General features: G+C 40.7%; 4 protein-coding genes across 4 annotated transcripts; 2 read left to right on the top strand and 2 right to left on the bottom strand.

The window, feature by feature from the left end:
• Positions 1-1,662: 1,662 nt before the first annotated feature.
• On the bottom strand, positions 1,663-30,546 carry eif3ea (eukaryotic translation initiation factor 3, subunit E, a). Its single transcript, XM_053326326.1, has 13 exons — positions 30,435-30,546; positions 29,149-29,266; positions 28,775-28,892; positions 26,705-26,747; positions 25,569-25,673; positions 18,977-19,102; positions 18,521-18,645; positions 14,883-15,009; positions 14,071-14,172; positions 9,260-9,369; positions 3,654-3,756; positions 3,027-3,161; positions 1,663-1,842 (listed from the first exon to the last, which is right to left on the bottom strand). Exons 1-13 carry the CDS (start codon positions 30,522-30,524, stop codon positions 1,807-1,809), a joined length of 1,338 nt encoding a protein of 445 aa, XP_053182301.1. The 5' UTR covers positions 30,525-30,546; the 3' UTR covers positions 1,663-1,806.
• An 8,065-nt stretch (positions 30,547-38,611) lies between these two features.
• On the top strand, positions 38,612-65,200 carry emc2 (ER membrane protein complex subunit 2). Its single transcript, XM_053326327.1, has 11 exons — positions 38,612-38,651; positions 39,387-39,500; positions 43,627-43,691; positions 44,780-44,865; positions 46,697-46,754; positions 51,446-51,531; positions 51,780-51,839; positions 55,312-55,393; positions 55,649-55,759; positions 57,635-57,739; positions 63,500-65,200. The coding sequence occupies exons 1-11, from the start codon at positions 38,612-38,614 to the stop codon at positions 63,584-63,586; spliced, it is 894 nt and encodes a 297-aa protein (XP_053182302.1). The 3' UTR covers positions 63,587-65,200.
• A 49,637-nt stretch (positions 65,201-114,837) lies between these two features.
• Positions 114,838-115,683, bottom strand: LOC128366594 (transmembrane protein 74). The gene has a single exon (XM_053327331.1). The coding sequence runs from the start codon at positions 115,681-115,683 to the stop codon at positions 114,838-114,840; it is 846 nt and encodes a 281-aa protein (XP_053183306.1).
• Positions 115,684-130,241: 14,558 nt separating this feature from the next.
• On the top strand, positions 130,242-137,746 carry trhra (thyrotropin-releasing hormone receptor a). Its single transcript, XM_053327082.1, has 2 exons — positions 130,242-131,048; positions 137,306-137,746. The coding sequence occupies exons 1-2, from the start codon at positions 130,242-130,244 to the stop codon at positions 137,744-137,746; spliced, it is 1,248 nt and encodes a 415-aa protein (XP_053183057.1).
• The last annotated feature ends 6,433 nt before the right edge of the window (positions 137,747-144,179 follow it).

Raw genomic sequence — 144,179 nt, forward strand, 5'->3', positions numbered from 1 at the left:
AGTCACACACAAATTTTGGATATGAAACTAGGCCTGAACGACTGTGGAAAGTTTGTTTCTGCTTCTTCAGAGAACGGCAGCTGTAGTCAGGCTGGATTCACGGCGGCTACAATGAATCTGAAGTTTTCAAAACGGAAAAATAGTGTCAAAACGTCCATAAAAACTCGGCCCTGAGGGGTCATGAATTCAAATATATGAGATTGTGGCATGCTCCTTTAAAAGCAGCTTGTGTTTTTTTTGACATCAAGTGTTGCTTATTTAATCACGAGTATCAAATGTTAAGAAAAATGTTACATTTTTAAGTTTAAGTCTGCTGACATATTCAGTGGTTTTAAATCAACACCTACTGTGAGTCTGAGTTTTTTTTTTTTTTTAATAAAAGAAATAATGTTTTATTTCAAAATACATGATGGACACAAACACACATTTAGCTTCCCCATTCTGACATGTTGCTGTTACCTCCTTGAAACTCTGCGGTTTGTAGCCAGAACTGACTTATTATAAGTAATAACAAAACAAATGGAAAGAAAAACAGAGCAGTGGACGACTGCAGCTTCACACTCGGCGTGGAACCCGACTAACTGCATAAATTCACACGCATGTAAAACAGCTCTGAGTGACACTGAAGCAGCTCGCCAAAGCTTCATTCACTCCGAAAAGATTTTTAAGGACACGGTTTTGCACATTTTCTGCGGTCGCACTCATGATTTATCTTGTAGTTTCTTGCTTCAGTTTAAGAATTGAAAACTCTCCGGGCTGATTTTAAAAAGTGTGATATTAACTTCCACTAACCCTTCCATTAGAAGAGTGGTTTGTCTCATTTCACTGCTGTTGTCTTAGTGCACTCTTGTTTTTCAGCTCAGCTTGTCTGGTTGATATTTTATGGGAAATGAATAAGAAACAGACAGCACCTATTACTGCTCTGTTCTGTCTCTTACTCAATTGAAAACTATGCCTTACTTCTGTTAAGTAGTCTGTCTGTTTGATCTGTGTTTGAAGAGTACACACAGGTGACAGGACACTTCTTGCACTCTCCAGACATATTTTTTTTTTGATTCAGGCCAGTAAAGCAGGTGTATTTTTACATAAAATCCTTGTTTAATAGAGGGAAAATTAAAGGCATGTGAAGGAATGAGAGCCTGTTTGTGAGCAATTGCGATAAAGTAGGAGAAGGAGGGGAGGGATGAGAGGGAGGGAGAGGCAGAGGACTGAGTTACGAGAAGGTCAAAAGCAAGAGAAAAGGCAGGGGTGGGTGAGGGGGTGGGGTGGGGTGGGACATTAAAAAGATTGTGTCCGTCTGGCTAATGGTTCTTTATGGCTCCCTCATGTCGTCAGATGGGCAGGATGACTGGCAGAGAGTGTGACCACTGGTAACTGTACATCACCTCTGTTTGCCCCCTTCAGCTGACGTCCCACTCAGCGAGACTGCCTGCCACGGTGAAGCACGCCACTAAAACACCATAAAACCAACAGACTAAACAGCCATTCATCATTACTGCGCACACATGAGCTGCATCACATACAGCAGTCTTAACTGTCCCACTCGGTGACTCAATGCGCACATTAAAACTTCATCAAGTATTACCGATACAAAAAAGTCTGACCACTCAAACCTCAACCGCCGTTTGTAATGTCCAGAAATAAGGCAATCATGGGTGAAAATGGTTTTGTTGGTCACTTTTATTGAATTGGAGATGACTTGAACCAAGTGCAAAACAGTACTGAGAGCTGTGTGCTCCTTGAGGGACAAGTGTGGAAAAAAAGATGTAACGTGAGTAGGATGCCTTCCATCTTCTCGGTGACGTTTTAAAATCCGCCTTCCTGACCTGCCCAGGCGGGTGTCTGGAACGAAAAAGCGTGGAGAAAACATCAAATTAGACCATTTGCAGATGAGTGAGACCGATCAAAACAAACCTTTTCTTTTTTTTCCCCATGTTGTTGTCGATTGTGGGGAAATGTGAAAAAGTTACATGCATGTGTAAGCAGTTAAAGCGCTGACGTTTTTTCCCTTGTTAGAATGTGTAATGTGTGTGTGTGTGCGTTGGTGTCGGTGAGCGCTGGGTGGCTGTGAGAGCTGACAGGGACCCTAAGCAGCCGGCCCAGATGGCAGGCAGTAAATGTTCTCTATATGTAAGTGATTTGTAGCCTTGAGGACAGCAGGATGTAATGGTGCTCTGTGAGTTGTTTGCAGCCTCTTTTGTCTAATTACAAAAAGTCCTTAATGAGGGCTGCCCTTGCCTTTTTTTTCTCTCTTTTAAAACACAGGGTTATGACTGCGCTGCTGCTGATATTCAAACAATAGGGAGGAGGGTAATTGAGCACATCAAAAGATAAGTCGGTGGAGAGCTGCGTGGTTAAAAGGTGAACTTTTAACATGTCTGTTGTAACTCTGTGGCCTCGGTGGTGTCAGGGCGGAGGAATCGACCCATCAATCTGCTTTTGACAGACGTGCATGTCTTTCGAGCTCCGCTTCAGAGTGATGTGCGTGATTATGACATTTTGGGTAGTTGTAGTACTTCGCTCTACATACCACTAAAAAAACAGCACAAGGTCAACATCAAAAACACACTTAAATGGGATGACTGGACCCTGAGCCAGACATCTGCAACAGGTCCTAAGTGCAGGGAACTCCAAGGCTTTGAGTAATGTTCACCAAAAGCCAGTGTAAGGGTCCACCTTATTTACATTGCTGAGCTGAGTCACTGTGCTAAGGCCTCGTTTTATGGTTGTTTGGAATCTACCTTGTCATTAGTCCTAGGGATGAAAGCGTTAGCTCTGTTAAACTTGCTCTTACTGGCTTATTTCGTGTAAAGAGAGCTTTTGTTGATGGTTGTTCATCAACATTCTTTAGCCTTGTTCTTCTGAGCTGATCATTTGAGACGCTTTGAACTGCCCTGAGCTCATGTTGACCTTCTAGCAATCTGATCGGTTAAGGGTGGGCTAGGTTGCCTTCGGAGACGCGCTGGGAGTGGGGAGCTTTGTGTTTGCGATTTTTCTACGTACAGTATTGTGCGTGTTATACCAACCTCGTTCCTGGTGCTGTGGGCCTGCTTTTTCTCAATGTTCATGGTCAACAACTGGCTGCGGAATGACAGGCTCTTGGTCTTCTCAATCACCTGCTGGTAAGGTGAGATGGCGTTGTTCCCCATCACCACATGGCCCTTTGAATACAGACAAAAAAAAAAAGACAAGAGATCTGAGTAACAACCGATAAGCCAATCACCTTTCGCCTTGCAGACACACCATGCTACAAACAGCATCCAGGTCCCGTTTGCATCTACTGTAGGCCCATCTAGATAATTCTATGTCATTGTGAAAGGACTGGGCTATGATTTGCTGATTACAGAGAACTGCTGTGACGTGTATGCCAAAACACGCAGGTTGGACACAGAGCCACACGAAGGGGACCTAACAAGAGTGTGATATCATAGTTACAATGTCCTTACAGTGTAACCTTCAATTACAAAATCAGGACACGGATAATGCGTCTTTACCCCTATGAAGTCACAACGGGAGGAGCGCCTAAAACTGGTTTGCGACTGTCACCACCACCCACCACCACCCGCAATTTACAAAAGGGGCTGTTTAAAACACTTTGATTAATTAGTTAAGTACTGAGCTGAGTGATTGAGGAACAAGACAAAATGTCTCACCAGTTTGGAGTCTATCTTGGCATCCAGCCTGGCGTTGCGGATAAGGTTGACGATCCATCTCTCAGCCTCCTCGGGCGTCATGTTCAGTTTGTCTGCCAGCATGCTGTGGAGAGAAACAGACACTGGGCTCTAACCTGGTTGTGAGGCAACGTGAAGGGCGGCGAGGTCTTGGACAGATTCCTCAGAAAATTGAAGGAATACCCAAGGATGCACACATTGGAAAAAAAGAGCAGTAATACAATATGTGAAGACCTCATAATCAACTGCAGCTTTAACAATAACATTTGAACAGAAACACTGATTTGTGATATAAAACTACTACTGTATAGTCCACCATATTGTCTACATTATTCAAATCAGAGCAATGACATTTATTGATAGAGTACTGCTATGTTTACAGGCATATGGAGGGTACTCTGCTCAGGGAGGAAGGGGACCTGAATAGTTCTCTTGTGTTACAAATCAACTGGGTCATATAAGTCCTTTAAATACAGTGATTTAAATCTTAAGTGGCCTGATGTCTGAAAGTATTGATGCACACATGAAATCTGTAACAGCCCCAAACAACTCTGTATTAACATTTCCCTACATTATGATGAATGCTGTACATTAGGTGCCAAATGACTTGTCACTGTTTTCATTTGACAGAGTTAATAAATGGCCAACATATAGTGCTTCAAGCAACAGCTACATAACATGAAACACACTCAAAAACACTTGTAATGCTCCTCTGTTAATGGGCACTTGATTTACAGACTTGTACGGCTAACTCAATTAGATGTGCTGGGACTAACCCTTGTTGTGAGCCTCTGTGGTTACTTATCCTATTATTCTATCCGGGACACACACACACACACACACACACACACACACTCACACACTCTCCCCACCTGGCTGCTACAGCTCGTCATGACACGCTGGTCCGACTGGCGACTGTCCCCTCTAAATGAAAGCCAGGTTGGAGAGGGGGCTGCTCTTTGATACGGCGAGACGTGGATGTGTCACAGCGGAGAGAGGGAGGGAGGTATGAGGGGTGGCTGGCATTCTTTGATCCAAAAGCTTTCCCCAGTGCAGCTGGCTTCCCTTGTGGCTTTCAAAATAACTAGACCCCCTCGATACCCCCATCTAGACCACCCCCCCCCCCACACGTTTCCTGTCCCCTTCCTCCTGTCTGACCCCCACCACCCTCCACGCCTTCCACATTTCATATAAGGGCCCCCAATAAATATCCCCCAACCCCTCTGAGCACTGCCCACAATTACTACAGCAACCCTACATCTCATCTCAAAAGCAAGACCTCTACCCCTCCCACTCCTGAAAACTCACTAGCACAAATACTGCAGGTACAAATTTGTCATTGTGTATAGCCTGTGTGTGTTTGTACAAAATAATAGGGGTTATAAGGCCTATAAAAAAACAATTTACCCCACTAATGATCACTTCCTGCTCCATTAATCACATTTGGAGAGACTCCTTCAGTGAAACAGACCAGTGAGTAAGCTCAAATCTGCCCAGACCACACCACTTCTCACGCCATCGCTCTGCAAACACACAACCCACCACCACCATTACTGACTTCAACCGTCCCGCTTCTTTAAGACATTCTTTTGGTGGCGAGTAATCTTATTTGGGATTTGCGATAATGTCCGTCTTACCTCAAGGCTCGAAAAGAAGAAGAAAAAAGAAAGAGAGCTACCGCTTTCTAACCCATGAATGTTTGTTAAATGGTGGCAAAACCACATAAAGAAGGGAAGTGAAATGATGTCAGTGTCTGGATGGGGTATTAGGAGCATAAACAACAAATAAAACGCATTACCTCAGCATAATGAGCAAAATAGGGTTTGGTGACAGTGCATATCTCTCAACACTTTCACCGCAGTAGAGTGATGGAAGAGGTGGATAATTAGATAAAAAAAGACGACGAAAAAACACACAGAGTTGTGGGTTGATTGATTCGTGTGCATCTCAGCAGCCCAAAGGAGGCATGAAAAAAAAAAAAAAAAGGACACGGAGTCTCTGATGAACCTGTCACTCACGCCAACAAACTAACACTCGCTCTGCTGGACAGCTGATTACACTTCAGGTCGTCAAAACCTGTGGAAAAATGATGCGTGACAGCAAAATTGCCGCTATGGATCATTATTGGGGACCTAACAAGTTCGGAAAAAAGTGTCAGCTGTCTAATGACTCAAGTTTAAGCTTGGGATGGATAACACATGTTGGGCAATCATAGAGTGACACAGCTAACACAAATACGTTTTCAGAGTAAGGCCACATTTAAGACTGCGGGCCTACATGCTGCTAATGTAAAGCAAATGGCGCATTGTTCAAGAGCTGTAGCTCATAGTAACAGCCAAATATGACCTAATATGGTTTATTGTGAGCAGCCTGCAAGCAGACACCTTACACAACCCTAACTACTGCATCAAACATTACTATCAACAGTCTGTCTGCCAGAGTCAACAAATACTAATATTAACTTTGATGAAGGTAATAATTTATTGTATTGAGTATTGGAAATTTCTGTTACTATATCCTACCCTGTCTCCTACACTACTACATGAAATATAAGAACTAAAACTTGTTAAGGATACCACATCATTATTCTCACTGACATTCAGAGACAGCCCTCACCTATTACCAAGGCAAATTTGAATGATATTTGTTATTGGTTCTGATTTTCCTCCGTGTGATGGAGTGATTGCTGTGTTGGGGTACTGGGTGTTTTGTTTGGCAATTCGGTAAAGTGGGGGCACATGTCAGTCAAGTCCAGGTCAGATATGATGATCAAATCAAACATGATCTGGTTTCCTCACCGGGGAGTTAAGCTAACCTCTAACCCCTCTAAACGTGGTCTGTGCAGCACAACACAGGAACACAGAATGCCCAGAAGGGTCCGGGGACTTTGGCCTGTACCAACCAAACTCCTCTAATCTAATTTATGAAAGAAAGTCTGGCAATGTTTTCCTCTCAGGAAGGGCATTTGTATATCAGAGCAGGGGGTTACTTTATCTCATTGTCTCACAGAGGTCTACAGCAGCTAGCCCTACTTAAACTTTAGAGGGAAAAATAAGGAAAGAGGGGAAGAAATGAAAGTGAAATTGGGGAGGGGGTGCGTGTGTGTGAGAAAGAGAGCGGGGAATGGGTCAGACCCTAAACAACCGACATTATTGACATCCTTTGGCCCTTAAGCCAAGCAGACAGCCTCCATGACTGGTTTTATTTTACACAATCATGATCCTCTTCCTTAGGGGAGAGGGGATCGCTTTCATTTCGACCCCTTACTCACTCTGGCTCCTGAGTTTTTCGACTTCGGGCTAGGGGGCTCCCGTGGATCTCAATACCGACCTCACACTTAAAGAAAGAGGTCAGGCATTCGGGTCCAACTCTGTTCGGAGAGAGGAAAATGGGGGGAATCCTTCTCAAAAGTAACACCCCCCCACCCCCCCACCCCCTTAAAATGCCTAGCCTAAAATGAATGCATTGTTAAACACTAACATATGATAATGTTTGGGAGACTCCGCGCCATTTGGAGCAACCTCGCTTTTCAGCTTGGGGTAAAATTGATTTTTCGGGGAAACCGAAATGATGGTGTGGTTTTTTTAAATGACTCAATTGTGAGGTGGAAAGATCTTCAGTGTTACATCCAAAGACACTCCATCCAACTACCAGTGAGCTGCTTTGTAAAAGTACAATCTAGTGATGAAGGGAGGGTAAAAAAAACGCCCCCCGGCCCAAATTATCACATTTTGTGTGTTTACTTCAAATGTCAAAGGACAAGTGTGCATTCAAAGGTCAGGGCAGGGTCTCGCCACTGAAACATTCACGGAAGGACGACCGAAATAAACTCCGGAAATCAAACAAGGAAAACACAACTAAATTTGAAACACACGACGGACACTGAAGAGTCTAGACAAAAGGATGTGTGTGTATGCAATTATAAGCACAGGCTGAATCACATTTTCACTGCCTACAGTACTTTTTACATAAGCCTTTATTGCATAAAATAACTCAATTACGCCAACTTCTGGTCTACTTTTGTGTCCCAAGCTGTGGGCAAACGGCGAGTTAAATATCTGTGAAACCATCATGGCCAACAGCTGTAAAAATGTCCTCATTAAAAACAGCCATCAAATTCATTTGAGTCCACGCTTGGGTGCAGAGGGCTTCTGGGTAGAGGACTAATGACTTGGAATTTGGTTGTCTGTCAAAAATAGATATGTTCTGTCCATCGTCATACCGCCGACGAAAATAAACACGGAAATCCCTCAGATTGCCCGATGTGCGTTCCTGCTTTACAAACCGCGACAAACAAGACAGCGGAAGACGTCGGAAAAAGGTGAAAAGTAGAAAAATCGCCCTTCGACTTCCTCTTTCAGTGTTACCACTAACCTTTGTGGTCCTTAACAAGTAAATGGATCCAATTGCAGCAAGTCTGCCAAAAAGAACCAGGACTCCTAATCAATTCCAGACAATCTGCAACTGGAGATTTCGACAGGGCCTGATCATGTTCCATGGTTCAACCTTGACTACAGACCTCCACGGCTCTATATAACAGTCAATGCAATCATTTTCGTGTCAACAGAAGTAATTCATTCCCTCTTTCCACTGAGCATCAAGTGTTCGTGGATCGTATTCAAAATGCAGACGTTCCTTCAAATCGTCAGCACTCGCTATATACCTGAGGGGCGGTACTATGAGTAAAGCTTTCTGAGAGCACGGGGAAATTTATACTGTAAATTATGAGGGAAGCAGGATAAACTTGAGAGCAATGTGCGCATTACCTAATATCAGAAATCATGTAGGGCGACCAACACGAATCCACCCTTACACAGATAAGGATTAATGGTTGGGAAGGGTGAACGCTCAGTCTTTATCTTTGTCACTCTCTAAAATTGATGTTAAGAAGCAGCCAAATCCTATAATCTCTCTTAATTGCAGACAATTACTATAATCTTTTTTTTTTCTCCCCACGAATGCTCACTATAATTAGCACTGACTCAATTTTTTTGGTTTTGGGTAAGCATCCAAGGTCAATTTTATTTTAATGTAACTCTACTGGATTTTGAACGAGGAGTCGATAGAGACCTACAGAACCCCCTGACCTCCATGTAATCAACCCAAAAAAAGGGGGCTGAAATGTTCTGTGTCTGCTACAGCAGCTGGTAACATCTAACACCGTCTAAACCCTGACCTCTTCCTGGAAGAAAACTGTCCACGGTTTTGGCCTCCAACAGGTGGTCTTTAAAAAGTTTAGTGAATAACACAACCTGTGGAGACCTGGAAGCAGTTAAAGCTCACAATGCTTAATCCTTTTAGATGTGTAGGGTCAGCGTGGCTCTGTGAGGAAGAGGCAATAAACACTTATCTGTGGGGGGTGGGGGTGGGGACTCCACTAATCACAAAGCCCATGTTCTTACTTCCTGCTTACTGAAGGTCTAGAGGTAGCATATTACTTCCTGTTAGTCTTTCGAGGATGTCTGTTTGGATTCTCCTGTGCAAGGTGGTCAAGATATGAAAGTATCTGTGGTGTCTTCGTGCGACGGCACCAATGAGAATCTCACAACATTGGTTTCATGTCTTTTGAACTGTATTTGGTGACTAACCTGATGCTAATGCACTGGTGAATCCTGCAGAAGGTCTCAAAGATGAAAAGGCGGGCGTTCTCAATGAAGTCTTCCAGGCAAGCGACCAGGAAGAAGTCATTCACAAGAACCTAAAAGAAAGAGAGCATGTGACATTAGAGTAGTGTAAGTACTATGCAAATATTTATTTTTGTCGGACGTGGTTAGCCACCAAATTCCATTACAACAATGTTAGGTTCAAGTGAGGCAAAAACTGTTCGATACTAACAGAAGTCTGAGCTTTTCTTAGACTCATTAGGTCAATCAAGCAGGGACATTCAGATTGAATAGCAATGGAAAGTCATGAGTGCAGCATTACAAGTTTCAATCTGTTTCATGTCTTATTCAATTAAAGAAAAAAAAAGGGTTCACTGAAACCAAATTCCTATCATAACAAAAGAGAAAATAATCAAATTGAATTGAGTCAAGAGAAAACTGGGTTGGGAAGACAAAACTGGCTACATTTCAGTTATCCAACGTTTTATTTTGCCTTAAAGTTTTCAAAGTGAAAGTTTCCTCTGTAAAGTCATAAATCCCAGGCCATGCAAGGTGCTTCATTTCAACCACAAATCTTTGAATTCTGCAGCCACCACATGAGACAATAAAGTAAGAACAGAGCCAACCACAGAGATGACCACAGGCTGTGATGTATCACTCTTCGTCTGCTCTGGTGCTTCGGTGTCAGCTCTCCTGTGCAGGACCGCCAGATTTCACAGCTACAGTCGTCCAACCAATCCACCACCAGTCCAAATAAACTCACAGATGAGAGCACGTCTTTTCAGCCGTCCACATACACCATCACCTGCGCCTTGTTACGCTAAGAAATACAGTCTAGCTTGGACTCTTTGACACTACTGCAGATGGCCGACTCATCTACTCAATCTACTGTAAATGTTCGTGACCCAGCTATGGCCCCCGGACGTACCGCAGTGCGAAATGCTCACATTTCTCAGTACTTGCTGCATTCCAACTCTCCAGTAAGAGCCATTTCACATCACAGACCTCCATCTTCAAAAGTTCTCGAAGAATTACAGGCCCTTTGTTTGCTTAAGCTTAGAAAGTTGCTATCGGCCCAGAGTTCTGCTTGAATAAATCCCAACTACATGACGCTATCAGGCAACGCACATTTCAACTATGACAACGCTTATCTAAGGCTGATAAACTTTGAACAGTTAAGTTCCCTAATTACTGTCATCTGGGATTCAGACCACAAAGCTTAAACAAATTCTGAAAGGAGCCTGAAGAGCCCTTTTATGCGCAATCTGAGGGGCTGACTATAGGTGGGCCTATACTTTTCATTCTTTGACATGCAAGCATCTAACATCTGACAGTGATTCCAGATTTGGGTGGAGTGGGAAAGAAAAAAAAAAAAAAAAAAAAGCCTGAACAGGATAATTTAAACTGAGCAAAACTCCCCAGTTGAAAGCTGTTGGCTCAAACTATTATGAAGAGTACAGTGATCTGAAGACAGGGGAGCTGAAAACAATACCCATATCTTGCTATTACAGCAATCAGTAAATAGATGGGTGCCACTCTTCTCAGTGGCTCAAAATTGATGCATTACAAATGCTCATCAGGACGAGAGCCCGTCCCAAATGGGGTATCTGTTTACCTCAATCACTCCCACCGTCTGTGAGGCATCCTTTTACTTCTGAAATAATGCCTTTTTTTATAGGCTGGTGTGTGTGAATTTCTGCAGGGGGGAAAATGGCATTACAGACTTCAAAAGAGACCAGTTTGGGAAAATGTTTGCAGACCATCACAGGTAATGCATTAAAGGTGCTGTTAAACATTTTTGGAACCACCCACCTTGCTAGACCTGCTTGTGAACTGAATAAGGTCAATAGAGGGCTTTTGTGCCTACTGGACATGCTCTGATAAGACTGACAGGTAAGCCAGTGTTAAAAGCACCTGGAATAACTTGGGCTTTGACCTGAGAGAGAGTTGGGCTTGAGCATCTGTTTCAACCACAGTAGAGTCTCTGTAAACAGGACCCTGTGAGCTCAGGTCAAGACCAACAAGGAGAGATCCTAAAAAGTGCATGCAAGTGTTTAACAAAGTCGGTGATTGAGGGCGTGTGTAGCTGAAATAGGATACAGCTCTAATATTGTTGATAGTATATGTCGCATTTGGAGATCGCCCCTGGAGGCCTAGGCACAGGAAAAATCTCATTTTCTCTGAGAACATGCTGTGTATTATTTCTGATTTTTGGGAGAGTTTAACTGAGTAAAAACAAATCTGCGCTAATGAGTTCAGTTATAACTTCCTCATTTGTAACATGGTGATTTTGAGAAGTTACGGCCTCTTTCTATTAACTTAAAAATAACTTAGAATGAAATGGAACTCTAAGTAAACTGCTGACATGATTTATAAACATTTACTCTTGGGAAAGAGCCATTTGTTCAGGCCAGATGTTTTTCATTTTCAAGGTTTATCGTCAAGAGGCAAAAGATGAAAAAGGGGCCAAATAACCCAAAGTTTAGCCTTTTATTCTTCTGCAAGTCCAAATTATCAAGTCATCTGGGAATACCAAATTACAGTGTGTATGCAAAGAATGAGCTAGAAGATCAGGTTACACAAAATATACATGAAGCACAACACTAGTTAGGACACCTGCTCTCTCTCTAAATCTGATTACAGCCCACTGATTGTATCCCCAGAATCTGACAGGGCCCTCACAGGGTCTCCTGGCCATATGCCATCAATGCAACACATCATTTGTCAAAATATAATATTATTCCTATCTTTGTGTCTCTGTTATTGTACCAATTCCTTGTATATCTCGCACACAAACAAACATATAGCACAATAAACTGGAGGCAGACTTGTCAACATGGGGGAAAAATAAAAACAGGGATCAAAATTGACTTGATAAGGCTAAATTCAGGATAAGGATAAATCACAATCTTCACATTGTCTGTTGGTTTCAGAAACACCGCATTTCTTGATTTTATAAATAAACCAATAATCATTTTATTTTTTTTAACACTTCTGTATGCATTTTTGAGGCTGTAGTTTGTAGTGTTGTACTTTTCTGCTTTATATTGTAATGAGCTGTGTCTCAAGGACTTAATAATGATATAAGGTTAATAATATTGCCTTCTAGCCAGCTACTTTACATGGCATCAATATAAGACTGTATTCAGACCAAATCAAGTGATACAACGCCAACGCCAGTTCTCCTATTTATTTGAATGGAGGTAGTACTGTCTGGCCACAGCGGCCTGCGGCAAGCAAGTGGAGCCAGAGTCAACTTTTGGAGAAACGCAACCTGACATCACTCTGGTGGCCAATCACAGCCAGTGATCAGACTGATAAGAGCTGTAAAACCCTGCCTGACAAAGATGTTGCTAGGAGAAAGGGAGGACATTTCTCTTTGATAACGTAAAAGTAGTCTTGAATTGTTTTGTCATTGTCTCGTCTTAGTCATGGAAAAAAAGGTCATTGATGAAGAATGTGCAGTTTTTTGTTTGTTTCATTATTCACTCGTATTCTTTGGAATGCTTGGCTGTTTTGGTTTGTTATTTTTTGTTTGATTGTTTTTGTTTGTTTATTTTGTGTTTTTCTTTCTTTTGTTTTTGTTCTTGTTTTTTTAGCTTGGAAGTGACGAGTTAAAAAAAAAAGAAAGGGGAAAAAAAGGGGTAGGACTATGAAAGTTATTCTTCATCCTACACCCTTTCAAACATTGGATGGTTATTGTTTTGCTGTCTGTCTAAAAAATATTGTGCTGTCATTTCTAATTTGTTATAATCCACAGCTTGTTTATTTAGTTTCGTTATTTTAACATAAACATAAATATTAAAAACAATGTGTTGTTTTTTTGTGAATGAAATCAACAGTTTGAACTAATCAAACCATATTACTTTGAGTTCAGCTTTGAAGTCAGAATTGGACAAGCAAATATAGCTTTCTTGGAGAAGAAAGAACTTCTGAGAAGCAACATCAAGATCACAGTCAAGAAAAAGATCATTTAAACCTGTTTGGATCAGAAACATGGACACTGACAGAAGGAGCAAAAAGAAGGATAAATGCCTTTGAGATATGGTGATGATGGAGGTGGTTTTGGAAGGGATGACTGAAAGGAAACGAGGGGTGGGAAGACAACGCATAATGTGGCTTGATGACATAAAAGGATGGCGCGGTGAATGAAGATATGAACAACTGAAGAGAAAGGTTGAGACAAACAGTTGGAGGACCATAAAAGTCAACCTTCAGATCCAAGTTGGAACAAATGATTGATTGATTTGTAGACAACATAAAAAGGAGACTTTTAAAGTACACTACTCATATTCTATCCTCACATCAAGAACTACAGTTACACATATCCATTACAAACCAAAATTGAAATAAATGTTCTAAATTGCGGTGCTATGACAGATCTCTTCTCTCCCTCTTAAAGTGAATGTCTGCATGCCTCTCCACAGACTTGTGCTTATAAAGCTTTTACTGTTAACTACCAGCCTGATCGGTCAATTACAGGCCATAGTAAAATCTGACTGAAGCCTGAGTCATAGTGTCCGAGAAGACCTCTATATCTGAGAGTATGATACAAGGCACAGACTATCACTGTTCTGTCTGCACTGGACCCACGCAGAGCTGGTGAGCAGGCAGAAGGTCAGACATCACATAATTACTAAAGATGTTTACAGCAATGGTCTGTGTGAAAGTCTGACCAGCAAACCAGCGGTCCTCAGAAGACCTCTCTATTGTCACAGAGTGGCACAGTAAACCAGGACTTTGGGTAGAAAAATGATTAATGAACGTTGGTTATGTTACTCGATTGCAATACTCACCGACTCACACTCCCTCAGTTTCTTCTGAGCACTGTCGAAGTCGAAGTTCACGTACAGGCACTCCACAAACTCTGTAATTGGATCTTTGTAGGTGTAAGATTCCTGAAACACAAAAAAGTATAAAACTGATTATTATTGTATCTAAATACAAAAATTAAAAATAAATACAAAATAAATAAATAAATATATATCTACGGTGCTGTGACTTATTGCAATCAAGTCAAAGTTTAGCTATGTTGGGATGCAAATACAGCAGACAAATAAACATAATTATAGTTAAATGTAAACATGATTCAACAGTTATTAAAATGGCATTTTAGGTTGTTTTTCAATCCAACAGAAATATCCAATATCAGTTTATGTATTTAGAAAAAAAAGATAAATCTTAGTTTGGTTAAAGTCACTGACAATAATGACTATGTGGTCATAATTACCACCTGCTGGGTACAATAGCTAAATAAACATAACAATTTACAAGGACTTAAGTGAAAACACATCCAAAAGATGCTTAGAAAAGTCTCAACCTGACCTGAGGCCATAGAGCACAGAGCACTGAGCACATGCTTTAACAATTACACACAACCCACCGAGACTGTGCTTAGACCTCTGAAGTAGCTACTGTCACTGGGGGAGAAGGCATCAGTACCCTACAGTCTGTCAGTTCACTACCATTCATCAGAAGTAATGGCTTCAAGGCTTCTCAAGCTTGGACCCAAACCCTAATATATACTCCCTGTACTGTATGGGCCATGATCTGACAACTGTGTACACTTTGTAGACACCATCATATAAAGAAAGAGAAGTGGGTTTACCTGCTGAATGACCTTCACCAAATCCTTCAGAACCTGCCGACGCTTACGGACATCCTTGTTTGTAATGACCGCTGTGGTCAGGTAACGCAAGATGTGGGGGCACATAGTCTGGATAGCATTGAGGTATCTGAAATGTGGGGGGATAAAAGCAATCACTCATCAGACCAATGTAAGCAAAGACACGATCTTTACAAGGACACATAATATAACATTTTGGCTGCTTATTGGGCTCTTGGCATTTAGGAGGAAGAAAAACCTTTGCTGCTAAACAGATAAATGTCCTAACAGGACCCTCGCTGCTGGACATGGGTCCCAGCTTTAAGCCACCTCTTTCATTAGTGTCCTGTGAGAGGGAGGAGGTAAAGGAAACCCTGGCATAGGCATGGGATGATAACCGTGTTCAAGGTATACCGCGATTTGAAAAAGCCACGATAACCGAAACCGCCAAATTTTCTGTCATACCGTTCCTGAGGTATGAGCTGTTTTTTGTCTGGTCATATAAATCCTTCCTTCCTTCCTTCCTTCCTTTTGTCTTTCCTTCCCTCCTTCCTTTCCTTCCTAATCCCTTTTCCCTCCTTTCTTTCCTTCCTTCCTTCCTTCCTTCCTTCCTTCCTTCCTTCCTTCCTTTTGTCTTTCCTTCCCTCCTTCCTTTCCTTCCTCATACCGTTCTTGAGGTATGAGCTGTTTTTAGTCTGGTCAGAGACAGGAAGTGCTGGTCAGAAACCCCTCAGGTGGTGCAGCTGCAGCGTAGAGTATCACGACCCCTCACACTGTCATTACAGATTTAGGTTAAATTAACATGTCTGTCTTTATTTTTCTTCCTTTTAGGAACATTTTAGAGCTATTGCGCAATACCGCCATACCGTGAAACCGTGATTTTTTTTGCTTATGGTTATCATACCGCCAGAATCTCATACCGGCCCATGCCTACCCTGGCAAGAAGATATAGATCAGTGAGCAGGGACCTGCCCAATAGCTGAAACCCAATCCATCAGGGACTGATGTTTCAACCACAGGTCAACTGGCTGAGGGCTGAACACAAGAGACAAGACGCTGTTACAGACTGATTCTAATCCCACACCAACTCTGGGGCCGGTTGCACCAACAGGGCTCACGCCTGGTCTTAAGCTAAGTCAGTCATAACTTGCTGTTCAGTCAGCCAGTTGCACCGTCTCGACTCAAGACTGGGAGTAAATCTTACTACTTGTAAGGAGCAGGTGTAAATTCTAACTCTTTGCCATGCTCAGGAGGTGTTTCCACTTTTTTTGAATGAAGGCAGCCCAGGTCTGAAAAAATCATTTATGGCCTCTGTTAAGTTGGCTGCTACTTCTTATTTGTTATTACGTTGGACTGCTTGTGTTGGCCGTACAGCTCTATTTCTTTTCTTTTTTTTTATCTCAATATCCACAAAATTGCCTTTTCTCTTTCTTTGACCCTTCATAACGTTACCACAAATTAGAAATTATTAGCTACAAATTAGCAAGACAACAGAAGATTGTCAACAATATACCCTAGCAATGGACGCTGCCATAGTCATACGACCATATTCTTGTGGGCATTCAAATGGATGTGCATAGCTAAAACTGCTCATTGTTAAGACTAGGCTTTAGTTTGGTTGGAGCAACCAACATATAGTCTATTCTAAAGACTGGTCTTAAATGACTGAGCAGTTAGGACCAAGTTTAGTAAAGTAATAAAGTCCAACTGGAGCAATCATTCCCTGGAGACAGCAGTGTGTAAAAAATGTACAGGGACACTACTTTCTAGTAATCAATCAACATTAACCATTTCCTTATTGGTTTCTACATATCTGTCTTTGAACTTCACCCTCCACTCAACCCCCCCATTGACCAAATTAAATCTGAAATGAGGAAGTGGACTGGGCCCTTTCAGGTCTCCTATGGCTAAGTCCACGTGGTGTTCAGACAAAGAGTACTGAAAACGCTTTAATTATCTGGAACAATTAAAGGGTCAGGGGACCTGTGGCAGTTGTGATGTTGAGTCTAAAAACAGCAGTGGGCTGCTTGGCAAAGCCATCGTCAGCCTGGTTTTAGGAGAGCTCTCTATCCCTCCCTCCCTTTGTAGTTGCCTGACTCCCATGGAAGACCGCAACGCTCCGTGCTGTGTTCCTGATTAACTTACACCTACTCACTCTCCAGGGGGGGCTCCAATAGCAAGCAATCCTGCATGAGTCACTGTACCATATCTGGGGGGCATTCACCCTACCCCACTTAGGGGACTTCATCTTCTTATTTGTTTTTTTGTTTTTTTGAGATGAGTTTTGAGGCAATAGCATTACTGCACTGGTTTATTGAAGATGCTACTGAGGCATGCAGCCAAGAAATCAGTATGAGTTCAAATTTCCTCTGTTCAGGGGGGCTATGAGAGAACACAGAAGAGAGACAGAGAAACAAGTTCTCATTTCAAAGCTCATCTGGCAAAGAAAATTATGTTGAACGACTGAACGAGTGACAGACACTCAAGTAACTCTGGAGAAAGTCTTACTGCAGTACTATTTGCTGCGTTTGCACCTGCATCATACTTATGAACTGCATTATTTCCCTTGACATTAGTGCAGTCTGTCAATAGTACACAAACAAGCCCTTAGCCAACTTGTGCTGACTGCAGGGGTAAGGGAGGTCAAATGTGGAGCTGAAGGCCAACCACTGGTCATTGACTTCAGCCAAAGGAAGTACTGGTCAAGAGATGGGAAACAAGAGCCAAGCCAAGCCTCAGTGGGGAAAACATGAGGTTTCTAGACTGTGAAACTGCAAAGCACACAAAACTACCTCAGTTTGTCCACACAGATGGTTGGGTGAGCTTTTCATGAGTAATTATTGGGCAGGCCTCCTTAATCATCCACAATAAAATTAAAAACTGAGTAAAATTCAGGGAACCAGACATTTGAGTGTGCTGTGTTGTGGTCGCCTGTCATACTGTCTGTGGAGCCCAATCATCTGTACAATTACACAAGCCAGCAATCAGAACAGGGGGGAGGGAGCAAAAACATCAAAATAGGTGGTGTGCAAATTTTAACACAGTGTATAAAGTTTCCGATCTGCGATACACATGGCCTCGTTCTCGACTTGGAGAGTAAACAGACCACACGAAAACACACACTTCTGAAACCACTTTAAAAATACCAGCAGGGTTCATGAAGAAGCCCACCACCCAAAAATGTGTTATTAACGCAAATGGCTTTCCTCTAAATCAAATGACCAACCTTTTCTCCAAATCCCTTCAGGGTCAATAATTAGTTTGGAATTACGATAACATTTGCAATGTTGAAGACTTAATTTTAGACTTTGGGGGTTTATTTTAAAAAAAAGATGATATATAACTAGACTCAGAGTTGCTATACAGTCTTTCAGAGGTATACAATGTAGCTGCTTTTAGTAGCATCTACCAATATATTCAATGAACCACTGTAAGCCTGTACTGTATCAGTGTACTATAATGGCTCAATAGACCCAATCAATCGACAGAAATCCATCTTTCTGTTGACCCTGCTTTGTGAAAATCGATATCATCTTTCCAATTACATCAAGCTAGTCTGTCAAAAGTTTGATTTTCTGGGTGCATAAGAATGGGTTAAAACAAAAGCAAAATCTATACATGTCATTAGAAATGGTACTTACTGTGGCTGATACAAAAAGAGCTCAATGATATTGTCTCTGCCCTTGGGGTGGTTGAAGAAGACAAAGAGAGACCAGTGAATCAACCATGTCCTCTGCTGGAGAGACTGGAGAGGGGAGCTCACAGACTAGAAAGGACCAAGATGGAAATCCAAGAAAGAAGCCCAGAAGAGACATGAAAGATATATTAAAAATCGTACATTTGTTTTCAGACAGTTACTGTACAAACAAGCACTACTATTCTCCAATGAGATGTCCCTGCCTCCTAAATGTCCATCAATCAAGTACAGTCAACCGCTTTATACGCAAATCTGAGTTCTTAAGTAGTCCGATGAGTGTGTGTGGGTGAGGAATAAAATGCCTCTGTAAAAAGCTGTATTCAAAGTGAAATGTTAATATGAGAGACTATGTAAGGGAATCTAAATGAGGTATCAAATTCTGAGAAGTGGGGCATTTTACGTTGTTATCGATAGTCTCCCTCAGGCGGGTCAGGTCTTCCATGGCTGCCTCCCAGTTCTGCATCAGGATCTCAGAGGCCAGCTTGCCCCACAGAGAGTTCAAGGCGTTCCTGTCTGTAGATGGCACCTTGAAAAACAAGACACAAGGATACATTTATTCAAATACAAATATATAGTTTTTCCACTTGACAAAACAAATACTGTTTAGGAGTCTTCTTCTACAGGTTTGTGGCCGACTGCTCAATAACATCTGCATCCGTACACAGTGAGACTGAGCTTGCTGCTACTTGCCTGGCTTCAGTGGCAGTACTGCACAGTGCAGTCACTTCTCTTATTTATATTGGATAAATGAATTAAATTATGTCATCCTAAGGGAATTGAGCTTGACAGAAAAAGAGAAATGGATCATGAAAGACTGTTTAGCTTTTTATAAAACCAAATTTGCTGCACTTCTAGATACTACAACCACTGCATTGCAGTTGACCATACAGTTTAATACTTTCAGATTACCACATTAAGTAAAGCCATATTTGGACCATGTGTGTCGCTACACTGTCTGAACAATTTGTTACAACTAGAACATTCTCTTGGCTGAGATATCCTGATTTTTTTTGTGTTCCTGGAGCGGGTGCAGAGTTCAGATGGGTGCTGGGCGGGATCACAAGGCTAAAAGTATATCTCTAACATCACCGTACTGTGCCACAGTAATGGCCAAATCCATCATCATCATCAGGAGGAAAACTGCCATAAACTCTGAGATTGTACTCAGATGCGTATCACCAACAGCAAAATACTATGCAAATATTTCGTTCCACCTTCATTCCACACCTGAAAAAGCCACAATTGTGTCATTAACTGTAATTAAGTGAAAAATGAACTACATCACCTGCCTTTAAAAATAACAACACAATCAGATGGGTGGGGCAGACATCATCTAGGGGTGACAGGAGATAATGTGTCTCCTGGTTTCATGTATTCTTATTCTACATTTCTCTTTTTTTTTCCTGTGAGCTTGTTCCAAGTCAAATTTACTAAACTACTCAAACATGTCATAAAAGAGAGAGAGAGAAAAAACTTCAATAGTCAAAGTGATGAATGCAACACGTTGTACATACCACTTCAAAACAAATCTGTTCATATGAGTGGTGGGTAATATAGCATACAGGGTACAGTGAAACTCAATTTATCATAATGCGTGCACACACATTTACTGTTTTATTGAGATGAAATATCCCCCCACAGCCACTCTATGAGGACAGATAGAGGGTAAATCCAAAAACATCCAGAGCTGAATAAAGTCATCATTGTCTAACATTATTTCGAAAATCTAATTTAGGATGATGCAGAAGGCAAGAGTGTTTATCACTGAGAGAAAAAATATCACATTTGCTGATCACAGCTCCTCAAACTCAAAGATTCTTTTTCTTCTCCTTCATTCCATTACATTCCTCTGTGTTTATGAGCTCATAAAACATTACAGCGTCTTGACAAATCAGACCGTTTCATATCAGTTTTGGGATCTGGTGCCTTGTAATGGGCATTTGTAATAATGTAGTTTGTTTATTTTATTAAAATCAATCAAATTATTATCTGTATATAAAAAAGGGAAACATTAATCAACAATTAAAATAAATAAAGTGTTGCAGCTTTAGTGATGAGACCATGAACAATGTGATTAAATATGTGCTGGCTTAGTCTTCAAGCAACTTAAAAAAAAGTATATTTAAAAAAAATGTTTGCACTAAATTTCATATAATTAAAATCATCTCCATCCACTTTAAGCAACTCCGGACAACTGTCGTTATCGCGGGGTAATTAGACTGAAATATGAGCTGATGCTAACAAGTCACATCTTAGTGAAGATAATCACTCTGAAAATGTTGCAGGCTACTGTTTCTGATTTCCAGAACGGGCTAAAACAAACAAAAAAGCAAGGTAATGAAACACAGGTTGAGAATGTCTCTGAACCTCAGCAGGGCAATCACCTCTGGAGTGGACACTGTGGACTACACCCTAAGGCTCATGGGAAACTCTGAGCCCCGGACGCTGATGATAACACTGAACGCCAGACGCTGTGACATGAGTCAAGCAGGAAGTCAGGGTGGGTGTCTGTTGAGCGGCCAGAGAAACCTAGATGCTAACCACACGCCCCCGTACACCGTCCGACAGCTGCTGAAGTGGACTGTGAGACACGACAGATGTACCAGTGGAGGAAACGCTAAAAAAAGAACAGGTTTCCGCTAGAACCACACAGATTGGTGAAATTATTCAGATATAAAGGTTGTTGTTTTTTTTTTTAAATCTCAGAGACCAGATACACTCTGATAATGAGGTGATGGCAGGTAAGAGGAAAATATTTAGAAACTCTCATGCTGTATCCATCCATCCAGTCAGGGCAGCAGAGTTTCTTTGGTCACAGAGCACAACTTAGGTCCATTGTGAATGACTTTTTTTTTAAAGTGTATAAGTCACAAGAAAGATCTGCATTGTAACAGCGCAAGAACAAAAAAAAAAAAAAAAAAAAAAGTGGCTACGTTGCCAGCATAAAGGTCAACGTTTCATCTGTTCAAGTGTTTTGTTTTGTTTGTTATTTTTTCCCTCTCTTGGAAGTCCCTGCCTGCTACGTTTGGCTGACCTCCAGGTCATTATGGCAGCTTTCTACACACACATACACACACACACACAGTCTGGCTTTCACTAGTGGCCACGCTAGAAAAGTTTCAATACCTGGGTTTTTCCAGCAGTTACCTTAAGTTTCCATTGGTTTGTGAAATGGGCACATTTTCGCTGACTGACCAGCAACAATAAATTGACTGTGCTGGGGATCCGCCGGGATACTCAATCTTTATTCTTAACATTCAATCCCTGCATTAAGTGATGATATGAATAAGTTGCTCTTTTCGGGCGAGGCCACACTGTAACAAGACCTGAGGCATGGATTTTGCAAGGCTGGCTTCCTTCATTTAACTGACTGGGTTTCCCACGTTAAATGACTTTATGGAGCCTCACCTCTCCCATACGGGACAGGCAGAGACAGACAAGGGGCCTGTGAGGATGGGAGGTCCTCGAAACACAGAAAAGAGAGGGGGGGAGAACACTACAGACTCTTGCTAATGAAATCCATTTCTACCTTTCCCCCCCTCTTCTTCTAAAAAGCCTCTTGCATTGTCAAGAGAAAGCAACAGATATCCAGTTACAGAGTCTGATCTGGCTGCAACTTAAAATGAGAGGTTTAACAATTTGACGGGTAAAAAAATAAAATCTATGCTGGACTTCGAACAACATACCTCAATTAGAGCAATTTTGGTTTATTTAGACTGAGCTGCAAAGCCATAAACAACTGCTGCTGGAATAGTGGGACATATCCGTTGCAAGCTTCTGAAGACTTTTCTTTTATGCATTTTTTGTTTTTAAGGAGGAGGGGAGTAGAAGTGGAAAGCTTGGGTGAATTACCCATCAACTTGTCTTGTTGGAAAGTTGTAAATCTTCCTTCTCCAGATTTGAGCAGATCAGATCTTTTGGGTAAGACGTTGGTTTGTTTGTAGTGAAGACGGTTCATCATTGTTCATGGACACTGCCAAGTTTTTCACTGCCACTGCCAAGAATGTGCATGACTAGCTCGAGTCACTGACATCCCAAAGACAAGAGGCAGCGCAGTATCAAATGCCAATTAGAAGAGGAAAAGATGGTCTTAATGTTTTTCACTCTAATGAATAGACAAAATGTTGATCTTATGCTTGCCCATTCTTTCGAGGCTGGCTTTGGCACGGGGCCTCGCTTTACCACAAAACTGAATGCTGAACCGAAGACAAACAAAAGCGAGAGGACAAGTGAGTGACACTTGGAAAACCACTGACTATGCAGCCTGGTTCCACTGGTCATTATAGGACACTCGGTTGAGCTGAACTTACTAACACTTGATGCAAGGTAACACCAAAAGCTACATTTCCATGTAAAATAGGTTGTATTCAAAATGGATCAATAACGTATGTTAACATGGGGGCCCTTTATGTGACCTTGAAGGCAGCTTTGGAGTATGTAACTGACACCACCCGGGTGATGCTGCTGCTGCTTGTACAGCTAATGATGGAATCACCTTGGATACAGGTCTTATAGTTGGTGTGTAGTTTGCACGACTCTGCAGCTTCACAGTACACTACTTTGTGGTTGTGATAGTACATGCGTGAAAAGATCCACTTGATTTCTCTCCTCAATTGTGCAAAATGTGCTTTATTTAATATTAAGTGCTGCACAGACACTCTTTCTTGGGTTCTTACTTGTGTCGCTTCTGCCTTTGTATTTCCTCCAGTTCACTCCACACTGACATACATGGTGTCATTGGACAGGTTTTCAATGATGCTGAGTCTGCAGGAACGCACACACTTCATACTGACTGATATGAAGCCACGGGATCTAGTGTCTAGTGTGAAGTTATTTCTTTACACATCTACTACTCTAAACATACCGATTATAACAGGGATGCAGCTACATTTATATGATTGTGTTTTCTCAGCTGTGCCCGCATTGTGATCGTATGTCAATATGTAAATTAGTGGGTGGAACTGGACGACTTGTCATTAAACACGGCACATCCCAGGTCAAGTAAAGTCCTGCCATTCATTTCTGCATCACGTTTTGCGCGGAAAGATTCCTAGCTAACGATGCTTTTGTTTTTGCTGGGCTTTCTTCTTTAGCTGGCAGAAAGAGGGGAAGCTAAGTGACCTTTGAACTTCCTGGGTTGATTTTTTTTTTTTTTTTAACTGGATGTGGTCACGCTGCACAAATTGCATTTACACCTGGCTGAGGTCCGATCGCAACGCCAGCCGGACCGCTTCCAAATGTCGTCTGGCTGATACGATCACATTCCAATCACTCTGCTTTGAGTGCTTTTACACCTTGCATTAAACATGTGCTTTTCCTTATCCGGATACATATTGCGTTTTAATGCCAAGATTTAATGGGGTACAAATGATCCCTAGTACTTCTCACACAATTAAAACATCAGCTTTCCATACCATAATTTAGTCATCTAATGTGACCAAAACTCCACAGTGACTCAAACTGTGACCAGGGCTACTAAAAGGCTCTTAAATCTTTTGAGAGACAGCAGTTGTTTTGCGGTCCAGCTGCACCTCGCCCATTCACTGCCTAGTTTGTCTTTCACTATTTCTGAGGGCAAAGGGAGAGAAACCACAAATGCCAGAACCCAGACAACAAGTCTCTTTGTTTATAGAGGAAATAAGGAGTGTGCATATGTACTCACAAGAATACTGCCTGGACTCTCTGTGAACTGTAATTATGCTCCACTGCAAAACACACTTTATTTACTTTATTATCTGCTCCTTAAAAACTTCTGCCTTGAAAATGATTCAATCAAACTAAACGGTTTCAAAAGGTGTTTTTTGTCCTACAGCTCATCATTTCAGATTCAGACAGAAAGAGTGAGGATATCCCTTAAGGCCCAAACGCCCTGTAAGCCGTAACTGATGCGCATCACATGATGCTTCTATGACACTCGGCAGGCGTCAGATTTGAAATGCCAACACAGATTCATCCTGTTGTTCTTTGTATTAACTGCTGCATTATTTGGATGTCCTGAATAAATGAAAAGAGGAGGAAAATAAAACTAAGAGCATCTGTTTTGACAGTAAACCATCTGTTTGGCGTTTAATGGTCATTTATTTGTGCTTTTGAACATAACCACCAAAAATCCAAAAATAATATTTCATTTCTCTCATTCTCTCTACTGCTGCACTGTCTCTAACACTCGCTGGCGTTCTCAGCTCATTCACGCTCTGTCTCCTTTTCGGCGACAGAAAAAAGCTGCTTTGGTCACCGGGTCCTCATTTGACACTCCACAATCAAATCAAGGTCGGTGTACAGGCATCTAGACAGTTGGACGCGCTTCATAGTGCTTTTGGCGCACGTTCAGCCATTTAAAAACAACAAGTGTGCTTCAAAAATGCGGACATGAGATGCTTTCGGTGTGTTACGTACCTTTAAAAGCACTACGGAATGACCCGACCGTCACACACACACACACACACACATCCCCAGAAACACCCGGAAAAATGTGTATAACCCTCTCGATGCAAACTTAAGCGATGCCTTGCATAACTTAAGCGCACGATGAGCTCAGAAGTCATGACAAGGGACTCTCTGGCCACAGCACTCAAATCAATAAGCTGTCTACTGAAGGCCGCCTCGTGAGAAGACTACAGACAGATTATGCAGTCCGCCACTGATCACTTGGCCCAGTAAAAGATCCCGCTCGAGTCCTCGCAGTCTCCTCCTAATACAGAAGACGTGCGGTGAATTGAATAGGCAATGACGTCAACTTTTCACATTCAATTACTCCTAAGTGTTCTTTTCCTCTCTTATGAAAGCGTCGGCCTTTTGAGGAATTAAAGCAATCTAGCAAACATAACGTGATGTTAAATTTTTTTTTTTTTTAAATATGTCAGAGAAATGCCTTTAGTCAGTATATAAATGAAAACAGTAAAATGCTACAGAGATGAGGTGTATGGTTAGCTGCAAACATCACAATTAATGTTAACTGGTGCTGAATGTGTCCGACTGAGCGGCAAACTTACCAAGACACGGAAGAAGTACAGGTACTCTGCGGCACCGGAGTAGTTTCCACACTCGTACTGGAACTTGGCGTATCGGTACAGCGTGTCCAAGTACTCCTGACGAAACTTCAAGAGAAATATAAAGGATGTCAATATCACAGAATGAGAAATAGGGTTTTTTGTTTCTTGTCTCTCATAGTCAAAACAATACTTGGACATGTTTTAAATTCAAACCACAGTAAGCACTGGGGGAATACTTCTACTTTTGTCTCATATCTGTCGCAATTTGGTAAATGTTTCAGATTGAGGGTATTGTTTTGGGTTTTTTTTTTTTAATTACTACTTGTCAAACATCTGGGAAAAAAACAAATATATTTTAGACGATAGTGAGACTAAACTGGAAAGGCCACTTTAATTTCATATTTTCTGTAGCAGAGACAAGATTTCCCTTCTGTGGCACACCACTGCTAAATGAATATGGAGCAAACGCTGCTATATCATATCAGTGGTATTTTGCCATGAGCGGTGAGAGAATATTTAAACTTTTGTAACAAATCTGCCAAGAAGTGGTCGTGTGAACTAAATGTGAAATGCACATGTATGCTATCATTTCAAGCCTGCTTGTCTTTGCTATATTTAAACCGGCCTTCCTGCTGTCCACTATGCACTGACGTCACATTGAACTTATGCCATTCACTGAGAATTCAGTATATGTGTGTGACAGGCAGTGGGTGCTCTGGGCTGCCCAAGACTTTCCCACAGCAGGCTGCAGGGCCCCGGAGCCTGGGCTGAGGAGGTGCACTGAGGACAGCGTGCAGGTCAGCGGGATACCGGGAGTGGGAGGGGACCGATGGAGGGGAGGCGAAGAAGCCAAACATCACGGTAAATATAGAAGCTCCGGCATTCTTGCGGCTCTATCCACGAGTCCCGAGTTACTCCGTTTATTCTTAACAATTCACCACAGAATGTAAATGTCCGCAGAATTTGTGCAAGCCATACAAACCCCGAAAATGAGTTAAGGGTTTTGGGAAGTAATTCTGCATTTCCCTGCTCGGCCTGCCCCTCCCGTTTCACCCCTGAAACAACCGTGGGTTCACACAAGAGCCATGGGAAATGCAGTGGAGAAGTGAGGTGTCAGCAAATCGTGGCCAACTTACGTTATGTTTTTCTGCCAAATAGTCAAAGAGCATTCGTCCATCTCTGAAAAGAAAAAAGCAAGACAGTTCCTGTAGTTAGAGGCCATTTAACTTGAGTCGCTGTTTGGCTGACATCCTGGTGTTTGGAGCCCCGTTCAGGTATATTTTTCCACTTCTGGTCTGAATCAAGAGCTGTACATAAATGAAAACCATTTCCCTTTTAAAAACAGTGTGACTGGCTGCTTATTACATTCAGTCTGGCTACTACAAATCTAATCTGCTAGCCATGTCTAACACACTACGTCTGGTGAATAAAGTGAATAGTGATTTCTGAGCTCAGCCTTTGAGTCTTTATGGCTTTGTCCAAACAAAGGAATGCACTGCTCTGCTACTCTGTTGTATCCCCAACTGCATTTTGAAACTTTGCCTGTGGCTTGAAAATGTTGGTATTTATGTGGACACCACACTGAAACCATGTGTTTCTTCAGGCACTGTGCACTTTCATTACGTGAATGTCAGAGTGTGCATCTGATGGCCCGTGTGTGTGATGTGTGTGTTTGGTGGATTTTATTTAAGCTGAGGCGGGATTCTCCGCTGCTTCGGGACATGCTGTCTCCTGCTTGGAGGCTAATGAAGGCTAGACTGTAGGGGGACTTCTCTGTAGTGTGGAATGTCAGCCTGCTGAGCATTATGGAAACACTGATCCTAATCATTTATTAGAGCTAGAGCACATACTATCTGTCACTACAAACTAACACTTTTACATGCATTTTGAACCATATGTCAAACAACACTGCAGATGTAGTCCTCTTCACTGGCGAAAAATGGGCAACAGAACATTATCCACTCAGTGTCTACTATGTTATATGTTCACTGGAAAGATATTTGCATTGCACTTGAGATTTACGATCATGAAAGTCAGCTACTGAGGTGTTCATCAAGGGGCAACTGTTGATGGAACATCTACACAGCATTACTGCCATCTTTTGCACTGAAAAAGTCAGAAAGACCATCAGCAGCATTTTGATTTGAAAATGAAAGAAAAAAACATGCAAGCATTAATCATAGATCATCCTAACAACACATTATGCCGAACAATCTGTTCACTGATATTGTAACAACATGATTTACTATGATAGCTGGACTTGGCTTCTGGCTTCAATAGTTGTCCAAATAAAACCTGGTAAGGCTTACAGGCCTATTTGCTAACTGTTCAATAAAAGCCCTGAGACCAATAGTTTCTATTACCTTGTAAAACACTTGGCAGATCTATTTGTATTAACCCCAGTGGACAGGTTACTGGAGTTCAAGTATCAATCTATTTCTCATTTCCACCACTGGATGATCCTCTAATCCAGACATAATAATAAAAAACAAGCAACTGATGCATAAATTAGGCTGTGAGAGTTGTAAAAAGAATGTGCAAGTAAGACAGACACATGTCTCCTCATCCAAAAGGAAGATTTACTTCTTGTTCCATGCTGACAGCAAACTGACAGGAACACAGACATGTGCTGCTGCGAGTCAACGTTACTATTATCGGGCTTCAAATCTCACATAACAGTTCCTACAAATCTGTGGCTTAAATAAACAGATGTCTGCAGCCCAACTCAAACAATAAAATAAAAACAGCACAAACTGACAAAGGAATGAAAATGGAAAAATGCTTTTGATTAACTGTACACACACTTGCCAAGAAACAAAAGGAGAGGATAAATGCAAAATATGACCAAACTATTTTAATCATTGCAGAAAATGAAACAGTCTTAATAAAGTTAACCACAACATTGTGTGTCTGTCTTTTTACTTCTGTCTTTGCTGACTTTGTGCTGAGAAAGCCCTAAGACTAAATACATTTTTCAGTCAACGTCCAGTCCAGTCAACTACTATTAAGTTACAAAATCCCATAGCAATGCTGTTATGCTGTCTACTGTTTCAAATGACAGGTTTTACTGATCCTAGAATCATGGCTCTAAGACCAGTAATACATTTCACATCCTCACTAAGGCTAATCATGCCAACCATAAAATCTGTTTTAGGATAATAAATCAAGGAGAAAAGATATTACTCTTGATTTAAAAATAACTTTACCTGGTGGACTGCATCTGCCTCGTTGTCTCGGGATCCTCAAACATCTTCACGATAGGTTCTGTCTCAGACTGCAGCTGCTTGAGCTGGGCCACAACCTCTGTCCTCTTCTCCCTAAGAGCTGGCAAAAGGATGATATAGACAGTCATTATCTAGAGCAACTCCATAAACCAACATGTACAAGGTTTGTGGTCCAGCACTGAAAATGCTGTAAAATATAGTTTACTGCTTAATCAATTCTCAGTGAGTGGTTAAGCGCAGTAGCTTTTTATGATGTCTATCAAGCAATATTAATATCTTTCTAAGTTTTGTGTGAGTTGGTGCTAGAAAATAAATAAAAACAGCGAGGAGTGTAGACTGGTTTGTGCAACTCTTACTTTGTGGGATTTCTTTTTCAGAGAAGAGGCTTTTGTACACATCCATGGCGAAGTCCACCATGTTTGTGTCGCTGAGGAGGTCCAGCTTTCCATGAAGCAGCTCATGCTCATTGTAGATCTATGAAACACAGCCAGTGATGGGAAACAAAGGTGAGGGGGATGTTTTTGTACAGTATTCTTACCTCATTGGAAGAAAGACTGACACATTATGTTTCCAGTTAAGTAATAATTAGCCTGTAACCCACAAACTCTTTAATAATGGATTCTTGCAGTGCAATAAGGCCCAAGACCCCCTGCCCATGTTACTGTCTTTCCAAACTGCTGTACCATACGATATAAGGCAAGCGCAGTTTGTTTCATGAACCAAACAAAATGAGTGCTTCGGGCGTGGTAGTACAACAGCAGTCAGCTTCATTTAAGTAAAAAAAAAAAAGTCTTATCACTGCTGGCAGGAAGCAATCATACACAAGCAGCTGGAAACGTTGCTGATGAATTAGCGTTAGCATGCCGGTTAAAAAATTAGCAACCCCCATGTTGACGGTGCGCGTTGTTTGTCGGAAAGCTCAATTACTTGGGTTTAGAGTCGTGGAATAAGCATTCTCCAGTTTTTAAGCGATACTACTCCACAACGGTTGCCTATATGTTCATTCCAAACGTTCAACATTACAAAAAAATGTGCCATTTTTTCAGGTTTCTGGTGTTAGCATAGCCTGCCGGAGCTCGGTTATGAGTGTTTTATTGACCAGTATGTCTCCGCCGGGCGGGAACATTGCTAATCCACAAAGTGTTAATGTGTATAGGAGCACCGCCCGCCAACTCCGTACAACCTCCTACTTGCCGGATTAGGAAACACGCGCTCCTACAGCCATGTGCTGGAAAAGCGCAAGGCTACTAGCTGAACCCACTGTAAAGCTCGTCATAATAACAAGCAAGACTTCCGGTATCTAATTTCTAAATGTTACATTCTACTGAAACTGTCGTGCACTATTGTCATGTTTTCCGACAGTTTTACTGTGTTTTCATTATATTTACCAATCCAATCTTTTAGACCACCCGTTTTTTCTTGTCCCCGACTGATTTTCCAAAGATAATATATTTTCCGCTTTTATTTTGAAGGCAGAAAGATTTACTTCCGACTATACTCCGGTTAAATGCGGTTTCTTCACAGCTATAGAAAATTTCAACACCGCGTGTATGGCTTTAAAAACTGTTTAAAAGCAGTATATAGCTTACTAAAAATACCAAAAATATGTATCGAAGTGTTTATATGTTAATATATTCCATACCTCCTTGACAGAAAGGAACTCCAGCAGAGGAAAAACGAGATGACGGTCTAAAAAGTGGGCAATTTTGGTGGTGAGGTCGTACTCCGCCATCTTTGCTGCGGGGAAGAGGAAGTCGAAGTGACTGCGTCATGCATGTAACTGACCAATACGCTACAGCCTCAGCATCCACAAAGGAAGAGAGCCTAATGTATTAATCCCAATGTGAAAATATGGAGTTACAGCAGCCAGTGTTACTTCTTGGGCAGGAAACAGCAAATTACCTTTTCTTTTTTCTTTTTTTTCTTTTTTTTCGGGGGGGATCTGAGCTTTTGCATAAGCTCTATGTAGGCTATATCTTGTTTTAAAATGATACCTTTAAATTGGGTTGCTCCAACTATTCTTTGACTCTTCCCCCAGCATTACAAGCCCTCATGTATGGTATGGTCATAGCAAAAAGGTTTATTCTGTCAGTTATACCATGAAGAAATTCAATTTCAGTTTCTTAAGATCTGGACACCATTTATTAAACATATTAGGAAGGAAAAGTGTCAGCCTAGGAACTTATTGTATCGAAATGTATTGTAATGTATTCTGGATTGTATTATATTGAGATTTGGTCTGCCAGGATTTTGGTTTTCTCGCCTTTATCTTGGGCCTACCTCGGCCCCATTTAGACTTGGCTCCACAGACTCTGTTTCCCTGTGCAGAATGATGTTACCCATGTGTGTGTTTGACACTACAAGTATGAGCCTTTCTCTGTGCTCACCTTAAACCTCAGTTTAATATGTTTGTACAAGCAGGATTCTGTAATATTAGAACTAGTTTGGAAACTGATCATAGTCCAATATTCAATTTACACCAGTGTGATGTGAAAGCTTGAAGCCTCCTGTACAAATCCACTGAGAATGGACTTTTCAGTAAAGTAACACACATCTTGCGACAAGTTGATAAACCTTTGAAATTAAAAATATTGACATATTTAAAGATTCCGGATTTTTTTTTGGAGGATAAAGAAATGGATGTAATTTCAATAGTTTTTAATTATTTAAAATAACTTTTCAAGGGAAAACCCATATCTGACACAATCATCACTATTCAAAGAAGAGTATTTCACATGTCTTAAAACATGTCTGTATAGGATCTTTAAGTTTTCCTCAATGGCAAATTCCATAGTTTCACATTTATAGTAATTTTATAGCATGGTGATTTTATTCATTCTTTAAAGACAAGCAACATTTTAAATTGATATACTTTCAGTTCAGGAGTGTACATATTTGTAAAATTTGTGAATGATGTGGCCTTGTCAGGTGTATAAAATTGAAATAATAAAAAAAGTACTTACTTTTCAAATAAAATGAGTTAATATACAGCTCCCGGTTGTGGAGAAAGGACGTTTCATAAATATTTTACCCTTTCACTGACAACCTGCTTGTTCATGTATGGAAATTGCTGGTTTCTCAGAAGTATGAATGACTGTGACTTGTAAACCTTTCAAAATTCCCATAATTTCCTTGTGGTGTTGATACAGTGAAACGTTTCATTTATAAAGAGGGATCCAACTGAACGTTCTGTTGAATTTGAAAACATAGGCTTTCCTCCAGACACCACCAATATGTCTCCTAAAAGGCTGCGTGTGACTGCATGACTTCTTTATGAGACTAAAACCTTTTCAGGGCAAATATAGTCATGATGAACCCCAACTGACCAGCCTGCTAAATCTTAATGAAAACAATCAGATCATTTCCAATCATTTCACTTTCCACAAGGTTAGAATGCCTTCACTGTGCATCTGACCCATCCTCTTCTCTCCCCCTTCACTTCGGCAGCTGCCTCATAAAGGTGCCCATGTGTCGACCATACCCGGCCGACAACAGCCAATATCAGCCACTAAATGGCCCATCTCTAATAGGTTTCACTGCTACCTTGTTTTCTTGACAACCACACGACACTGTCTTGTATCCTCAAACAATTCTTCCCTTGTTACCATCCTGCTCTCTCCCTTACTCCCACTTCTCCCTGCCGCCTGACAGCAGGTAGAAATGAGTCATAAACTGACACTATTCACCATGGCCAGTTGCTGTTTTACTGGGTGCTTCTGACATAGCTCTGGCTCAGTGGCAGCTCGCTTTAAACCAAAAAAAAAAAAAGGAAAAAACACAGCTTTTACTCTGTTGGGGCCTTCTATGTGTCATCTGCTTAATTTCAGCAAATGTGTTTCAGTAAAAAAGAGTCACCCATACAATAATTTGGTGTGCTTGGCAAGTATGATTTGGGAATTCGTCTCTATTAGATCATTTAATTTAAAGGATGAAAAGCTCCAGCCAGTTTGGCTGCCACTAAGTTGACTTTATCAGGTCACAATGAAATACGTTCTCTGTTACTGTTGTCTTTACCACAGTTTTCATTAATGTGAGCGGCTAATGCATTTCCCCCCTTTTTCATTTTTGACATTAATTACTTTTTTGTGCTCTGTTTCATCCTAGCGATACATTTTCTTGAAGTACTTGGACAGTTGATTATGTTATGTTTTATATGTAAAATTATTGCTTATTGGTTTTCACTTTTGTTTGTTGCACAATAATAATATTTCATGTTAAGCCTCCCACTTTCCAACAATCCAACAATCACTTTCACAGTTTGTAACTTACTTGAAAAAGTTTTAAAGTTACTAAGCATGAAAACTTCCTTCCTTACTTTACTGCTAAATGATCTTAACCCTGTAATTGTTCCTACGTGTAACACACATGTGCTTCTTTGTCCATTTTCGGTGTAATGTGAGTTGTGTGCTTGCCATTTTACATGCAGGCCATAATACTTGTTATTACACAATATTGAATTAGGAAGCAGCAGGAAAAATCTTCACTGGTGCAGGCAAAACCAGTAAGCGTTCTGAGATAAGTTAAATACCACAAACTAAATCCCAAATGACAAGAAATCATGCATTTTAAACACTGATATGAAAGCCAAATTGCATTGGTTTCTCCTGTTTCAACCAGCCAATCTTCATAAAAAAAAAATAGGTGCTTGAGAGGTAGTATTTTGGAAAAACTTGTGCAGGAAACCTTCCTTTCGTCAGATTTTGGGTCAATTTTCTTTTCCGACACCGCATTTTGCTGATAACATACTGCACTCACATAAACATGTCAAATCAGTTCACCCCAAACAACATCCAGACTTCTTTCTCAGTATTCACAGCATATAAACTTTGTCCTTAACAGAGTTCTTTATGTAGTGTGTGTTTTATCTTACTGTTCATCACTACATTTTATTTTTATTTTACCAATAAAGGTCTCAAATCTTTGATATTTATACTGACCAGATCTGACCAGACATGGGGGCCTGAACTAAGCTCAATCCATATTTTATAAAAGGTCCAGTTCAAGCTTGCTCATCCATCCCCTTAGAGAAAAGCAAAGCCAAACCCATGCATTTCAGAGAGATGGAAAAATGGGCATGAGATGATCAGCAGCATGGATCAAAGCAATTTCCTGTTGGATATTTTCTAATATTGACTGGAGTATCAACTATATTAATAGTATGATAAATAAACTGCGGGAGGAGGCATCAGGAGGGGGCGAAGTGAAATAAATATAGAAATTTGAGATAATACTGGTGATTTTAAACCATAGTATTAAACCATATGTATTAAAAATAGACACAGGCTCTAGAAAACGGATTATAGCTAATCCACCTGATATCTCCAACTGCTTCAGAGAATAATTTGACATTTTGGGAAATATACTACCTTGTTTTATGCTTTCACACAATATCCAAAGCATTAAATCACAATTAAGCAGCACTTTCTTTAGTTTTCTTGTCACCATGAGGTCACTAGCCAACCAAAGGTGATTCCAGGAAGAAACTGCACCCAGCCAAGAAATAGTCTTATGCATAAACCCTCACAAAACTGCAAAGTATTGTTTATATACTTTGTTTTTTTTGTACAGATTAAGCAAATGACATAAAACATGTTATTTAGTAAGCTTTAGAGTTTATGGTAGTTGTGAGAGTGGTATTAATCTTCTTGTATAACTACTGTCTGAAAAGAAACAACCATATATCTAAAAATGTCAAATTATTCCTTGAAGGCTGAAGCTATGCAATTGTGCACAATTTTTTACAAATGTGAGCCTAATCTTCTCTTCACTTAAATTGTTGTTTGTCAGATCCGCCCTCTTTGAGGATACACTTCATGGTGGTCTGCTCTAACTACGTCCTGGCAATGTTACTGCAACTTTGTAATCTGCTCCTGCCAAAGTGCTTTTCACTCAACCCAACCAACAAGGTGAATGTAACTAATGATTTGTTTCCAGCTACTCCCTTAGTACCCAGCCAAGCTACTGAATGAAGAGGTCTGGGCTAAAGAATCATCAAAACTTTAAACGAAACCCATAAAAGTGAAGTAAATATAAACACTCATCCATTTCTGTATCTCTAAATCAAATTGTGCACCGTTTCTTGTAGAAAGTACTCCTCGACCTTAATGGGATAAACTTAAAGGACGCTACAGTGATGGGCCAAATATTCCATGAAAAACCTCAGCTCTCCAGTTCCCTGAAAGCTTTCTTGGTCAACAAATGAATCCAAGAGAGGGGGAGGAGGTGCCACTGCCAAAGACACCCACCACTGGCCTTATTCTAATATCTGTCAAAATATAAATCAATAAGACCTGAAGACAAATGACTCGGCGCTGGATGTTGCAAAGCCAAGCATCCCTGCCCTGAATCCGAATTCCAGCATCTTATATGAATTTCAATGATTCTTCTATTAACTTTTTAGATATGCATCCCCTCGCTCCTAGTGAGTGTCGGGTTATAAATCAGCGGCCCACACTCCTGTTTCAGAGCTCAGTGCTGACTTCAGCACTGTCACTTGAAGGTTATCGACCAGGCCTATGGCCCAGAAAACAATACAAACTTATTCCAGCAGTGGCACCAAACATGGCAGAACATCTGCGCAGCACATGTCCACTGCACAAACAAGGAATGACTTGTACTCACACACTTCAGCAATATCACAAAATGCAGACTAAGGAGTCGATCAATATTTGACCCCTCTAATCTTTGCTCAACAAGCTTTTCTCCCATGCTCGCTCCTCTCGTTATGCATAACTTCACTTTTCCTCTGCAATTTTCTTTGAAAACATGACATTACAGGGAACATGGCGCTATCTCCAAATTTGCGGTCATGAGTATTCTTACCAGAAAAGAAAAAGTGAAATCTGATAACGCAAGCTTATGCTGTTTAGTTACAGGCTTTCACTGTAACGGGGGGCTTGAGATTTGAATAATCTCCTTCCTGCGGATTCTAAATTTCTCTAATAATTGCTATTGTGTGTATTTACGCAGCTAAGTGGATGGCTTAGAATAAAACCACTCAAAATAATGGGAAGAAAGTGAGAGCGGCGAACGATATCCATGACTCCCATGAATGTCAAACCTCAAGTTCGACCCCCTGAGAGGTTGCAAAAGTGCTTTATACATTTCAAGTTGGAACGATGCAAAAAATGCCGCTGAAATAAATGAACTTCACCAGCTGCTGCAACTTAGGAGGAAGATGATGTGATTTTTGGATACGGCACAGAAACATTCTTTAATATTTGGCTTGGAGGTGTCAAAATTGTCACATCACTGCCAAATCCTCTTTTAAACATCAAACTTTTGCTTTAATAATATTGCATGAGGGTTATGTAAGATTAGGCTCACATATAAAGTCCTTCAATATGACTTTTTTTTATTATTATGAATTCCAGGAGGAGTACAGTGATTTGTTCATGTGGAAATTAATTCATGGCAATGTCAAAAGATTGTAAAGATATGATTTTTTTCTGATTCTAAATGACTTCTTATGATGAATGTGGGAAATTGCACTCTTTTGGAAGTAATGGTCATGCATGGTGATGTTAAATCCTTGTTTGATGTAATGAGAAAGGACCATTAAAACCAATCCAGCAACACATAATATACTACACGTGGTAATACTCCAATCCACAATAAGCAATCACGCTACTACACAAGGTGTCAGGGGAGCAATACATCCTGAGCTTCGAACTGTGTGAGTCACGTCAATTACCAGCGTGGTGCTGCTCTGACATCGGACTGAATATTGTTCTTGGCAACCGAAGCCAAGAGAAAGAAGAGCAAGAGAGTGAGAAAGCCTAATTGTGATGTGCCATAATTTCCCGCTCAGGGCTTCTCATTCAGGATATGGGTGAGGTCAAAGGTGCAATAGAGGGAGTCCATCAGAGGCAAAAGCGTGCTGAAGTCATCTGTACAGAGTTATTCGCGGTGAGGTGAAAGCAACTTGGTCAGACAGGGGACCTAATCAGATTTCAAAGTAAACACACTGCTGCCGGCTCCAGAAGGCTGAGTCCAAACATTGTTGCTAATTGCATCTGTCTTCATTTTCCGCAACACACTGTACGACACCAACGAGAGAGAAATCTAGATGGAACAGGAACTATTTCAAAACCGCAAAGAGCACCTCAACCTTACCTCAATTTTTAGTCCATAACTGTTCATTTTAGAGATTGCCAACTCTGATTGCTTCTGTCAGAAATCAAAATAGAATGCCTGTGAAGTGTTTCTACTGGAATATTTCTTTTTTTTTCATGCATGGAGACTGAAAAGGAAAATATATATATATGCTTGTCCCGTGTGCCATATGTGGGGGCTTCCAGAGCATGGAAACCTACGTAAGCACCAGTCGAGTAGTACAATTTGGGTTTTCAGATGGCTGCAATTGATCTCCCATATTGTGACATTTCTGTAGAAGAGAGCTGCTCCAAGTTAAACAGGCGCCTTATGTCAAGAGGCTTTTTTCATCACCACCGCATTCAGCTGCATCTCAAAATTATGGACAGCTTGTTCACAGACCATCATGTCCCAAAATCCCATGCCGCATGGTGTTTATTGCAGGTCACTATTAGGGCCCTGGCCTTCAGTGGCACCTTGGCAGACAGGGGAAAGCCCTCTACCCCAAAGGACAGTGTATGATTGTTTTAATGTGGTTCCTTTGGTATTTGGTGTTCCAGCAAAAACCCAACCACATATCAACTGACTGCCATGTGCAGACTTGAAAATTACAAGTGCACCGAACGCCAAAGTGGTGTGTAACTTAAACTGTACACAGTGTTATTATTTGTGTCCCTGACAGAGATGATGACATTTTATCGTTCCCTTGTGCACTTGCACTTGCCCATTACTGATGATGCCTGGCTGTTTTACAATATCAGTGTCCATCGGAAAAAAAAGCACCTCCTTGTTGCCCTTTCTCAGTGGAACATTGACAAAGTATGCATAACAGTAGCAATATGCAGTGAGCGGCACTGGATATGACATCAGATCTCTGAAATGTCTCTGTAAGCAAGTTTGTGCTGGAGTCTACATCAACAAGTATGTAATGTGGTAAGAGAGAAGTGTGCAAGCATACACAGCAAGGGATGAGATCCACAGAGGCTCCTGAGGGAAATCAGGATAAAATGGTAGATGTGCTTGGAAAGCACATTTCACATTTTCAGAGGAAACTGATAGATTCTAGGCTTAGCCAACTGTCCTACCCAATACTTAGAAGGCGAGTTATATGAAAATGGAAATTGAGCATGAGAACGACATCATCTGGATTATAAATGTCAACTACAAGTGGAATCACATTTGGCCCTTGTCTCAGCCAGAGCATCTGCAACTCCAGCTTGAAAATCCAAATGATCAGTCTCCACTTAATCTGCATGCAAAGCACGGACAAAATATTAAATTATACTGGCTGATAAAAATATTTAAGCATTTCTAATGAATAATGACTAATCTGACTGACACATTATGAAACAAGAGACACCATGTCCATTACAACTAATACTATTTCCTACAACTGAAGCAAGTTATAATTAGATAATATATCATGAGAATAAAATCACTAATATTTATAATTATATTATAATAACATAAAACAGAAATATTTACATATAATATTTCAGCATATCCCCTTCTTCTTCTTATCATTATTTATTTATTTTTAATAATTTTTATTTTTATTATTTTATGATGATCATCATTATTATTATCATTATCATTATCAATATCATTATCATTATTATTATCATTATTATTATTATTATCATTATTATTACTACGACGTCAGGCCACGCCCGCCGTTGGCAAGTTGATGACGTAGGGCACGGCGTATGTTGTCAAAAAGAAAAGATGGCGTCAGTTTCAGAAATGTACGATGTTGGCTGGGAAGGTAAGACAAAAGATAAAATACATACCCTTCAAGTGTCACTGAGATATATTTTTATATTTATAAGGCATTGGAGGCTCTCTTTGTGTAAGAGGACGGAGAATAGTCGTCGCACTCTCAAACTGGAAATAGAAGCTAAGGAGTCAGCGTGTAAAGGGTCTAGCTAATGCTAGTTAGCATGGTTAGCTTTACCCATGCTTATAATCCATACAGTAGCTAATACCCGTTTAACAGTCGGTAAATGTAATGTTGCTGATGGTGCTGTGGAGTTGATAGTGGATATGTAACAGAAAGCGACGCGTATCTGTTTTGAGAGGCCGTCCAGCGTTTGGCTAACGTTAGCTGTAGCTACGTAGCAGTAGGTCTCTGGCCCTACAAGACATATTACACAGTAATGATGAGTGAGTTAATGCAGTAGTAACGTTATTGCTACTTGTGCAACCGTGATTGTATGAAGTTGTATTCGTTTCTCTGACAGTCTCTCTCTTAAGTTTAAGAAGTGCCTTTCCTCCCGTCGTCCACGTACATTTAAATGTCGGTAAATGAATGAACAATCTCACTGCACATTACAGTAATGTTATAGCTTTATTACAGCCTTGCTTTTCACAATCCCCTCCCTGTATTGCACAGCCCTGTAGTTAAAGCTCCTGGCATTGCAAGTGTGTTGAAAACTGTTGTTGACGCCGATACTTCACTCAGATTACAGTTGTTCTGATGGTTCAACTACTTTGTCCGCAGAGATGAGAGACAAGCTGCGTAAATGGAGAGAAGATAACTGCAGAAATAGTGAACAAATTGTGGATGTTGGTGAAGAGCTCATCTGTGAACATGCATCTAAACTGGGCGATGACAGTAAGTGCAATTTTGTTCTTAAAGGGTATAGTAAAATGAGATTAGACAACATGTTTAAAATGCTCCTTTAGGCAGTTGTCTGGGTTTAATTTTGTAGCATGAAATTTGGGCTCTGTAAACTCTGAAGTAGAGAGAATTGCAGCTTTTCTGACAAACAAAATGTGGATCTAACCCTTAACAGGAGTAACACGCTGATTTTTGGGAGATTACTCAACCGGCAGCTTGACACTATTTATAGATAGACACAGTCAGTGTTGAAAAGCAAAATCTAGAAAAATAGGAGTGTTTACATAAAACAGATAATTAGGAAAGTTGAGAGGGGGATGGTAGAATACTTGAAAGCCTGCATGGGTCTCATGTTTTACCTGCAAGATTCACATTTTAATACCATTGCTCATCATCCGATTCCCAAATACATGTACATCCCTGTATAGCTTCAGCTAGAAAATCCTATTACACAAAAGTTTCTCTTCAGCATGACTGTGTTCAGAACTGTCAGTCACATTGAATGGTAGAGCAGGGTGTGTTGGAGGTCTGGTTCAAACTACTCTTGAATCAACTTTCCTTTCTGCACTAGAGCTGAGTCATATCCTCTGCTTCCATCATCCCTCATTTCCATCACAGGTTTATATTTAAGTAATTTTGAGATAAGAGTCTGTAAAAATTTACAGCCTGTCATGCTGTCACCCAGTGTTATTCTGTCTTCAATGATGCAGCTGAAAGGAAAGGGTAGTAATTTGACTGACAAATACGAGTCAACTCATCATCACTGTTTATGGGGCAAGCCTAGTAAAAGCAGTAAATAACTCGGAAAGATGACTATATTAGACACAAACAATGAGCAGGGATACAGTTAACAAGACTGTAATACACACTGCAGTGTTTCCCACCCACAGACTTTACTTGGATGGGCCACCCAGATATAGTAATGGTTGCCATAGCATATTTGGCGACACATTTCAGTGTTTCCCATTAATAACCTGCGGCCCGCCACAGTTTCATAATGAACCAAAAATATTTTTTTACTGTTTAAAATGGGCAAAATCTTATTTCATTATAGAGCTGCATGCAACACATTGATTCACTCAGCCCCTCTTTGTCCCACTCTCTCATTCTGTTAAACACACTGACAACAGACACGTCTGTATATAGCCCCTACTCTCTATGCACTCTTTGAATCAAAACATAGTCATGCATGGGAGGAAGGGTTTTTGTTGGCTTTTCCCCGCGGAGAAGATGGCTGACCACCTTATATATTATATTATTAATAATACCCTGTATAAGGAACTCCCCTCCTAATCCCCCAACACGCCCGTCAGCCTCTGCCACAGATAGAATGTAATTCTGTGGGAAACACTGCACTGTAATGGGGTGAAAGGTGCAACAGGAGGCATGGCTTAGTAATGCACTGGGTATAGTATAGTGTTAATTTCTTCAACATTTTATTTTTGAAGCAGCAGTTAGTTCGACCTACCATAAACATATCGAAGGTCATGGTTTCCTTTATAACAGTGCTGTCCTGCTGCATTACCCAATAAAACTCTCCCTTTTTTCCCCAGTCATTATGATTCATACAGTCCTTAAAAGAAGCGGATAAACACTTACCATGCCATGGTTTTATTGAAACCAGCTCTTAAATTGGCTGTGAAATGAGATGGCAATTATCAAAACAAGGGTTGGAATCATAAAAGTCAAGAAAAACTCCAGGCGTTTGTTTGTTTTGGCCTGTCAGTTTTTGGGTGGAGCTGGACTTTGTTATTCTTTTTCAATTAACAGGGGTGTTCATTTGGCTCAACATGTCCAGTTTGCTTGTCAAAGCTGTCGAACATGTTGTATTAATTCCATTAATTGGTTTCCGTAGCCAAGCTATTAGTCATCATGTTATAATGTTACAGTTGATTGAATTAAAAAAAAAATCTATAAACATGTAATTTTTTATTGCTAACCACCACATGAAACATGTTAAATGGAATGGTTGTGCTCATTAGAGACCCTGTTTACACTTGGTTTTAAAATACGTCTTGGGTGGACAGTGCTTAATACAAGTGTATACAACCACCAAGACACTTTGTGATCCCATCACTCAAATCACTTGCTGAGATGGCCTGGGACGCATTTGACTACGGATGTTTTGTAGTGTAAACGCTCAACTGTCCTGATGCATCCCTCACAATAATGTTATGAGAAATATGTTATTACTGCAGGACGTGGTGGTTGTTTTGGTGACAGGGCGATAATGCCAAATGACTTTGTCCTACTATCAACAGTTGAGATAGTCTGTAGATGTTTATTAGTTCTTGAAACATGTTTCTTTACTTAGCTAGCCTGTGTGAAATCAATCTGGTGCTGGTCTGACGAAGGCAATAACAAAACCTGAACACAAGTGTTCAGCAGGACACCCCCGAAATGCATGATAGACAAAGGTGTGAACAACAATGTGTCTGCTGTTCAGATCACTGAAACACATCTGAATAATAATAAACTTTATTTATAGAGCACCTTTCAAAATCCAAGTTACAAAGTGCTTCACAAGGCAGCAAAATACACAAATCATAAGAAAACAAATAGAAACTATTTGAGGAAAACTAAAATCAGGAAAGGCTCTCCTAAAAAGTATATTTTAAAGGAGGGATTTATAAGAGATCGCTAATTCAAACAAACCAAGTTTTAAACCAACAAAGTTTTAAAACCAAGTGTAAACAGCGTCAGTGATGCCATTCAACCTGACTTGCTTCACAAGTACAAAAATATAGCAGTTCTGAATTGTTGAGACTTGCTTGTGATTGGTTTTATGAATCTAAAATAAATAAATATTCCAAACGTATGACTGTTTCCCACCATAATTTCACAGAGCATTGTGGAGCAGGAAGAAAGCAAAAAACAACCACTCCACAGTGACGCATACACATCAGTTTCACATTATTGGTAAAAAGTCATTTTCCTCATATAGCCAATTTAATCCCTAACATTAAAAACAAGCTGCAGAGTTGTGCACTATTTTTAGTAAAAGTTAGGCTCCTGGATGAACATTTCCTTAATAGAGAGTAATTAGGTGAAATGTAAACACTCATTTTCTATGTGGTGAAAAGCTTCACAACAGTCAGCAACTATATGTAAACACACCACTTATACCTAAAGATCACCCACTGATGAAATAACATTTTTACTGTGTTAATGTTGTAACTGATATATGCATATATTTATATTTTTATGAAAGCAGACGCATTATGTTCTTAATCTACCACATGGAGCTTTCCACATTTGCTCGGGCACGTGAGCTATAGTCACTGTAAACACAGTCACACAGCACAGAATGAGGGCTGAGGAATCTTTCAGCATGGTATTTATAGAAATGTTGGTTTTGCCGCTTTGGTTTTGTGTTTCCAGTTATTTTGACACTGTTAGCAATGTTTTTTTGCTCCAAAAAGTAGTGTTGCTTGAATTTAACCCCCCAAATTGTGATTTCATTCTGTCTTCCTTTATTATCTTGAAAGATTGCCTTTTCCATGTTATGTCATCTATACTAGTGTGGACTGTAACCAAGACAGCTTATAATGAAGGAAAATTAATTATGGGCGGGGGGGCAGATGGTCATTTTCAGATAGGTCAACTTCAGTTTAAAAATGAGAGGTGATTATAATAAATGTAACAACTTATTCTCCTAAATGATGTTACACTTAATTTCCTTTTAATGTAACGTTATTACTGAAATTGAATTAGTAATTTACTACCAGCTCTCTGCGGGGAAATAAATAACATGATTGTAAAGCCTTAACACAAGGGCGTGCACTTGAAATGTTTTTGCATCTGTTGCTTATTGTTATTGCAACGACGTCCAAGTATCTTGTATGTAGTCCATACAGAAAATAATGGATGTAGCATGTTAATGTAATGGGAAAGTTCTTTGGATAGGCTCTCAAGCTGTTGACTCACACCATGGAAGCTTGTTTGTATGAGTAATAATGAAAAAAAAAATGAAAAAAACATGATGTGCAGCTGTTGGGGACAGAGTTAAAGCCGGTACGTCAAGTGTACAGTTCAATATATCAATTTTTCATGTTGCACCAGACAGTGGAATGGAAAGGGCGTCAACACAGTCTCCTTTGTCTGTCTCTCTTCTGCCCAGTATGGATTATTTATGAGCAGGTGATGATCGCAGCGCTGGACTGCAGTCGGGATGACTTGGCTCTGGTGAGTTTTTTACCGCGCTTCCTCACACACACACACACACACACACACACACACACACACACACACACACAAGAGCTTCAACAGCCATCGTTCACTCTCTCACAGCCATTCCCTACTTTGCAGCAACCCCCCCTCTCCTCTGCCAAATGTGAAAATCTGATTTTTATTTGGCCAAATGGTAATACTCTGTCTGTACTTTGGAAAAACAATTTGCTGAGAGTTGGAATTAGAGGGTGTAGCAAATGAGCGGAGGGGGGGCAGGGGGGGGAGCATGCTTCAAGTGTTAGCTGAACTTGGCCATCATTTATGGAGTTCAACTGCTTTTTTTTCCTCTTTTTCCCTTAGGATTTATTTGCCATCCTAAAGCTTAATGTGATGTTTTTGAATTGGCGTTTTGAAATATTCATAGCTCTTAAAATAGTCAAAATTAAAAAAAGAAAAAAGGACAGGAGATCTCAGTAATTGAAAATGGTTGGTCTACAATCAGTATGGATGCGACGACTCCTTTGGCAAAAGAGTGACTCATTGAGTACAGAGAAGGCAGACCTCAGTCATTAGAATTAGTTGTCTGTTGGCTATCCTTTCAGCCCCGCTGCCAGACACAAAAAAAGAAAAAGAAAAAAAAAAAAGCAGCAGAAGGACCAGACTTGAGCTGATGGATAACACAAACAATTCAGGTCAGACTTTTCCATCTCATTCGGAATAACACTGAACGTGATTATAACCATTCCTCACCTCTTTCACTACCGAGCAATCAATCAAAATGTTACTTCTATGTAAATAAGGAAAGAAAAAAGATGGCAGACAGTCATCCTCGCTCTCCCGTTTTTATAGTAGTAAGCGTGGTTGCCCAAATGAGTAACACAGTAACCAGCAGATTTTCACATCTGAGACTGCTGGCCCTCTTTCGTCAGCCTGTTTTCTAAGTCGGTGCGTTAAATTTACTTAGCCGAAACATTGAATCTGACGTTTTCAAGACAGGTGGTTTGTGTCTGTTGAGGTACGTGTGCGAGAGCAAGAGCATAAAATAAAAAGTGTCGTTACAGCCAACTATAATTGGTCTCTCTCCTCTGCCCACATCCTTGCAGACCTGTCTACAGGAACTGAGGAAGCAGTTTCCAGATAGCCACAGAGTGAAGCGATTATCGGGCATGAGGCTGGAAGCTTTGGAAAGGTAAGCACCGAGCACCAAACGCTCTACAGGGAGAAGAGCCAGCAAAAAAAAACACAGCCTTAATGTTATGTATGGTACTTTAGGAGGCTTGGGGGGGGTGGGGGGTGGTCTGCTAAAAACTGTTAGCAGATCCTAAGTGGTACAGTACCAGTACCAGTGTGTGTGTGTGTGTGTGTGTGTGTACAGTATATATATGTGTGAGGCTAGGGTGTGTTTATATTGGATCGCCCAGCATTCCTTTTTGGAGAAGAGGGGAGCAGAGAGACGAAAAGGTTCAGCACAGGGTAGTCCTGTGGCCCTTTTAGCTTGAGTACGGGATTCCCGGGAAGGAAGTGGTCAGATCCCACTGGTATTCTGGGGGTCCCCTCAATCTTTTTCGGTTTCTGCTCCTCTGTTGTTTCCCTCCTTCTTTAACTTCTTGTGTCTCTATTTTTTTCCCCCTCTTTTTACCCCCTCCCTATTTTCATGCTCTCTTTCCTCGTCCTGTTTTTGGTCTCTGTACAAGCTAGTGTGTCTTGGCCCCTGTAAATATTGACATGTCACCACAGTCTCACTCCCCCCCCCCCTTCCATCAGTGGCGTGTTTTATTTCTGAATCTGCAGTTTATACAAAAAAAAACTAAGCAGAACAGAGTGTGAGCAACAAAGATAAACAGGGGGTATTTTAGTCCTCACCGAGCTGAAGCAAGAGTAATTCAATCTGTTTACTATCTCGTTCAACATTCCCCGCACCGGGATCACCGTCGCTGGTTTATCGGTTATGTCAGAGTTTATGTGATAATTGAGAGTGATTGCTTCGGCACTGTCAGATTAAATAAACGGCACCCTGGGATCTAATTGGCAGCAGACAGTGCTACACTTGAATGACATAGTTTCAAACAGCGAGGCCATTCCCCTACACACACACACGCACACACACACACTGTTCCTAAATAAATAAAGCAAATCAAAGTGGCTCGTGAGTGGTTGCCTGGTGCCATCTGAAATCTCCCAAAGTGTGGCTGAGTAATAAAGTGAATGTGAGGGAAGCAGCAGCAGTGCTGGAAGTGGGGCTGCTCAGCACTAATGGGAACCAGAGTTACTTCTGTCTGTTTGCAGGCTGTGGGCGGGACACTCTCTGATCACCGGACCCCGCCTTTGGCTGCTGAAAAAAAGCCGTCAGCGTTGCAGTTCGGCCCCTGATACAATAGAGTTTTAAAATCATTCCTTAGCACCTGATTTGACATGACAAGTGAAGTGCACATGCCTCATATTCCCAGATTTCTTTGCCGTATGATTTGATACTTACAGCTCATAAATTTCCCCTTTTTTAAACAGAATCACGTGGGCTCGGGCCAACAGTTTGAGATGCTCTGCTTGGATATCGTTGCTTATCAGACTCACATGTGTGTATTGCGGTATTATGTTTTGGCCAAGGCACAGTCAACCGAACCAACAGCTTTAGCTACGGATCTGGACAGATGTAAAAGCAGCAATTAAATTTTGTTTAAAGGTGAATCAAACTGTATACAATTACATGAAAATACAGTCTTCAAAACAGCGCGTTTTGTTTGTATTGATTTCATGACTCATTGTGAAGTGACATAAGCCACTCGCAATGTCGGCTGCGCAACCAGCAACCTAAACTTAAAAGAGTGTTTATTTCTCCCTTTAGATCACCGCTGATTTCTGTACAGCCTCACTGTAATCACAGAAACCTGCAACACTGTATACAGAAACTTGATTACCTTGAACTCTGTTTGATTTCCCCACCACCTAATTTTACACGACCGGGGACTGGGATCAGTTAAAAAACAAACTTGTATTCCTTTTTTCTCTTTCTCTCTCTGAAGGTATGACGACGCCAACAAGCACTACGATGCCATCCTTCAAGATGACCCAACTAATACGGTAAGGAAGAGAAGAAGAAGGGAAAGAAAAGGGGGGGAAAAAATCCCTCCGCTTGTGGTCTCAGCTTTTTGGACGGCTTTAAATCTGCAGAGGCACTTTGGTGTTAGCGGTGCAAGTTTGCTAAGTTAAACTCCCCTCGGCCTCTCTGACCTCAACCACAGTGCTGATCAGCCTATCACCCACACAACTGAAAAGTGTTTAAGGGAAGGAGGCAGGGGGGGCTCGGTGGGTGAGGGGTGATTCATGGTTTTAGTCAGTGGCAGACATGTTTGGTGGAAGTAAAGCGTAAATAAAGCTCTGGCCTTTTGAAGTCGGTGATTTACTGGACTTTTCAGAGCTTCAACCCGAGCGAACAAGCGCTGAGCTCCCGTCTCACTTCTCCATTGCAATCTATTGGCTTCAGGTGCAAAGTCCACCACGAGCTATGTCGGTAACGCTAACGAGCCCTTAAATAACTTTTCTGAAGCTCTGTCCTGGCTATCTTCTCTTTTCAATTTACCATTCAACCATGTGAAATGACTCGCACGTCTAGCCGGTGTTCTGCCAATCCCACACCGCCAACCCAAAAAAGGCATAATGTAACATAATGTACCTGCTGTTAATTGTTTCCATAAGGACATGTGGCCATGCAAGAAAATAAATCTTTTAAAGGGTTTTCAAAAAGAAACCATGACCTTATTTATTTTGGCTACAACCCCCCACACCCCCTTCCCCAAAGATGTTGAACAACTTTCCCGTGCCATGCTGACATATGGATTGCTTTTAGATGTATTAAACATTTTCTCCCAGCTGGCAGTGTGCTACAGACAGAGCATCGACATATGATTCTGGATATTGTCTACTATTTACTACCTACAAACAGAGACCTTGCTGAAAAAACATAACCTTACTTCACTCTAATGCTCTCCACCCTGCTTGCACTCACTGCTGCATGGAGGAACAGCTTCCCCATCTTTGCTTTGCCTTGTGGATAGCCACAGCTGCTGCCTCCCACCATGCCCTGCCTCACTCCCACCTCCTCTTTGTCAAGACCATCTCTATTTATTTATGCTTTTATTACTGTTGGAAGTTGAATTAAGTAGTCAGCCTTTAAGGCAAGGCTTAGGATTGTTTTTATAGGCAGGCTCCCTTAAGTTATATTTAAGATTAAAAGAGGTGCCCTGGGTCACAGGATATACTTCTTTAAAAGGCAAGGGATGACTGTTGAGTTGTAAAAGCCTTTTGCACTCAGCCTATAGGTTAATATGACCGGAGCGCTTTTGACTTTAGTTTTTTGTCTTTCTCATTCAATAAGTGAGTAAATTTCAGTTGATGCTAATGCTGCCTAAAATGAATGCCACAGAACAACCAAGTAAAATATTGCTAGCCAACGTCATTATAAAATCTTCAATCTTGTGTTTACGCATCTCTGGGAATACTATAAACAACCACGACTAACATAAATATTGGTGTGATATTCTGCTTTTCTAAATTATACCGTAGGCTTGTTCAATGCCATGTCTGACAATGAACCATTATTATGGATGGTCGGAGCAAATATTCTGAGAAGATTAAGTCCCAGTTATGCTATCCAAGAAAAGATTAAAGTGAAAGCTACAAATCAAGTTATTTTCTTGTAACACTGTCATTTTTATATACAAAGTGGGTTTCCTGCTGCAAATTTATGTTGAAGTAATTGAATCTGAAACAAATTGCTTCACATTCATCCACTGTTTTGACAATGGGAGTTGTAATTTCAGTGAATCCCAGGGCGCCTCCCCAACATGGCAGAGATCCTCTGGGGATTCCAGGGACATCCTCGGAAAGGGAACGGTCGGTTTCCTGGTCTCTGAACGCTGGATACTGCCACCCTAGCGAGCATAGGCTGTCAGTCAAACCCGGGGCCGGGAATGGAACAAAACAGACAAATAGCTCCTCTGTTCCTTGGATGTTTAACCTCAAACCTTTTTCCCACAATCCCCATCCTGCGTGATTTGGGTGTAATCGGTGGATTGTGGAGCAATGATATGATTCCATCGTTTAGGTCACCTGTCTTAGAGCGTGGGGCTATCTCCTTCCTTCATGTTCTCCTACATGCCCTTAAGAATCGGGCAGGGGATGGGCCTGAGAAATGGCGGAAAATTGGCGACCACAAGGAAGACTTGCGAGGCATCCCAGCATGCGAAGCAGAGATTGGAAACTGAGCTGTTGTAATTACAGGCTGTGGAATAGATGTGGTACCCATTAACCAAAATTGTTGAATCAACAAAAATTGCTCAAGGTTTTTTTGCCATGGCGGTGTCCAAAAAATGTTTCTAACTCTTAGCCCTTCCATTGCTTGCCATGTTCCAATACCTACAGCAATGATCTGGCGAAATTCTTGTCTGCGTGCGTAGATGCATTTTTTTTCCACCTTTTTATTTCTTCATGCGAGTATTTTAGATCATGCGATAGCCGCAACATTTGCATAAAAGCACTTGCCAATTGATTAGTTATTTAACATTGAGTGGGACTCCATGATTGCGCTAATATTGTGTTCCAACCTTCTCATTTCACCCTAATTGTTCAATATAAAAAGCTAGTATTTCTTAAATGAGCCACTGAGGTCATATAGACGACTACTGAGGTTGACCCACAATCATATGCAATTACAGATTCTTCGTAATACAACATTATATTTGTGTGGGTCAAGTGATCTGAAATTTAAACCCCCAGTTCAACCACAATACATCTATTCACAAAAGTAATGGAATAGTTTGATTTAGTAGATGAATAATAGCATTATGGTTCATAACCTATGATTAAAAATATACACCTCCTTTGCTGCTGCGTACAGATGTTAAAAAAAAACAACCTTTAACAGCAACATTAATATTTATCTAGTGCTGCCTTTTACTTTCTCTTCCTTTTTTTTAGCTCCATCCAATTTCGAGTATGTACAAATCGTGCCACCCTCGTTGTGATGGTTGTTATTATTAAAGGCAGGTTGCGGTAGGTCGTAGCAAAGAGTCAGGGTTGGTGTAAATAATCCAGTCCTCACTCCTAAGGTCTCCTCAGAGCGCTAATTAAAAAAGAATCACGGCGAGAGAGGGATCAGACCCGCTGCCAGGTTTTTCTGGATCATTAGTTAGAGAAAGGAGAAGAGAGAGGAGTGGTTTGGAATTGCTTCTCGTTTAATAAAGTGCTGTGTGACTCTACGGGCTACCAACTTCCATATGTTCCTTTGAGCCCCAAGTGGTTCTTTATCTGGGAAAAGAGAAAAAAAAAAACTAAGAGAGGAGAGGAGGGTGTGGTGACGGCAGGAGTAGCGCACAAGTGCAGAAATCCACATTCGACATCATTGTAGTGTTTGTTTAATTTTTTTTTTTTTTTTTTCCTGCTTCCTTTTTTGGTGTTGGATGATGAAAGATCCCACATGCTTGTAATTTAGTCTGAAGTGAGTATAAATTCCAGAATCTCACATAGCATCAAATTCATGGTGAAATGCTCTGGATGTTAAATGGTGTGATCTTTATTTTATAGTCAGAGGACCAAAAAAAAAGGAAATAATGACTCGACCGTTCACTGCTTCTTGTAGCTTCATGATGCATTTAAATACTTTTCTCTCACATTGCTTTTAGGTGATACTAAACATACACCCTTTTGCAGATGGTAATAATGTGTTTTGAAGTCTTTCTTTCTATCATGGACACGTTGTTGCTTTTATGCTTTCTCCTCTGAGAGGCTAAAATACTGCTTGTCTTTTCTATGATCAGTGGAGGCTGCAGTGCTTCTGCAGGTCCCTGTCCCAGTTTGATGGATAAGTGGATTTCTTGTGATGGCAGTGTCAGAGGAGTCCCAAATTTACAGCCCCCTAGACATGACTCATACACAGCCCTCAGTGGCTTTGGTTATGAGTGCAGGAGAGGAAGCCCCACTCAATCAAGTGCCAGTCCATAAATAAAATAGGCTGTGGCAGGGCAGTGCACTTCTAATGGAGCGGCAGCCTCCTGTTAAGGTTTTCACTTACTACCAAGAGGAGGAGAAGGAGGAGGGTTGGGGGGGACGTGGGTGAAGCATTTGGAAAAGTCAGAGCAGTAGGAGTAATACTTTCTAATTCAGATTGATGAGAATCTAATCCACCTTAAGGTCACTTCAACATCAAAACGAAGCGGAAAGCAATTTTCAGCTGATGTAAGTTGGGCTGGTGCAGCTTTAAATGCGTGCCGTGCCGGCAGGAAGACAGGCGTTGGGGTTTTGGGGGAGTGTGCCATTTTCCCCACTTGGTCAAGGGGATGACTCACCATTTTATCTCAGCCACTGAACTTCTTCCAACTCCCAAACATTGACTAATAATGTGTGTCCATCTCATGTTGGACATTGCCACTAACCATCTGTAATAATGACTTGGTTGGCTTATATTAATTGAAATGGACCAGTGGTGAAACAAATAAACTTGCCAAAGTTTATTTAATTTTTGTGACCCCCCCCCCCCCACACACACACACACACACACACACACACTTTTATGTTCAAGGCTGTTGTTGTAATGCACTAAAGTGCTGATTCATCTTGAAGAAATGATTCAATCTCATCACAAATCTTGTGCTGCACTGAAAAGATACTAATGTAGACACTTTCACTCACAATTCTTACACTCAGTCATGCTCTCACCCCCTTCAGACAAACACTCTGAGCTGAGTTCCTAATCCTGTTTACTCTCTACTCTTCAGGCAGCGAGGAAGCGCAAGATCTCCATACTGAAGGCCCAGGGGAAGAGCGCCGAAGCCATCCGGGAGCTCAATGAGTATTTGGAGCAGTGAGTGTTTCTACAAGAGGGGGGGAGAGGGTCAGGCACTCCCCACCCCCCAGCACTCCACCCTGGCTTTTATTTTAATTAAAAAAGTTTGCTTTCAGTTGAGCTGGCACAACTTGTTGTTACAATGCCAGCAAACTCTTTCCACTAACTTGAAAACAGAAAGACTGTCGTTATTGTTTTTGTAATAAGTAATATTACATTTATTTTATGTTTGAAGGAGACGACTTATTGTCCTTTTGTGTTTCCAGGTTTGTTGGGGACCAAGAAGCGTGGCATGAGTTGTCTGAGCTCTACATCAACGAACATGAGTAAATAACCTTTTATAATTTTAAGCAAAAGTATGATCCAACCAAAATATCTTAATAATAACATGTCCACAAAAATGATTTACTTTTCAAATCCTTTAAAGCCAGAAAGGCTATTTATCATCACGAACAAAATTTAACAAGTATGATTTTCTAAGCTGTTATCTGGTTTTAAAATGGACATTTCTGTATTCATGGATGCATTCAGGATTACTGTGAGATGTGACAGGAAGGCCAAATGAACTCCATTAGCATGTTTTATGTCTGTTTGCCTATTCAATATGCATTTTTCATCCAATAGCACACATACTTTGTGGTTTTGCTTTAACCCACTCAAAATCCATTTAAGGCAATACACAACTGAAATAAGACCTTTCCAACAACACCAAAAGAATTTGAAGCTTGCATCCTAAAATTAGTTCCCTCCTTGATTACATAATAATATTTTTTGTGTAAACTTCAAAACAGCAACTTTCAAAAGAGAGAGATATAATAAGAGAGATGAAATGAACTGATCAAGCTTAAATTTCCTCCTGATCAATTAAAACGAGTTCACATTGCATCACAATATCATCAGCAACCGATATGAGTTGGTTCTTTAAGTGAAAGAAAAAAGAAATAGTCAGGAAATAGCTGTTAACACTGTGCAGCACAATTTATACATTCTAAAATAAACCGATTCCATTATTTACACCAATATCCAGTATGTCCTCCCCAAAACAGGTGTACGTGAACTGTTGCTTTAGTATGAACTGTTCCTCTAATGGTAGATATTTAGCATATAAAAGTTGCCCATCACATTAGTAATCTGTATCAAGTCAGGCATCCATATGTACAGGGAGCAACTGTCAGGTTAACAGGGCTTCACATCAAACTGATGGCTTGATCTCCAGAAGGCCGTTGGATGGCCACAATGGAAGGCGGTGAGATGCCTAACTCAGCCAGGGGTCTGAATGGAGCCCTGTCCATGTTTGTCACATAAGAGTAGTTTAATAGGATTTCAGTCTTAAGCCCCCTCTCCTACATATGAGAGCAGAAAGACTCCTCGGCCTCCCACTGATATCTCAGTTGCCAAGGAGAATGGCCAGACAGACAAGAGCATTGTAAGAAAAAAATAATATTGTTTGTGTCACCTTTTATCCCTCCTTAATTGTCTTGGGCTCAGAAGTTAGTGAAGCAGTGTCTGTAGTTGAACTATGGTTTGTTTGTATGTGTGTGTGGGCACACTGACTCTACGGTTGCTCGGTTGCTCCGGTACGAGGGCAGCAGCAGCAGGAATGTGTAGCATGGTGAGAGGGCTACTTATTGGATATTTCATGCTTTTGTCTGGGAGGCTTTATTGCTGTAGTAGCCAGAGGAAATCCAGGGGTGAGCGGATTATCTCCCAGCTTATCCCAACACTTCTAATATCACACCATTCACTCCCACAGCCCCTTATCTACAGGCGTGTCAATGTCTTTTCTTTGTTTTCTTTATTTTGGGTTACAAACTCCCTGTTTCCCCTCCTCCTCCTCTTCCGGATAGTCCGGCATTATCGCCACTGTTTTCCAGACGGATAGAGCGGGAGGCAGAGAGAGAGAGAGAGAGCACTTGCTGTGAAATTCCCAGGAGAAGGTGGTGGCACTTTTCTTTCACCCCCCCCCCCCCCCCCCCAGGCTAGAGAAAACAGGCTGATGGAGAAGTGAGGAGTAGAAATAAACTCTCCTCCCTCCCTGTGCAACATGGGAGCTAAAAATAAACAAAGCACTGTGTCTCCACGCTGCCATTGTTGATGTTGCAGCAGTGTTAACACATTAAAAATGTAATTAATAGCCTCTGAGTTAACACTGTTAAAACAATCTTTGTACCGGCAGTGTTTAGACAGGAGGTTCTTTTGTGTGTTTGCAAGTATTGCACGGAGCCAGTCACAGAATCTGCTGTTGGCTTCATTCTGACCAAGCTTATGAGACTGTTCAACAAAATTGGACTGGTCATCCAAAATTACTGGATAAATAGAAATATTTTTTTTCAAACATACTTTTCACTGTCTTAATCTATTTTTTTGTCTTCTACGCAGTCAGAGTGCGGTATTAAAATAGGGGGGGAAAGCCGCTGCTGATGGTTTTACTAACCTCCAAAAGAAACAAATAAGACTCTTTCAGTCTCACACGTAATGGCGGCTACAACCTTGCTGAATCGCTGTGGTATCGAACGAGCTTAGGGAACAGCCATGCTTGGTGATGGTGGGGCGAGATGGCTTCGAGGAAGAGTAGACGAGGTAATGGTCTGGCCTCGGTACAAGATTCTGGTCGATGGCTGATGGAACGGGCTCTGTTGCAGGCCACGGCCACTGCACGAGCACATCTGAAAGTCTTTATGGAGAGGAAGTGGTAATTGTAAGCAGCCCCCAACCTTCCAAGCCCTCTGATCTCCCTCTCTACACAACCCCTTCCCCCTGTTTATTTCTTTCTTTCTCTGTCCCCACCTTCCTTTCCCTCCCGTGCTGTTAATCTTTCAGCTAGTTACCGTGGAGGACTTTAAATAGACTGATAGGTTCTTCATGTTGTGGCGGGAAACATTTGGACCATTTGGTTCCCACAAAAAAAAAAAAAAATCAACTCTGCATCTGAGCATTTCCCCCCTTTCTTGTAAGCAGTGAAATTACTCCCTATCTTTCTAAAGGCTTGTTGACGTAAGCAGGGGTCTATTTTCTTTTTCTTTTAGCTGATAAGGGACGTTCAGAAATGCGTGTAATCTGGCAGAGCAGAATAATAAACAGCTCTGTTAAAGAGGTGAAAGCTTGGCTACAAAAAACGTCTTGTTCAATTTGTTCAGACGTGCTGATAGACAGCGATTATAGCCCCTTTTCCATTTTGTAGGTTTGTTCCTGCAGCGGTCTCTCTGTGTCTGCTTTTTTTTTGTTAGGTGTACGGACGTTTTACAGCTTTGTGTTCAATGATATACTGTATCTTTGCTCGTCTTGGCCTGGTCCTGTGAAGGGGAAACTGTGTATTAGAAGTGGAGTGGCAGCAGATTAGTGTGAGGTCAACAGCTCAGCAGTCTGCTGCTGAGAAGTGATCTCATCTGAGTATAGGCACAGTGTGCCAGCTCATACTGTAGTGCTGACCTCAGGAAGGTAGTTAACTACACATTAAAGGCTGAAAAAACACACAAACGGACAAGATTGATTCTCAGTGTCCCCAAAGAAGGGAGAATCACCACATTAGATAGGCTTTTACCTTTGCCAACTGTCTGGACTGAGTAACCTTTTACTGTAAGCCTGTAAATAAACTTTATGTCATGTGGTGGATCTCTGCAATATAGGCTGAAAGTCCATTGCATGTATACTGAACCATGCCCGCCGCAGCTCTCAATTCAAATTTATACCTGTAAATTTATTGGGCATAGATGTTGTACTTCACAGTTCATGAAGCTAAAGGATGACACATCCACAGCTGTATCAATCGACTCACTGTTTTCCTTGTGATTTCCACAGCTATGGAAAAGCTGCGTTTTGTCTGGAGGAGCTGATGATGACCAATCCTCACAATCACTTGTACTGTGAGCAGTACGCTGAGGTAGGTACCCGCCTGGACGTCCGTCATCGAGCATGGGGGCAAAGTGGAATAAATGTTAGCTGCGTGTGAATGGTGCCTTCTCTCTAACACAGAGAGACACCGACACGCACTTAACGTCATTGGGAATATAGCCTCACGCAAGGAGAAATGTTTACACAGGGTTGTCATGTATTGCTTATTCAGATGTCATGCTGTCATTGCTTGAGTTGCCCTTTAGCACAACTTATTGGCCGTGTTTAATGCCTCCTCACACAGGTGAAGTACACTCAGGGGGGGCTGGAAAACCTGGAGCTGTCCAGAAAGTATTTTGCCCAGGCGCTGAGGCTGAACAACCGAAACATGAGGGCATTGTTTGGTCTGTACATGGTGAGTATGGCTTTGCATGAAGAGAAAGTGGGAAGAGAGAGTGAGAGAGAGAAAGAAAAAAAAAAAAAACAGAAAAACCTTTTTTGTAACCCTGTGGTTTGTCAAGGTTGAGGCTGGCCACTGTGTGTGTCAAGGAAGACGTGTGTGTGTGTGTGTGTGTGTGTGTGTGTGTGTGTGTGTGTGTGTGTGTGTGTGTGTGTGTGTGTGTGTGTGTGTGTGTGTGTGTGTGTGTGTGTGTTTTTGGGGGGTGGAGTGAAGAAGGGGCTCTCAGACAGGTCAGTCCACTGCTGACTCAGACGGTGAACTCCAGCATCGGAAAGTCTGCCCCTCTGGAGCTCTTTATTTTAGTAATAATACCCCTTTGGTGAGACCTTTTTTTATGTTTATGACTTGAATAAATAAAGTAGTCACGGAGTGAAAAAGAGAAAAGCGAGAGAGAGAGAGAGAGAGCTGCTGCTAGCATTTTGTCACTAGCAAATTATCCAACCAGTTGCCAGTTTGATTGTAGTCCCAGCCAAACAAGCCTTTCATCTCCGTATTTGTTTAAACAGGATGTTGTCTGCTAGCACCAATGCATCATATGTAAGTGAGACCTGACATAAGAACACAAACGAAGCGGCGCGTGTAATAAAAGGTGGAGAGGGGAAGTAGGTTTTACACAGAGAGCCCCAGTGTTTTCCTGTGTGCTGCACTGGGATTTTTCAGGTAGTCCAAACACCTCATAGCTACAGAGGGCCCCGTACCCTCTGAAACCACTCCGAGGTGTAGGCAGCGAGTACAGGAGGAGCAGGGCAGGGTCACACCGAGACATTTGCTTCTGTTAACTTTCAAATTCGTCGTGAGACAGAGCAGGCGTTGTACGGTTTCCTGACAGGTCATCCAGCGACACTTTGCACTTTAATGGATACTTTAGGCGGGAGTATATTCTTTATCAGTCACAGATCGAGCCGAGAGTGTGTCTTGCAGATTTCCAGCTAGTCTCAGTGGTCCAGAGCTTGACAGGTGCAAGGAGTTCAGCGTAAGGGCAGGAAAGTTTCACCATCTCTCACCAGCTTGGACAGTTCCAGAGAAGACCTGGTAGCACTGACCACAGTCGGGTTGTGGGTTAGTTACTCACAACACTTTTGTGGGGATTCCCCTTCATAATGGTACACACTGTTATTCGGGGATAGCCTGTCTGGGTTGACATCATCCAAATTGAGGTTTCTCTTGAGTTTAAAAAAAAAAGAAAGAAGAAGAAATAAAGAAAATGCTTACTAAAAAATACACAAGCCAAACCATTTTATAGAAAGAAAAAACAGGGCCAGGTTGATTGGTGTGTAGTTAAAGTTTCAGCACGCTGGTAGAGAGGGCTTTGAAGTGCAGGCAGGGTAAGCCCTCTGGGGTTTGCTGTGTGGAGATGATGGCAGGAACATGGGAAAGACATGGGATTTGCGGTTCGGAGGGGAGCTGTCAGGACAGGCACAGACCGTGATTCACACGACGCTCCTCTCTCACTGCACGGCGGCTTTTTTCCTTTTTTTTTTTTTTTTTTTTTTCCCGAAGACATACAAGGTCCTTTCATCGCCGGGAATCGATGGTGTTAGAGAAATTAGGCCCCGTTAAGTGACAATTTACGTACGAAGCATTAAAACACTCACTTTTTCCCTCCCCATAAATGATTTCTCCTGTGTCATCAGGCCAAGGTCTGTTTTTTCTCTTCATTCTGCCACAATGACTAGTGGAGTGGTAGATGGTAAGAGTGGTTGCACATTCATCTCAATTACACTTTTATTGCTGTTTCACCAAGTTTTGATATAAGAACACCCCTTCCCCTCTTCTCTCCTCCACTTCTCCACTTCTTCTCCCCCCCTCGTTTTCTGTTTTTTCCTCTAGTCTGCAAGCCACATCGCTGCCAGCCCAAAGGTTAGTGCCAAGGTGAAGAAGGACAACATGAAGTACGCCGCTTGGGCTGCCACTCAAATAAATAGAGCCTATAAGGTTGGTAACTACTATGTATTTTATCCTTGCAACCATCCTCATTACTCTCATTACTTTTGCCACCACATTTTCTGTGTGTGTCATGTATTGAAAAACAGCTCTTTTTGCTTGTTCCCACATATTCAACCAGTGGCTTAAACCCACTAATCACATTATCTTATGATTCCTCAGTTGTTTTTTTAGCTTTCATGGGGTATTTGCACACAATATCCAGACATCCAGAAATCCCCTTCATTTGCATAGTATGTGAAAAGTATTCACCACCAACAAATGACCCCTGAATGCACAGCAGTCCCGGAGGATGCATTTGACTCGCAGCGTTGTAATAACAACCCCAGTGTCTCTCAGTGTGTCTGGGTACATTTACTGTTAATGTGTTGACTTAAGGCCACAATGTCTGCTTAGACTTTATCCCACACCCGGACTTCACAGATGAGCTTCACTCAGAGCCACAAGCCGAATCTCCCAGGACAACAATCATGCTAGACAATAGAAGAGGAGGGTCGTCTGTTTTAATGCCTCTCAAAGTGGGATTCAGCGACCCACAAGTGCCTTTGAACTGAATCTAGGAGGTCCCCAAAAAAAATCTAAAGCCTAATCTTACATTTTAGTGTTGTAGTATTCTCTTTAACAAGCTCTGCATTCCGCATTGAATCAATAAATGCAGATATTTTGCCAGATATGTGTCCCTGAAATTTAATCGGATTACTTTGGTCAGTGCACTTAAGTATGTCCCTTTGAGGATCCCTGACCTGTCACCAGACAGATAGCATGAAAGGGTGCAAACGAGAGATAAAGGATGGAAATGTATGTGTCTGCATGTGTTCCCACATATTAGTTTCTGCACACGCATGGAAATCAAATAGGGGAAAAAGTGAGGAATTGCTCAGATGGTATCACTAAATGGTTTATGCCGTTGTCATGGCGATTTAAGTATAAAAGCATTTTTAAAAGAAATCTTATTTGCCATACGGGGCCATATGCGATGCTTATTTGGGCATCGACAGTTAAAGATGTAATAAGCGGTTCCTCGCTCAGCATGTGTGGGTCCTGTTGAGAGAGAGAGAGGCTCCCCGCTGAGCCTCTAAAGACCTCGTCTCACCACACTCGGCTCTCCTCGCCTTATGGACACATTTCACATGTTGAGACTTCTGTTGGAAAAAGTGTGTGTGTGACTTCACGGTGAATGGCTGCTTTCCTTTACGTATTTTGTTAGATGCATCATGGAATAGCTCTGAGCTTCTACTCGTTCTTTTAAGTTGGAGTGTGAGCGAAGTGTAGTGTCATGACTGAAGTGGTACAGTAGGCTATCTCTGAATATGCACACATTTCTGCTTCATAAAAAGAAAAATGTAGAGGTGGTTTGGTCACCAAAGAAGTCAATCAAATGTCTCAACTGATGTCAAGCCCACATGCTCGTCAGTTTGATCAATTTGCTCGTTGACCTTACCTCACTGTCTTAGACAGTCTTTCATCCTAGCAGGGGACAAGATGTATATCTCAAATCAGAGCTGAAAATGGGGAGAGGGTCAAAGTTTAAAAAACAAGCTTATATTTTAGGGGGAACTAAGCATCCAAATATTTCATTGTTTGAGTCAAGGTGTAAGAGGCATCAGGCTTTGACAGGAAGGCTGAACTTGAATAGTAGGGCAAGTTAAAAAGACAACAAAGATCCTCCAATTCCTGCCAAAATCTAAACAATCTCCAAAAAGTCCTCTTTTTCTCTTGAAATGTGTCTGTTTTTAGATTAGTATTTCAAACTAGCTATGATTTCACACAGCGTACCGTATTTTGGTACATCAAAAAAGCTTGGAAACAGACCCATAACATGTGACTTCATCTGAAACTTCTTACAGCAATTACACAGTAGCGTAACCAGTAGTGTAGCACATGTTTTCCTTACTTAAATATTTTCTTTATGGCCAAGGAGGTGTGGGAGAGGTTGAAGCCACAGACAGGGAACACACATCTGTGTTTGGTGATGCTGTCTGTAATGAATCAAACAGATAGCAATTTGGTACCCAAACACTGCCTTACATGTGTCTTAAACTGTTCAGTATATACATATATATATATATATATATATATATACATATATTTTTATATAGACATTGACACAACATAGAATTTACACAAGTTTTTGGTAACTAAACTTTATTTATTGTTGTTTTACAGAAATGAGATTTATGACCACTTGCTGATTTCAACACTTGCATCAATCATGTATTTTTTAAACATTTTTATAAAATGTGTTGTCTAATATGTTCTCCTCAGCTTTGAGACTGAAGTTTCATTATATCGGTGTCTGTGAAGTGAATGTGTGATAGGTAGGACGTGCGACCCAGAGGAAAGTAGTTTCAGGTGAGATGTCCTGATGACAGACTGGAATACTTGAGCTACTCTTAAAGGTCAGTGGACAAAGCCGAAGTGTTAAAAAGTCTGTCTGTACTGGGTTTTTTAACCCCCTGGTGATGATGAGACACTTCAATCAGTCACACCTTTGTCCTCAAGGGAACATGAGGTGAGCTGCGTCCCCCCCCCCCTCTCCTGCTTCTGCCCCAGTCCACAACCTCTTGTATTTGTTTAAGTTGCCTGGTAATAGTGGGGCTTGAACTGGGACTTGAACTCGTGTGCGAGTGTGCGAGTGTGTGTGTGTGTGTGTGTGTGTGTGTGTGTGTGTGTGTGTGTGTGTGTGTGTGTGTGTGTGTGTGTGTGTGTGTGTGTGTGTGTGTGTGTGTGTGTGTGTGTGTGTGTGTGTGTGTGTGTGAGCCTGGCACCACAGACACATGTGTGCTTGTAGATGTTTTTTTTGTTGTTGCGTGAGACAAGTAAAATGACAAGGTGTAAGGTTGCCTCCCTTTATTTTTTTCCCTCCTCACCTCCAGTTAAATGACTTCAGAGATCTTTTAAAAGGGAGCGGCGGTGCGGGCCTCTGTCAGACAGCTGCAGGCTGCTGTGGGTTTGTGCTGGCTGATTGATGGCCCCTTTAAAGTGCTGATTGTGTCAGTCGTCCACTTTTATTAGTCCCCGGTACCTGGTGATTGTCATACCTCAGTGTGAGAAAAAGGTGGGCAGGTGAGTGCAAGTGGGAGCAGATGTCAGCGAGAGGTCATGACTGACTGGGGCCTGGTTTTTTAGGTTTTTTTTCTTCTTGTTTTTTAAAAGTAATTACTTTGGCGGGGACAGTTGACATGGAGATGTGTGGATTGAAGGTATAAGGGGCTTGAAAGCAGACCTACATGGCCTGCCCTCCTGCCCTAACTCTCTAAACAGATTCTCTGATTAGCTCCTCTGTCACGGACCACGAGCTCCCGCTGCGTCATGACTCTATTATCAGATGCTCTAAATAGATGTGGAGCTGTCTGGTCTGTTCCTACTGTTGGAGAACAGGGCAGAAGTTAATGTGGTGGTCTCACCTCAGGCTGAGGAGATAATTGACTACCGGGCCCAGGGTAATGGCGCATTAGGCAGCAAGGCAGCAATGAAATGCACTGATCATTATAGCTACCCCACCACACACACACACACACACACACACACACACACACACACACACACACACACACACACACACACACACCCTAAATCTAGAAGAATGAGTCACACTTGGAAATTACATAGCCAATTGTACACCTTAGTCAACTGCCCTCTGTAAGTTTGAGTTTGGCAAAAGAGGAAGGAAAAAACTTTTGCCATGGAAACAGAGTTTAGGCTGCATTTAGTTCCTGTTTGTTGAAGCCTGAGCAGGACCGGAGGTTTAAAGTCATAAATGCCTCACATCATAAAAAAAGCTGTGTTTTATGTTGAGCATAACTTTTAGTTTTGTCTGGTTTGGTGTGTTATTCCACAAACAGATATGGTGTTGATGGACCGTATGTGGTTTTGGAAGGAAGCCAAGATGGCCTTAGCGAGGGCGCAAGACTTGAATTTCTTCAGCCAACTGTGTTTCAAGCATTGAAATGATTATTTATTGTGTGTGTGTGTGTGTGTGTGTGTGTGTGTGTGTGTGTGTGTGTGTGTGTGTGTGTTTGTGCCTGTGCTTCTGTCTGATCAAGTGAGCACACTGTCTCAGGGGGCTCATCTCTCACCTTGGAGGACATACAGAATGTGCTCTCTTGTCCAGAGGCAGCATTGCTATGTGGTTGAAACAGTATCCCCTGCCTGTGTTTGACTCAGGGTAATGGTGTTTTCATGATTTAATTGAAAGGGCACTGCAATGCTGCTGCCTCCTCCCTGTGTTGTGTTTCAGCTGTGCCGTAGTTGTAGCTGACATATCTGCAGCACTTCCACACAGGAGCAGATATTTTTCGTTGGGAGTTGAGCCTTGGATTGTGATATGCTGCTTCTGTCTAAACAGCAGTTATAAGTGTGGTGTATTGGCATTCACTCCTCTCACTGTTTTTTCAGACTACCACTAGGAGTCTCCAAAGTCAGAAATGTTTTGTAATCACATCAAGGGCTTTAATTGTTTTGCTGAATTGTTTTCTCATATTGTATGTGTGTGTGTGTGTGTGTGTGTCTGTGTGTGTGTGTGTTTTTGAAATATTTTATTTTCCCTCATCTTACATTTTCAGAGTGAGTGTTTCAAAATGAATACAATTTAAACAATAATAACCTAAATAAAACAATAATTTCTCTACTTTTAATAAAGAAAATAGGGATGGAAATGTATGTTGGTCGTTCAGTCAGTCGGGTTGCAGCTCCACCACTTTGGTCCACACTGAAATATTTCAACAATTATTACATAGATGGTGGTGACATTTTTCACAGACAATGGTGGTCCCCAGAGGATGAACCCTATTAGCTGGTGGTGGGTGATCCCTGACCTTTAATAAAGCGCCACTTGCTTTCACATGAGCTTTCACTCATTCAGTGAACTATCTCAACATCTAGTTGATGGATTTGCACAAAATGGGACATTCATGGTCCCCAGATGTATCCTAATCACTTTGTACATCCTCTGACACCACCTTGAAATTAACATTTGTACTTTAGAGTGAAATGTCATATTTTATATTTGAACTCACACCAGTTTTATATGAACTGTAAAGTATTCTCTAAAATTCTTTCAGAAAAATTGATTACAATCCATAAAGGTGAATGTAGTTAGGTTAATTGGACTGACCTTTTATTCTTTCCTGGTCCCCTGCCCAAGGTTCAGGAAGTTATCTTTCTGTGTCATTCTTTCTCATTTTTGAGGGGATGCCCCTATCTGTTGGACAGTTTAATTGGGTATAAAATGTGTGTGCATGTACAGTATGTGTGCACATGAGTGGTCTTGTATGTATTTATGGATTATAATCTGTGGCACTTCCTGTGAAACCCTGTGGACACAGTGCAGAAATTAGATTGTTATTTACTCCTATACTAGAGGCCATGGAAGTGGACTAATCATGTGGGTACCCTGTCTTGGAGCTCACACACATACACACATAACCGAAATGGTATTTATTCAACAGTTGAGGAAAAACCCTCCAATTAAAGATTTTTTTTAACTTTGTATGAACTGTTGTCTCTACGAGTATTCCGGGATGAGGATGTTTTTGCGCTGTCTGTGAGTCATGATATAGGTGGATGATGCTCTCACAGCCTTTATGGGGCTTTGCTCAAGTGCATTTTGCTCTCCATCACTTTAGTTGGGGGAGAGACGTAATAACCTGATGTTCTCTTTTCCCTTCCACTCCCCTCTCTCTCTCTCTCTTTTTCTTTTTCCATCCCACTCTGTCTCCCTGCCTCTCACCTTCCTTCTCTGACATGCAGCTGGCTGGTCGTGGGACCAAGGAGAACAAGTGCTCGGTGAAGGCGGTGGAGGAGATGCTGGAGTCCATGCAGATCACCATGTCCTAGATACCCACGTCCACACCTTCCTTAATCCCTCCCGATGACACACACAGTCTCTTGGAGTGACATGGCAGCTCAAATAGCCTTGCAATGTGACCAGAACGGGATCTTTTTTTTTTTTTTTTAATCCCTTCAAGTTTGATTCTGTAATTGATTGAACTTGACATGAACAATGGAAAACATTTGTTTTCTTCAAGTGCAAAGATTTCCTCACCCATCTGGAATCTACAGCAAAAAATTCCAAGTACCCCAACAACATGTTTTAAATACAGTAGTATGAACCCAGATTCCCTCACACTGGACTATCATATCCAACCCCAGTCCATGATGCCTTTTAGGTTGAACTGAAATTACTAATACAACATTAAGGCTATAACCATGTGACCAGATGACAAACTGTACAGTTAATGCTATTTATAAAGACTGTGGAGATCCCACCTGTCCGCACTGAAGTCCCATACTGTTTCCTTACTATCTGTAGATGATCATCTTTGTCTAATGAAACTTTTTTGTCAAATCTATCTAAATGTCTTAATAAAAGTAGGACTGATTGCAGAGTTGAAAATAATATGTCTTCTTATGTGTAGAGTAAGTTGTTTTTTCTTTAGATTCCATGTCCTCCAGCAGTGACATGTATTGGTAAATTCTAACCTGTTATAACTATCTTGGAGAGGGTTGAGGGACATTTGTCATTATGAAGGCTGCAGTGGTAACAGCAGGGGCATAAAGAAGGGCCTCTTCTTTCCCAGTAGTTCCAGCTGGGAAATCCTGCCTTTGAATTACCCCAGACAGCAGCTGAACCAACTTGAGCACACTGAAGAACACCTCTGTCATTTTAGTTTAGAGAGCCTCAGAGAATGCTGCCAGTAATTAACACGCCACAAGTTGGAAAGAAGGGAAAAAAAAATCTTTTCATGAATCTGGGAACATTCATGTCAGGCAAGGAAGAAAGACATCTTAGTGTTGTGAGAGGCAGTCCTGGTTTCCTCTGCTGTTAAAGCAGTACACTCAGTTCACTTGGTTCTGTAAATTGTTGAATCTGAATCGATCCAAATGAACATCTTAAGATGTCACTCAGCCGTGCAGGGTCAGCTGTTACTTCCATTTCTTTTGTTTATTAAGTCACGGCAATTGTCTCATAATTTCACTCTTTGACTGATGGAAAACTTGAGTGTGGAGTTTATGGTCTTTTTGGACAGCTTTTAAATTTAGAGAGGTCACCAGCTCAAAGCCGGGAGTGTGGAAAGCCATTTTCTCAAGTTTTTAATACTCTCTGGCCTTGGTCAGTGGATGAATGTGTCTGCATTTGATTTGCCTCACCAATCTGGCGGAACCAATGAAAGCCAGGGGACGTTTGAGCATAAACTGACTTGAGTTATTTTTACAGGAAAAGGGCTGAGGCTAAATAAAACTTTTTTTTTGAAGAGTTACAGGATGAAGCAGAGTAATTCATTTTTGTTGAAGCTCCTATGTAAATATTGCTGTACTTGCAAAGGTCATCTATAAACTTGTGAAAGGATAATAAAGGTGGTCTACGAGTTGGATGGGTCATCATTATGAGATATGGGTATCCAGTGCCAACCATTCTGAGGCAATAGTGCCATCTGTAGTCTGGATTAAGAACTCTTATGATTTTAAATCTCTTGAGTGTGGTACTGTGTGCAGCAGTAAGTCACAGTATGCACCTGGAAGTTGGATATTACTGTCATACACTAAATATAATCTATACTAAAACTCTATGTAATGTTCTTTCTTTTACTGTCTGAAACTCTGGTTTGCTGAGCAAGAAAAAAGTGGGTTATGCACCATTTATCAGTCATGTATTCTGATGAATCTTTTCCTTTTATTCAGCAGTGCTTACCAAATATACTGTGGTAGAGTCAAGAAAAAAAGCATGTTGGCCCTGCCATGTATTACAGTCTGAGTCTGAGTAAACTTTGGTATCACTTCTCACCTCACTGTTTACAACACCTCCCGGTCCTGACAGCCTTTTCAACCTTTGTCCCAGAAGTCTGTAGCCTATGAACAGCCTGTCAATCTGTACCTGGAAAGCAGTGCCACACCAAAAGACAGAGGAGTGCGAGGGGAGAACCTTCTAACCCCTACTAAGCCGTTGGCTCAGCTTAGTGTGTGTAGGGGATTCGCTATTAGTGCTGCCCATAATCCTGGATTCCCTGGGAGATTAGCCCCTAGAAAGGGTTTGCTTGTCCTCAGCTGCTCTTCAGTGGCCAGGTTTGCTGAACAGGATGAGCTCTGGGATGATAAGCTTACACCAGGAACTGTGCCCTGATCAGTCTATTCCTCAACAGGGGTGATGACAGAGATTTACAACAGGGAAAGAACCAATTGCCAAATGAAATGATCTCTCCAGGAGTGTAAGAATTCTTTGTGTTTTAAGTCTGTCATATCTCTTTACATTAAAATAAAAAGCACACATTGCTTTTTTGTTGTAAGTTGCTTTTGTTTATATTCTAGTAGACAGCCCATCTAGATGAATGATGATTGCTAGAATAAGATTGCACAGAGTTTACGACTTGACGTCTGCAAGAAGTAGTTTCCTGTTAAAGTCGTAAAACCACACGACTGTCTAATAAGAATGATGTGCACAATGAGATGAATAGATGCTACTGAAAGGCTACTGTGTGCTATTTTTAGTGCTACTATTGAATCCATGGATAGCAATGTTGATCTGTTGGTCAGTTGGTCCACCACTTGAGTCCAGACTGATCACATTTTGTGTAGATATTCATGTTGCCTAAAGACCTGTGGTGCTACCAGCAGCTGAAACTTTCAATTGTCCAGTGAAACATTCCCTTCATGGACTGGAGAATATTGTATCGGTATGTGTGGTCCCCGAATGATGACTTTGGTACCATAAAGGTTGACATTTTTGGTTTTGATTGAATGTCTCAACAACTTTTGGATGGACAGCCATGAAATTTGGTACACACATTCATATCCCCCTCAGGATCAATCGTATTAACTTTGGTGATCCCCTGACTTTTCCTCTAGTGCCATCATCAGGTCAAATTTTTAATAAATGCAATAATTTGGTGTGGCAAATAAATACCTGTTGATAATTCCATGAACCTCAGCTGTGTTCTCTGATAAGTGCTAATTAGATGTGTTGATTACATGTTATTATGCTAATATGCTAAAGTCAGATGGTTAGCATTTAGTTCAAACCACCACTGTGCTTGGCTGTAGACTCTTAGTCCTGTTATTTAAAGCAGAGAAAGGTACTAACTTGTGAAAAAGCCAGAGATATAAGTTGTAGCAATGTGAGGAACAGTGTTTGTAGGAGATGAAAGAGGTTGAAGAGTAGACAGTATTTTAATTGAGGTTGGGGTCAAAGAAATGAGTTGAAGAACAGGGAAGGCAAGATAGAGAGGACCAAACTGCTCCATGATGCTCAGGACTGGAGAAGGGAAGTTTCCCAAGGTGAGGGAGTGAGTGGAAAGCAAGAGCAGGGTTCCAGCTTGCTCATCCATCTCTGTCTGTTTTAGTAAAAGAGGCTGGGAGTGCTAAAGATGTATGAGGCATGCAGTGCTAAATCCTACCCTGTCCAGTCGCACAACCAGGCCTGGTGATGAAATAGTGTTTTGGCTATGAGCAGGGACGGCCTGACCCACTCCCTTTTTTCTGGGAATGGAGATGCAGAGGAGCAGAGAGTTCGACTGGTGAGGATGGATGACTTAAATAACACCTGATATGTAGAGGAGCGTTGTCAGAAGATAACTGCTCCAATCACCATATCATCAGCAATCCAAAACTCACTTGACAAAATCCCAATGATCCACGACTCTGAATGCCCAATGATGGATTATAACGCCATGGTGCTTAAAGTGTGAGCTGACCACTGGGGCATAACACTCCAATAAAGCTCCAATATTGGCGAGTTGGATGTTAACTTGTGTATTTTATGGCTAAAAGTAAGAATCAAAAAACTGTCAACGTTGTGTTAATAACGGACTTTATTTTAGGGATCTAACCAAAACCAAAGATCTCGCAGAGGGAGCGCACGACCTACTTCCTGGGGCACTTTATAATTGTTCGTTAATCAGTCAGTTGACATGGTTCCAAAACGAGGCTGTGCTTACCTACATACAATCCTTCCCAAGTCACATTAGAATTGTTGAATTCTGAAGCCGTATTCATTGCGAAATAATGATTTTACTCATAGCAAGCTAACAACGGAGTACATGTAATTTCTCACTAAAACTTGGCTGATACTGCTGGGGACTGCCCATTGGTCCAAAGGCCCATTATTCCAAAACCTCAATAGTTGGAAAAATGTTCCATTGGACCGAAAGTCAGACTCTGTTAACATATTGCTCATTTTAACAGATCTGGGTTCTCCATTAAACAGATATTCCTACTAAATCATTATGTATGACTTGACTGCGAACTAAGTTAAATAAACTAAAATAAGATGTGAAATGTTACTGTTTGACATTCCAAAACAGTCAGCCTGTCCACGCAATTTTTATAACATGTTATTTCATTAAATCAGAGTTCTTCTTTGTTTATGAGCAGAACTGAGTCAATTGTAAAAAGTCTGATCAGTCTATACACATTTTAAATGACTGACTATGCGGCAGCAATACAAACATGCCAGTTATCACAATGAACTTTGGCATACAGCTCAACCAACATTTTGTTAAATTTAACAGTCAAGCTTACCAGTAAACATCTACTATTTCTAAAAGACATGACGATTTCTTGACTTTTTCAAACTATAGCGGTTTTGGAATAATGGGCCATCAGCCCAGTGGTATGGCACCACATTGTTCGTGTTAACAGCTTGTGCACAGCCGCTTCCAACTCACACAAGAATGAATGTAAAAACCACGATCTGGTCTTCCAAATACACACACATTTTTCAAAAATATGCCAAAAGCTATATTTTTTCATACACACATCTACATCATCTACATACATGTATAAAGGAACCAATACATACTTAAAGATTAAGTACAATCCCATTCATTTTTTACATAGTTTTGAGTTTTTAGATCTAAGGAAGTTGAGAATGCTTACATTGACATGCAAATTGTCAAAAAGGGTTTTCCAATTCCCATCAATGGGGTGTGGCACAGTCTCCACCTAATCATTTTACTGATCTATCAGAAATCAGAAAAGTTTGTTTTTCAGCCAGTGAACAAAAAGTTATATATTCAATTTCAGACAGGTACATAAGACATTTCTTCGTAAGAAAAGCTACGTGTTTTCTTGGTAATCCACGGTAATATATTATTAATATATTCAGAGACCTTTTTAATCTTTATTAAAGGGTTAGGATTAGTTTTTAAATGTGTTTTTCAGTTGTTTTTTTCTTATATCCACTCAAAGCTGCCTTTAGGTACAAGAAGACTAAAATTCTATTTCTACCACTTAATTGTATTTTACAACAACAGTATTCAAGGGTGTCGTCATTATTAATATGTGTTATATATTCATTAATATATATTATTCCAGTTATTATTTACTAAGTATTGAGATATGCTATATTCATATAAATAGCATACTAGTTCTGAAATATGAACCACAAGTGGAACAGTCTTGCTTCCAAAAGGAAAGCCAAAAAAGAAAAGGAGGCAAGAGAGGCAGTGGGTTTTTGAAAGAAGTTGGCAATGACTGCTTGCTTAAAAGTGTTTCACTCATTGCCAACTTCTTTAAAAACCCTCTGATAGTAATAATGATGACAGCAGCACTATTGTCAGCTGTGAGGAAGGAATTAGCATTAGTTCAGTTTCCAGTAATGTTGTCATTCCCCCAGAGCCATCCTTTGAAGGCAAACCCTCAACAGCTAATGGTATACAAGAACCATCATTTCCACCTCAGGAGTAGTTGGGCAGTTCACAGTAATCAAATCAGCAACCAAGCCATTCCTGATGCTATGAGGTCACTGACGCTGCATTACGGCAAAGCACTGCCAGTGACATTGTTAAGTCAGTGCTTATTGAAAGAGGAGCCGACCCTTTCCAAAACCGCATTGAAAAATAGATATATAGTAGATGCAGATCTCATGCAGCAACTTGATGGGGAACGTGAGAGGGACATTTTGAATTGTAGCAGTGTTTGTTCTTGGGTGAAACAGGATTTTCATTTGAACTCTTTGGGTCAACCCATAACATTAATTTCCTTGGCATCCTAGCAGTGCCATCACAATTTGACCCATTCTTAGCTGAACATCAAAAGTTTGGTGGAAACGGGAGGGGCACAGTGTCCTGTTTGTTACTGACAGCATTTGAAGAACTCATTGAGCTAATGGGTTAGAAAACTTGCCCAACAATAGCAGATGAGATTCAGGATGCCAAATATTTTTTAGTAATTGCTGACTCCACCCCAGACCTGACACATGTGGACCACTTGACATTCATATTCCGGTTTGTTAGGAGTGGGAATGTGCTGGAGTGAATACCGGGCTTTGAGCCAATTGAGAGCCACACTGCTGAAAGTTTAACAGACTGCATGACTTTGATGGTGGAGTGCCTTAGTTTGGACCTCTCACACTGTAGAGGCAAGTCATATGACAATGTAAGTAACATGTCAGAAAATTGAAATGGGCTATAGGCCTACCTGAAACAAACCTTCTGATAGAGTATGTGCCTTGTGCAGCACATTTACTTAACTTAGTTGGTGTTGACACCTAAGACGGCGGTAGGCCTGAGGCTGATGTGTTTTTGAAACATATTGCAGTCACTGAATACATTTTGCTCTTCATCTACACATAGACACAAGGACATTAAAATCAATGTCCAGTATTTGGTGGAGTGCTCAGGCAGAGTCAACCAAGGCCACATGGAGAAATTACACCCACATGAGAGACGTCCTACGTAGAGATACTTGCTGGACTTTGTGTTACATTGGACATCTTAGAGATGGTGTTCATGACATATTTCTGAGACATTATACTTGACCAGTTCCTCGCTACAAGCAAGCACCTACAGAAAAGTGACAATGTCATCAATACAGAAGCGCAGCTTTTGCAGGGGTGCAAACCTGTCCTAGTCAGTCAGTAGGTACTGTACAGGCATAGCGATGTTGAAGCTAGATTGTGCATGATTTTGTTGTTGAGGTTGATGACATGTTTATGTGAAATGATTCAGGTATGTTCCAACACCAGAACACTACTGTAGCTGTATGCAGGTTAAATATGGGTAGCTTTAGCTACTAGCGGCCATTACAGGCCTACCTACATGTATTCCAAGCTAACCATCACGGCTAAGTTAACAAATATCTGCAACTTCAGTATGTCATATTTCACCAATAATTAGAGGAATTACTGAAAGACAGTGCAACAAGTTTATCTAAGTGCTTGTCTTCATGTTATCGAAGAGCAAAGCTAGCTGTATTGGAAACAAAAAACCCATTTCTGTTTCCGTGCTCTGATGCTGAGTGCATCGAAGTCGGATGGACTCTTTTTGAACTAGACAGCGGTATAGCTTTGTCTAACTTTGCCAGTGACAAACTGCCAGGGTGAGCGGACATTTTCCCTTTTAGGCAGAATAAAAAATGAGCTGCGGAGTTGCATGTGCCAAACACATCTCAGCTCATTGTCACTTATGTCAATAGAGTCAGACCTTGTCAGACAGCTAGATTTTGATGATCTAGTGGATGATTTTGAGAGAAGGAAGGCAAGCAAGACACGGATATAGGAAAGGAGCTGCTTTCCCATGCGACCATGATCTGACCCTGTGATCCATTTAAATTAGGTTTGAATATTAACACACCTACACCACAATAAATGTACATTCATTAATGTTGCATTTGCATAGATATGCATGACTTGTTAAATCAAATTAGCTTTATTTTTATGACAAAAGTCATTTAATGGAAAATAGTGTTTGACAAGCAGGCCTTCAAAGCAAGGGTCTTTGCCTTAGATACAGCGCTATGTTAACCACATCTCATTTATCTAAACCACCTCACTACATACAGATAAGGAAGTAGTATACTTAAGTGGATAAGGGGGAGATTTGTATTGCCTAATAAAATGCAAGCATTGCATATGAAGCAGTAAGGCCATTGCACAATGTCTCTTAGTTGATCCTGTTTTATCTTTCTCCTACACACAATTGCACCAGCATGAATGCAAACTTAATTTTTTCTCCAAGGGCATCAATGCTGGGAAATCATTTCCTCTCAAGGCAAGAGAACATCCCTGAGCAAAGCATGTGTATGTGTATGAGAGAGAGAGAGAGAGAGAGAGAGAGAGAGAGAGAGAGAGAGAGAGAGAGAAAAAGAGAGAGAGAGAGAGAGAGAGAGAGAGAGAGAGAGAGAGAGAGAGAGAGAGAGAGAGAGAGTGAGTGAGTGTGGTTATGAAAGTGTGATTATGAATGTGCAGACAATGTGCAGGCATGCCTTTGTGTCAGCTTGAGTTTGTGTGTGCATGCGAGTGAGTGTGTGTGAGACTATGTGGTAATTTCAACAATATGAAGAGCTTTTGCCCGTGGAATTAAAACTATTGGCTTCAGGCGGTGCTTGTACTCTTAAGCCTCTTGACCAGGAGGCTCCAGACTGCTGCGATCTTCTTCCAGAGGATATTCTGTGGCCTCCACAGGCCTTTCTGGTTGTTGTGCCGGCTTCTCAGCTCCAGGCTCTCTGGCAAATTCCTCAACCGTGCACATGTCGAGGCTGCATCCTTTTTGCAAACTCTGTCACAGTGTAGGGCATGTGTCAAATCAAAGATGGGCAAGTTGCTGGCTCCAAAAGACAGTTGTTCTTTCCAGCCCAGGCTTCCCAGACCACAAATTCCCATCTCAGATCGTCTTCTCAGCCAGAATGCACGGACTTACCCCACACACGGCCTGGGGCCTAATTACAAAAGGAGGGAAAACCAGAATTGGCTTCTGATTGAGCTTCCTGGGTGAATGTTAATGGCAACCACAGAGGGATATTTTATACCCTGAGAGGGATGCAACCGAGACTGGGAGTGTGTGGAAGTAGTGGAGGCTTGGGGTTGTACAGACAAAGCTTTACATGTGTTTAGGAATAAAAACAAGCTATAACATGTCGTTATATTCCATAGGCAGTCAGAAACATGTCATCTGTGTCTACACTGATATAATACCATTGAGGAATGGTAAACACTTTTTTTTACTACAGTGCTGCAGTCAAAGTTTCCCCGGCATTGTGCCAAACCTCATTCCAATTGGGAACAATGGGACACATTGCAGCTTTGATGGTGTGTGAACACTTCCTCCTCTGGTTTTTGATTATCCACACACCATGCTGGGTGGAGTGTACTCAAGTACAGATGGAGATACTTTGCTTTAGTATTTCCATTCTCTGCTCCCTTATACTTTTAATTAACTACTTTTTATTGGAAAATATAGTATAGTAAGTACTAGTTACTTTTCTGCTTTTACTCAACAGTATGTAAGGTAGTGTAAGGAATTGACATATTGGGTTTTAATTGATTTTTAGAGGTGTTAATAAGCAGCCTAGCCTAGCCTGCCCTGGTTCCAGTAATTCACCATGTCCAGCTCACATCATTACGCTTCATTACTTTAACTTTTGTTACTTTAAATACATAGGGCTGAGAATACCCTATACTTTATTTAAGTAACATTTTTATGGAGTATTTTTAAATTATGGTATGGCTACTTTTACTCCGCAAAGAATCTGAATACTTCCACCACTCAGCATCCCTCTACCTGTTATAGTTTGAGGCACACAGGCTGAAGTTCTCAGCATAATTCAAAAGCATTTTCCTTCTAACGCCAACAGTTTTCCTTTTTAGTAATCTCCAATAATATCATTATTAATTACATCCATATGTGCTCATAAGAGCTGCTGTGGCTATGCATGGTTTAATTTATCAGTTGGCTGACTCTTTTATCCTCATGGTAGCCATTTGTCTCCTCCACTGTCTCTGGGGTGGTTGGTCACTGTTAATCTCCCCAAGTATGATAACTGGCAAACATGGAGGGGTTTAGAAAACACACAGATCCCCAGTGAAAAGCCTGACTCAGCCTGGTGTTGTTTGATATGTGTAAATTATGGCATCAGCGAGAGATTCAAGCTTCCATCTGCAGGACATACTGACATGCAATGTGGTCGGCTGACTTGCTTTGACTGTATTCACTTCCCACTGTTCACTTGCCATCTCATTTGCAGCACAGTAAGGTTACTGTATTACATCCTTTCTCACATATATGCAGTCATGACCCATCATCCTCTGCCTCTGTGACATGTGTAATAGACGCGAAAACATTCAGTACACCCTCTGTCGTGGAAGATAAGGGGGGATTTTTAAGTAGCCTTTCGCGATGGATGGGAATGAACTCTACCGTATTATTGCCACGTACAATTTTATGTGCGGTCACGTACACACACATACACCAATGAATACTTGTGTCACACACACACACACACACACACACACACACATTCTCGTCAGTGTATACTTGGCAGGCTAGCGTTGCTACCATCTGCTTGTGGGGAGAGGGATATGGCAGGCGGATGACCACAAACAGCCAAGGTAATAGTGATGGGTTCCACTCAGTCTCTATCTCCCAGACAGCAGTAGACTCCTCATTCCACAGCGTTTGGACTTTATACAACATGGGCCACGGCACAACGACAAAGTGTTTCTCCAGTTCGCTGGCAGCTACTGTAACATTTCTCAGACATTTACGTAGTTTTGTGTAAACCAAACAGAATCTCTTATTCATACAGTTTTTACCCATGTAAATCTTGGAGCTACTTTCCGCCAATACTTCCAGGTAGGGATTTTTCAATAAATGCTAATTGGGAGAGTTCTGTTTGTGGAAGATTCTTTGCTCTTGGAGACGCAAAGAAAGAAAGCTTGAAACTGTGAGGTATAGCCAAAAGACTAATAGAAAAACCGAAAAACAAAATAAAAGAACTAGCTTTATGAGTTGGGTCCTCAACCAAATGAATAGTTAGAATCGCTGCCAGAGTATAAAAAGCTTAGGCTACAAATCCATTACCTATGGCAGCGTTTTAATGGACACTTTGTTCATCTGGACTGTGGACAGCAAAAACTCTTAATTATGCACTTCTCTATTTCAGGAACACTAAAATATCCAGATATTCATAGAGCCACTAATGATACTTGTTAAATCTGGTTTTGAATGATCACATTAAAGTTGCAGGCGTCCATCCAGTCTCATTTTTCTTCAGTCTAATATACAGTAGGTGTAAATTATCACATATAAATCATTACATTTCCTATATTAAATGACACAGTTGATCAGCTAAATTGCGGTTGCCCCTGTGACCTTCCCTCAGTATTAGTGTTGGCTAAAGTTTGCAGGTTTTTCTTCGGTTCCGAGAGAGCCAAACCATAGAGTCTAATTTCACCACATATTACTTTTAGGTCAAAGTGGGATCTCTCACATGAAAACACATTACGTAGGTGCTGCATGTAGGATCTCCAAAGTCTGTCTTCTTGTAGTTAATCGCAACACATTGCACTATATTGCTTTATGGAAAAGGCTGAATGCATCGCTATAAATCTTAGCAGTGATCCACTTTGTACAGTCTTAATTATCAATCAAAATCAGCAAAAAAAGGAAAAGTCAAATGGGAAGCAAAGAAGCAACATATTGCACAGAATTATTCATAATCAAGAATGGTTCCACAGGTTGCATGGATATTTAATGATGATTGATAGTGATGGAAGAACCTTCCAATAAATAACGCAGTATTAAATTCAAGACCACCTTTTTAAGTAACATTACCACAAATGCTTCAGGTAGAATTACTTAAATGACACTAGTTTGGATATTGCAGCTATGTATCAGCACATCCAGAGTAGCATGGACAGCACCACAGCGAACAGAAAGAAGAGATCGGGTTCTTCTTTAAAATATCAAATTCTGCAAGGTCCAATAAAGTCCAGCTCAATAATCTCAATTGCCAGTGCCTGCTCACATTAAGCTCAATGCATTGTACAGCAATGCAACACATAAAGATCTGGTTAAGTAATACATATCACATGTTGAACGATGCTTACCGTCAGAAGGGTAAGGTTACCTTTGTGGCGACTGTTTGTCAATAATTGCACTGTTTATACCTCTGGAAAGTCTCTGCAAGAATATTCTCCCCTCTTGGAAAATAATCATTGATGCAAATTTGTTTTGTTGTGGAGGCTATGATTCAGTCCAAGATCGAGACCGGTCCGGTTTCCTTTCAGCCCAAATTGGCCTATTTTTCCTCCGAGAGGTCTCAGCGAGCGGGATTAAAAAACCAAAACTATTAAGTTCCTTGATTGAGAGCATTACTGTTTTGCCCTTGTGCGTCAACACTCTTATGGTTCTTATTTTCTTTTGATATATTATTGGAGTGTTATCAAACCCTTAAAGGAGTAGAGTCTGCAAGTCTACCTGAATTTTTTTGTAGGCATACTTGAACCAGAGAAGACAAAATGCCTTTCATTCTCATGGATCCCAATTAGAACAGATGGTAGCCTAAACTTGGATTTACATTAGAAGTAATGTTAACTGATTGCATTGCTAAAACTTTTACAAGAAAGAGGGCAATGGGTTGAACTTAATTAGAGCATTGAGTAGAAGCAGAATTGACTTCTCACCTCTTTCTCCCACAGATGAGCTGAACCCATACTACACCGTGTGATGGGTTAAAGAGAACCATGCTGGTTCCTGGAGATTAATGAGCCAGACTCAGTGTTACAGGCGCAATCCCACAGACACCACCATTATTCAAACTGACAGATCAAGTGTTGGCACTTTAGTTATATTTCAAATGAATAAATAACTCTCTGTGGTGATACATTCCATCTCATTACTTATCCCCGCTCTGCTATTTCTGATGTCACTGCCTCCGTCACTGACTCCTGAAGCCAACATAACAGCTATAGGGGTTAAATATTACTAAGTCCTCTTTGGGGCTTGGATTGAATGCTTTTTGTCTGTTAACAGTAAAATAAGGAAAGCAAATAGTCAATCATCAGGAGGCAGAGAGGCAGTGATTTGTTCATGGCCGTCCAGTCCAGCCTTTACCAAATCATCCAGAACAGATGCCCTGATCCAGCTCACTGGCATCTCAGCCCACCCTCCTCTCTTCTTGCTGGCCCGCTCTGGAGTCTGGGAATCAGGGATGCTGTCACTCATCATCAGCCAGTCAAGTGGGAAGCCAGAGCTTTATATGGATGCCGAACTGGAGAGGTTTAGAATGACAACAAGCCAGCGGCTGTGAATCCCCAGCTGCTGGTAGTGTTATTTTTAGTCGTAGCGAAAAGTGCACAGTAGTAGTTGTAGCAGTTGCAGTTCTGTTTAAGAAGTAGATACTTAAGCTGTTCTTAAAAGATCTTCCTCTGTGTCTTCTTCTAATTAAATTGGATTATTGCTGTGACATAGTTTAGTTAGTTTAATTAGTTAAAACTGGTGTAGCTGTAATTTTCATGAAATAAATGAATGAGTAATACAGTCATTTGTGTGGTCGGGTGTTAAACTGGCAGCGTTAATCATGGTTGGACAATCTCCATATTCTGCTCATAAGGACCGGCAGTGTTGTCATTTATTCTGGTTAACAATAAACAGAGCCAGCGTGTTTTAAGTGACACATTTCACACCATGTTTGTATTTTCACACATTAAAAACCAAGCATAAGCCCAGCAGTATTGCAAACTGGCACATCTTCCACGTTTTAAAGTAGATGATTCATACAAACAGCACATTTTCTCACTGAAAATGCCGAAACTGTATTTATTATCTAAACTTTAAATAAGATGGACTGTTGTTTCTTACTGAGCAAACAGATGATTACAATAAATCTGTGCAGTGGATTAAATTTATGTAAGTTTACAAGTTTAGCACTATAAAAAAGATAAACTATCTTATTATAATAAGATAAATAAATATATTATAAACTCAAAAATCTTGGGATCTTGCTAAAAATAATTTTTGATGTTTATTTCCGTGTTCCTGTTCCACAATTCCAACTGACGTGGACTTTGCTGTTGGTTTGGTGATGGTGTGGACAACCACATCCTACCTCTGTGACACATTGTGTCGCAAGCAGCTTTGGAAAATATCAGCAAGACAGAAGCACTCGTCTGTCAACAAGTTCAGCCTATATATGTTGATTTCGGTCATAAACTGACCAATATGGTCAACCACAGAAACCCTCTCCATCTCCAACCATGGAGGGAAAAAAAAGGCGAAAAGAATAAACAAGAATGATAGCAGGGTACTTCAATTATTCTTGACAATACATTGGTGAATTTCTAACCTGATTATTTCAGGACTGTAAGAAAGTATGTAAGTCAACTTTATATAACACTTTTCAAAACAGTAGTTACAAAGTGGTTAAAGACAGAAAATAGACAAGACAGAAAACATGATGTAGTAACCTCAACTACAGTGGCAGTTGATGTATACCTAATATGGATGTGGAGGCAAGTAATTGATGCAATAAGTTGATCCTTCACCTGTTTTCAGACATTTGATTAGCGGTAATATGTCACCAAACCTGGACACATGAGTTCACATGAGCTAATCTTTCTACTGCAGTTTCATTTTCCAATGTGTTAAAAGGTATTTTATTTGACTGCATCTTTGACAAGGTTTAGAATAAACACATATGTATTTGATCCAAATGGCTGCAAAGACAGAAAACTGTTGGGAATTTCATTTTTCTGGAACTGTGTATGTTGGAAATTACATAGGCATGTTGGTGTTGCATGAGCAGTTCTAAGACAAGCCTGAGTCACTTCCTGACCACACAGAGAAATCAATTAAACGGCTGTCATTCTCTTCAATAAATCTTATGGCTCAATACAGGAAGTGTCTGAGGATCCAGCATGATTTTACTGCTGGTATGTTGACATATTCTCACGAACACTTCAACAGTCAACGCCAGTCCAACCTTGGGGACATTGTAATCACATGTTCTCATAAAGCATTTGATACTTCTGAGAATCAACACATAGAGTCACGATTTCTGACCATATGAGCACAATGTTCTTTCTGTAGTTTGCCTCTCCTTTTTCCTAGAATGTATGACAGAGTGCTGAATGACTGACAGAACCATAGTTCACAATTAACCTCATACACCCTTGGATCCAGACACTTGCGACAGACTTTCATAACTGAGGCTTGGCAGTCATGTCATAAATGTATCGAGCACAGTGTGATCATGGAGGCCCAATGAACAGATCTCCTTTCACCATAGTTGGATACGAGGACATGGCAGTTGTAGCGTGAGTGCAGGAGTAACCTAAACCTGACATCTAACTGTGAGTTTAGGGTATTGAATTGTACACCTACCTTTGGGTCATTCTAGGAGTGGTATCACTAAAATCAAAAAATATCAGATGAGATGTTCAACTGGCCATACTTTGCTATGCAAAAAAAGTGACGTATGGGTGATTGACTCCAGTTACCACAAAGTTACAACAATGTACCCTGAGGAGAACACGAATGTCAAATGCAATGGCAACAATTAATTCAATAGTTTTTGAGATATTTGACTTAAAATTATAAATGGGAACCTGCTGGTAGTGCTAAAAGAAAAGTTAATCCAGTTTATTACGATACATCAACTAGCCATGAGTCATGACTGTGTGTATTAATATTTCAAAAATAATAATATGTAAAATATTTGACCTGCTGCCAGTGCTAGAGTAAAAGTCAGCAAATCACCAAAGTTGTAAGGATTCACCCTCTGGATATCTGTACTAAATGTCATGCCAATCCATCCAATAATTATTAAGAAATATTACTAAAAAACAAAAATGTCACCCTCATGGTGGTGCTACAGGAAAAATTAGTGGATGAAGAAAAAGAGTCATCTTCTGAGGAACATGAATGTCTGTACAAAATTTTATAGCAATTCTTTTAAAAGTGGCTGAGATATTTCAGGCTTGACCAAAGTGGAGGACTGACTGACCAACAGAACAAATGACAAACTGACCCCAAAACTATGACTGTCTTTAAAGCCATGCTAAAAATACAAAGTGCAATCAGCTGTTTTCAGTCAATTCCCTCAATGAGTCAACGTTGGAATCTTCAAAAGACGCCTTGTACGTCATAATGATACCTCAAGAATCTACCACAACTAAGGACTTCCCATATCTTGAGCACAGATTGCCACCTGAAAGCCCTCTGTAACATCAGGTAGATGGTGACTGAACTGAGTGCGGTGGAGAGAGAGGTTAGAGAGATTTGACCTGTTGCAGTTATGTGGAATCTGTGAGAATGTGCTCCGGGTCTCCATGTCAAATTTGACTCCTGGAGAGTGCTTGGCTCAACTTTGAAAGGCTCTGAGTTACTAAACAGAGCAATGGGTGTTGGATAGACGAGTGGTCTGGCCTGAGGGCCTTGCTCAGCGGCAGGGGTCCTGTGGTAGGAAGCTGTGGTCTATAGAAGGCAGGCAAGGAACTTGGGAAGCGTGAAGCCCAATACACATGGCCTGCTGGCTGGACCGGAGTATGAAAGAGATAGGGTGTCTGGGAAAATATGTGGATATTTTGGATTCATCACATTTAGAAACCACAGAAGACACTGAATCTCACTATCTATCTTTCTCCAGCAGTCTCCTGACAAGCAAAAGCAGGGAATCACTTAAGTATGCAAATGTTATTTTATCCTCTCCTTTTTGCTTTCCCTGACTGTTTTTTCTCCTTAGGATTCATAGAGGAGAGAAATGGAAATGGTAGATTTATATGAAGGATCGGTGTGTATTGTATATCATCCAGCTGGATACACAAGTATTATTGTGTCATTCTTGAACAGCTTCATCAATCCACATACAGTTGTAGTGCAGAACAGGTCAGCACTGTTCTTCCCTGTTGATCTCAATGTTAGATCACAATTGCAGCCTCTTCTAAAAATGACTCTGTTATCCCATCAGTGTTTGCTGTCTTAGATTTTGTGAACTTATGACTATTGACTTTCACTGAACATTGGTAAGAGAGGCAAATATACAATTTACGTGTATTTTGTTTTTCGGGTTGAGGTCCAAGCAATTACTAACTCAGTAACAGTAAGTAAGTTGCATTCAAAAAATCTATTTGGATTACATCACAATTAGTTAAAACTTTATTCTAGTAACAGGTTCATGATGTGGAGCACCTAAATTAGTTATTCATCATTTTGTCTGATCTCTTATTGAGTGGTGTGTGTTAAAATGTAATTAAACTGTGAATGTTCATGTCTCAGCTCTAAGGCAAAAATGTGGCTCAATAGATTAATAGTTCAAATAAATATGATCTTGCATTTTTATCTATACTGTACTTTTTATGTGGACTTGATGGCAGAGGCATGATTAACCATTTAGATTTTGAGCATGTGGTCAATTAATGAAAATAATACCCACTTGAACATATTCTCCAACATGATTGGAAATATAAGACCCTGGTATCCAGGGAGGAGCTAGCCAGCCAATGTCTATAGTCATCTCAGGGAAAGCAGTCTAATCTAAGCATACTTTTGGTAATGTACTTAGTTGCACTATCTCCATTTTAAACACATCCTTTTAAATTATACATTTAGTTCTGGGTAGTTAAGGTTCATTTTTTTAATGGATGGTTAAGTACAAAGCCACATGGTACACTTCAGTACCTTATTGATTTCATTGGTGAGGATATCTGTTGGTAGCATCTTGTGTGCAATGCAGTCGAATGCTTAAAAGAACAACTGGAACATGCTAGTTAAATGGACCTTTGAGATGAGATGTTTATGTCACACAGCAGGTGTGGTGATGTCATGAACGCTGTTGCCCCATTTTCAAACAGAAAGTGTTGTGCTGAGAACGTAGGAGTAACCTAATCCCAAACCTAAACCTAAATGAAGCCTAAATGTGAAATGTGAATATTAAACTATCCATCTTCTTTAGGTCGCATTTGGTATAGGTTTGAATTCCCATAAACTTGTGTACTGAGACAGGCCTCTTGACATTGTGGAGTCTTCCTTATTGCTAGCGAGTCTCCCCTTCTTTTGGGTTGTGTCCTTTTTATGTATGATTCATGGGTCTGGACAGTCTGTACTAGTTTTGGAGAGGCCCAGTGGTTATCACTTCAAACACATACCACATCTTTTTGCATCCAGGAGTGTTTTTTACCTGTGGTTGCATGTACTTCCAACTCTAATGAAATCCCGCAAACCTAAGGGCAACATAAAAAGCCAACTGCTAAATTGTTTACTTTCAACAGTTCTGTTCTCTTTCATGTGATCTGTGTTTTGGGAGCTTCTGGCACCTGTCGGGGGGTTTTCTTTGAGGTGAGGGTCAGCCAGACTATCCTCATAACCCCTGTGGCTCTCTTAAGCCACACTGGACTGGATAGAGGGGAAAGAACCCAACCTGTGGTTCTATGTAATTTCTAGTGGACTGAAACTGTGATATCTTTGGAATAACGGCTGTGGTAAGCAGCAAGACAGTACCATGTATCAAATCCTGATCGATTTTATCATTACATCAGTCTTCCTGATTGTTCATTGTCATCTTACGGTGAAACGGTCCAAGCATTTGCTAATGCTCCTGTACATACACACACGCGCACACACACACACACACACACACACACACACACACACACACACACACACACAGCCTTTTACAATAATTCAAAGTTGCTGAGTGAATAAGGCGGCGCTGAAGTGACAGACAAATCAAATCAGTGGCATTAGTTCAGGAAGCAGTGTATAAAATGAAACACCCAAGGCCTTCGGGAGATGACTGATCTGCCTGGTTTCTCTTTCCCTACTCCACCCTCGCTCTGCCCTCTTGCCCCCAAGGGAGAGGACGAACATCTGAAGACGATCAGGGGGGGCATTTTCAAACCTTGTCTTGCAGGGGCCCAACTGATGAAGCTATAGTACAATGGAGAGGGTCATCATATCTGTGGGGTCTTGGCAGGATGACTCATGCTGGGTTATATATTGGTCACAGCGGGGCTTCCGTCCTGGAGTTCGCCACACTTCTCAGAGGATCATCTTCCCAACCACCAAAAGGCTAAATTCCTCATGTGCACGTGTAACTTATGTTACTTTTACCGAAAGCAGGGGGTCGAGTGGAGAAGAATCACCAGGTGTTATTTGTTACTTAAAAATGAAGGTGCAGTTCCTTCACAACATGAGATAGATAAATGATTTGGGTTAAAAATGAAAAGATAGATTAGGACAGAAGATGGGAAATAAACAGACTTCAGCTGGTATATGTGCTTGCAGAGATAGAGTAGATGATTTTACACAGCTGCCTACTAAATATGAACTTTAATAACCCTGAGGACAACTTTTTCTTTTATTGTGTGTACTTTGGTGCTTCCATATTGAGCCAAATTCTTATTGTACACATAATGATGAACAACCCTTGGGTATACTTTATTTTCAAACTGACCTCAGAAAATCCACTTAGAGCTGGCTTTTGATCAACTTCAAAACTGCCATTAGTTCATTGTTAGTATACAAGACATTAGTATAATTTCTGTCTTCTCCTTGCTTAAATCACATCAAATTGAATGATGCACAATTTACTGGATGTAATACACAGATGTGTTTTGGTCTACTGGCTTCACTGCCAGATGAGGCTACAGCTCATCGGATGAGTCACCCTTCATAACATCAATGAAATCTTCATTTTCATATTGGCATGGGTCTGGGTTGTAATCTATTTGCTATCCCCATGCAAAAAATGAACTATTCTTTTGTCCCTGCTTTTAGATTTGTGATAGATATTATGACCACAGCACCAAGGACATGAACCTAACACATCATACACACATTTCTATGGCCAAAAAAACCCCAAAACATTTTTGTTTGAATTTTCCCTTTTTTGTAAAGAAATTCTGCAGTTACTGTGCATATTTTTTTCAAATTCAGGATTTTAAACCATTTTGGACATATTTATAGAATGTGAAAACACAGATTTTGGCCTCTGTGTCATTTCTCAAGGCGAGAAAGGTAAGAGCTGGCATTGCTAGAAGATGTGTCATCAACTTACCAGAACATGTCATAGCCTTATATAGCCTAAGAACCTTTTTACAAGACATGCTTTTCCTTTTTTAATGGCGCATAGAGCATTGGTTATGTACTATTAGCCCCAAACGGCATTTGTCTGACAGGGATGAAGGACTACTAGAGGCATTATGTAGATCTTGTGAGGCAATCTGTGGTTCTTAAGTACCTCCACCCACGCCTTTGTAACCCCAACCTGGATGGCTGTGACCTATCTGTGGTCCAGCAGCACTATTTGGGGTTGGAACATACTCCTGAGGTTACAGACAACCAGGCCATCAATATAGAGTCATGCACAAGGAAACAGCACACGTCCTCAACCTGGTTTGTATCATGGGTAGACAGAATAACATCTTCTAACAGCAGTGATGTACGGACCACTAACATTGACAAACCAGCTCTGTCTGCTGTCAACAAGGTGTGTAATCCATACAAACAGGTGGTGACTCTGGATACCAGATGGGGACTTACACATGAGGAGCAGGCCAGACCAGCAAAACATCACGTCAACCTGAAAGTTGCACATTGTGGTTTTGTCATCAACCCACTCCCACAGTCTATGGCAGCTACTGTTAAGAGATATACACACAATGAGCACCATTATTCCTGTCACACACTCAACAAATCCTTCTGTTTCCAGCTGATGGCAGCCCAGACCTAAAAAGAAACCAGCCATGAACAGCTAGGTCCAAACACAGATCTCTGTGATGGGGACATTGCTTTTTTGGAGAAGTCTCAGGAGTTTTTCCGGAAGGGGATTTTAATCTCCCCGCATATGAGCCCAACACTGTCTCTTATATCAAACCCACAATCAGCTAAAATGAGGTGTCCAGGAAGCAATTTGTTGAGAAGCCTGCTATTTTCAGTAATATCACTTATACACTCTGCCCAGCCCTTTGATATGAAGGATACCGCACTCTGCAATATAATGCCAAATAGATACTTCTTTGTGTGATGGTGTTTGTACTGTGAGAATGTCTGGGCTCTTGCTTTTAGATTACATGGCTTTTCATTGAATACCTCAAAGCAGCCTATAACAACTCCAACATGATTACCAAACGCCTCCACAAATTGATGCGGCATAGTATTCTACAAGTACTCTGTCTCTGGCCGGTACACTAAAGGGCTAAGACAGGAATACAAAACATTTATGGTGTCAATGATTGTGGTGGAGGTGGTTTTTCTGTCAACACAGAAGAGGTGAGCCAAGTGTTGGATGGGGAGATTCAGCCTCAGACGCATAATAGTAAGGAACAGCATTTGAAAAGGTTACATCATTCTTCTTGTTTGAGGAAGGAACGGCATGATATGGGTCAACACACTCATAAGTATGGTAAAATATGGAAGTCTTCTGCATTATTGTCTTAAAGAAACGTCTCATCCAGCTCCCTCTTTCCTAGCTCCGACCTCAGTTTCATGTTATCTTTCAGCAGGCGGTTTGATTTCATCTTGCCTAAGCTTGCTGTATTATCCTTAACAGTGGATGGTTTCTTTTTCACTTCTCTATTTGTGATTGCTGTCAAAACACCAAGTTGTTGATGTCTTGACTTCTATGTGCCCTGAACATACAGATGGAGTCCAGTCTGGATCCATCTCCTGCATTTTATCCAAGGGTTTACCTGTACACATACACACATTACGTAGGAGTCATACTGTCAGTAAGGATATTCAACCACACGTACATTCATTGAGAGAGAGATGTTTATGTTGGCTAGCTAGCTGTCTAGAGAGGAGTGGGCGAACAAAAATGAAGTTAGCACACCTTGGTCCAGATGGGGATGTTGTGAAAGGGGTGTCACTCCTCTTGCAGCTGCCATTTGTTTCTTAGTGATGTGGGCTACCTGGTTTTTCTCATTTATGAAAAGCAATCCCATTGGTCGTGTGATTGGCTGTTACAGCCCACTATAAAACAGTGTTTTCCAACCATGTTCAGTTTTGAAGTTTGACTGAGTAACATCTGGCTAGGTATAGGTAATGGTTGGTATCCTCCACATATGGCTTACTTACTGTTGATGGTATCACATTCCCATTTCCTATTATCTGGTGGTTTCTACCATCACAGGATGTTGCCTAGCTACAGAATAACATACAGACTGTTGAAATCCCTAATGGGACTAAGCAACAGCTAACAGTGTCAGCTCAGCAGCTGGTCAACTGCCTGTATAGCCATTGAAACTTAAGTGATATTACACTTATACAGATATTGCACAAATAAAATGAAAAGTCCTGACATCATCCTTACAGAAAAGCAAATAAAAAGAAAGTATTTTTCATAAGTTTTGACCAAATAATTTCACAAGTCAAAACAAACATTGTTTATATACTCATTTCCTAGCAAAGATTTAATTTTAATTTCACTTGAAATGACTTTAATGATTACAAATAAGTAACTGAAATGAAGGGGCTGAGGGCAATTCCAGACTATGATTTTATGTTAAGTTTTATTGAAGAGAAACAAAATTGTTCTTTCATGTATCTACACTGCAGTGTAGCACACTGTATTCTGTCTAAGTGATTATCATTTACCACTCATCGATTTTTACTGGCTTTTTATATTGCCTGTATAACACCAGAGGTACTATAGTTTAATTCTTGGGAATGTACTGGAGACTCTTCAAACTCATTTTGTCATTCCTGTAGCTTTGACTTTAACATCCTGCCTTCAACACTTTAGGATTTATGAAGGAGCCATTCTAACATCCACGAGAGGTTTATGAACCCCAGTAAAATGTTATTTTGTTCAGTCTTCCAAATGGTCAGACCACAAACCATCCAATCGTGGCATTAACAGTCAGTATTGACCTGTTTTTCTGCTGTGGCCTGCTCCCATGGCATCCATTCAAGACTCTGAAGACAAGCCTCCAGCCCAAACCTTTACTTAGATGGGGAAAGCAAACTGAGCCAAGCACTTCTCATTCTACAATAGTCCAGAAAATTTGGATATCTTCCATTGTCTTTTATTGGTTCAGGCCCTTTGGACTCTTGCCTTGATCACAGCATCAAACCTTTTAAGTATCTGGGATGTTTTCGTGTGAACCAAGGATCACATGAGGTCAGATATTTTAGAGCATTCCATGTGGTCTTTGCCATGTGTGTTTGTCTATGATAAAATCTTTGTTCAATACGCTATGATGAAGGGATGTTTATTCTGAGCGAGGTGAATATGGATATAGACAGGCATCTTGGCTAGCCCACTGAGTTTTATGACTTTAACATTGAACAGAAGATTGAACTCTATAAAGTTCTCAGAATATTATATTTCAATAAGTAATAACTTCTGCATTAGCTATCATTATTTAATTTAAATGCAATGCTCTATCAGATTGGACAATACAAATCATATATTTAACTTGTCCATTTGAAGTCCTGTGCGATTTTCATAGTTACTGACCGTTACTTGTGCCCATTATTATTGTGTTACTGAGTCTGATGCTTACTTTGAAGCCACACTGACTCATATCTTTGCACAATTCTGGCTCTTCCTTATGATTGAAAATGACATGAATAGAGACATAATTGCGTTGTGTCTCCATTCAAATCTATTTCAATCAGAAGGAAGCGCCTGTATTTCAGATAACATTCCATTTCCATGTGGTTATTTTAACAGACATGTTTGGCAACATTTGTCTCCTTCTGATGACTAACAGGCAATGCATGTATTATACGTACCTCTGAGTGGACACGTTTCATAATAAATTCAGCATTACAGTTATTTTTATCTGAGGAAAATCCCAGTCTATTTTTGTACACTTCAAATTGCATCAAAAGCACCATGTGCAATGTTATCATTTCCAATGAGCGATAAATCCTACAACAATCCTGCACGTGTGGTATTCTAAAATTTGGTGGTAAGAGAACAACGTCTTAAACTGCACAAGTGAGAAATACATTTTCCCACCACAAAAGGATTACATGAAGGAGACGTGACTAGAAACAGGCCGTGGTTTGACATAGAAATAGCACAGTGGAAAGTAAGGCTGTTGTGGTCGGGCGGTGGAGGACTATGTACTTTTGCTTTTAACTGCAGTGACCCAGGTTCAGTTCATAACTCAAAACAGGAAGTCTTCTACTGTTAGTATTTCAATTATTATTAACAGCCTGAGTTGCTTAACCATTTACTAAATCATTATCCTTAATGATATTTTAGTTGCTTAAACCTGATGTAAATAATACCTAAACATACACAAAATGTACTGGTAAATGATGCTAACTGAAGGCCACAAAAGGTCAATTAGAAGGGTTCAGTATGCTTGAGAGCTACTAAGTCATACAATGTGTCATCTACAGGTAAAGGTGTTTATAACGGTTTTGAATGGCCCTACTTGAAATTGAGGTTAAAGCCTTCTGCATGTATTTGTAGCCTCAATGTAATGAATTGTACAAATGGGGCAAACTTTCAGATAGTATTTACTGTTGTGTTTGTGGTGTTAACTTGATTGGACCCACATAAATAATGGAATCAGTTGTGTGAAGAATTGAATAAGAACTTGAGTAAAACCTGGTCAATCTCTGCATAGTGGGCGTGATTGTCAGACTTTATTAGAAAAGCACATTAACTGTTAGATGAAGCCCCTCCCTGAGTCCATTGCTGGAACAGGGATTAGACAAGCACATTGTTTTAAGCATATGCAGCTTTTAGTCTGCTTCCAGGCAAGCTGTAGTGTTGTTTTTAAAGGAGAGTGTACACCGTTCACCTAAAGATTGGTCCATGAGACTTTCATTTGTCGTGGAGAACAGCCAATTCATTTTCTGATTTGTTCTGCGCCAAGGGAACTCTTTTCCTTTGGTTAATATTCTGTCTTCAACCAGAGTTCAGTCTTGGTTCAGTATTTTCAGTGCAGGACAGGAAGCAGAAGATGATGATGGTATAGGTTCATGTCATTATGATATTAAGACAAATTTCCTTTACATTGGCTCGGGCCACAAGTTTTTCTGGCTTTTGTAAAGAGTAGTGGAGGAGGAAAATAACATTTTTACTGTACCATTATACCCGTGGGCCCTTATTGTCAGTTATGAAACAGAATTTTAGAAGAGAAAAGCACAGTAGTAGCACATGATGAGAAATAAGGTGATCCTCCTATCATTGGAAAGCTTTAAGATTTATTCAACAGGTGTTGTTATGTGACCATAAACAGATCAGCCATGTGTCCATCAGCTTCAATGGTTTCCAGAGAGACAATGAACCCACACTTGTCCACTGTGATAAATCACAGCATGAAGAACCTTGATAAACTGCATATCCACATACACAACTTGCAGAATTGCCACCACTTACCTTCCATGTTCCCCAATTTAAAACACGCACTCAGCACCGCATGATTCAGGTTAGTCCAAGGAAATATTGCTGCCATGGTCACACACACACTGTGACAAGTACATTTCCATGTGTTCTCTCAATGAGGCAATGAATCAATCAAGCTTACATGCAATAAAAGCAAAAAGGGGTTGTGATTATTATTGCACTAAATACTATGTTGTCAGAGTGCCATTTTTTTTACTCTGCTGCTTCTTTTACTGCTGGTCACAGATGAGTGTTTTATGGCCCCACAGCCCCTAGCGCATGGTCTTGATGCAGTATTGGGGCCCTCGCATTCCCGTAAGACTGCTTTTTAAACAGACTGACATTGTAATTATGCCTGGCAAAGGTTATGACGCAGCATAAAGCTGTGCGGCTATCTTTGTGCGGATGTCTGGGGCCAGATGACTGCAAGAGAGACCTCTGCACCAGAGCTCACACGACCCTCACTGATGGCTCGGCCAGTGAAAACCATCCTGCATGGGTTTTCTCTTTAGGTTCTAAAATAACAACGCAGAACAATGGAGGCGCCAGGCCGCAACCCACGCTAATCTGGACACACCTAGTTCAGCTGACGCTCAGCACCCTACTCCAAATTTCTGCAACTATGTGGAGTTCGTATTCTAAAAGAGCAAAGAGGACAAATGAAAAGAGTGTCTGCGAGTTATGGGGTGGCTTATTGGACCCTGGTTGGAGACCGTGGCCTGTACAGAGCTCCGTGTTGTGAGGTCATTCAGACAGAGGGTGGGATTTTACACGCTAGCGGCTCTGTGGGTGGTGCGCAAGGATGGGGGCCAGCTTATTAGCTGTCATACTTGTACCCACATATTGGATTTCTGTGAAATAATATTTGGGTTTCCTGGTGACTCCTCCTGCTCAGTGTTTTGTCCAGACTGTTCGCTTGGCCCCAAAACCCAAGAGAAGCATGTGAAAATATCAAAGATAGTGCCTCACAACCGATGAGAATGTGTAACAATACTCAGAGGCCAAACTTGTGTTTCCTTTTATTTTATCCACTGCATTTATCTACAGCCTGACAGAGTTTGATTCATCCACAGTTTATTCTGATATGACAGTGGGAAAAGAATTTATTGTGTTTTCTAAGTGAAATAAAGCATGTCAGAATGATGTGAAAATTATAAACGACTTTCATAAGAAGTCACTTGGGAATAATTTATGTCTGACTGCAGGGCTACTTCCATTGTGTAAACTAACCGCAAGAGTCTTGTCCTTCTACCTTCAAGAATTGTTTATGGGGATAATAAGTGTAAGCTTGCATGAAAGGTGAGGACACTCCTCTGGGGCAGAAGTGTTATGCAAGAGGTGCCATACCATAAGTCTGTTACAACTTTGGGCATTCATGTCTCGTCGTACTGTTTCTTAACACTGACTGGACTGAGGAAGGGCGAGGGACATTGCATCTGAAACACACCCTGGAGTCACTCCTCAGTAAATTATAGTCACTTCAGCAGCTTGAAGCAGAAGTATTGCCTCTACTTTCCCATGCACAGCTCCTTGAAGGAAATGTCAAGTTGTTCATGCTACCGCAGTAATCTTCCTAATTTCGCCTATTAAGATATTTGCACCTGCTAATTGCGGATTCAAATTGAGCAACTCGGTCAGTATCCTAAATTCTCAAACAGGGGGCCAGGGGTTTATTTGCCCACAGGCTATTACAGTATTAGAGTGAGGCCTTTTGTGTTCTCCCCGCAAACTAAATAGCTCTGCTACTTGTTTCCCATCACAGCATTTATTCAAATTTGAAAGGCTTGTATTTGAAACAGCTGCAGGACGTGCTGAGTGTCTTAGGGAAGCATAATTAAGTAGTATCGATTGGAACAGTGTGAGAACAGTGATGGGGTTGTACTTAAGGCATGACAATAGAGATTGGAATTAATTTAACATGCTTTAGTTGAGACCTGCCTTCATTTATTTGAACAGATCATTATTTGACAACTACTGTACTGCTTTCATTTAATGGCAATTTACTCAAAGTGCTAGGATTATGTGACCGGGAAAAGCTGGTTGCTCTGTATACTGCAGTGGGTGGTGTTGGCTAAGAGAGAGAGAGAGAGAGAGAGAGAGAGAGAGAGAGAAGGAGAGAGAAAGAGAGATAAAGATTAAAACATGGAGAATTTTGCTTGTTTCTTGCTTATACTCTATTATCACACCTGATGTCTGTTTTTCTGATTACAGAGATTGGTACCCAGTCCTGGGCTAGTATTTTCTTGTGTAAAAACACCTGTACTGTAACAATAAATAGGAACATTTTGAGTTGTCATAGTAGGAAAGCAGATGCAACTAATAACATTAACAATGGCTTTGTTGCATTCAGGTGTCCCAGTAAGCTATGACAGCAGGACCCTGAAACTGCAGCAGCTAAATGGAACTCAGACATCTTTCATTTTAATTGATTTTTTATTTTCTTTGAATATCTAGCTGAATAATTAGCTCTGGTACATGCTGGTACACACTTGAATAATCCCCTACCAAGTTTAAAATGGGTATGTGGGTGACGCAGCTAAACAAAACATCCCAGTTCTCAGTAACTTTTATTCAAAATACTCCATGAAAATGTATCCATGTCAGCTCCAGAATAATTTTACATATTTTGCTGTCAATGCTGCCCAATTAGCACTCAGAAAATTGCTGAAACACGGTCCGGATTTCGCTCATCTGACAAAGCACGACAACACAGCAGATAGACTTCACCCCCCACCCAGTAATAGCATAATGGGAATTACCACATTTCTGATTGTCTGACTGTGAAAACAATCATGGTTAGCAGTCATAACAGAACAATAGCAAACCTCCACAGTCATAATTCTGCCTCGGAGGCAACAGAGGCAACAGAGGCACTGGCACGAACGCAGCCGCTGAAGCTGAATAAAAACGGAACACCGTCAAGGTCAATGTGCCACAATCCACTCAAGCACATTGCTATGGGAAGTGGGAGATGTTGAAACAGATGTTTTTCATATTGGCTTTGTGGCGTAGAGTTGATGAGTGCTCTGTTACATTAGCGCAGCATGCTGTGCTGCTGTAGGAATTGCAATTCATTTCTCAATTTCATCTCTCCCTAATTACTCACAATAAGCGCTCGCTCTCCACGTCGATTTACACGACTCCCTCTAAGGACTTTCACTGCCATAAGAGTCTTCAGTCACCCTTTTCATGGTAATAATAGTGTGTTTCAGTATCCTCTGAAGGTCCATTGAAAAGACCCTTCAACAACATATTTTCGAAAATTTACGTTTGAGGATCAAGCAAAACAGCGTGAGTTTTATTTTTCAAGTACAAACTTGGAAACCAAACATTGAAACTGCAAAATAAGTAGCCTTTTGTGATTAACTTTATTGATCTGAAGCGGAGGTGGGAATATGTAGGACTTTCCAACCTGGACATTGTCAAAACTTCTCAGCCCTCGATTGCCAGGATATTTTTTTATATCTGTCCTGCCATGCCTTCAGGGCACCTGGCTGAGTAAATAAGACAGGATTTTGTTAATGGTGTTTGGAAGCATGGTTTGGTCATGAAAGCAGTAGTAAAGTAATAAATAATGAACAGATCTTATCCAAAGCATGCACGCTCATGTGGATGGATTGACATTGTCCAGTTCTCTTAGATAAATATGGGTTTGTCCGCTGTCTGCTTTCTCTTTGACATAGAACATGCACATGCACACGTGCGCGTGCGCGCACACACACACACACACACACACACACGCACACACACACACACACACACACACACATACTCTGTGCTGGCATAGTATGGGAACAAATGAAAATGGACATGCCCTTAACAATATTAAAATAAGTCCAACATTGGCTGCCTCCATTGCCCTATTTACCTCTGTCTCCTTCTGTCCTGTCCCTTGGTTTCAATGATAGAGTGGCTTGTTTCCCCATTATGTCACAGCTCTCACTGCAGAGAGGTCAGTCTCATCCATGTTCCTTCATTCATCTCAATCAGTGTCACAGGGTGTACAATGTGCAACACTTTTGGGTTAAAACATTTTGCTACTGTCACAAAGAAGTGATTCAAGCTGTATACAGACTGTCTGACTAATAAGATAAGATAAATCATCTGCTGCACAGGAAGTGATTCATTAATGTATTTCATTACATTGAAATAAATAGGTCTAGACTAGACACTGATGTGTCCTTTTCAGACAATGAATACGTAACTTTTCTGGCGTCATCTATCTGTTAAAGTAATGTTTTTTTGTGATTCAGACACACAGTAGGTGTTAGTTACATAAATGTTCCTTACAGCTTTATACAGACATGAATGGACATTTATGGAGACATCCACCCTGAAGCTGGCATGGATACAAATTTAAAATATAAGAAAGACAATAGCTAGTTTGAGTACTAATCTGGTTGATTTTCTTATGGTGTTTCATGTTTAAAGTGATTTTATTGTCATTGTACAAATGAGATGATAATTGAGTGACTCAATTTATAGAGTACTCTTAATAAGGCAAACAAGATGTGAGTTTTAAAGCTAGCTAGCTCCCTCCCTCCCAGCATATTTAAAAAATGCAGTAGAGGAGTGGAGAACAATAATAGTGCAATGGATTAAATAAATGGGACATAAAACTTAAAATGAAATATTGATTGTACAAAGGAAACATGCGCATAAATAATTAAATTATATGAAGCACAGCTTGATGAAATATATGAAAGTGACAAGTGAAAGGATTAAATGAGGGATGTGAAATGTACAGTCCAGTTTGATAAACCTGTCTTCATCCCGTTTATATGGGCATGGTACAAGATTTAATAAATGTACACACACACACACACACACACACAGACACACACACACACACACACACACACACACACACACACACACACACACACACACACACACACACAACATTAGAGTGCTTTATTGGATGACATGGCTCAACATTAATTGAGGAAGACTCTGTTTTAAGAAAGATGATTTCATATTTAATATCCTCAGCCACATATTCTTGGAAATATAAATTAAATGAGCAACTTCACTTCACTTTGGCAGGCTGGCAGCAATTTGAAATGGAATGAAGCCCATTGATGGCAGACAAACCAAAACAGCATTTGAACGTGCCAAGTCTGCCCACAACGCAATATTTTTTTCCCAGGATGATGAGGTCATCTCACGCCCCCTACTCTCTCTCTGATTGGCTTACCCTGATATTCTTACCCTAATGCTAACCAATCCACTCCTCATGCCTAAACCTAACCAACCCAACCAATGGAGGTACCATTACTAGTTAATCAGAAGCAAAGTGTTAGGCAGAGGTTAGGGTATGTCATGACTTCACCAACTGGGGGGGAAAAATCAGGGACACTTTATGTGTATTTATAATGGGGATGCTTTACCTGAGAATGTCCATCAGGGTCAGGGTCTTGGATGCATCTTTCTCAGATGACACCTGTTCTTCCCAAATACATTTCCTGCAGGTGTCTGCACGGTGTAGGAATGCAGTTCTTTCGCAGTGCTACAGCAGGCTCCCATCCACACCTAGTTTGCATGTGTATGGTGGCACCAGGGTCCAGTAGATGAGACTTCAAGTCCTGTAGTCTACTGTGCACATGCTGCAGCACAGCACTTGAGCAGTGGAGGAGTGTACTCCTCAGGACTCTTCCCATCAACATCTGTGCTGGTGACTCATTCAGGCCTGTAACTGGTATACTTCTCAGCAACAGCAACTAGTTGTGAGTCTGTATCCAGTTTGCATTGATTTCTTCAGTGCATGTTTCCATCTTTATTGAGTGATGATATGTGAGTTTGAACTCCCATGATGCAGCAAATTACTTCTTTTCAAATCTGGCAAATGGAGCATATGAGCTTTTTATCTTTTCATTTTTCTGTATTACTGTGTGAGCTGTTTTAACAAGTAAATTCAGAAATATGACTAGGTCTGACCTTGTAGGAGTTATAGACACTTATGATGTATTCAGACATGAGACATATTAAATCGCCATCAAATTTATATAACAAGGTGCATGTCTGAGGTGATCCACTGATAGATCATCACTTGAAACTGGAGTGAGGAATCGACAATAATTTATGAATGAAAAAATAGATAAGAGAGATATTCCTGAGGACCAGCACAACACACAAAGAAACAAAGTGGAAGCGCTGTGGAAAATGTGCTGTCATTTAGTATCATTTTCTGAATCCTGTCTGGCCAGTTTTATGAAGACGAGGCCAATGGAAACAAGTGCCGCTGCGGACTCCCAGATATCCCAATATTACTGCACTTTTCGAAATAAAACAGGCCAAAACTGAAACCGACCAACCTATCATCTTCATATAATGTTACACATTCTCTTTATCAAGTACATTTGCAGTGAGCTTGAGTGACTCATCATTTTCACAGAGAGTATCCCCAGCACACGTCAGAACTCTCCTCCCCTCACCATCACCCTTTCACCCCAGAAGAGGGTTTATATTCCAGTTCAGTGCAATACGCCAACAGCCCTCAAGCCACATAAATGCTTCTTATTTTCACTGCAGCCTCTCCATGTCTCTTTTATGAGGGTTTTGCCAGAGCAGGACGGCTCTTTGGGTTTAGGAAAGAAAAGGCCCTGCAGCTGCCAAAAACGATCGGTGGTTGAGAAACAATGGCACGCCCTGTGTGATTCTCACTGCTCCTCGAACCCCAGACGTCCTCCTTGCTGTAATCCTCGGTTCCTTTTATTTGTCAGATCATGGTTGCCTCCTCCAATTGGTTGTGTCAGCTTTGGCCCAGGAACACTGAGATGACCTGACCAACATGGTTGTTCCTCTTGCCAAAGGACAGAGAAGAAAGGGAATGGGAGAAATGCTTTAATTGCTGCAAGAATCTAGACAGTTTGGGAAAATTTGTTTGAGAAATGTGCGGGTAATAAGACAGAGGCAAGGCGAAAAGCAGCGGTGTGATCCAGCGGACTCGAATTTGCTGCACTTCCACTTGCAACTTGTGTGGCAGACACTCTTGCCTGGGCCACATTGGGACAATGGCAAAAAATTGAGAGCAAATTTGAAAGTGTGGGTGTGTTTGTCGCAGCGACATGAATGGCGGCGGCTATGTAGATGCAAAGGAGAGCCATGGGTAACTGAAGTTGACAGATGAAGAAAGGATCTGAACTTGAGAAGGGAAACGATGAATTAATGTGTAATATGATTAAGCAGAGCAAGTTCTCACAGACATTAAGTCAATATGCCACAGCCTAATTACTGTCAGAAGTTTTATTCAGATATCATGTTTAGGGCTTGACGTAGTTTGAAAGGACTTTTGAATCATTTTGAAATATTTGGGATATTATTGATTTTTTTCTTTTTTCGGCAAGTAACCTGGAATTATTATTTTTACGGTAGCTGTTAGTGTGGAATAAGTGCAGAAAGCTGCTCCAGACCCACTGCTTTGGGCTTACGCTGAGAACTGTGAAAGTGATTACCGCTGTGGTTTTTGTCTGCATTTCAAACCTCTGAAGCAGTTTCATTCACTTTCGACTTTGACAGAAAATATTTGAATAAAACACAAAATTGTGTCATCAAATACCTACAAACTCATTCAGCTCTGAGAGGTTCGGAGCAAAGAGACATTACCGCCCATTTCAGTGAGTTTATTGGAAGGGATGCGTGGGGAGAACAAGATTAATGGCTTAAACTTTATCTTGGCAAATCAAATTCCAATAAAGCTCAAAGAAAAATTAAAAACTGGCCAGTGCGAGCACTAAACTGTGACTTGATTGATGCGGGTTGGGTAGAGTAGTTCCAAAAGTCTGCAGGTGATTCTTTTACAGCCCGATATCCAATTCAAACTGGAGGTTTTATTAGCAGACGGTTGTTGATACAGGGATGCTCATTTCCTAAATTAAGTGCTGCTCACCTGGATGTGCCTGTCAAGGGGAAAGATTTATAATCTTCTGGTTTAACATTACTGTGTATAAACTTCTGGATATTTAATTAGAAGCCTTTATTCTTTGTTAAAATCACAGATAATTTGAAGAAAATTGGTCCCAACAAGCTGGACTGATGGTCGTATATGGAGCACCTTTTATGGCTGTGTGATATAATGCATTTAACAGAGACATTATCGTGACCTGTGGTCAGTTGCAAACATTTCTGAATAACATCTTTCTTCACAAAGTTCAAGCAGTTCAATATTTTCTTCAGCATTTAATGTGTAGCTCAAAGAATGTCAGCAGGGTGAGGTTGATTCTGACCAACACTGACTTTGTTCCCCAGTGTCATGCTTTGCACAAAGAGAAGCTTTTGTTTGATATTTTGATAGTTTGATGACTCAAGCTTTTCTGGGTAAAGAAACCATCTCATGTCATTGTGTATAATCTCTAACTTTTAGGGCAGTTCTCCAACAGAAGAATTACCGTTATAATAAGGTTCTCTCTCTATCTTTATTGCTGACTGTGGCTCTCTCATTTTCTTCCCAGTCTCCCATTCATTCCTGCTGTCCTCCTTGCATCAATGCTGTGTTGTATCTTGCATTTGCATTTTGGGGAGTCATCCAGTAGGTCGACTTCTTTGCCTCCTTCATTGCAGGATGCCCTGCTGGCTGTGGGGTTCAGGGTGAGGGCAACCTTATGATGCCTGCAGTCTTAGAAGTACTGATAGAGCAGGCCAGGGGGAGGCTTGATGGATGGAAACCATTATGGGTGTAGGGCCCCTTCAGGCTTGGGTCAAAGAGGACCAACAGGGAGCAAGACTAGATAAATATGGATGACCTGACAGGAAAACATGATTGTAACCTCAATAACCCCACTGAGACCTTGGAGCATTTTGTAAACTGAGTGTAGACAAGCCAAGCACAACGCCAAAGTAAAGGCAAAATACAAATATCATCTTTTTGTATTTCCTATCATGCAGGCATATTTTCAGCATGTCCCATGTCTTGACTCATAATTATTTTAATATATCCATTAACACCAGTAAGGGGGCATGGGGCATGGTATGGGGGGTGATATGGAGCTGGAGTGGACGCTGTTGGTGGTGGCCTGTGGTTGGGTGCCAGTCAGGCCATCATCGGTAGAAGACAATCCCCATGAGAGAAGATATCACCATAGCCTGGTTGGCTGACAGCTTCAGGGCCCTTATTGAAAAATCAATGTCCATTTGTGCGTCCAGCTTACCTGGCTGCCTGCCAGCTCGGCTGAAGTCACCTAATGTTGAAGCCTGATCCCGTTACCTGATTCCTGATTCACTGAGTCAAAGTGACTTTGCAGCTGAAGTCATCCACCCGTCAGGAACCTGAGTTTAACATGAAACATGCAGCATGTTGTTGTTGTTTTTGTTGTTGTTTTAGTTTGCATTCTTGTGCTCTTTTTGGTATGGAGTAGCATCCTAACATGCATATCTGCCAGTCTCTGCAATTGCATGCAATCATGGTGAAGGCCATTTGGCTTAAAGGATGTTGTTTGGGTTTAGGATTAATTAAATATACACACATATACAAGTAAAAAAATAATTTAAAGTTACTTCTTTATACTCACTGTTCAGATGTAAAAAGTTTTTTTTAACATAAAAACTAGTTTCTTTTTTGCTAAAGGATATAATACAATTGTGAAGCAGTTTACATGTATTCATTGTTTTTAATGGAAAAGAGTGAACGGGTTGTAATGTAACTTAAAACATGAGACCTTTCCTGACTTTCTCAGCTGTCTGTAGCAGCCTATGGACTGATTTCTAGGTGAAGAGTGCGGGCCACTCCAAAGGATGTGATGTTTTTGTGCGAGACCCTTGCTGCATGTCATGTCCCCCTACATGACATGCAGCAAGGGTCCCTAGCCAAACCAGGGAACCAGGGACATCAAACCAAGGACATTGGACATTATGTGGCATTCATTCAACAACATTCATTTCAACATCATGTTGTAATTATGGAAATGAAGAAAACTTGGATGCCACTGCATCCAATTCAATAATACAAAAGTGTTTAAAAACCCAAACAAACAAGGAGGCCTCATGTGAGCCAGAGTCCATCATTCAGTAAGTAAGTAATTAAAACCCAACTTTCAGGAATATAAACATGTCTCGTCAGTGCACAGTATTGTCGACCCTCACACGACCAGCTCTGCAATCATACAACAGTCTTGAATAGTCCAGTGACATAAATGTTCATAAATCATAAAAATGGGAATCTTTCCCATTTTACTTTGTGGAGATAGTTTATGAGAGCCGTGCCAGGTGAGTTGATTGGCACAGTTGGTGCTCGTTGACTAATTATACTCTCCCTGCAGAAAGCAGAGGCGTGCTGGACCTTGGATGACTACTGCATACCAAAAAGAGATGGCACACTAGCTGTCTAATATTGACAAAGCCTGTAATTATTATTTGTGGGACTGAATGACTCAAGTGACCAAACCACATGCACCAGAAGAAGCTGGGCAACCAGAAGTGCACAGTGGATTTATGTCAAGTATTTGTGTTAAAGGGTATGCATGCAGTTGTAAATGAAAGGAGTTCTTTCTGATTGATTTGTTGTATTGGTAGCACTGAGACTTGCTAAAATATTCCTCTGATTGCTTATATGATTATTTGTTGGCCAGGAGTTCTGCTCAGTTTTCCAGAGTCCAGATCTTTGAATCTGTCCACTCCACCAAGTTGACTGATTTGTCTGGCATCAATACATGAAACAACAGTTTCTTGGTTGAAAAAGCGAACAATCCAACAGGGGGACTAGTGATTAGCCAATCTGGGTCCACAATTATGGGTCCACAGTTGTTAAACTGTATGCCAGACCCATGAAGGAGTAAAGCTAGGCAGTGCTCATCAAATATGATTAAATACTGCATTCCCTCAAATGTTTTCAGAAATATATTTTTGTGTACTGTTTAGCTGTAATATGAGAAAGTTTGTGATTTGGCTGTCATGTTATAAATAGACAAGCCAAAACCAAGCACAGGCCAATTTACAGTACATCACCCTATAGTGGTGTAACTAGCTGATAATTCTGTCTGGTATCAGGCTGCACAGTGGGATCTTCCTCATTGTTGACATGAAGCAGCTGGAGTTTTAGGAGGTAGATAATTCACCAATATCTTACCAAAAAGACATGTTCGTGGCATATTAAGAATATTAGTGGTTTATGTTGTACAGTATGAGTAGTTTGAGTGACAGAAGTCCAAACTGCCTGAACTGTTTTATTAATGTTGATAGGATGGAGTGAGGAATTCCATTCTAACAATTGCAGTGCTGTTTGAGCACTGGAAAACTTGGGTAACCCCTCTGTCTAATAGCATACCGTAAATGACTCATACCAGGATGGATTGCTAAAACCAAAATGCAGCCTGTATCCTAGACTATACACTGTACAGTAGATTGTAACTGTGGTCATCTTTTCAAGCTTTGTGGATAAACCACCGTAATATCACAGCTGAGGCTGAGGCTTTTCTTCCAGTCACTCCACTCACAGTTAACCATTAGATGGATGGAAGGACTACACTATGGTATTGTGTATTGTGATACATTTATAGCCCATGCAAGGACTGTGGTCTAATTGTGTCCGGGAAACCTTTCCCGTGTGTAAATGGTCGGCCACTCTGACTGATCATTATGTTAAATGTCAGCTGGCTTTAAAGTTGTGGCCGAGGCAGCTGAGCAGCAAAGCCACCCTTCTTGGGTGGATTACTACTCTCTGTGAAGTTTCATCTGTCTACGGATGAACGGCCGGCAGCGGCAAGCAGGCTGTAATCCTTCGGGCCACAACAGCAGTGCCTGATCCAAGGTGGAATGAAACATCCAACTGTAAAACCCCAATCAGAATTAAAATCCTAGTAACTCTAGTGGAATGGGGCAGCAAGCTGATCTGGTGGTTGGGACACTGTAAGACACTTACTGTGAATTGTACACTATCTGGCAGCATTGAAAGTAAAATGTAAAAATAAATTACAGTAAGTTTACTGTGTTTATATTCACAGTAACAATATTGTAAAATGAAACAGTAATTTAATAATAATGTACTAAAATCATAGTAAGGAAATACTAACTGTAAAATGAAACAGTAATTTATTGATACTATACTAAAAATTACAGTAAGGAATTGTAAAAAGAAACAATATTTTAAAGGAGACCTATTATGCTCATTTACAGCTCTTATTCCTTTTTATTTTTGGACTCCACTAGAGTATTTGCATGAGTCACATATCAAAAGACTCCTCATTTATCTTATATTGGCTTTGTGCAGCCCCTCAGTTAAGCCTCTGTATCTTTACTATCCGTTTTGGCTCTTATCTTTTTAAGACCTCCCTCCTGATAAGCCCACTCTGTTGCTTAAGTTACCGCTGATGCAAACCCAACATTCCCTGCTTTACTGCTTTATTACCCTACACCAGGACAGCAAAACAATATAAGTTTACACTTAGTCTGCAGCACCTCTGTTACTACCTCACTGTAGCTGTTTCCTTTTTTTGTTTTTTTTTGTTTTACCAATCCTCCTTTGTAATATTTAAAACTGATCTGCTGGCCAAACAGCACAAAACATTTTGATGTATAGACACATATTTTGCTTTTAATGTGAAGTAAGTACAGCAGGAAATGTTTGGACTGCATTGCCATCAACATCAAGAAGACTGTTTTATTTTCCAGTTCTTATAATCCATAAAAACATGTTATCATGTCCCCTCTAGCCATAAAAGTAGCAGGGACCATGTACAATTTTCTGTCTTGTAAATTATTCTGTAACTCACAAGCGCAACAATTTTTTAAATCAACATATTAAAAACATTATCAAATTTTACAAAAACATTAAAAATCTAATAAGTAAAAAACTTGTTTAAAGCTGTAGCCATCATTTCTTAAACCAGGATTAAAAAAAAAATCTAATTACTGAACTTGACAATATTCCAGATACTGTAATGGCAACACGGAGTTTCAACTGTGGGAGATGTTAAGTCACCAGGCAGGCAAGTGTCCATAGAGTCTTCATAATGACGTTTTTGTATGCATATTTGTCTTAAAGACTCCAAAAGCCCACCTGTGTTCACTTTGCAACACAGGTCTGCTGGGCCCTGCAGGCTTTTGGATACCTGCAGGTCAGGAGCGAAGTGATTTCCAGGGGTGCAAAATAGTGATGGCCCAGGGGAAATGATCAATGCGTGGTGCTCAGGCCCCTTCACTTGACAAGCTAACTTTACCACCCACATAATTACATTGAAAACAGGTTGCTTACCCTGAGTATTTGGTGGAGTAATAATGGTTTCTGCAGTAGTATGAATATTACTGTGATCTACTACAGTAGCATAATTCTTACTGTGGTTTTAGGCCTAATACATGATATTAAACTCTAAATTATTGTAGATTTCACAGATATTTTTTACAGTGTATGATACATGACGCAGATATACAATCCCTCTACATCCAGCTGATTGCTGCGTTATTTCCTCCAGCCTTGGAGAAGAAAAGGGGGTTTTGATGATGAAGTGTTTAGAAGAGCATTCCTGATGTACCTTCACTAAAGGGTGAGTCATATTGGGCAGGGGGAGAGGAGGAAGGAGGAGTGAGGTCAGTGAGGGTGAGGGGGAGAGAATGATGGGGAGGAAGTTGCTTGAGGAAGGGAGAGAGAAAGAGGAGGGGGGGGGCACTGCTGAGGGCATTGCTCATGATAAGAGACACCCACATCAGGAGGGAGAGTGCTCCGCCTTTAAAGCGACCGATGCTCTCAAAGTTGAGCTGGCATTCATTACCAGAATGACGTAGTCTGTCTGTACACCTTGTCTGTCCCCAGTCTGACCCTGAAATCACACTGGCCCCTGCCTCCTCTCATTGAAGGGGAACCAGAGCAGTAGATTTGAGTGGAGTACAGTAGAAATTCTCCAACATATGTGTGACATAAGGTTCTCTTGACAATTTCTCAAGATATTGGGAATGCCCCTCTTGGTGCTTCCGTCTCCCCCCAATGCCAACCCTGCAGCTTTGACTCTCCTGTCCCCCCTTCCTCTATGCTGGAGCCTCACGGAGAAGGCAGTGTGTAATGCAATTTGGTTGATTAAAAGAAAACATTAAAGCACTACCTTATTGAATTTGACGGCACGTACGGATCCGGATCTCACCGGCCACTCTGTTTTATTGGCCGGGAGAAAGGGGATCACGTCATTCCCCATCACCCCCACCTCCGTACCACCCTCCCCGCCCATGAGCCCCGCCTTCCTTCATCCCTTCCAGCCCTAGACAAACCTTGGCAGGAGGACGTCCTGGCAGGACAGAGATTTGTTTAGACCCCCCTCTCCCTCTCTTGTCCGACTCCCCGCCCTTTCTCGTTGCGCCTCTCTAACCTTGGCCACCACAACAGAGAGAGAGGGGGACAGAGTGACAGAGCGAGAGATATTACAGAGGAATGAAAAGAGAGTGAGAGAGAGACCCTTGGCATCACTAAAGAGGAGTCATTTTGTTTGTGTCAATAAACAGGCTGATAGGTCATTAATCTCATGAGCAGATGGGTTAGAGGTAGTCACCTCCGTCACTGCCTGTCCAAGATGACTCATCCGTTGTTCCTTACAGGTTCCAAGTCTCATAGTCTATAATTTAGAGTCAGACGTGGCTTTTGGGGAGGTGGGGGACTTGGGGACAGAGATGAAGGGGGGGTGTGGGGGGGTGTAGCCTTCAGTGAATATCAAACACCTGCCAATCTCCTCAGCAGAGGCCAAGTTCGCTCTCAGCTCGCCATATCCAGTCCATTTATTAGAGTTATGGTGATGGGGCTGGTCCACCCAGTCGTGTACGGGAGCAACAAAACAACTTCTGAATGGAAGTCCTGTGTTTAGATGACATCATCTGTGGCTGCTTCAATTATGCTGCTAGAAATGAATAACAGCACACAAGGGGTGACGTAATGTATCGGCAGAATGTTGAGCCACTGAATGTAGACTTTTAATCCATACTGGCCTCGTTGCATTGTTGACTCTAAAGACTTCATTACATCATCTACAGAACAGTGATAAAAGAAAAACTTTCGTCTGGAGAAGGACTGACAGCAGCCTTAGATAGCTCAATTGGGGATTGATGTCCACTTTAATGTAAGGTGATCCAAATATTACTGAATAACGCCATTAGTAGGCCTCAAACAAAGTTCTCATGTGATGGTCGAACAACATTGGTAAACAACTTAGTTTTTTGGTATTTTGGGGGCTTTGGGAAGATTGACGTCAATTTTGTCTTGGGGTGTTCAGTGAATATTCCAAGACATGGTAACACGTCAGTGTGCTTCAAGTGAAGTGCTTGTCAGTGTGAATAGAATCTGTAACGTAGTCACCTTCTACCTTTCTGACCATTGACATCGGAGGGGATCTTTGTGGCAATTTATTAAATGTATGAAACCCACAATCAACAACCCAACATTCAAACCCACTTCATACAGTAATTAGCCATTTTTCCTTCTTCACACAGCTACTTCTGTCTCTGTCTGTGTGTACGAATGAGTGCAATACCATGAGTGCCTTTGAGGAACTGTCCAAAATTGTGCACCATTTTAACAATTCATTGGGTCTATGTCAGCAGGCCTTTTGCCCTAGCTTTCAGTGGGTATTTGGAACACAACTTTGAACACTTTTGCCTTTAAAGTGGATGGACCAAACTTTGTATGAACTAATTTATTTAATGCATACCTCAACTTTTAGCTTGGCACATTGGTTGGAGACAACAACTCCAAAGTATTCTTCCTATCTGATAAGCTAGCAACTTTTACTGATAGGAATCACCTGAGTTTTGCTCAGAGTTCATAAGATGTGTGAATTTTCCACCTTTACTGTGATTTCAGGAGTGCTGCATGGAGTAGACAGGGCTACACTGTTGATGGTCAGTAAAAATCTCCAAATAAAAACCGCCAACACCATAGGCTTTGATAATATGCAGGGATTTGGAGTTGTTCGAAGGCACTATTGATGGGGCAGGACAGAGTAGCAGAAAGTAAGGTAATTAATTGCTTTTATTGTTAAGTAATTAGTAAATTCTTATTTCAGTGAGTAATGAATAATCGATATCGTGTTTCACTTCTTACCCAGAAGTGTTGATATCAAAATGAATGAAGTCATCATGGTCATCTACAAAATTACATTTTGGCTCACATCATATAGTTTCCTACTATTCATAAACTAAAGACAGAATTGCATTGTTTCTTACCACCATCCTCTGTATTTGCATCTAAGATGGTTTTAACAACAATAACTTTGGCTGATACTTGACTTGAAACTTCGCCAGTGAGACATTTTCCTTTCTGTAAAGGAAGACTAACAGCTGCTCCTGAGCAAACCCACATGTTTTTCATTGTCAAAGGTAAAGAGAGGATGCAGTGTCAATTAGCAGAGGAGGAAAGCTTTATCAAAGAGAAATTCCATTAGCTGTACAGAGACACCCCCTACAATTACAGCCCTGTTTGACAGATTTATTGGCTACATGGGATGTGGATTTTAGGTCAAGTAAATACCTGCACATGTATGATATCAATCCCTTCTTGTCACTTTTCCCACCTAATTTTGCTCTGCATCACTGCAAGGTAGAGCATGAGGTAGTGAACATAGGAACGGGAAATATGAGAAGAAGGGAGAGAAGAGAAGAGTTCCAGAAAGAGGGGGGAGAGGCTGATGGTGGTGGTGGAGGAGAAAGAGGAGGAGAAAAACAAATTTGAAGGTTAGGATGATGAGAATGCACTGCCTCACATCGGTGCGCTGTGCCACTGGGAAACTTGAGATGTGAGCAGATACGATTGTATGCTAGAGTTTCCCGCAAAGAGCCCCCTTCACGGCAGATCATCGAGGGAGGCGGGGGTAGGGAGGTTAGCAGGGTAGAGGTATTATTGTGTTAAGATATCAGAGCCAGGGCATCATCATTTGTGTATCAGTTGCATAACACTTTCGGTGCCAAGGTAGAAAAAACTATTTGAAGGATGATATGGGAAAGAGGTGGATAAAGCTGAGGAAGTGCAGGAGGAAAAGGGTCTAAATGATTGGAAAGCAACAGTAAGAAGAATGTGAAGAAGACAGAGGTTAGAGGAAAAGTCAAGGAGAGAGTGAAAGATCTGGAGGAGTGCTTTATAACCTCTCATCACCTCAGACTCCTGGTGCTCTGAGGAGGCATAGGCCTGGATAAATTATTCATTTTCTGGCTGGTTGATCTCCTTCGGGACCGACACTCGCTCTCCTCGAACGTTAGAGCACCACTTGACGGTAAATGCTCACTGGGACAAACAAGAAGTCCTTAAAAAAGACCTGTGCACTTAACTCACACTACACGCCCCCCCACTCACACACTCGACCCCTCATCCTGACCTCAGCCAAGATCAATACACAGCCGGAGCCAGATGTTGCACAATACCACACGGGGGGAAGCAAGGTTTCTAAAAGGAAGCCTCCAGAGGAAGTTGTGTTCTTGCATTTATAAATGTACTCCTGGGCAAGCCAATAGATTGCAGGGGAGCGAATGCATTGTTGAGAGGGGGGTAGAATGGCTCGCATGAAACTTTCACGTCATCTTTTTTTTCAACCCATGTGCATTTTTAGAGAACCACAGTGATTTACAGAGCTCAGCGCTGTAATCCAGGGATTTCACACAGCCTATTCTCAGTGCATCAGACTCTCAATGCTGACAAGGCAAGAAGCGCAATGCTTTGGGTTCAGGCTGCAGGTCTCATTTTGAGATCCAATGCTGCCATCTTCAGGTTGACCTCTGCAATTAAAAAACAACAATATATTTTGTATAAATCATATTGGTACAAATGAATGAAAGTGATCATTTATAAAGATGAAAGTCTCCCGAGGCTGGGCCCTGCTCTCTCTCATTAGAATCTGTGTCACACACAATGAGGATTAGTGGTAATTGAATTGTGTTGTTAGGATCCTTAAGCAATTCTTTTTCCTTTGTTTATTATTAGTGGAATTTATTCTAGCTGTCTCAACCTTCTTGTGCTTTGAATAAAGGAAACTCTAGTGGACTAAGTCTTCTGTTTATTGCCCTTCAACGATAAATATACCCACTCAACATAAGTATACCTACACATAACTTAATAAAATATTGTATTTCACCCCCAACACCAGAGTTTTACTTGGAAATACCTCACAGAACTCCTTTCTTACTCCCTGCACTGGCTTCCACTTATTTTTAGGATAAGTAAGATTCTTGCTGTTGTCTAAGAATGTGCTTCAGGACATGCCCCTGACTAGTTAGGTGATTTATTGCGAATACTTTTCTTTGGTAGAGCCCTTATATCCACAGATGACAATAACATGAGTTGAGGCTTTTCAGCAATTGCCACTCACCTTTTTATATTGCCTATTTTATTATTATTTCCCTATAGATTACAGTTATTAAGATAATGTTGGTAATGTAATGTTACTGTAATATACTAGTAATGTACTATTTTTTAGTTTACTCTACATATTTTTTTATTTAACTGGATTTTACTAACTAGTACTTTACTCCCTTTCTCCTTTTAATTGCATTTTAATATCTTAACTTTTAAATTGTTCATTAAAAGTTCGATTGTCAGCTGTTTTTTTATGATCTTTGAGCTGCATTTTATGTATGAAAGGTGCAATGTACTGTAAATGTAAATCTTATCATTCCTTAAGATTGCCATTTGTACTGTACAGCCTCACTTTTCTTCATTTTAAATTCATTGTTTCTATTGTATATTTTAGTGATGGAAAGGAGCTATTTAGGTGCCCTAGTGGCCTGGTGGTTAGGCTGCATGCCATCTAAATACAACAGCCACGTTTCGATTCCTGGCGAGGGGACCCTTGTTACATCTTACACTCCTCTCTCATTGACTCTCAAATAAAGGCGAAACTGCCAAAACCTAATATAAATAAAGGAAAGTACATTTACTTAATTATCAAACCACAATTGTGATGTATTACATGTATGCATGAGTATATAATATGATAATATAACACTCAGGATGAATTACTCTTACTCATAACAGACTGCTTTTACAGTGTGGTACTGCTCCTTTACTTAAAGGGTGTCAATACATTATCTACCACTGGCATGTTGCTTTTGTACTTGATTTCTTTTTCCATCCATTTGCTGTTGCAATGACCCCCAGTGAGAGTGTGTATGTTCCCCTGTGTGCGTTCACCCTGTCAGCATCCTCTATATCCACATCCTGCTGGCTCTCTCCACCAGCCAGTATCATCTCTCACAGTCAGATGCTCGCTGGTAACAGTACACTGGAGGCAAATGAAATGCAGCACAGACAATCAGCTCTGCAGTGCCTGCTTTTGGTTTCGGCCTCAGAATCGACACCGCAGTTGACTCCGTCCAGAGCCTATCCTCTAACTGCTGCCCGGCTTCTTGTCTAAACAGAACTGATTGTCCAGAGCTGATTCCACCGCCTCGAGCTGAGAGCTAAAGCACACTGGAAGTACTGGAAACCACAAACATACACGTGAACACATGTAGATTGGACATACAGTTCTACAAAAGAAATAAAATAAATCTTGCTGGCAAAAATGATCTCATTGGTTCGGTTAGACTTCTCTGGGTGGAGCCAACATGTTTTTTTTTAAATCCAAGCACAAGCTGAATATAGCAAAGAACTCTGATTGAAATATAAATTAAATTATGATGACAGTGGCATTTTCTCATTCCTTCATGATGGCATTCATGATCTTGTAAAGGTCAGCTCAAGCTAGGCCCAAATGGCTAATTTGAACTTTGAAGGTCAGTTTCTTGCTGTTCTCAGCCTTGCTAGCAGCATGGCTCTAGGATGGCAACATCAGTCTGTCAGTCCACTACTGGATTGATTTCCATGAAATTCTGCACAGATGTTCATTGTACATAAACGATGAATCCTAATAACTTTAGTGATCCCCTGACTCTTCCTCTGACATCAAAATGAGGTTAACATTTGTTGATAAGCTTGTGATCAAAGTTTCCAATTATTCAGTTAAATATTGAAACATTTACTGCATGGATAGGTATAAAGATTTAGTGCAAATATTCACAGTTCCCAGGCGACATATTCTAGTAAAATCTGTGACCACCAATAAACCATTGTATGTGGTTTTAAAGGGAAGAAAATTATTAAAAGAACTGAATGATCCCCATAGAGTCAATCGTATTAACTTTGGTGATTCTCTTTTTGCCATCTAGCTCCATCATCAGGTCAAGATTTGAATTTGTCCTCAGAAAAATTTGCATGTAAAAAAGCTTAACTAAGATGGTAAACAGGTAAACATTATAATTCTTAAACATCAGCATTGTCACCGAGAGGATGTTAGCATGCTGCCATTAACAATGAACTCAAAGCACCGCTGTGTCTACCCAGCATGGCGGTAAATTCTTAACTTAATCTTGTTTATTTGGTTTATGTCTTTGTCTCTGGATGAGTTTTATCTCAACCAATGAGGCAATTTCCTTGTGAAGAAATGTCTGTAGAAAAGTGAAACATACAGATGCACATAATGTTCTTATAATGTATGAATGTGCCAGATGGCTCCAGATGCCTCTTCACTTTGTAGCTCTGTTGTTCAGATGTTGTAGGAGGAGATAAACAAGCTGTTTTCTTGGCTCACTGATAGCTTTCTAAAGGCTACACTCTAGCCCACTTATTTACTGCAGCAAACTAGCAAGCAATCATTATTTACTGTAATTAGAGGTAAATGCATAGACATAATGGGGGAAACAAGCATGCAAGGAAGGCCATGCATGACGAATAACTGCATTAGCAATTTGATACAAATTAAATCAATGGAGCCCAGAAAGACTGTGTGATTGTGTGATAGACGGGGCTGAACAGCGAGGTGATCAAGAGGTGAACCGAGCTCGTAATTTGTTTGTGCAATATGTCTACATTACCCGTATCTGCTAAGCTGAAGAGGCATCCACCTCACTGAAAGTATGATGGTAATGTTATTGTATGAGCAGCCACTGTGTAACCACATCAGTGGCAAAGCCATGGCCTCTGCCTTTTTGCAAACAGCCCATTAAAAATTCACTGTAGTGGATGATCAGAGGGGCTGAGAGAGATGTAACCTGTATTGCCTCCCTGTAGCGGATGAGTGGTTTTACTGTAAGATTGATCCAACTGATCACCTCATTTCCTCTCTCATCTACCACTGCAGCCAGAGCGCTGATAGTTTATCCGTCTGAGAGAGTGATTTTAAGGTGCCAAGTACAACACAGGAAATGGCTTAGCAGACGTTCTCCTGTCTGGTTATGGCAGGCCCAATTGCCGACTGCGGGATGAGGCAGCTAAGAGGCATCAGTGAGGTTGACCAGCGAGTGAGTGACAAAGCGCTTCTGAGGACTGTTTCAGTGTCAGCCATGCAGAACATGGCTGACCAGAGACGTAAATCGATTTGACACGGAGAAGCAGTTGTGGTTCTTCCTAGTAAGAATAGGGTTTTGTTCAATCTAACTGCACAGCATAAGAAACTGCTGAACCATTGAGGAAACTGGAAAAGACTGATGAGGCGAGGGCATCTAATAATAAACCAAATTGAAGAAAAAACCACGCAGACAGACAGTATAAACATGTTTTTCAGGAGCTTTAATGTCATGTAAAAATGAAACGCTGGGAAAAGGCTTGGACAGGGTTGAACAATGATGCTCTTACAGACTAAATGTAAAACAGCCTGGTTAAGTGCATCCTGAGAAATGAGCTTTGTAGACTACATTTACAATACAATGAGCTTTCCAAAGATCCAATATGCACATTGACTAAAAATACCCTGTCTGAATAAGGCAGCGGAGGGAGCAACCAAGAATGAAGTCATATCCCCGCGGAGTATGGCTTTAGTCTTTCCCTCCAAAGCAATCAATTGAAGTGGAAACTTACTTTTGACCTCACAATCCACTGATAGACGGAGGGCAAGCTCACCACACATTAATATATCTAATAAGGACGGCAAAAGAAATGTTTCCTCTAGATCGTTTTACTTACCGCTTACAGCCTGAGGGCACATAGATGCATGTGCACTGAGGACATATTAAAGAAACATTTTGGGAACTGTGTTGCTTTCTTGCTGACAGAAGATCAATAACTCTTGTGTCTACATGGTCCAAGTGAAACTTAAGTCAGCAGCTGGTTAGCTTAGCATAAAGACTAGAAATAGGGGGAAACAGCTAGCCTGGCTCTGCCCAAATTCAATAAAATCTGCTTATTGATCTTCACTATATAAAAGGTACCCTGTGGAGTGTGATGAACAAATAAAAGTTATATTTAAATTAAGTCACTCATCAAAATGCATTATGTGCATCCTTGAGGTCTAATATATTGAATCGAGCTTCCTCTTAAAACACTCTTAAAACATGAAATCAATTTTTTTTAAGTATTTCATTTCTGCCCCATTTACATCCATAATTATTAACTTGCAGTCTTCTTCCCTGCCTATTTTAGTGCTTCTTGGTGCATTACAGCCACCTGTAGTTCATTGGAATAGTGCAAAAACATTGGCAGGACTGTTTATTGCATCGTGCACACATGTGCGTCCTCATGTGTGCACTAGACAAACACAACAGGGACCCACTCTGAAAGAATAAGTTCTATAGTATTACTAGAGGCTGAAACTCCACAGGGTACCTTTAACACATTATATCTCAACAAATTGCGGTTTTACAAGAGGGGTTATGTGTGGAACTATTTCTTGGCTAGGTGCAGTGATCTCCTGAAGGCTTGTTGTCATATGAGATTGCCAGGCAGCCAGCTGAGACTACGGGAAGTCACTGTATCTGGCCAAGAAATAGTCCTGCATGCATCCCCGTTCCTCTTGTTTTGATATATTTTGTTTTTCTTCATTTTAGAGGTGCTGGTAGTCAGGTTTTGTTACTTGTGGTCAGAGCCAGGCTATCTGATTCTCAGTGTTTCCAGTCTTTATGCTAAGCTAAGATAACTGGTTGCTGTTCAGATTTAGTGCACATATACGAGGGGTATCAGTCTTCTCTTGGCAAGAATGCCAATGAGCATATTTGCAAAAATGTAAAACTATTCCTTTAAGTCTTACTCCATATACAGTATATCAGTGTCATGTAGTTTCTTCTCACTCTGCATTTTCCAGAGACTTTTTTCTTAGTGTGGAAAAGTGGACATTAAATGGCTCCACAGAGACCTACTGAAATGATTCATTTAGGTCAGCAGTTTTTAAAGGTGAGGTGACACACAGGTCCTTTGCACACTCAAATAAGTACAGTACACATATATATACATACACACACACATACATAGATGAACACTCCTGCACACACACAAAGGGAACAATGACAAGATGGAGGAGTGTAATAACACCTTCGGGAAATTAGCTGATGGCAGCAGCTCAGCTGCTTGGCCTTACCTGAAGGGATCGACTTACAGAGGAGCCAACCAAATATCAATAAGGGTGATTTAGCTGTGCACTGCTCAAGGATAAAGAGCTTATGCATGAAACCTCTGGAAATACACTTCAGCTTGGTGTGTAAAATGCTGTCGCTTCAAGAAAATCCCTGATTAAATCCCCCAAACATGTTTAGTTGGCTGTATGAGGGGAAGCCTGGTGTTGGCTCTGAGGCACTGTGCCAGCCATGGAGGAGGACAGTAAGACGGGAGGGGGTGGATAAAGAAGGTAGAGGAAAGAGAGAGGGGGAGGAATAGTACATGTCTGAAAACCTACAGTGTAGTGCATTACATGCTGCAGATGAGTCTGTTTGAAGTCTGCAATGTTAACGGCTTCCCTCAGGCATTTATGATCCTCTGTGTGCTAAAAGAGTGACATTCTCACAGATGATGCCACCTCTGAATATGACTGTGGCACTGAAAGGAAAACACTGACATACCTCAGGTGTAATGAAGTCATTATATTGCTGGAGATTGAATTAATTGCTCAATATTATCATGCATGCATTTGGGCACAAGTAGAATAGTTGCTGGCCGCCTTTTAAGTGCCTGACAAGTTTTATTCTAAGTGTAAATTTTGGGAGAAGTGGAGAAAAAGAGGAAGCGGGAGGAAATGAGTGTCCAGCACTTGGATGTCGCACCTTGTTTCCGAAGCCAATAATGGCTAGACAGCCTGCTGATTTCGAATTAAATATTGCTGTAATATTTGTAATACTGGCTGTGGATTTACAGCATCTGTGAAGAGAACAGGACAACATTGCATCATTTGGATCATTAATTTTTATTACCTTTCCTGGAAATTTGGCATTTTCAAATGTGATGGTTGTTTTTCAGAGATGCACAGACACTTTGTCAGCCCTGACAGAGAAAATGAGATGCTGTCGTAACACAAACTTGGATTAGTTCGCTGCTGCAATAAACATGCCTAATATACCCAAATGAGTTTTGAACGATAACGCTGACTGAAAACCTCATTCTCTTCATCACACTTTCTCTTTCCACTTGAACAGCCGGCACACTGACTGGCGCGTACGATATATGTTGTGACAGTACACAGAGAAGCAATGCTACTGAATGGAAGCACAGCATTGGTCTAGCCCCGAGCTGTTTATCATAGTGTAATCAGCCCACGCATTCATTAATAGAGGCTGACTCATGTCGTTTTGAATGTTAGCCTCGGAATAGGGCCACACTGCCCACAAAATGAAAGGACAGGAGCCAAGGTAACACAGTGACACTGTATAATCATTAGCACTTGTCTTGTGGAATGCAGTGATTCACTTTGTATATGAATATATGCAAATATGAATGAATCTCAGTGTTCATGCATGATTTATGAGCCTTACAGGGTAGCCTACATGAAAAATGACTTCTTTTCTTTGTTGGAAGAGAAGAGCATGGCATTCTGTATTCTCCTCTGCAGGCCTGCATAAATGCAGTCCTCCTCAGACAGCATTAATAACCATCAGGGAGAAAGAGAAGTCTGCTTTCACACAGACAAGCTAAATTCTTCCTCAACTTGGTCCAAGAATTGGCTGGTCACTAGCACATTAACATATATATATTTTAGCATATCTGCACATGAAAAACCTCTTTTCCTAAGCTCTTTGTGTCACCTGCATTTTTTATTCAGCAAATCACTGAGATAACATCAAATACAACCTTTTAAAAAGAATGATACCTCACTTTTGGAAAGGTAATTAGGTCTTTGAAGTTGTGATGGCTTAAGGTTTCAGAAGTAGGGCAACTCTTTCATGTGTGATTAGGTGTTCTTAAGTCCATCCTCACGTAGAAAGAGACAGAAAAAGAAAAGTAGTCCAGTAAAGGAAAAGGCTTGTCAACCTTGAAATGTCACAGGCACTTGGCTGTGATCGTCCAGGACCCTTCCCACACACTCATTATGTAAGTGTTGTAGTGTAACTTTACAGCGTTCATAGGTTGAAAAGAGCACAGAAGTTCTGCAGGAAGGAGAAAGAGCTAATGGTTAAGAGGAGGAGAAGAAGAGCAGAGGAGGGTGAGCGGTGCATGCCAGCGCTGTCAAACACAGTCAAATTGCTCACTACAATCAAACCGACGTGGAGCTTTGGCTCAGATGCAAAAAGCTGGGCTCACTGGCTTACCTCAGCACTGCACCAGAGAGGAACTGTCACTGGATATTACCTTGTGGGCCACTGAGCTGATTCTCCCACATCAGAGTGGACAGTGACAGCTTTATACAACATCCCCCCCCCCCTTTACCACTCTCCTTCCCTGGGGACACACTTCCCTACTTCCTGAAATGTGTCTGTGCATGATTTCACTATTGAAAACATTTACATTAAATATGAATAGCCTTAATAATAAATGGAAGCTCTTGGAGATTGCATTCCAGGCACACACAAAAAAATGTGATTCAGTGTTTGTGACAAAAAGCTCTTAACATTCTCTCTGCTCACTTTTACGGTTTGCCATTTTGTGTCATTTGGGAGCAATTTGATTGCTCCCACAAAGTGTTTTTCTGGCTACTGCTCACTTTACATCAGAGTGCTCCTCTTGTCTGTTCTTTTTGTAATGTGGATATACAATACAGACTTGGATCTATTTCTACAGTATAAGCAAAAATGTTGCAGGTTTGCACTTTGAATACATGAATACATTTCTAGGTTAGAGAATGTGTGTGAATGGCATTAATTCCTTAGTTAAAAACAAAGAGTTTCCTATGCAAAGCAGCAGTTTAAGTCAAAGTTTCCTCCATTTCCTCCTGCAGGGACAAGTGCGCAGATGAGTGACTGGGACTGGATCTCGTTTTCAGACTGATCGAGCCGTACAGTTTGGCAGAGCGCTTTGAGTAAGCGATAATTTTTCTCCTGTACATCTCCCCCTTCCACATGGAGATCATCAGCAGCGTGGAGAGCACCACGCCGCCCAGCGTGAGCAGGCAGAGTCCAGCTATGACGCACCGATCCAAGTGGGCACCTATCCGGGCGCTCTCCATCTCCAACCTTTCCATCTCTCTCGCCGACACGCTGTCACGGTCCACCACCACATCGCGTGGCACGGCGTAGGAGATGATCACCAAGGAGATCCCGGTCACCAAAAACGTGACTGCACTGATAAACCCGTAGTCTATAGAAGTCCCAGAGCCCTCCCCGAAGGAGAGATCATCCTCGGACATAAAGGAGAATTCTGGCAACGTCTCGGAGCAAGGCTCACCATTGCGCACCGGTCTATGAGTACTTTTACAACTACTTTCCGGGCTGGCCAATCGAAGGTTAACATTCTCATCAATATAAGTGAATGATGTCTCTAATTCCTCGTCGCAGCAAATTCGGACTTTCTCCTCGCCGAGGTGACTTAGTTTAACCTCCGCGCCTCCCTTGCGTGGCGCCGTCCTTGGTGATGAATGACACCGGCCATGGCAGCCCCGGGCCAGGTTACAGCAGCCCTCCCCCGGGAGCGCTCCTCCTGTTGATCCGGCCGGCTTGCGGACATGCAGCGTGCTGGAAACACGGTCAAGGACGTCGGGAGGATCGGGCTGTTTGCCTCCCACATCTGCAGAAAGCAGCTCTGGAGAAGCCATTCGTTTTCACCACCTGCTGGTTCTCTCTTAGCCTTCCACCCACGACGTTTTCACTCCACCGCATCCCTAATAAGAAGACACGTACCAGTTCTAAGTTAAATGGTGCATCTTAATTAGATGAAACATTGTATCCACTAATGCGCAAAAAAAAAAAAAAAACTAAAACGTGTGCGTAATTTGGAACAGTGCGCAAAATGCACACACCTCTATAGTGATACTGAAATCAAAACCACTTAAAAGTTGATTAAAACGTTTAGGAGAAATCCGTGGACCCATCTTGAAAGGCGCTTATAGAGGCTGTGATTAGCCGAATGCCTCTGTATCCAATTAGGAAAACAATCCACGTGTAAACCTAGATTAAACTATATTCTTACACGAGAAACGCTCATACAATACACACATTTGTAAAACTGATCTTAAACTAAATAAATACAGAATATACATAACCATACTTGGTCTACCTCCGAGAAAATCATCAGGGAATAATTCCAGCATTTCTAATGTATTGAATATAAATACGACTGGCGTAATATCCATCGGAATACTCCTGCACACTTTATTTGAATTCAGCTGAAGATGTATGCTCTTCTGCATATGGGTGGACCGGTCATGCACAATCCGCTTTCTATTTTTTGTAATGCCAAACAAAACCTTCCTCAGACTGCACAAACCTAAAAGAAATCAACTCACCGCGCTACTTCAGCATCCCTTCCGCCTCCTTTTCCTCATAGACTACGGCAGCTGACACTACATCACGGAGACAGATTTTTTAAAAAGCCTTATCGGGGAATATGCCTTGAATATGCCTCTCCTTACTCGATGCTGTGGTGGCAGGCTGCTCTGAGGGGAGCTCTCCGTTAGTCCCTCCCACACAGAGCCTCGGCTGCCCGCGCTGTGGCGCTGAAAGGAGAGCCGCTATCTGTGAGCCGATTGAGATCACGACCAGCCAGTCAACACAAGTAGGATGGAGATTTGAAAAGGCTGTGGGGGAATCTTAGGGACATGTTTTACTGGCAATGCCATTCACTAGGAAAGATTTTAGGATAATTTGATGTCAATGCATAAAGCTCTTATACAGGATGAGAACAGGTTAGTGGGTCATAAGAGATAAAAATACCATCAAGAAAGATTTAAATTTGCAACCAGGCTATATGATATAAGTGTCTGAGACTTAACAGGAGCTCATGTGGTATAAAAGTTGCAATAAAGTCAGTACTGAAAACCGAAGACACATCTGAAGTTCCTATAGGCATCATACAGGAATGTTATATACTGTATATGCCAGAGGGGATACACACACATAATACACAGTTAGTCACAACAAAATCAATATTTAAAACCCTAAGTTAATTAAACCCAACGCATACACACTTCATGGCCAACTCAAAGATGGTGATACAACACAACAATCTGCACTGCTTATTGTCAGGTAATGCTGACATCATATCAGAAAAATATATCCGGTGGTGTTATGCAAACAACATTGTTAAACTGTGCGTATCATGCACCATCTGTTCCCCTGTGCTCTCAGAAGATTACTGGTCACTATGTCAAAGCCATCCTAATCCATGTTTAATCTAGAGATCTGAGAGGTTATCTGATCTGTGACCCCCATGCAAATCTTTGGGAGTTTCATCTCATTCATCCCGCATCTCTTCAGAGTCCTCGTCTTGACAGCATCTTCAAACTTAAATGACATGTTAATGACACGCTTTTTTTATTCTTAGGAAGTAACACTTTGTAAAGCAGACTAGTGCAAGCCACCGTCAACCGTTTAGTGCTTAATCCCACTTTAAACAGAAAATTCATTTGCTGACTGTTCCACCTTATTTAACACAACCAGGCAGCAGCTATAAATATAGTCACCACTTTTCCTGGAGTCCTGGTGGCTGGGTGAACTGCTTTGGCTCATTTCCCAACAAGACTCCATTTAACAGATGAGTAAAGAGAGATGGAGGCAGCCAGGGAGGGAGTTAAGAGAGAGGGAGAGTGAGGGAGAAGTGGGGGGGGGGGGGGACAAAGAGGGTCAGAGACAGACAAAGATTTACTCCACCATTTTTGTTTCAGAAATGAGTTTGCAGAGTGGAGAAGCAGAGACACTCCCAGATCACTGACCTATAGATCATAATGCTTTATGGCTCGTTTGGTCAGACTGTAGTCAACTTCAGTCGTCTCATGCATGGAGACAGATAGAGAGGAAGCCGGAATCTGACTGTGTGCCTGTCTGAGGGGTAACAACAGCCAACTATTAGATGCAATCTGTCTGCAACAGTGCACCACTTTTCCTGCTGGCAAGGACACCAGGCTTCAAAAAAGGAGGGGCGACGAGGGGAGTCGGTGCTTCTAACAGCTATAAATCCTCATAGTTTGTCTCCCCCCACGGGCGTGTACCCACACACACAGAATAAAGATTATGAAACATGGATGTGGAACTGCTTTTGCTTTAGACAGTAGCAGATATCAGGAGGTGATGAAAGAGGGAGGGGTGGAGGGTGGGGGTGTTCCTTCAAATAGAGCAGTAGGAGGAAGAAGAAGGGAAGTGAGACAGTGCATATGTGGGAGTGTGAATTATGAAGTGAAGTAATGAATAAGGGAGTGACTGAGTTCACTTCACCTTCAACTGCTCCAGGAGCTGCAGGAGCTGGTCAGTGTGTGACACCAGCAGACTGTGTAGCACATGGCTGAATATGAATGAGTGGGACTGTATGAAAGGGAAATAGGCTGGGCCCAGCTAGCTGTAGTTATAAATTATTTGTTTACCATGTGGAGATTTACGCAAGCAAGTCTATATATAGAGATTGGTTGTGACTAAATATTTACACACAACCACTGCCCAGTGTGTCATATCAGAGTTATCCTAAATATGAATTTCCAATTTATAAATAGCGTTCACGTCAACATCCAAGTCACAATTATGTGTGGGAAACTTAAGAGTTTTCTGAAAGTGCAGATGTTGGTGGTCAATTATATGGAAGTTCCTGAAAGCAGAATAAATATAGACATCTGAAAGTTCAAAGTAATTAAACTCAAATTAAATAGTTATGGTGTTATTGCACACAACCGACTCTACAACCACACAACCATCTTGAGTTGTCTAATTGATGTGAATGCTCCCAAGTCAACTTTCCATATATTGTGAATGCTCCATAATTTAGCTAACTGACACAGTTAATATTAGCTTGCTAATGTAAGACTCCATGGAGCGGAAAGTGAAGGAGGTCATATGAAATGTGGTCAATATATCTGATATGACACTGACCCAAATTCTTTTTAATAATACAGAAAACTGGAAACATTTTACTTTACATAATAATAACACAATAGTCCTAAAAACAAAAACAAAAAAAAACCCCATCATGCCAATAACATCAGATTAAAAAACTAAATGGCATTGGTTAGGTTAGCTTTGGATATTTCTGACTCATTCTAAACTACACAAGTACTAACTCTGGAACACGTTGCTCTTTGTATGCATATAAATAAAACAAAGGAGCACCTGCATTAACAAAGGATTGACAGTTACATGCATACCTCTGATTTTAAGGAGCTTGTGGCCATATTACATCCTGCCTAATTCAGTTATTCTCTTAAATTAAACCCTCAACTTCCTTCTGAATCAGATATTGTCATTTGTCCTCAAATACCCTTTTCTATTTAAGGTTTAATTTAAATGAGTGTATGTAAGTAACTGTGAGTTAACATTACTATCTTTAATTGATGATCCATTTCATATAAACCTGTAATGACTTGACGATTTCTTAATGGTGAGCAACATTAATATATTATACATATTATACATCTTGCATTCATTTGTACATTAAATCATCATAAGTTATGAACTACTGTTATTTATAGAGTCTTACTGTTTATACTGTGTTCTCAAAAGTTTCCAAATGTTTTTTTCCAACGGTCTCTCCTATGCTTCCCTGGCTTTTTCTTGTTCTCTCTGTGTGTGTGTGTATGTGTGTGTATGTGTGTGTGTGTCAGCCTACACACCTGCTTGAATCCACATACCAGCAATCCATCAACTCATCTACTCAGTTGTATATCAACCTTGGTTCTTCATCCACTTGCCAGATCGTTCTTTTAGCCATTATGTTAGATAACGTCTCAGGCCGCATTGAAAGCTTAGTCTATCGTGTTGTTCTGTTCGCTGAGCCAACCTTGTCTTCCTGTGCCTCAGGATCACTGCATGCCTGCCTGTTTTCCTGTTCATCTCTCTGCCTGCACGAGCAGTCATTCGGTCGACCCGTCTGCTAGCTTCATCTGGCTACACTCACATCGCTGTCTTCTTCCCAACAGCTTCCATCTGCCTCTCCGCCTTTGCCTGCCAACTCCCTCACCTCTATCCACCTTCACCCTCTGAAAGTACAATCAATAAACCTTTTCTTATGCATTCCAACTCTGAGTTTGTGTCCAGTGTTTTGGATTTCCCCCTGTTGATCGTAACAAAGCACCCATGAATTAAAGAGTTAAAGGGCCAGTGTGTAAGATTAAGTGGCATCTAGTGGTGAGGTTGAAGATTGCAACCAAAATGTATATCCCTCCCCTTCCAAGCGTGAGAACCTGCAGTGGCCGTGACACTCACGAAAAATGTGAAAGGCCTTCTCTGGTGCCTGTGTTTATTTTGTCCATTCTGGGCTACTGTAGAAACATGGCAGTGCAACATGGTGAACTCTGTGGAAGAGGAGCCGCTCTTTACATAAATATAAAGGTTGTATTCTGTGGTTACAAAAGCACAAGGTGATTATACATGAAAAATACTACTAAATATTATATTCTATTTCTAGCAAGGGCATTCTGATAGACTAGGATTAGATTAATATATTGTATCACACCTCCCTAAAACAGATTTTTCTAAGTTATGCTAACGCTGGTGCTGCAGTGACTTCATTTTAACACAGCTGTGTGCTGTTGATTGGACTGTGCACATATTAATGGTGCAATGTATTACAAAACTAGTTTGAAACTAGCTAGTAGTTACAGACTTTTAGGTAGGAATTTACTCACAAATTTATGAATGAATTAAGGAGTAGCTGTTGCAACAGAACTCTGCATGTGGAAAAAGGAAAACCTGTCATAATTAAATTTAGCAGCTTTATATTATGACGCTTTGAAAAAAGCTGAACATGCAGTAGGTCAAAGTAAACCATCCCAGCATATTTCTTCACCACCGGCAGCCAGAGAGCATCCAGAGGTCTCCGACAGGGAAGTGTGCCACAACAGCAGGGTACTGTAGATTATTAATAAGCAGGTGTACACAATCCTCTGGGTTTGTTTGGGTAGGTCTGGCACGCAAGCCCTCCAGCTGCTCTTAAAAAGCCTTCCAGAGATGAGAGTGCAGGCCGACAGCGGGATGACAAGGGAATTAAGAAAAAGGCAGACTGAGGTTCAGTGGGATTTTTCTTTTAAGAGACGGTGGTGGTGGCAGACATTGTTATGAAATATTTAGCACTTGGACCGTAAAGTTAATTTACAGTGACTTTGATAATTGAAGCGGTGTGGCTGGCCTCAATGCAGACACTGTGGGGTAATGGAAGGATAATAACGCTTGCCTAGTGTGTATGTGTGCGTGCATATGTGTGTAGGCATGTGTGTGTGTTGGTAGTCAAAGATGTAAGCTTCATGAAAAGATAAGACTTCACAAAAAAAGGGGGAAAAAAGTCTTTTGGTGATTAAGCAAGCTAACTCGGATAATTAATTCCGCTATTCCATCGACCCTTCTTCTCTTTATCGTCTCTTTATCATAATTAATGTGATGTTATCCCCCCACGCCACAGCTGCTTTTGCATTATAATGCTCTCTATGGCTCTTGATGATAATTGTCTGTCCTGTCTTCTGCCTCTCCGTCTCCATCTGTAGCTCTGATTATCTCTTACAGCTATTCTGATGTGCTCAATCATAATGGTGCCCTAATTATAACACAACAAACATTTTATTTTAGCTGTTGGATCACATCCGCTTTGACAGATACATAGTTACGGTTCAGTTGAGCTGTGGCGTCCTTGTGTGCTGTGAATGGGAAGCAAAGTCAGAGTATCTGTTTTGTATGGACACGGCATACATTCTAGGCTGGATGGGATGAGTTTTAGTCATTAGGTAAATGAGAAATCTTTGACTTCAGGCCAGAGACATCATTTATATTTGGTGAAACAGTGAGCCAAGCACTGAGTAGTCTGCTGGCACTGCTGCCTTTGGTAAAATTTTGCTTCTGAAATTCTGTTCGGATGTTTACCTTGGACTTTCAATTAAGAACAAAAGGACCACTGTAACCTTAATATTCTGTATACTCCCCTAGTCCTAAGGGTGAGAAATGACCTGCCTTTACTGAACCCTTAAAAAAAAGCAGCTTAATTGAATTTTAAACAACAAATCTATTTTGCATGAAGGAACAATCTGTCATTCATCATAAACTTTGTGAATATCTGGGTTTTTACTCTTCACAATGCAGAAAGACTGCATTTAATCAGTGAACACCACTCATTTTTATTACAAAACACATTGTGTTCTTTACTATAGTATAGGTTTATTATTATTAGGTGTAAACATGTGTATATATATATATATATATATGTGTGTGTGTGTGTATATATATATATATATATATATATACACACACACACACATGTTTACACCTAATAATAATAATATAAAAATATATATACGTATATATATATATTCTATGAGATATTCTATGAGAGAAGCAGAAATGTGCAAAAAGTATTTTGAATGGGAAACAATAACCATCTTGAACTTTTTTGGTACAGTAACAGTGATAAATTCTTATATATTGACTCTCTCTCTCCATCCATCATCCATCCATCTATATCCATTAACATTCATGTACTATTAAATGCATTCAATAACCTAAACTTCTTCCCTGGAGTTGTCTGTGCTTTCTGGTCTCACAGGTAATCTGGGCCTGTAGACGTCCACATGACAGATTCCAGTCCCGGACCTACTAGCTGTTGATTTACAATGTGCTTCTCTCTCCTATTCTTCCTCTCTCTCCTCTCTACCCCAACTGGTCGAGGCAGATGGCCGCCCACTTTGAGTCTGGTTCTGCCTGAGGTTTCTTCCTGTTAAAAGCGAGTTTTCTCTTGCCACTGTCGCCAAGTGCTTGCTCATGTGGGAATGTTGGGTCTCTTTAAAATTAAAACCTGAAGAGTACGGTTTAGAATCTGCTCTATGTGTAATGAGATGGTCTATGTGCCTTGAGATGACTTTGTTGTTTGGCACTCTACAAATAAATATTGATTGATTGATTGATTGATGATTGATTGATTAATTGATTAATTGATTGATTGACTTACATACAGATATAAAGATATAAATATAAAAATTGATCTCTGACTGGAACCAGTTGCTCATCAACCCTTAATTCAGGCTCAGAGTCATAGAATTATGGTAGACTCTCCACCCACTTCTTCCAGACCTTTCTTATAGCCACCAGTTTTCTCTCACATGTCTTGCTGGGATTGACTCACAGTAATCAAATCTAGCATTCTTGAGAAAGCATGAAAGACTTTAAGTGGCATTGTGGCACGGAAAATCACCCTTCCACTCTCTGCATCCCAGTGACTAGATGCAGCCTCGCCTCGGGACCTATACACGCCCACTAAGATTAGCAGCTCTATGTAGGTCAGTCTCATCCATCCTTTTCCTGTTGTCTCCATATTTACAGAAACCCTACAATTTTGTCATCATCAAGACAATACTTTCAGTGGCTGGCGAACATGTAGGATGTTGAGGCGATGTCCAGGGTATGGGCAGTGGGAGTCATCATTATGCAGCTTTGTACTGCCATCCTGCCCTGGTTGTGATATGGTGACAAGGACTGTGTTATTTTACTGTTTTTTGACAAAATATCTCCTTTTCAGTTTGGGGGATTTCTTCTTCATCTAAAGATGGTGCATCGTGCTGTGGGTTGTATTCTTCCTCACCTTCTTTCAATTACCTCCTCCTTTTCTATATCATTGTTCTCTTATTCCTCCTGGACATCTGAACATGTTTGTTGTGTGACCTGTTAGCCACTGAAACTCATTGCTTTAGCAAAGAGAATTGGGGATATTGTCATCCGCAGCTCCTTTATACCTCTGACTGCATTTGCCATGAGTTATGCTTTCCAGAAATTTTTATTTTGTCTGAAATAGTGTTTGTTTTGTTATAGATGAATTATACATTGTATTAATGCAGAAGTCACTGTTGAGAATTTGTGAATATGTCCATTGGTTAGGATATTCATTCCACTCACTTTTTCCATTCTCTCTTTTCAAAGGAATATTTTACAAAAAGGGATATTCCCTTCACAGTTTTAGATGACTGGCCCTCCATCATTGTCTGTTTCATGTCCTCAAATAATTGTCCTGAAATATAAGAGACTCACTGGAGGTGAAATATTGGCCCAAAGAAAGTCTGAAGGAATGTATTTCATAAATATAAATGACTCTGGAGACAAAGAGAGACCTTTCCCACAAACCTGGAGCAAAATGTTAAAACATTTAACAACACAAAAAAGTAACCAAGTATCTATTCCAGTTTTTGCTTTTCAAAACTGTGTGACTATTTGCAGGCAAAAGGATTGATTTAGTTTGTGTCCAGTATGTAATGGATGGGCTACACTTAGCATTTGAATGAAAAGTTGTTAAAGTATGAATGCTCAAATGTGGCAGCCAGTAGAGTAGCCAGTCGTGCTCACTTAAAGCATGTAAAGCATGTCATGTAGACCTTGAGATCATACAGATAAATTCCAAATTGATAAAAAAGTACCTTGGTGCAATATTTACAGTAATTTGTCCTCTCACTCTTATTAGATATTTTGGTAACAGGAGTTGACCACAGGGTGGCAGTAAAGCCCCACTATGAGTGCTGTAGGAAAGCAGAAGCAGGATCAGGGCAGATGCACCAGTGGTGGAAAGTAATGCATTTACTTATGTAGCACACAAGTACATAGCACATAAATATAATTTTCAGATTATTAAATTTCCTCTTTACTCTATTCCCATTTATACTATTTTATACTTCTATTCCACTACATTCAGACTAAAATGTGCTTTTTACTTGACAGTACTATTAACTATGCAGATTTACTTATGTTCAGCTTATCGAATACAATTCAAGTAGAACAAGAAGAAACTACAAAACAGTCAATAAAGTAGTTACAACAGTACATTTTGCTTATATATTAAAAATTTAGATATAATAATCAAATAATATCACTCACAGTTGGCATTCAGCAGGATAATGAGTGCTTGTACTTTTGACAATTTTAGTACATTCGCTGATAGTTCCTACTGTATGTACTTTTACTTAAAGGCTGATAGATACAGGAGGGTATACCAGGGCTACGAAATACTGCCTGGAAAATTTCAGCTGACGAGGCCAGACCCCTTGGCCTTACAGTAAGCGTATTTCCCAAGCCACCATCTGCATGATTTCAGAAACCCAGTTTTCGAGAACATAGCCCTCCAAAGAGTGGCCCCAACATCTCACCAGATTTGTGGCCCACCTTCATGGGGTGCTCTATGGGTTGCCTAAGTTTGGCGGCCCAAACTGTGGTTTTCTTTCGCTTCAGTGACATCATAGTCAGAGTCTGGTCGGCCCTATCTGGGTCCTACTCTACTATGGAGACACAACTGCCATTTTGTTTTTGTTTTTCTTCTTTCTCTGTTCATTGTGATGGAAAAAATTGGGTGTACCAGGGCTGTGAAATACTGCCTGGAAATGGTCTAAGAATTTCAGCTTTGCTTTCTTGGTGAGCTAGATAAGAAGATACCACTCTTGTCCATTCAGTATAAAGCTACCACCAGCAGCTGGCGAAGTCTGGAGACAGCTTGTCTAGCTCTGTTCAAATGTATCAAAATCCACCTAGCATCGCCTCTCAAACTCAATGGATGCATTAATAATGTGTATGCTTAATCTGCATGAAAACCAAAGTGCTGCTTGACAAGTGGTGCCAGCCAAGAAATAATGTGATACACTACCCCGGAAAAAATCTTTATGCTAAGCTAAGTTAACTGGCTGTTGGCTACAACCATATATTTAGCATTCATGCATAAAAATGGTGTCATCACTGGAAGCGAACACATCATGCATTATCGCTTCCGCAACTCACTTGTCGCTGTGGGCGTGGCAAAACCTTGCAAGCTTGTTTGCAAATTTTATGTATAACAACCTAAGAGATTTCCAGCAATTTATGTTACTTTGCACCAAGCAGCACATGGCTGTTTTTGTTTGCATCTGTAACCTTGGATGCAAGGGACATATAAATGAGGGATTTTTAGAAATTATTACAAATATCTCCCTCCATAATAAGAAGGAAAGACTAAACTTCCTGCCCCACTACATCACTTTTTCTTTGTCGGCAAATCCTTATGGAGTTTGCAGGTTATTGCTACTTTTACTTTAAGGATAAATTCACAGTTATTCAGTCAGGCGTCCATAGCAACAGTGAAAGAAGTTTCCCTGGCTGTTCTTTCAATGTTATGGGTGACAAAATCCACAGTGTGTCCACACTGTTATTTAAAAGTAGATGTGCAGCTTATATGAGGCTTCAGCTAGTCATATCAAGAGGATACCCTCTTTGTGTTTGCCTGTTGAGCCGAGGCAGAAGTAAAGTAAGAAAAAGAGAGACTTTGGCACAAAAAAGATTTTAACGTTGAAGCTTCATATTAGCTACAGATAAACTTTTAAATACGTTTTTGAACAAAAGAGGACTGTGGATTTTGGTTGCATTAACTTACGTATTAAGTGCATTATGAAAGGATCTTCTAATGGTCATTATGAACAAGAGGAATGATTATAAGAAGAAAAAACTACTTCATTGATCATTTGGGATCCTGACTGTTTTAAGACAAGACTTGAAAAATGGTTAGTCTGTCCGTTATATTTGAACAATTCTCCCATCACTGGCACTGATGTCAGTTGGCAGTAAGATTTTCAATTCACTGAGATGGAAACAAATTAAATAAGGTTGTTTGCCCATCTGTGTCAATGATCCTGCGGTTATGATCATAAAATGCATCATTTTCAGAATAAATAAAGATGCATTACCTCTCTGGACCAAACATATAGCACTCCATTTAATCACTTTGATGGAATACAACTGCATTAATAATAAATCATACCAAACACAACCATTCACATTAATAGAATCAATATCCACTTAAAATTACCTGGGAATTACTTGCTGTCTATGACACCTCAGCTGGATGTCTTCTGCCGGCTGGAATTACAACATTTCTCACCAACCCCCCCTCCTCCTCCTCCTCCTTCCAGCTGTGAGGAATGATGACCTGCCATCGGCTCCCACCTGAACCGAACACTTCATTTAGCCATCCTCTGATATGGTGTAATAGCATGGAGAGGATCAATACGGCGGTGACAATGAATTTATACCACATACACAGTCAAGGTAAGTTATGCGGACGTTGGACGGATCATAAGGTTAACCAAAGAGAATTAAAAGGTCAGAGATTATAGGGGACTGAGGAGCACTTTAAACCATGGTAATCCAATGCTGGCTTTTAAAAACACTGCCATTAATAGTCACTTAATCTTACGTTATAACTTCTTTATCCACACCGTCTGTGGATAATCTGTCTACAGTCCCAAAAGTAGCTGAAACAGCCATGCTTCCTTCCAGGCATTTTTCCAACAGACTGCAGAGCTCTCATTGCTGAACCAGCCTCCTGGGGAGGTTATATAGACAGTAATATAAACAGCTGTACTGCCTACTGTGCTGAGATCTGAGTAATTTTCATCCTCTGCTTCCCTTGTTCACTCGAGGCTGTGCAGCTTCCCTGGGAATAACAATCACACTAATCTGGACTAGTGTTGAGTGACTGCCTGAAACCTCACCCAGTTTGTTTATCTTTCTGGCTAAGGGATCTAAAACACAAGTGTTGGGGGAAGAATGCTAATTATGAACAGTTAAATCATGAGCGCTTACGTCTCACTTTGTCGTTCCACAGCAGATATCCTGCGGATGGAGATGAGTGCAGACAGCAGAGGACTTTTTCCTCCCACTTTCATCAAGAAGCAGCTCCGTCAGCCAACACAGATGCACACATCTCCCTCAGCCCCTCTATCTAATGTTACACGTGTTTACCCCAAGGGGAGGGGGGGGGGGATTGCTGCTATACACCACCCATGAGTGTTGTGATAGCTCCTGAGAACTCACACCCCCTTGTTTCTACATAGCAATGCTGTAATCTAACCAAACAGTGTGAGCCTTCATTTTCTTTTTCTTCTTGATGAGGCGTAAGATGTGAATGCAGGAACACAACAGGAAAGGCACACATAAATCCTGACAGGCAAAACATACATGTGCAAAGAAAGAGACACACAATTTCCCAGGTACATTTAAAATAGAGGTTCATATATAAGTCAGCCAGCTGAAATATGATAAACTGCACTGCAGTACTAAATTGCAGAGGCGATGAGCCAAGAAACAGACAAAAAGAAACACAAATACACGGCTGTCATATAGCTTAGTGGTCCAAGTCATGCTGTGAGCATTTCCCAGATTCGGTTGTATTTTTTTCAACTGACATTAAAACCGCATGAAATGACACATCATCACAATGATGCACAAAAAAGTTGAAACCTTGTTCTTCTTTATGAGATTTATATGTCCTTCCATCACTATAATGGTCCTAGAATGGGATAACAGTGTGCCTGTAGGACTCAATAAGAAGTTAAGAATAATATTATTGTGCTTTAAGGAATTCTGTTTTTTATATTTGATTGCATCCCTAACTTCCCGTGGTCCTTGGTAACTGAACTATAGAGACTTTGAAATGCTTACTTTAAGGTGCTTTATCTCTCAGTGTATTAATACTTTATTTAATACTTCCATAAGTACTTACAATGTGTATTATGAGTGTGTGTGTTTGTGTGTGTGTGTATGTGTGAGTTTACAGGGATTTTTTCCTATTTGCATAATTTTAAATGTACACTATTTTAATATTAGTTTTCATAATATAATTTCATTAGTGTGCATCTAGTACTCAGTTGTGAATTATTATATAATAATAATTATCTATGGGTCAGTCAGTACAAACTTGTGCATTTAGTGTGGCTAAGCATTTCACAAACACACTGCACTTTATTTGAAATTCTAGCATAGGTCCCTGAGTTTCAAAAGATGCCAAATTTGTCTCGCTGATTTATAGTGACGTGTGTGAAAGATGCTCCAGACATCGAGCATATTTCCTTTTGATGGAACTGTGCAGCCATACAAAACAGGAGTGTGGGGATTGAATATTTCATTGAGTGCAAAAATCACACAGCTTCCCAGAAGAGCTGGAATAAAGTGGCAAGAGTATTACTGCCTATACAGTTTGGAATAATATATATATATATATACATACATATATATATATTCAACTGTAAAGCTATAGAAAGATGGATACCTGGAAAAACTGGATGTCAAGGGATTAATAATATCAATGGCTGGTGATGATGTATTTCTCCCTCCCATTGCTGTCACCTAGCTCTTTATACTGTTCTAACAGTTTCATTTGGGAACATTTCCACCTATTTAGCAGGTTTATTATGAAGGTTTATTACACAATATAACACTGTAAAATGTAGCAGTAAACAGATATAAGGACCAGAGTAATCTAATGATGTCAACTCCTCTGAAGCATTAATAACTTGTGTATAAACAGTTAATTAATTACATATGTAGCAGGTGAAATTATATTTAAATAGTAGTCTTCATGAGGTTGGAAGCCATGTATTAACATCTTTAAACCTCTTGTGATGATAAAAATGCTTTATTACACTTTATGATTTGTTGTGAGTTTGTATGAGTGTCATCACACAACTCAGCATTCAAATGTTTATGCAATAACAGTTTTTAATGCATTCATCAACACTTGAAAATATATTCAAGAGAATAATCCAACCTCAAAAATGTTTTCTTACAACTACATTATAGTGTGTTATAAACCATTTATTGTTCATATGCCGCTAATAAATGCTTAATAGGCGTGTGTATAGTCAAGTTTATGTACTTGAAACAAAACCCCTCTTAAAACATCACCTCATCTACCAAACGAGTGCATAGTGTGATCTGTATGGTAATCTAGGACATATTGTAAGAAAAGTTTGTGGTTCCAGTGTTCGCATGTGACTTCACCGTGAGGCTCTGAGGAGCAGAGGGGCTCTGCAGGAGGCTCTCAGTCATGACTGTGTGAGCAGTGAGACAGGAGCAGAGCTGCCAACACCTCCTCTCTGAAAACTTCAACCAAGAACCGAGGTTCAGTCCACTTTTATTTATCGTGTTTATATGGAAAATGTATTGGAGTTTCATTTGAGGGTATTGCACTCATCAGAAATTGGATTTCATGGAGAGGAAACTGCAGTTTGACTGGATTAGCCTATATCTGGATGAAATGAAGTTTTTGGAGGATTTATAGTCGGGCTCTTTGTTGGACTTTTGATGGCTGGGCCCTTGCAGTTTATTGCAATGATTTTTTTGTAATTTTTTTTTTTATTAATGCCTGATGTGATTTTCTTAAAAGCGCACAGAGCTCCAGCTTCCTCCTGTTATGGAAAACCTCACCATGGATAACATGACTGTGGAGAACGACACGTCGGTGCAGAACAATCAGACCCTGGGTGTGTGGACTGACTACACCATAGAGTACAAAGTGGTCAGTGTGTTTTTAGTTTCCCTCATATGCGGGTTGGGCATCGTGGGGAATATGATGGTCATATTGGTGGTCCTGACCACCAAACACATGCGGACTCCCACTAACTGTTACCTGGTGAGTCTGGCCGCGGCTGACCTGATGGTCCTGACTGCCGCCGGGCTGCCCAACATCACCGACGCCCTGCACGGACAGTGGGTGTACGGCTACGCGGGCTGCTTGGGTATCACTTATTTCCAGTACCTGGGGATAAACGCATCTTCCTGCTCCATCACCGCCTTCACTGTGGAGCGCTACATCGCCATCTGCCACCCCATTAAAGCGCAATTCCTGTGCACTTTATCCAGGGCAAAGAAAATCATCATGCTGGTGTGGGCGCTCACCTCTGTCTACTCCGTTATGTGGCTCTTTCTGTCAGACACTAAAAAGTTGGTTTATGACAACGTGGTGCTGCTCAGCTGCGCCTATAAAGTGTCCAGGAGTCACTACCTGCCCATTTACTTCACAGATTTCGCGGTGTTTTACGTGCTGCCCCTCATGCTGGCAACGGTTCTGTACGGACTGATCGCCAGGATACTTTTCCTAAACCCGCTTCCTTCAGACCCGAAGGAGAGCACTAAGAAGTGGAAGAAGGAGATGAGTCAGTTAGGGAAGATGATCAGCACCAGCTCCTCCAGCAGCACTACGGCTGCCTCCCGCAGACAGGTGGGAGACATGTCTGATCATTAACATTATCACTGTGTGATGATAAAGATCTCTCTCTCTCTCTCTCTCTCTCTCTCTTTCGCTCTCTCTCTCTCTCTCTCTCTCTCTCTCTCTCTCTCTCTCTCTCTCTCTCTCTCTGTGTGTGTGTGTGTGTGTGTGTGTGTGTGTGTGTGTGCATGTGTGCGTGCGTGTGTACATGGGGGAGATTGATGTGTTCAGGTTCACCACAGGTCAGCCTAAATTACCTTCATTTAGAAACAGGTTTGAGCAGGGCCATGCAGAGACCTATGATTTATTATTTACAGAATAACCTGTTGAATTATAGCAACCCATATTCAAACAATGTAATCTTACAACAAATCCCAACAAACAATATCACAGTCCCCCACCTGTGTTTGTGTTCTGTTGGCGTCTATTAAATATCAAACTGTCACTGGCAGGTGACACACACTGAGAGCTGAGAACCATAATGACCACAGTATCACTCATAAACTGTGAAGACCAAGTTATGTCAATGTGAGGCCTGGTAGGGTAATGTCAATATGGTGAACTGCTCCTTTAGAGACATTAACCATACATATTGTTTCTAAACAAAGATTAGGCTTTTGATATGGTGACAATCTCTCTGATTCACAGTGTAACATGTCGCTCTTCAAATCTCACAATTCCAAATATATATTTTTTAAACTACAAGGCATAAAACAACAGGAAAATAACCTAGAAAATCTCTAAAGACTATAAAATACAGCTATAAATAATGGCGAGGCAGAGAGCAGTAGTGTAAGACACAGTCAGAGTATACCACACAGCTATACAGTCTTGTTTAAACAGAAACCACACACCTTAGGCACAAGCAACACATGGCTGCTGTTTTATCATTTATTTTCATTTAGATCCTTGTTCCTGCAAATGTAAGAAAACTGAGATATGAGATCTATATTTCATGGCTTTAAACGACACAATGAGAAAATATGAATACATCTGTGGACACCCTTTGCTGTAGCTATTCTGACTTAAACACCTTATGGGATGTTGCATTTTGAATTGTTCTAAAATGGAGATATCTTTGCTTTGTAGGATTCTTTAGTATACATTTTCCACACCAAAATAAGAACAAAATGAATTATGATTATTTCCACTGGGTGTTTCTGATATATTTATATATATATAGGGTACTTTTCTGCTGCTTCTGCATCTAGTCAGCACATATCCAAGGTTTAAAGCATTAAACACCCACTGAGCTGGGATGTGTCATTTTTAGTTGTTTCCAAACATATTTTTTGTCAGGAATGGAAGAAATAGTCTCCCAAGATTATGCTGGCGTCTCACCTATTTCATTATGGTACAATAAGTAAGTTCAACAACCATTAACAGCTGAAGAAAACATGTTAATGGGGTTGTTATGTAGTGTGCCTGTATTAAAGTAAATCCTTTTATAGCAGATTTTAATCTTGTGCTTGTGTATTTGGTTTGGTAGGATGTCTTTTACATCTGGATAACAGACATTAAAATATTAACCAGAGCAGTAATTCATCCAGATCCACCTGTAAGTGAATTTGTTCATGTCCCTCCATCACCTGGCACCAGAATGCCTCTATCTGTTTCTCTTTCCTCCTGAAACTCTTTCAATCTTGAATCAGTTCTTTACTTCTTCCTTGTTTTTCTTTCTATGTCATTAACATTACATCCTGCAGATCTTCCTCGCTTCTGTCTCCTCTGTTCTAATTCCTTCATTGACTCTGAAAATGTAAAAAGCTCCTTTTAAAAATCTGACAGAGCTTGAAGCAGAACTTTAATTTGTTTGGTGTTAATTACAGTAATTGATGAGAAACAGCACACAGTGGGAATGCATCAGCAGTCAAACTATCAAGCCACATTAACATTAATGTAAAGTCAAGCAGCAGCACCAAGTTAGACAAACTTGCAACAATACTAATGTCAATTTAACAAAACAACAACAACAACATGACAAAACTTTTTTATCTCTGAAGAGTTTTTGTCGGCTACTGACTTTGTTGTCTTTGTCTAACAGATTATTATTGGATGGTGCACATGTTAGTTAATGCAACATGTCATCGTATGAAAGCGGCTCCAGTTGACCTGCTAGCATTTGTTTTAAACACTTGTGTAGCAGGAGTGGGTGGTGTGTTTGGTGGTCGCTCCTTGTTAACAGTAACAGCTGTCCTCTTGTATCATACGGGAACAGGGTTCAAACAGAATGAGCGCTCCCACAAGCTACAACAGAAACTGTGGTGGGAAGCCAGTCTGAGCTAACAGCTGTAACGTGATGGACAGTCAGCATACAGCTGAACATAAAATATGACTTGACAGAAGGGCACTTTGACAGCAATGGCCAAAGGGGCAGGTGCTCAGGCACTCTCAGCCCCCCACCTCTGCTTGTGCTTGAGTTTGAGTGATGTCATTCAGCTGGGTCAGCTGCAATGTCTGACATGTTTTAAGAAACATAGCAAAATTCTTTGCTTTAGTTTGAGTTGTTTCTGTGAAAGACACCTCATTTGATTACAAAATGTGATAATGTGCTAATTATTGTGATAATCATGAAAAGTACAGCAGGTCCTACTACAGTTGACCTCATGCCGGAACATTCAGCATTAAACTTTGCTTTTTGATGACATTGATTTTACTTCCTAAATGTCCTATGTTTTGTGGTCTCACAAACCCTCACTGCTGTAGGTCCATGTGCAAATATAACAAATGAAATACCCTTTCTACTGACTTAATTAAAACCCAGTATGTAGAAAGGTCTTGAAGTGTTAATCCGTTAGAACAAACTTTAATGAAACTCCCCAAAAACAGAAATCCAAATTAATGTGGGACTTGGGAGTCTAGTGCTTCATAGAGGTAGAGCCAGCACCAATCATTCACATAGAGCATATGCAAATCCACTCTATTCACATTTTATAACTGAAACAGAAATAATATATATTTTATGTAGCAAACTTAATCAGTTCAAAATAAGTTTGTTTTGAACTGATAGTGGGGTTAATTGTCGGCACATATGAAAAGTGTATCTATATCAAAATTTGCACTTTTTCTTCAGTTTTCAACATTTTGAATATGTCCAGAAGTTTCAACTAGCCTGAGCTCCCCCAGTGTATTTCCTCACTTTTTGATGCACAGTACATCAAAGTGCTGCCAGCCCTCATTTCCTTTCATACTCAAGTGAAGCCCAAACCCACTAAAAACTCAGTTTACCACATTTCTTTCTTCTGGGGAACAGTATTGATCCACTTTTTTAAAGCTGTGAAGCTTTTTTTTAAATCAAATTAGTTTTTCTCATGTAGATGCAAGAGAGTGAAGAAATCATCAAACATGTAGTAATCTCAAACTATCCAGCTCCGTGTTCCCTCTTTCTCTGAAGTCATCCTCTTTGCTCCAAAGAATTACTACAACTTAGTAAAAAAATAAAACAGAAACCTCTAAAGGCACAACCACAGGCACACTGTGCTAGATGTGCAGGTAGATAGCAGAGCTAGATGTTTGTTTATCAGATCAAGGGAAGATGCCTTCTTGGAATGACAGGGGGTGTGGTTCCCTGGGGGTGGGTCCTCCACGCTCTATTGAACAGTCTTAATCAGTTAACCCCAACTCAAATAGGCTTTTTTTTCTCCATCAATGTGGTTTATGTTTAATCTTTGACAAATGCACACCCATGAACACACAATCACACATGTTTCTGGTGATCAGCGTTAGCAGACCACTGTGGACACAAGAATCAATCCTTACCATGTACCTTACTGAATTACCTAAAGGTCAACAAGTAATGAGGATCTAGGATTGGGTGATTCATTCACGGATGACACTGGCAGTGCCCCTATCTGATGCAATTAGACTCATCTCGCTGCAGCTGAGATGACACAACATAAATATGGATAAGAGTTAATTACATACAAGTTTCAAGTTTCAAATCAGCATGATCACCTGGCAGTTATATTAACAAATCCAGGCTTTGTTAAGTTGTGCATACAGATTTCAATCAGTCTTCTGAGTTGGAAATGAATCAGCAGCATCTGAATAAATAATGAACGGCTTATGAGATCTTATAGAGGGGTGGTTTTAAAGTTGCATTGCAAAGTTTTTTTTTTATCTAAGGAACAGCTTGGTTTGTTTACAGACCCACACAGATGGTGTCAGTTTTGTTGGGTGGCAAGCTGATTTACAAGCTGGGTAAATGTGACCTCATGAAACCGTTGCATTTGTCTTTTCATAAGTATTTGTATTAATCGTCCAGTTTTTGTTTTTTTAACATTGTGTTTATTGAGGATTTTCGTGTTACAGATATTTTGATAGTACAACAACATGTACACAATCTGTTACAAGCCCCCTCCTGCTCCCTCCCCTTTTCCCATTACTGGTACTCATGTTTACATAAAAATATATTTAGACATTTAGTTGAGTAAAGCAGGCTCATCAAAATATGAAAAATATACATTGATATAAAAATAAGATGAAGAAACAACTAAATAAATGAAATAAAAGAACAATAATGAATAATAAATAACCATAAAGATAGATACATTGATTGAGAGGAAAATGAGTACAAATAAAATAATAAACATATAACAAAAAAAATAAAAAATAAAAATAAAGAAATACAAATGATAATTAGATTTCTATAGTCAGCAGCTATGTGTGGTTTTGATATGACTCTTCAGTCTTCTATGTCAGCTGTGTTCAGATGCTCAGTCACATTTCCTCATATTCCCTTGAATTTGTCCGGCCTAAGAGAGGGTGGAGGTGAATCATCCAGGGTGGAGGTGAATCGTCCAGTTTTAATGCAGATCTTTTGAGAAACATTGCTGAATTGCACAGGGAAAGACTTGACATGTAAATATTCACTGTCCAAATCAGACTGCACATTTCAGCATGAACTAAAAGTCAATCAGTGTCTTGATTGTGTTGTGCTAATTTCATCTGCAACAAAGAAGTCAACATATCTGCGGTCATGTTCCAGCGTTAATCGGAAACCTGATGAGTTTTCTTTAAAGGGCAAATCATAAGTCAGCAGGAGAATGATTACACCTGTGAGGACATGATGTGTTCATCAAAGTGCTCAACTCAGGTCAATCTAACCCAGAGAAATGTAATGTAACAGAAATAAAATGAATACAAGCGTCTAAAGAGGTTAAATGAGTCTTGTGTATTCCAAGACTCATTTAACTGTGAAGACCAACAAACTGTAACAAATAGAGTCACTCATGGTGTGATTCTATACAGCCTTTAGCCATAGACTGTTCAGTGCTTCTAATTTTCTTTTTTTGAGGAATGACTAAAGTGTACTCCAAAATACATGTGAGATTAATGAGCTTTTTTTTTTTTTTGGCTTGACCTCAAGTATGTCAGGTCAGTACAAGTTTAAGGATAACCCAAATAAAGCAAGCATCTTTGTTTTGTTACTGTAGAACAAAAGTATACAACCGTTTATTTATTTATTTTGGATGTTGGTCTTGAGGTAGATAATTACATTTATTAAGCATCATTTGTTGACCTTATTTTCATCTTCGAAGATAAGTAGAATAAAGATTATTCTCAACTGATCAAATTATGATGGGTAAAGTTAGATCCATTTTCATTTAATTTTCTTGAAAATGTCCCAAGGTGACAGTGGGGAACTTGATTTTGAGAGTTATTTTATGCTGTATTTGTGTTTTAATCAGACTGTCTTGGTTTGGTGGACCTATATGACCTGATCTGAGCACTCTGTTGATCTTGAATGAACCTTGCTGTGAGGACACTTTCCTGCTGTGTGCTGATCTCTGTGAAGTGTTCTTTAAAAAGAAAAAAATCAAAGAGGCAGTGATGAGGACTTCACACTGAAATATGCCATCAGGTTGTTGTGAAATTGTTATGTTAGTGCTACTTTTTACCTAAGTAGCTTTGAGGCAGGAGAAGCGCACCAATTCAGAAATTGTTACTCTGGTAATTTGGCCCCATGAAAAATTCCAGTCACACCATCAATATGCTTCCACACTTGTGCTCAACACAAGTTTGGAAGCACTGTTAATCTCATTAAACATTCTCAAGTTGGCTCATATAAAGTGTTCAGATGGAGATACAGCTGTTCACATACTAGATGCAAAAACAAATAATTCCCACACCCTCTGTTCTTGTCAAGAACCCCTGTAACTGCACTGAAAGTAACAAGAAGCTTCAATTAAATGAAAACAAACTTTTTAAAATGTGGCTGTAAAGACTGATGTAATAGCACTTTTAACTCATTGATTGGATTTTATTAGGTGACCAAGATGCTGGCTGTGGTGGTGATTCTCTTCGCCTTACTTTGGATGCCCTACCGGACCTTGGTGGTGGTCAACTCCTTCCTGGAGAAGGCCTACCTGGACACCTGGTTCCTGCTCTTTTGCCGCCTCTGCATCTACTTGAACAGCGCCATCAACCCGGTCATCTACAACGCCATGTCCCAGAAGTTTCGCGCCGCTTTCAAAAAGCTGTGTCACTGCGGCCCTCAGCGCATGGAGAAGCCTGCTTCGTACAGCGTTGCGCTCACCTACACCGTCATCAAGGAGACGTCCAACGGGGAAAGTCCCGACCACTTCACTACAGAAATGGATGAGCTCACCACGCCGACCAATCAGTTTCTACCTGCCAGCCTCATGCCGACTGCCAAGAAGATGCCATTCGAGGAGCCTTCCCTGTTGGGGAGTGATGTCAAAGCCTGACTTAATACAAACTTCACCGCTAAAGTTAGATACTGGCAGCTTCAGTATGGATTCAGTCACTCTTGGGAGATTTTAGAGAGACATTTTAATTAAAACTTACACCAAACACTTCCAAATAGATTTCTCCAAGGTGGGTCTTTTTTTTTGTGTGTGAAAAATTTGCCAGAAGCCCAATAGGATCCAGTGAGAGGAGCTGCCAGAAAGATCTAGTAGCATTTTGCAGAAAACAGGTGAATCATCATGAGCTGTGAAAATACAGTATGTTGACACATCTGTGCAGCAGTCGTCTCTATTTTAAAGAAATCTTACTTGTGTCTAATGTATCTAAAAAAATAGGAAATTATATTAAGAATGTGAATTAGCTAACTCTTATGATATAATGCAGAGATTACGTTGTATTAACATAAACTTAAAGGACGATTTCACAATTTTTCAAGTCTGTCTTATAACAAGAGGCAGGTGCCCAAGCTATTATGAAGCTTCAGCTATCCAAATGAGTCAAATCAAGTAGATATCTTTCAACGTTACAGTCTTTTTAGTGCCAAAGTCCCTCTTTTTGTTACTATACTTCCACCACAGCACAACAGGGAAACACTGTCTGAGGAAACACAAACACAAAGTCCACTGAGAAAGTCTTTCAAATGTGGCAGATATCTCATATCATATAAGCTTCAGACAGATTTTTAAATGCATTTTTTGCACAATTTACTGTGTTGACACTGTGGATTTTGTCCCCCATCACTCACATTGAAAGCACATTTCAAGGAGCTCTATGAACAGCAGGAATGGTTACAGTGAGGAAAACCTCTTTCACTATTTTCGCTTGGGCACCTGACTGTTGTTTTAAGACAGACTTTAAAAAATTGTGAACCTATCGTTTAAACTTACACAGGAAAAAGATGCAATCCTAAAATTGCATTATTCGTTTGATTGAAGCAGACGACTTTTCACATCCTCCACCTTCTCATCTCAAGCCAACTGTATTAAACCTAACACAATATGTCACCCTCAACAGTGGGAATGTGCAGTAGTGTACGTCATCATACAATCTTCCAATTTTCACAGACGACATGGGGCAGAATTTTTCCCTCGCCGTACCTGCACCTTCTCACCAGGCATGTAATCTAAATGTCCAAATGCACAACACCGTGACATTTTAATCTCGCCACTGGAGAGAAAGCACATATATGGGATTTTAGCGTAGCACATGACATTTTGTAGAAAGGTCCCAGTAAAGAAAGGGATGGATATTACAGAAATTACATACTCACTTGAACCCGCTGTGTTGATTCAAAATTGCCTGAGCTCTTAACTCTTAACGCTTTCTGCAGGGACTTTAGTTTTAATGGAATAGGACACATTAAAAAGCTCTATGTTGCTTTGGTCACTGTGAAGAGGATCACTGTGGACTCCCTGTACGGAGCATGTGAAGTTCAGTGGTCAGTGTATATTAATGGGGGAGAAATGCATAACCCTGATGTGTAGACAGACAGTCTGTTAGTCACTGGGTCAGATAACTGTGGTGGCAGTAATTCACTGATATTGGCTGAGACTGCAGAGTGCAGCTCTTTCTGTGATTTATCTGCACTGCAAAACCCACAGAGCAATGATGGAATGTGTAAATAGATCGCAACAAAGTGCCATACTTAAGTGAGTTGGTGCAGTCTATAGTATGTATATAGCTCACCTTGCTATTAAAAGAAGAAATTTCTGCTATCTTCTTCTTCTTTCTTTTTTTTTTAGATGCGCATATATGTAAATTGAAGAGCACTCAAGTGGGAATGAATACTGAAAGTTTCTAAATGAAAGAGACCTGCTTGTTTAGTTTTTTTTAGTCTATACTGTAAAGTTGCTTGGAATTGATTGTGCAGTGCAATGTGAAATTAATTCAATATTGTGTTTTACAAGTGTGTGCCACAGAGTGCATTTTAAAAATAGCCTGTTTTGATCCATTATTCCACTTGTGTGTTTTCTATCATTTCAAACCAGTTAGTGGAAGCTAACAAGCTCCACAGTGGAAAAGGTGAGACTAAAAACAAAACACAAAAAAAAAAGGTTTGAATTCTGTAGTAGCTCGTAGTGTGAAGTATGCCTCTCGTTCGTGCACTTTGATTCATTTCTTCCTCTCTTCTCAGTTGAAGTGTGTTTAATTCTTGTTTTTTTTGGGGGGGGGGGGCTACTAAACAGTTGTGGTGGAGATGCTTTCTGTAATGCACGGTGCCCAGTTTGCAGCATGAGCACATGAGCTTTCTTAATGTGGACGGAAAAGACAACACAATCTGATACCTGATGTGTTTCCATCTGAGGCGACGCTTTGTGCACATTTTCTGTCTCCAGGTTTTCTGCTCTTGCTGTTTGATGGATTGTTTTGTATTTTGTATTGTTCTTTGTCTATAATAAACAGAGACGGTAATTGCAGTAACTTGTGGATGTTGCATTATTGCTACATCTTAATGTCTCGTAAGACAAGCTCTTTTCTTCTGAAAACTCCCCGAACCTCCACCACTTCAGATCTATTACCAGCAGACGTTGAAGACACAGCCTCATCTGAGACGCCGCCATGAATCAGACTCAGATAGCTTCAGTATGATCCACGACCGCAAAGGGGGCATCAATCAGGGGGGTCGATTGGATGTGGTGGCCTGCTTTGACACAAATTAATCTCGCTGAAGCTGAATCTGAGCCCAACTGGACCTTCAACACAAACAATATGACACCCCTGTGCAATTTACGCTCAGCTACTATACGTAATGTCACTCTAAATGTCTGACTCATCAAACCTCCCTCAGCTTGGTTAAGTGATCATTCTAACAGATATATTACAGTACAGTAATTACCCATGCAGTGTTTTGGAGCTGAAAGGAGCTTAATGTGGTCAGAGTCCTTGAAAAACAGAAGCACTAATTGGCTGGTGCTGTAAAACTTCATCAGCTGTCTGAACGCCAGCAGTGAATTTGAATGCATACTTTAGTTTCAGAGCAGAACCTTTATATGCACTTATGTTACTCACAATAGTTTATTCTGTTCATTCTATTAAAGACTATTGCTTTAATCACACGTTACACTATGTATGCATGCACATGCCCACGGACACTCAACACACCAATGAATACATAGTTGTATTATTTTATTAAAGGTGGCTTTTATTAAAGGTGAATGAATGACTTGAATTTAAATGTGATGCTTTGACTGTTCAGTTCATGTGTGCAAAGATTACTGTTTCAGATGAAATGGCAATCCTTTTTTTTCTGCAAGGCATTTCAATAAAACAGCGAGGATTTTTTTTTATAATGCACACATTCAAATGTCAACACGTGTGTGTGTGTGTGTGTGTGGAAACACAGAGACTACTCAATATCAGCTTAACCCAACAGATATGAGTGTTGTGAATGAACAACAAACACACAACTGCACCTGAGAGGCCTCATGATGTACCAAGAAACAATCTGGCATGTCAGAATAATTTTGTACAACTGTAAATAAGGCGAAGTGAAAGAATAATAATGTTTCATTATATCTCAGCAAACCTGTGTACACATCTGCACAACCTCATATTCTCTCTACTGACTTATAAGCAAAGAGAAAGAGCCTGCCTTCACTGCCGAATGACGATGAAGGCCCCTAGGGTCCCTTTCATTCATAAATCTGTGATTACATAAATAAAGATTTTGTCCTTGGTGTTGTTAGTTGGAGCCATGAAGAAATGTGTGTAAGTCACTCTGAAAGACAGCAAGCTTTTTAGTGGAGGAGCAATGTGTTGTTTGTCATGTCTCTTGGTCAAATCATAGAGTGTCAATATTGTACTGAACACTGGCAGAAGGAAGGGAGAGAAACACAAAAGACATAATGAGCCTAAAATGTGTAAACCATCACCACCACAATGAACAGCTTTTCTCTCCTCTCACACATCCAAACAATCAAAGAGAATATACTGAGTGAGGTTCGATTTTAACTCCAACCTTTCTGCAAAAAAGTCTGCCTTCACCTTTAAAGAGTTCAAAGGTGATTAAAATCTCCACTTTGCTTTCAGTCAAACATCCATCAGATGTGTTTTGTCTTGCACTCTGCACTGAAACATGATTGACCCATTAGAGAAACAGCTGAGCAAGACCTGCCAGTCAGAATTTGTACATGAAGTCCTAACAGCTTTCATTTATTTGTGTGTGCTGCATTCAAGGCTGCAGAAACGAAGGCGGGGATTTGTACTAATTAAGACTTCACTAAACAGTGTAAAGCCACACTGTGCTACCAGTTAATATAAGTGTTTCTTTTTAATTATTGAAACATGTATATTCACCCACTAAGCTGGACAAATGTATCCAGTTATTCTTTGAAAAGCAGTGATTCTGACAAACATTTAAAGGCTTTGGAGAGCCATGCTGATTCGACAAAGAGTCTGAGATCTAAATGGGTGAAAATGAGACACTGAGCAGGGATGAAGTGGAAGAGGATGAGACATCAGAATAAAAGCCTCAGCAGTGGGCAGCTGTGCCAGTGAAATGACCACGACTCCATAAGCCTGATTTATTCGCCTGCATCTGCCCTCCAGCCCTTCTTCACTTGGAGTGTTGTATGTTCATTTTGACGATGAGGAACAAGAAGTGAAAATGATGCTTCGCCATCAGCTGTACGCCAACAAAATTTGCATGAGCAAAGAATACAGCTGTGATGATGAACATTTTCCTCTCATTCGGGATTCAAGTCGTTTGCCAGACGGTGAATCACGGCCCTTCCTCCTTCTCTCCACTCCATTTGCATGCTTGTCAATGTGATGCACATTGAGTGTATTTTTCATCATGTAAATCTCTGTTTTAGAATGTGGATGATGTAGGGAGCTCACAGCTGACAAAGTACAGCTTTTTATCTTGAAGTGCACAGTGAATCTAACAATTTTCAACCTTTTTTTTTCCATTTGAAACTTGTCAAATCGGGTTGTATGTCGACAAGGTCAGTTCGTCGTGTGCATAAATATGAAGGGAGCTGTGGGAGCTCACATCTGACATTTCCCTCAACGTCTGTCTGTCGATGTTATAATTGTTTCATACTCGAGGGCATTCATCGACGCAACCAAAACCAATTAAGGCGGAAATGTTGCTTTGTTGTTTTAATAATGTTGCTGAGACCGACGAGCTCAGCAAGAAACAACCGTGCACTCTAACAACGATCCCCGGTTGAGGAAAACCATTCACGCTCGACTTCACCTGGAACACACAATCATTACTTTAGGATGAGCTATTGAGCCCCTGTATGCAGCTGTAAAAAAAAAAAGGTAAGAGCAGTGTGCTTGTCTGTTCATCATCTCCCCTTCCGTCCTACACTCTGCCCCTTAAGGTGTGCTTCGGTCTTAGCGTAGCCTACTAATAAACTTCAAATTATAAGGTTTACTTACAAGTCAAAGCTCACCAATGATCATGTTATTTCTCATTTTATGCCAAGTTAAGCTGGATTATTTCTTGAGCAGGATAAGTAACTTCCTGATATCTCCACTGTTTGCCTGGTATTGATCTTTTTAATCTATCTTGCAGCAAAAAATGATTTCCCAAAATGTGGAACTATTCCTTTAATGAAATGACTAATCAGTATCTGTATTGTCTGGTTTTTGCTTCAAATATTACTGAAAGAAAGTAGAAGAAGTCTTAATGAGTGCTTTATCAGTGCAAGATTAATTGGTGTCTAAAGTGAAGCACGGGTAAACATTACAGAAAGTCGCTGTATTAATCAAGAGGGATAATTACAGTCATACACTGACATAATCATTTCAGAAATATGAGCTTTCTTTTTTCAAGAATTATAAATACAATCATTTGCTAACACACACTGAATGAGGTGTAAATTAGCTTTCTGCCAATGTCAGCTGAGATTGGCTCCAGCTCCCCTATGACCCTCCAGAGGATAAATGATATATAGAAAATGGATAGATGGATGGATAAATGGATACATGGATGGATGGATGGATGGATGGATGGATGGATGAATGGATGGATGGATGGAATACTCATGAATAAGTGAACTATTTTCAAGTTTCCAAATCACATTTGGCATCTTTAAATATCATACAGAGACAAAATGACCCCTGAACATCTGGATTCTGTTCAAGAAGGAAGCAAACTTCATTTAACATCTCAGTGACATTTGTTATAACCAAAATGAACTCAAAAATACATCCTTGGAACATGACCTCACTCACCACTCTGTTGCTGCTTCACTTTATATGTCTAATGTTATCGCTCCTGTCCAAAAATGACAAAACAATATAAATCATAATGGCTGATGATTTGAGACAGCGACTTCAATTACATGTCCCTTTATCTTTATGCACACTTTCTTTTAAAGTGCTGTCACTTAAATCAAAGCGTACACTTCTCTGATGAAGAAGTTTTCAGAGAGCCATTATTCTGTGCACCGAAGAAGAGGAAAAAGCTTTTAATTTACA

The sequence above is a fragment of the Scomber japonicus genome, chromosome 10 (assembly GCF_027409825.1).
Source record: "Scomber japonicus isolate fScoJap1 chromosome 10, fScoJap1.pri, whole genome shotgun sequence".
NCBI classification, from domain to species: domain Eukaryota; kingdom Metazoa; phylum Chordata; class Actinopteri; order Scombriformes; family Scombridae; genus Scomber; species Scomber japonicus.

Bases quoted from the DNA above. Each gene is read 5' to 3' on its own strand.
- eif3ea (XM_053326326.1), bottom strand. From the start codon at position 30,524: ATGGCGGAGTACGACCTCACCACCAAAATTGCCCACTTTTTAGACCGT. The intron at 25,674-26,704 runs GTAAGTTGGCCA...TTTCTCTTGAAG, and splicing joins ATTTGGCAGAAAAACATAAC to TTTCGTCAGGAGTACTTGGA. The intron at 14,173-14,882 runs GTAAACCCACTT...TTTGTGTTTCAG, and splicing joins TGGTGAAGGTCATTCAGCAG to GAATCTTACACCTACAAAGA.
- emc2 (XM_053326327.1), top strand. From the start codon at position 38,612: ATGGCGTCAGTTTCAGAAATGTACGATGTTGGCTGGGAAG. The intron at 43,692-44,779 runs GTGAGTTTTTTA...ACATCCTTGCAG, and splicing joins GTCGGGATGACTTGGCTCTG to ACCTGTCTACAGGAACTGAG. The intron at 57,740-63,499 runs GTTGGTAACTAC...TCTGACATGCAG, and splicing joins AAATAAATAGAGCCTATAAG to CTGGCTGGTCGTGGGACCAA.
- LOC128366594 (XM_053327331.1), bottom strand. From the start codon at position 115,683: ATGGCTTCTCCAGAGCTGCTTTCTGCAGATGTGGGAGGCAAACAGCCC.
- trhra (XM_053327082.1), top strand. From the start codon at position 130,242: ATGGAAAACCTCACCATGGATAACATGACTGTGGAGAACGACACGTCG. The intron at 131,049-137,305 runs GTGGGAGACATG...GGATTTTATTAG, and splicing joins CGGCTGCCTCCCGCAGACAG to GTGACCAAGATGCTGGCTGT.